General features: G+C 44.4%; 7 protein-coding genes and 1 long non-coding RNA gene across 10 annotated transcripts in view; 1 reads left to right on the forward strand and 7 right to left on the reverse strand.

Moving 5' to 3' along the window:
* Window positions 1–2009: 2009 nt before the first annotated feature.
* Tysnd1 (trypsin like peroxisomal matrix peptidase 1) lies at window positions 2010–10617 on the reverse strand. 2 transcript variants are annotated; one of them, XM_048338937.1, is made up of 4 exons: window positions 9248–10582; window positions 7590–7720; window positions 6562–6747; window positions 2010–2898 (listed from the first exon to the last, which is right to left on the reverse strand). In XM_048338937.1, exons 1-4 carry the CDS (start codon window positions 10402–10404, stop codon window positions 2681–2683), a joined length of 1692 nt encoding a protein of 563 aa, XP_048194894.1. In that variant the 5' UTR covers window positions 10405–10582; the 3' UTR covers window positions 2010–2680. The 2 variants fall into 2 exon arrangements, with proteins under 2 accessions (XP_048194894.1, XP_048194895.1); XM_048338938.1 differs by lacking the exon at window positions 6562–6747 and having other exon boundaries at window positions 9248–10617.
* Window positions 10618–16930: 6313 nt separating this feature from the next.
* Window positions 16931–29112, reverse strand: Sar1a (secretion associated Ras related GTPase 1A). Of its 2 annotated transcripts, none has more exons than XM_048338940.1 (7): window positions 28983–29112; window positions 25191–25264; window positions 24959–25078; window positions 24225–24290; window positions 22904–23007; window positions 19888–20019; window positions 16931–17087 (listed from the first exon to the last, which is right to left on the reverse strand). In XM_048338940.1, the coding sequence occupies exons 2-7, from the start codon at window positions 25246–25248 to the stop codon at window positions 16971–16973; spliced, it is 597 nt and encodes a 198-aa protein (XP_048194897.1). In that variant the 5' UTR covers window positions 25249–25264; window positions 28983–29112; the 3' UTR covers window positions 16931–16970. The 2 variants fall into 2 exon arrangements, with proteins under 2 accessions (XP_048194897.1, XP_048194898.1); XM_048338941.1 differs by having other exon boundaries at window positions 28947–29083.
* Window positions 29113–39000: 9888 nt separating this feature from the next.
* LOC125343963 (developmental pluripotency-associated protein 2-like) lies at window positions 39001–41800 on the reverse strand. Its single transcript, XM_048336566.1, has 2 exons — window positions 41761–41800; window positions 39001–39854 (listed from the first exon to the last, which is right to left on the reverse strand). The coding sequence occupies exons 1-2, from the start codon at window positions 41798–41800 to the stop codon at window positions 39031–39033; spliced, it is 864 nt and encodes a 287-aa protein (XP_048192523.1). The 3' UTR covers window positions 39001–39030.
* A 2669-nt stretch (window positions 41801–44469) lies between these two features.
* LOC125346415 (60S ribosomal protein L21-like) lies at window positions 44470–45016 on the reverse strand. Its single transcript, XM_048338943.1, has one exon. It carries the CDS (start codon window positions 44977–44979, stop codon window positions 44497–44499), a length of 483 nt encoding a protein of 160 aa, XP_048194900.1. The 5' UTR covers window positions 44980–45016; the 3' UTR covers window positions 44470–44496.
* An 8530-nt stretch (window positions 45017–53546) lies between these two features.
* Ppa1 (inorganic pyrophosphatase 1) lies at window positions 53547–86435 on the reverse strand. The gene is made up of 11 exons (XM_048338942.1): window positions 86284–86435; window positions 84412–84470; window positions 75068–75121; window positions 73870–73989; window positions 67743–67829; window positions 65731–65857; window positions 61463–61590; window positions 60701–60786; window positions 57677–57746; window positions 55522–55564; window positions 53547–53893 (listed from the first exon to the last, which is right to left on the reverse strand). Exons 1-11 carry the CDS (start codon window positions 86345–86347, stop codon window positions 53862–53864), a joined length of 870 nt encoding a protein of 289 aa, XP_048194899.1. The 5' UTR covers window positions 86348–86435; the 3' UTR covers window positions 53547–53861.
* Window positions 54986–56413, forward strand: LOC125346416. Its single transcript, XR_007209928.1, has 3 exons — window positions 54986–55246; window positions 55472–55752; window positions 55809–56413. It is a non-coding gene; the product is annotated as an uncharacterized LOC125346416 (long non-coding RNA).
* An 18158-nt stretch (window positions 86436–104593) lies between the features above and the next one.
* Window positions 104594–130496, reverse strand: Npffr1 (neuropeptide FF receptor 1). Its single transcript, XM_048336577.1, has 4 exons — window positions 130160–130496; window positions 112583–112921; window positions 107165–107264; window positions 104594–105821 (listed from the first exon to the last, which is right to left on the reverse strand). Exons 1-4 carry the CDS (start codon window positions 130494–130496, stop codon window positions 104909–104911), a joined length of 1689 nt encoding a protein of 562 aa, XP_048192534.1. The 3' UTR covers window positions 104594–104908.
* An 11323-nt stretch (window positions 130497–141819) lies between these two features.
* The window catches only part of Lrrc20 (leucine rich repeat containing 20), a 72446-nt gene continuing 71985 nt past the window's right edge, over window positions 141820–142280 (reverse strand). The window contains exon 5 of the mRNA XM_048338944.1: window positions 141820–142280. This exon is cut by the window's right edge and continues 482 nt beyond it. The gene's annotated coding sequence lies outside the window, so the exon portion shown is untranslated.

Consider the following 142280-nt stretch of genomic DNA (forward strand, 5'->3'; position numbering starts at 1 on the left):
TTGATCCAGGGCATGGTCTCATGCAACCTTCTGTGCTTCTCCTTACACATCACTCCTCTTTGCCCACCCAGCAGTGTCCATAGCTTTGGAACTGAAAAACAGGGCTGACTACTGAACAAAGGACTTTTGTCTTTAACTTCTAGATGCCAAAAGTTGTGGGAAGGAGTGATGGTTGGGATGGTGAAACCTTGGCAGTTCCACTTCTCAGAAGCTTGCTTCATGGAGACAGCAAGCACATTGTATACCAGACAATCAAAGAGGAAGAAGAGACAGCTCTGCCAGGCCTGAGGACATTCCCAACACAGAGCAAGAGGCCATCCTGCTGCCCCAGGGCTGGCGGAGCCTTAAGTGACCAGTTAACTTGGGGTCCAGGTCTACTGCTAGGACAAATAGACCCCCAAACATAATGTCTCAACAACTGAAGGGCATTTCCTGCTGGATGTCAGTTCCAGGCCAGGGGTGCCTCGTTCGGTCATCAGGAACCATGCTAAAGGAAGCTGTGCTCTCCGTTGCACATGGCTTCCAAGGGTTCTTTTAGGCATTGCCTCCATCCCCACCAGGAACATGATGGTAATTGCCAAGAAAAGGTCAATAGGAGGTTCTTATAGTCCTGGCCTATTAGTGGTTCACCCTCATTTCATGAGCTGCTATTCCTGGACACACCTTAGTGTGTGTCCAAGAAGTAAACGGATGTTGGTGCAAAGCTAACCAGGTCTTAGGACTCCAGGCCCCAGACTCAGTGCCACAGGAAGGAGCCTGGATCCCTTGATCATTCTTGCATAAGAACTAACCTTCCCTTCTTGGTCAGATACTACTTCAAACTTCATATGAACAGTAAACTTCTATTGTGTTCCATCACGAAAATGAGGAGTATGTTTTTCTGAACTGTCCTGAATCATCTTACTCAATACCCTGTCTGCCTGAGGCTCCAGATCCCTACACTTATCAGTCATCCATCACTATCCCAACCAAAAATACCAGCACTGTTCCACTTTCCTCTCTGTGACCTCACCCCACATCCTCTACTTCTTGTGGGACTTCCCGTACCCACCAGTCCTGCCTTAGCCATTTCCTCTACAAAGCCTGTGTAACTGGTCCTGGGGCCTCAGTTTCACTCTTTTCTAATTTCCTCTCTACTTATCACTCAGAAAAATCAAATGGCTTTATCTTTCTTGTCCCACCTCCTGCTACTCTCAGCCTGAAACATCTTCCCTATCTCCAGCCTGTTGTTTCCTGAATGCTCCTGCCACAGTCCAGCACCAGAGCCACATTGATGAAACCTCCCCCATCTTTGGGTCTCTGGACATAATCTACACACACAGCTGCCCTGCTCACTGTACTCATGTACAGACCCACCAATCTCCCCAGAATAACCTGTGAGCACCTTGCTAGCCCCCCACTACCACTGATTTGCCATAAGCCTTCTCTTGCCAGAACCTTGATTGCTCCTAATCTGTAAAGGGACCAAAGCCACCACAGGCACTCCTGTGGTTTTCCAGAGTGAGCATTCAAATAAAGAATAAAGCACTTCAAGACCATGCTCTTCCTGCCTGGATTAACCCCTGCCTTCTCCGGATGGCATTCAGTGGGCTGGTGAACATCCTTTCTCCAGGGCCCAGGGCAACATGCACATCCCTGAGGAGGTTGATCTTGGCTCCATTACTCTGACCTCATTCACCCTGTTTTAGTTTTTGTGGTGCCAGGGAAGGAAGCCAAGGCCTCACACCTGCTAGGAAAGTGCTGCCTACTCCGAGAGTTAAACCCGAAACTTTTGATATAAGCATATCCCAGGCATTCTGTACACACCTGCTGCCAGGCCAAGATCACCATCTTCTAGGATCCCCATGTTCTAAGCAAGTCCCAGTATAGCTAGTCAGGCCAGCCCAACAGAGGCATCCCACACAATGAACTCCTTCTGTGTACCTGCACAGAAGGATGTGTTTTCTAGTTTAGTGTCATTCAAACTGCACTCTGGAGGAAAAAACTGACATATAGAAGCAGAAAGTCTGTCCAGTAGATTGTTTATTCCCAAGTCCCAACCACACATGCTATTTTCAAAAATGCCTGGGACTGGTCTGTGGGCTAGAAAACGAAGGCACTGTGTAAATGAAGGCCCAGGCATCCTGGCTTGCAGGAACCCTGCTTCCCACACCTGTGGCACTGCAAGGACACACTCCTGTTCATTCCCTCATCTATGTTCCTAAGAGTAGGGTCTCTGTGCTGATGTATTCTGAACAAACTCAACTGGCTTGCCACTCCCGACTGCAGAGAGGCAGCTCATGGGCTCTGCCCCAGGGAAGCAGTGGCTCCAGGCAGCAAGTGGCCGTCAAGCGAATAGACGCCCAATCAAAGCTGGTCTTGTCTTCCTCAGCATCTGCCTGCCAGGACTAGGGCCTTCATGCAATTGGACTGGAGTCCTCAGAAGGGAAAATCACATAGGTAAGCCTAGTCCATGGGACAGAGATGGGGCTCAAGAAAGCACCCCAAAGTGGATCCCATCACACTCAAAGAAAGTCTGTGCGAGGAGTCTGCACCAGGCCCAGAGCCCCAGTCCAGACAAGAGCCATGGGTGGAGACCTGTAGTCACCCAGCTGGACCCCAGATCCTATGACTGTCAACCACCTCCACATCACTTCCCAAAGCATAAAATGGTCCCTCTTATCCAGAGGGCAACACAGCCTCAGAGCTTGCTCCGTGGGGCCTGGGGCAGGGGCTGCTGCAGCCGCCACACCACTCTGACTGGCTCAGCGGCTTGGTCCAGCTCCCGGAAGCCACCAAGGTCACCAGTCTGACTGTACTGCCTCAGGGCAGGCTGGAGCACCGTGATGGGAATGCTGAAGTTTAGGTGCGGGTAGGTGGCCCCTGTGTTATTGTCCCGGGTGTTGCTGGTGACCATGCCTGTTGGAAAACCAGAGAACAATATAAGTAAGCCAGGGGATAAGGAGCCACTGGGGACTGTTAGGACCCCACGAGACAGACAATGAATGTCTGGCCATGAACATTTGTTCGGCATACTCTGCCCTCTTCCCAGCCTCCTTCATACCAGCCAGATCTAATACATGGTCACTTTTTATCCTTCTTTCCTGTTTAATGAAGCATCTTCCTGATATTTAGAAAACTGTCCAGCACAAAGTAGGTCTTCAAAAATTACTTGCTGAAGGAATGAATAAATGAACCAGATCTACAGACATGTTTTTCTCAGTGTATATTATTAAGGTAATTTTACACTTAAAGAGGCTTCACCCAAAGAGTTGTTTTTGTTGCCTTTCACTCAGCTTTCCCCTTGGGTAACATGTTATCACCAAATACTTATCAAGACCAAAAAGCTCACTCTGGTACAACATTACTGATGAGACTGCAAAACTGCTTGGATTGCAGTTTTTTGTTCTTTCTTTTCCAGTATCCCACATCCTTCCTAAATTTCTTCTCATCCAAGCCAGCTCCTTAGGCTGTCCTTACCTTGTGGCCTGGATACTTGGAAGACTGCAGGGCAGTTACTTTTTCAAATGGCTTTCAGGTAGATCCCTATAGAAGCAATGTTTCCTTCCCAGGGCATTCTATCAGGAGGCATCCGGTGTTTATCTTTTTTTTTTTTTTTTTTTTTGGCCAGTCCTGGGGCTTGGACTCTGGGCCTGAGCACTGTCCCTGGCTTCTTTTTGCTCAAGGCTAGCACTCTGCCACTTGAGCCACAGCGCCACTTCTGGCCATTTTCTGTATATGTGGTGCTGGGGAATCGAACCCAGGGCCTCATGTATATGAGGCAGGCACTCTTGCCACTAGGCCATATCCCCAGCCCCGGTGTTTATCTTAATACTCAGTGTTTGCAGCACTGGGGATTGAACCCAGGGCCTCATCCATGCCAGGCAAACACTCAACCATGGAGCTATACCCAAATACTCAACCACTGAGCTACACCCCAACCCTTATATTGAGTACTGGTGATGCTAACCTTGATCATTTGGCTAAGCTGACATCTACTAGGCCTCTCCCCCAAAAATGAGCAATTCTTTTGTAAGCACTAAATATTCCATAGAAAACACTGAAGTTGCACAAATGCTGTTTCTACTTAACTTTCTTTCTTTTTCTTTTTTTTTTTTTTTTTGCCAGTCCTGGGGCTTGAACTCAGGGCCTGAGCACTATCCCTGGCTTCTTTTTGCTCAAGGCTAGTACTCTGCCACTTGAGCCACAGAGTCACTTCTGACATTTTCTATATATGTAGTGCTGAGGAATCAAACCCAGGGCTTCATGTATACAAGGCAAGCACTCTTGCCACTAGGCCATATTCCCAGCCCTCTACTTAAATTTCACACACCATTTTATAGTACCCATCCTTTTATAATTAGCACATGAGAACATGGTGTCTTAACAGCGATTTCCTACTTTCCTCATTTCTTCCTCTACATTTATTCACTGGAATTGTGTAAAGAGCTGGAGCTTGTCTCCATTTCTGAACTTACTTGCTTGTATCAGGGTGGACTTGCACATATTCACACTTCTTTGGTTTATAATTGCATACTAGTGCTACCTGTTTTGTTGTTAGACCTGTTCCAATAGGAGCCCCTTCCAGTTGGCTCCTAGTCAACATCTGACATGCCCCATTTGATGTTGCCTTTAGCTCTTTCTTCCTGGACAAGAAACTCCAGGATCATCTTGGATTTTCCTTGTCCAAGCCCTGGAATCAGCCAGTTCTTGGTTCCTTTGTCAGAGGACAGCATTTAGAAACCAGTCTGGATTATAAGTGTGCTCAGCATTGCTCCTTACTTACCATTCTCAGTGGACAGAGCTAAAAGACATGTGTATCTATACAAACTTATACATACAAGTCTGTGTTTATTTCTGTATCCATGTATCTGTCAACTAGGACATATGACAAATTACTCTAGGAATGATATAACCTCACTGAGGGCAAAGAGAGGCATGCAGTCCAGTAGTAGAACATTTGTCTAGCATACACAAAGCCCTGGGTTTGATCCCAGCACTGAGAGGGGAAAAAAAAAACCCAAAACAACAATGCACCAATGCACAGAAACATTCAATTCTACTTGCTACAGTTGATGGCCCAGGGGATGGGAATGGCAATTCTAAAACTACTTTAACTGTATACTACGGTTGAACAAAGACATAAACAGATGATAGAAAGCAACAGCAAGGTTTCTAATTACCTAAAAAAAAGTTATAAAGGCAGGCAGAAATAATAAAGGCTACTAGCACAGCCTAAGTGGTGCTCTATAGAGAGCCTTAGAGGTTTCCAAAGGAATGCACAATTTGCTTTGCTACCTAAAAACACTCTAGTTTTTGTTTTTTGCCTTTTTGTTTTGATGCTAGAATTAAGCAGGACCTTGTGAATGGTCGCTCTACCACTGAGCTACATGCCCAGACCTCTGTTTTCAAAATTTTATTAGTTACTACAGTTGAATTCTTTTCTTAAAATCCTAGCCACTTTGGAGGTTGCAAATGGGAGGTTCTCTTTTTCAGCACAGCCTGGGCAGGAAAGTTCAAGAGGACCCTTCTTAACCCATGGCTGGCACAGTGCTACATGTTCGGTACTATGTGTCCTAAACTAAGTGGGGGGATGAGGCAGGAGGTTCACAGCTCCAGGTGAGCTCATGTAGCAAAGTCTCTAAGACTTCCTCTCCACAGAGCAAAACTGCACACAGGACCCATGCCTGTGATCCCAATAACTACAGGAAGCCTGAAATAGGTGGATCTTAGTCCAGGGACATATCTGGACAGGAAGATCCTATCTCAAAAACAACCATCAAGGGCTGGGAATGTGGCTTAGTGGTAGAGTGCTTGCCTACCATGCATGAAGCCCTGGGTTCAATTCCTCAGTACACATAAACAGAAAAAGCCAAAAGTGGTACCGTGGCTCAAGTGGCAGAGTGCTAGCCTTGAGCAAAAGAAGCTCAGGGACAGTGCTCAGGCACTGAGTTCAAGCTCCAGGGCTGGCAAAAATAAAAATAAATTTAAAATAGCCAGCAAGAAATGGGTGAAGGTGAGGGGGTGACTCAGAAGTATATTGTGAGGCCCTTTACCTCAAACCCCAGCACAGGAAAAAAGAAAAAAACAATTTAACTACCACAAACCAAAATAAATAAATCGTCATAGCTTTTTGTGACATGAGACTTACTTTCCCTCATGGTCATAGTCTGCTACAGCTGGGCAGTCATCCCCTGTCATCCTACCCCTTACCTCTGCTCCCACTATCCTCGCCCTGCACCTTGCACTCATGTATCACCTGGCCAGCTTCTGTAGACTTCTGAGTTTGTGAACCTTAGATTTTCATCTAACTCTTGAATTTCATAGAACAAATGAATAAGAGACTTACCAAAGGCCATGAAGTGGGTTGGTGGCAGAGAAGGGCTCAGGGCCCAGATATCTTCCCTCTTAGCTCAGCATCCCTTCCTCTCCACCCTCAAAGACACAACATCCTGAAAACTTTGGCTAACTAACTCTGGGGGGGTGGTCTTCCCAGAGGGTCTTCCAAGAGCTACAGCACCTGCTGGTAGGACTGAGTATTTGACAAGGGGAAGGTTGAGAAAAGGCCAAGGAGATGATTACCCAGGAGGCCCCCTGAATGGGTAGAGAAGAGGGGTCCCCCACTGGAGCCACCATGCACGGCACATGTGGTCTGCAGCATCACTGGGGTGTCGTCCACCTGCACCACAGCTGACAGGATGCCTGAGGTCACAGAGGGCCCACAGGCCTGACCGAAGATGCCAAAGCCCACCACACTGACAGCCTCACCTGCCAGGAAGGAAAAGAGAATGCAGCTAGAGACTCTGTTCTGGTAGGATTTGGCCCCTTGCACCTCCCACCTACACAAAAGTCCAAATTTCTGCTCAGATACTCCCCTGCAGGCAGCCCTTCCCATGTGCCCTGAAGGAAGTGATCATTGAAAACCATTGCTTCCAGGCATCAAGCTGGTCCCCAGTCCTTGTTCCCTTGCTATACTTGGCAGTCACTTGGAGTTCCTGTCACTGACCTAGGAGCTCATGTGGAATTAACACTCATTTCCTCCTGGGACTAATCTCTTAGTGAAAGGACGTACTGATGGTTACTGTAATATAAGTGTGAATGGGGCCTGTTACCCAGTCCTCACTATAGCCAGGGGCAATGTGCAGCCCTGTTTGACACAAGTGGAAAGTGAGCAGAGAACAATTAATCATTCTGTCCAAAGGTACCAGTGGCAGAAGGGTGATGCTAATCCAGAGATTGGTCTTCTATCACATCACTCTGCCACCACAAAATAGGACATATGGTACCTATGTGGCAGCAACTCAAGCCTTGTTTCCTAAATCACGCCAAGGGAGTCTTGAAGGTGCCACACACTTTTCTGACCAGCCTCAAGTGTTACAAAAGACCCAGAACCCTGACACCACACTGCTGCCAGTCCTGGGGTAGGATGACATACATGGAGGCCTCAGCAAGAATCTAGCAATGCCACCATAGCTCATTAGTTCAGCAGGGGTGGGACAGGGAGCTGGCTGCCTGGTCTGGCATGGTTAGAGGACCCAACATGAACTCTCTTTCCTGGGGTCCAGCTCTTCCCAAATAGGCCCTCCAGCACACTATGCCCTGTCCTTTACCTTCATGGAAGTGCTCAGCAGGCACAGGTCTGGGGATACCATCCAGGTCTTCCTCTAGCCTCACAACTGCTATGTCATAGGGAGATGTTTCCTGGGTGGCAAATACCACATGTCCCCAGATTGCAACATTCCTGGAAGCAAAGGAAACAGGCTTGCTTTCTGACCCCTCAGCCCTGGAGATGACAAAGGAGATGAGAGTAGTGATAAAATCAGGGACTTGAGGTCAGGAAATCTGGATGTAGATGTCAGCCCTGGAATCTACCAGTCAGCAGCTCTGGGTATGAGACTTAGGCAAGCATGCTCTACCAATGTAATCAACTGTGCAAAGCTTCTTCTACCTCACCATAATAAATGATCTCAGGTAAGCACTGTAGGCCAGGCCTAGTATGATATAGCCCTATCATCCAGGCAGTGGTATTATCCTCATTTTAGATGGTGCAAATGAGGCCCAGAGAGATTAAGTAGCCTACCCAAAGTCATGGAGTAGAGCAAGAAGCAGGGCCAGGGAAAACACACAGAACTCTTCTTCACTGCCTCACTGACTCTGAACAATCCAGTTGATGAGTGGACAGCATGTGCTTTTACCTTCCTTAGTCCCAGTTTAGAACCATGCTAACATTTCATAGCACATTATGTCCCAAGATCTATCTTGTCCAAGACTGTACATGTCAACTTATGAGAGACTACTATTTAGTGACTTTCCCACACTCACTCAGGGGCATCTCACTACATTCTGCAGGGGTAGATTCCACTAGAACTGGTGGCTTCCTTTAAGGCCAGAGTGGAGGGGACAGTAAAGTTGAGGGGAGGGTAGAGTTGAGGGGAGGGTCGTACCACAGGGCCATCTTCTTCATCAGTTTTCCCTTTCATGGAGGACTATTCTGGGTTACCTGTATTATGTTAATCTCAAGGATTCAGCAGAGGGATTGGAAAGGCTGGCCTGCAAGGCTGGGTTGAACCAGAAATAGGGAAAGGTAGCCATTAACACCAAGGTGTTAGCTTTGGCTTGAGGGTACACAGGAATCAGAACATGCTAGAAATTCAAACTGGTAAGTCAAAGCCAATGTCCTTACTGCCAGAGCAAATCCAAGTAAAGGAGGGCAAGGGTGACATTCTCTGCAAAGGGAACAAAGGATTAAAGTCTCAGCCTGGCTGCCCACCAGGGCCACACAGAGACTGTCCAGAACACATCTGTCTACCTGGAAAACACCAGAACCTAATTAGGTAGAACCCCACATCTGTAATTTTTATGCACAAAGGACAACTCTGGCTAGGCTCTAAGGAAAACCTGAGGAATATATATCAGGCCCACCCCATAACTCCCAGGGATTTCACCACCACTTCCAGAGCTGAAGTGAGCAGGGTAAGGAATCTGGTCAAAGGACTCAGTGGGATGCAAGGTGCAGGAGTAGGAGACTGAGAGGCTGCCCAGAAGAACCTCAGGCTGACCAGTCCTACATGCCTGGGACACACAGACTCCAGTTTATTGGAGCTTGTTACCTTGCCCTGCCTGGAGGCTGGGAGCCCCACACCTAGATTTTGGATAAGAGGAAGGTCCCATGTCTCACCCACATTGCAAGCCCAAAGCACTGAGAAGGGCAGAGGCCTCCACTGTCCTCACCTGAAACCCCACTAAGGAGAAGCATGGAAGGCCTTACTTGGGGGCAGTGGAGTGAACCAAGACCCTGGCCATCTCCCGCGGGGCCACATGCCGGCAGGTCACCACGAGACGAGGTGCTACGGCCACTCCGGATCCCCAGACAGTACCGCACTCCACCAGCACGGCTGCAGCTGCCCACGGAGGTCCAGGGTCTTGCAGGCCCCGTGGGGCGCCCACCTCGGGCGGCAGAAGGGCGGCGAGGGCAGCAGAGTCGGGGGCCAGGCTGGAGAGCGCGGCGCGGGCGGCGTGGAGCAGCGGGGCGGCGGCACAGAGCAATGTGAGGCCCACCCACTCGCGGGCCTTCCAGCAGAGCGGCGCGGCCACCAGCGCCACCAGCGCCCCCGCGGGTCTCGCGGCGAACACGCCGCCGCCCTCGGTGCCGGGCAGACAGCGAGCGTCGGTGAGCAGCAGCGGGCCGGCCGCGTTGCTGAGCACGCCGCGGCTCAGCGTGTTGAGGAAGATGTCCGGGCAGAAGGCCCCGAATGGGGAGCCGCAGGCCAGCAGCGGCGCGCCCTTGGGCACGCTCCCCAGAGGAGCCACGGCCACCACCGGCCCGCCGCCCTCCTCGGCCTGCAGGCCGGGCTGCACGCGCAGCAGCGCGAACCAACCAAGCGCTCTCAGCTGGTCCTCTTCCTCTTCCTCCGACACCTCGTCGTCGGGTGCTGCGCTCACAAAGTGCCAGTGCTCGGCCGCCTCGCCTCCGAAGAGGCGTGTGAAGTGGGCCCGGAAAGCAGGGCAGCTCAGCAACAGCAGCAACTTGGCTGGGCGCGGGGGCTGCAGGGGCCGTCCGCGGGGCCGGCTGGGGGCGCTGGGCTCGAGGCCGGCGCAGCGGGGCATGCTCAGGCCCGGGCGGCTCGGCTCCGCGCGGACAGCGGGGCTCTCAGCCGTTGGCCCCCACTGCACGTGGAGGCGCAGGTCGTCGCCACAACTGTCGCCCGGCAGGAACGCGGTGCCGGCTGCAGTCAGGACCCCACTGCCGGCGCGTAGGAACGGGGTGAAGATGCCCCCGTGGCACAGCACCAGGCCCGGGCTCCGACTCAGGATTACCCCGCTGCAGCTCCACCAGCCGGCTTTGGAATGCCCGGCCCGGGAGGCGCTCACCACACAGCCCGCCTGCTCAGCCGCCCTCATGGAGGGCCCCCACTGCCGCCCCATGGCCTGCGGCACCTGGTTTTGGGGGGGGGGGTCTTCTCGAGGACGAACCAGCAGACCAGGAACTCAGCAACGGCAGCCACAGCTGGACGCGCCGGGCGCAAGCACTGACTCAGGTCTTCCTCGTCCAGCCGGATTGGCTGGGCCCCAGCAGACCCGACCCGATTGGCTGGGCATGGTGCCGAACCTGGATTGGCTGCTAATCCTGCCTCCCCCGCCCCCTTTGTTTGACCCAACTTGCGGGATTTAGAAAAGCAGATGGGACCAGGACTACCAGCCCGGGAGACGGAGGTGTGTAGTCTCACGTGGAGAATGGGGTGGGACGGAAGGAGTGGAGGGTGGCTTCCTCCAAGTCTAGTCTCCGATGTTTGTTGGGTTTTCAGAAAGGGTAATAAACAACACTGACGTGGCCAAACTTGGCCAAAATGGAGCCTCGGCATACGAGTTAGGTGACCTTTGGCCTCTGACCCCTGAGATAAAATGGGCTAAGGGAATCCTTGACCGATTTACAATGTATTTTCATTTTTTGAAGTAAATCCTAAAGCAGTCCACTAGGAGGCACGAGAATCACAAAATTACTAAGGACTTTTTGTTACCAAAGCCTCAAAAAGACAAATTTCATAGAAACGATTTGTCCTAAACTTAACTAATCTTTAAATTGACCACAATTAACAGTAGCTAAAGTAAAGCAATTTTAACCATAGGGCCATACATTTTTTAGTACAAACATGTCACATAACACTCAGGATTTATGTTAGGCTGAAGTCCAAGCCCTTTTCCTTTAAGAGGCCATAATGAAAACAGTTCAAGTTTTGTGGGTTATACAATCTGTCTTAAAACAAAAAAACAAAACTTACTTCTGCAACTAAGCAAAGAACTCCGGACTATGACCCATCGTCTACGTAGATTATTACAAGACAGAATATGGTTAAGACACTTGCACATCCATCTTCACTGCTGCACTATCACAATAGCCAAGTTACAGAAACATCCCAGATACCCTACAACAGATGAGTGGATCGATAAAACGTGGTACCTATATACAATGGAATTTTACTCATCTATTAGGAAGAATGTCATTTGTAGAGAAGTAGATGGACCTCAAACAAATAATGCTAAGTGAAGTAAGCCAAACTCAGAGATGATACGTTTTCTCTATGTTTTTGCTTTGGGTTTTCTTTTTAAGCAGGGAAAGGATATGTGCAGAAAGCACGGACAAAGTAATCATGCTGTTTAGTATACACTATGTGGAAAATGACCTATGTAATTTGTGAGCAGGGATAGGAGGAGAAAACTGGGGGAAATGAAATGGTAACCCCTCTGTACAACGATGATTTTTTTTTTTAAACAAACTGATCTCTGGGCTGGGAATATGAAGCCCTGGGTTCAATTCCTCAGCACCATATATATAGAAAAAGCCAGAAGTGGCACTGTGGCTCCAGTGGTAGAGTGCTAGCCTTGAGCAAAAAGAAGCCAGGGTGGGGCTGGGGATATGGCCTAGTGGCAAGAGTGCCTGCCTCATATACATGAGGCCCTGGGTTCGATTCCCCAGCACCACATATACAGAAAACAGCTAGAAGTGGCACTGTGGCTCAAGTGACAGAGTGCTAGCCTTGAGAAAAAAGAAGCCAGGGACAGTGCTCAGGCCCAGAGTCCAAGCCCCAGGACTGGCCAAAAAAAAAAAAAAAAGAAGCAGCCAGGGACAGTGCTCAGGCCCTGAGTTCAAGCCCCAGGATTGGCAACAAAACAAAACAAAAAAACTAACCTCTGCAGTTGCAGCCCACCAAGATTAGTGAGGGCTGCATTCCAATGAAAAGTCAATTTAAATTTCAAATATTTATAAATTTCAAACATTTATGTATCACAAAATTGCATTAAGTTCTCTTCAACCATTTAAAAGTATAAAAGATAAAACTTTTTAGCTCACAGGTCATAAACAAGCCAGCAGGAAAGATTTAGCCCACAAACCAAAGCTAGCCATCTCTAATACAGGACTATATGATTAAAATTGTTCTACTTTGGGCTGGGAATATGGCTTAGTGGTAAGAGTGCTTGCTTAACTTGCATGAAGCCCTGGGTTCAATTCCTCAGTACACATAAACAGAAAAAAGCCGAAAGTGGCACTGCGGCTCAAGAGGTAGAGTGCTAGCCTTGAGCATAAAGAAGCCAGGGACAGTGCTCAGACCCTGAGTTCAAGCCTCAGGACTGGCCAAAAAATAATATTGTTCTACTTTACTGTTAATTATGGTCAATTTACAGGGCAGTTTGATTTAGGACAAATAGTTCCCATCCAATTTGCTGGATTGAGGCTTTTGGCTAACATAAAACTTCCCTAGTTGAGGAGGGCAGGTGAGTATGAAGTCATGTTTGGAGGGACTTAAACACTCATCACGGGTGGGGATATGGCCTAGTGGCAAGAGTGCTTGCCTCATATACATGAGGCCCTGGGTTCAATTCCTCAGCACCACATATACAGAAAATGGCCAGAAGTGGCGCTGTGGCTCAAGTGGCAGAGTGCTAGCCTTGAGCAAAAAGAAGCCAGGGACAGTGCTCAGGTCCTGAGTTCAAGCCCCGGGACTGGTAAAAAAAAAAACACTCATCACCAGCTAAACATTCTATGACAGTCCAATTTATCAATGTCACTTTTACTAGTACATATCTGTGTATTAATGACAAAATGTTCAGTTGCTATTTAAGTCAATTTATAAGGGAATATGTGCCCATACTGGTTTGAACTTCTAGCTTGTAACTTCTAGGGCTTGTAGCTCTAGCTTATTAGTTTTTTCACTCAAGGCTAGTCCTCTACCACTTATGCTATACCTCCACTTCCAAGCTTCTTACTCGTTGAAAGGAGATAATCATGGACTTTTCTGCCCAAAGTTGGCAGATCCTCAGATCTCAGCCTCTTAAGTAACTAGGATTTATAAACTTAAGCCCCAGCTGCATGAATTCTTCAAATAAAATTAGTAATCCTAGCTACTCAGGGGGTATTGCAGTTCAAAGCCAGCCTGGGAAGGAAAGTCCCTAGACTCATCTCCAATTAACCACCAGAAAAACCGGAAGTGGTGTTGTGGCTCAAGTGGTATAGCGCTAGCTAACAAGCTCAAGGACAGTGCCCAGGCCCTGAGTTCAAGCCCCACAACTGACAAAAAAAAAAAAATTAAAGCTACCTAGTATATCCCCAATGCTTCCAAAACTGCTGGTAGGACAAATCTACTTAAGAGAAACAGCTATACATGACACAAGACTGAAGTTAACCAACCTTCCCTACAGCAGAACATTTTACTTTTATGACTCAGAAGATGGTTTGATCACAGCATAATCTCTTACCCCAACTTCCTAGCAATTAAGACTTTCCTTCTCTCTAGGGTCCAGTGATTCTCCCTTAATGACGCCCAAGCCTCCAGCACTAACTGTTATACGTCAAGTTTTTCTGTGTTTATGGCAGGCCACACTGCAGAGAAATCCCAAGTCACGGCCAGCAGCAGCCAAGATGCTGGGCTGGGCTCACTGGCTCAGCTTTTGTTTTTGTTTTTGTTACCAGTCCCAGGGCTTGAACTCAGGGCCTGAGCACTGTCCCTGGCTTCTTTTTGCTCAAGGCTAGCACTCTACCACTTGAGCCACAGTGCCACTTCCGGCTTTTTTTGTGTATGTGGTGCTAAGGAATTGAACCCAGGGCTTCATGTATACAAGGCAAGCACTTTACCAGTAGGCCATATTCCCAGCCCCTGGCTCAGCTTTTAATCCTCATTCTACTATGCTTCAAGGAAAACACATCTTTACTCAAACCTCCTCATAATAAGAAAGGACAACAGGACACCTCCAGTGATGGAATTCTTTTAAGAACCTGTTGCTTTGCTTCCATTTTATTTGTCCTAGTACTTTAACTTTGGAATCTCATTTGATTTTTTTTCTAAAAGCAAAGTTTCTAGTACTAGCATCTGGTAAATGCACAAGCAAATTCTTTCCCTGTTTGCCACACATGAAGCATTCTATTGGATTCACTCCAATGTGTGAAGTGATGAGGGAAATAACTAAACTGGACTCTGTCCTTGCTACAATGTCAATTAGAGATTCTTTCCAAGCATCTGCCATCAACACTCTGTTGCAAACATGACCAATCACCCTGGACCCACAACATGCTGTGACATATTCAAATGGTATTAAATTTACTACCAACCTTTTTCCTCTCCTGGTAGCAAAGTCCAATTTTAAAGTTTCTCACATCCACACAAAATTTTTCTTCCTTCAAGTAGGAAGAACTTGTTTTTCCTTCCCCAAACAGATGACATCATATGCTCAAACAGATCAAAGTAATTTTTAAAAATAACAACAAATACCAAGTTTTTGTTTTAGCTTTTTATTAAAATGTTTAGGATACAGATTGACTTTCTTTTTTGTAAATGACTGTTTTACTTTTGCTGAAACAGGACATATGCACACTCTGATAAAACACAATGAAGAATCTCAATGAGAGTTCCTGTAAAGACTCGGACCCTCTGTGGAGCCGAGCTCCTCACAGCAGCTTCTTTATGAAGGAGTTCTGTGGGCAAGAAACACACTGCTGCCACTGGGCTTCTCAACAACCTCTTTCTCCAGTGGCCAAAACAAACCACTTTCACAAAGAGCTGCCTTATGTAGAGCCCAGTTTTCTAGCTTACTACAAAGTGATCAGGGAGAAGGGGGGGGGGGGGGGGGACTAACACTGAAGCCATCGTACTTCTCATGTCTCTGGACAGAGACATAAATGTGGACAGCTTTGAGCCAAAGGAAATAAAAAGTGTGCAAGCTATGACTAGTTCATTCACTGACCGCTAGATTTGTTCACTTAAGGCTTTAATGAACCCTTTCCAACCTGTCAACTCTGTCTTAATCCAGCTATGCCCGCTGTAAACACTGTGAGTGCATGCACTTCCCAGACCTACCTCACTGAGCCTCTGCCTTCAGTCCCTGGCCGTGGAGCAGATGCTTTCTCAACACATCAGTGCACTAGACTAAGAACAATGACTCCAACGGAACACATGACTCTCTTGCACCCTGGAGAATGGCTTCCTCCTTTCCTACCCCACCACTGGGTGGAGGAATCCACTTAGTTGAATTTAATCCTTAGCAAAGAAGCATCATAATTTTCAACTTTGAGAAATCTACCTCTAATCTTGTACTAAGTAGGGGAAAATGAGAAAAAATATTCTCCCATGTTAACAGCATTTCCTAATTTTTCATCTTTTACTACAAGTCGAATATAAATTAAGATTATGAAAATTCAATTTCCCATGTGTCACTGAAAAAATGGAAAGCTATAAAAATGTTCGTGACGCACATGGGGCTGCTCTCTCACATATGGGGTGCTCCTGGCAGCAGGGAGGTGCCTCCAGAGGCTCTACAGCAAGTCCCAGCTGATTTCTGCAATGGAGAAAGGCAATTTCATACAAAAAAAAAAAAAAGCCACAGATGTTAACCATTACCTTAAACACCAACAAAATAGATAATCAGTAGAGAAAAGAACAGCTCGAGAAAAACCAAGTGGAAACTTTAAAACCCACTGAGAAAAGTCTTTCCTAGGTTCACACAAGTGCTACAATATCCTAAGTCCTCAACTCATAATATCTTAAGTTCTCAACTCATAACTGAGCCCTTAAAAGCTGTATTCCCCTATCCAGAACATTCCCCTTTACAATCTGTACAAAATAAGTGATACACTTATACATGAGAAATGTTCTCAACCCTTTATACTTTTTATAACTGGAAATGAAAAAGGAAGGTGCTATGAAGAGAAATGAAATGTTACAACAGTGTGAGCGCAAAGACTGGCTGAAGCTTGCAACTTTATAAGAAAAAAGTAATGCCAATAACTGACCCTATAATTCATTCTCCACAGTGAACAATCTACTACCCACTCCATGACGAGGAATCGCCCAACTTACCACAGTGGAACCTGCCACACTTGCAGGGTTCTGCCCCTTTCCTAGTCCTCAGTACACAAGCTGATGCCACTTCCAATGAGGCAGGGACAGGGGAGCTTCTCCACCAATCTACTATTTCAATGGGCAGAAGTTCGCCCACCCTACTTAGCTCTGGCTCCCAATGTGCACGTGTTCATAATTTTGCCAAGTATCTAAATGCCACTCACTAGTTTTAAAAGAAAGAAAGAAATAGAACTCTGGACCAAGAAAATTTTGAACTCAAACAGTTAGGAGGGATACCAATCACATTAACAACACTTTTCTTTTTTTAAAAATAGAATCACTTTCTTTTGAAATCAACCACAGTGGTGAGACGTGTTTTTCTTTTCAGGTGTCCTATGATGGCACACAGTTTTACCCAGCAAATCCTGCCAGCTTCTGAGTCCCGGGATACTGACCTGACCCAGCATGGGGGGACAGCATTACCTCCCAACAGTGTGGAGAAGAGCACATGTCACCACTGGGTGATGAGAGTTGACAAACTCGGCTTCTCAACGCCAGACATGGTTGGAGAGCTTTCCTTGCTCTATTAGAAAAGTTCATGAGGAAGCTGTGAATAGGATCAGTCCAGAGAAGTAAAACTCTTTTATTTTCACTGTCCAAATATCAGTCAATATACTGGGAAAGCCAGCGGAAGCCCTCGCCGTAGCCTTGCCTCTTGAGCACACTGCACATGAACACCTCCATGGGGCGTGCATTCAGCTCCTTCAGAGTCACATTTCCCTAAAGGAGGTAGAACCAAGGCAGGCCTGTTAGCATTTCCACAGAGAAAAAGAGTGAAAGGGTTATCACTATAATCACTTTCTCAGTCCCTTAAATGAAAATCTAAGTAGATAATTACAGAAACATATCTCTTGCTTTCAGGATAGAATAAACAACATAGTTCAATTCCCAGCCTTCTATCTCTTGAAAAGCATTTGCTTTGAGTACTGGACATTCATTGGAAAGTTATGGCGGCAAAGTAAGAAAATGCCACTGGAACTCATGGAACCAACAAGCTCTTTGATGGGCTAGAGGTGTTTAGAAGAACATTCAGCAAGAGACAATGACAAAGTTGTACTGAGGAAATTAACAGCTGCTGAACAACAAATGTGTTATAAATCACTTGTAACTGAAGGTAAGTATTTCTAGAAATAAATATAACAGTAGCAAGACTAAGGAACCATGTAAAAAAGGAAGTTATCATAGATCACAAAGAAAGATAGTTTTAAAAATATTAAAGAAAAGCCACCAGGCACTGGTGGCTCACACCTGTAATCCTAGCTACTCACAAGGCTGAGATTTTGAGGATCATAGTTCGAAGCCAGTCTGGGCACAAAAGTCCCCATAAGACTCATCTCCAGGGCTGGGAATGTGGCTTACAGGAAGAATGCTTGCTTAGCATGCATGAAGCCCCCTGGGTTCGATTCCTCAGCACCACATAAACAGAAAAATCCAGAAGTGGTGCTGTGGCTCAAGAGGTAGAGTGCTAGCCTTGAGCAAAAAGAAGCCAGGGACAGTGCTCAGGCCCTCAAAACTGAAGTGCAACCACGTTAGAATTTAGCTTCTTGAAGAGGTAGCTGGATTAGGTTAACAAGGCTTACTGCTCAACCATGGGTTTTGGGTTTTTGCTTTCTCATTAGCCAAAGTATTTTACATGGCACACATTTCTGAATCCTTTCTTTAGTCCATGACACCTCCACACCCCGCGCCACACCCATGTTCCTTGTTGCTATCAGTGTGAAGCTGCCACTGCCCTTCCCAGAATCCTTGAGAGGTTGCAGAATGAATGCACACAGCCAATCTGCATCTCATACTTAGGGCAAAACGGACTGTAAGTCCTCCCTGGACTTAAATACACAGATATCCTAAAATAAGAATTAGAATGGAAAGCATAATCAAATTCTCTTTCCTATAGAATTTCTATTTTATTTAAAATCTATTTTTACAGTAGCTAAGAGTCCTGCTGTTTGGCCAAGTGCTTGTGGCACTTGTCCTGCATGTCTGACCCTGCAGAAGCTGGGGTGAGGTGACATACAAAAATGACCAGAATTAGATGTTATTGCAGAGTATTCTCGTTAACACTGCCCCTGCAGGCAAGCAGGTGGCCCTGCCTGGCTGAAAACCATGCTTTGCACAGGTGGGACAAATGCTTTGAAGGCTGTACCCGGTGAACAAGCACACCAAGATACACATCAAGATAGTCAGAAGGTTGAAGAGCTGTTTGAATTGGACAGAATTACTCAAGGTGGGAGATGTTAAGTGTTTTCTTCAGGATGGAGATGAACCACTTGTCCATACTACCTGTACAATTAAAATTGCATTGAAATAACCAGAAAAAGAGAGAGAGAGAGAGAGAGAGAGAGGAGAGAGAGAGAGAGAGAGAGAGAGAGAGAGAGAGAGAAACAAACAAAGAAACAAAGAAAGAGAGAGAGGACTGGCAACAAAAACAAAACAAAGACTCATCTCCAATAAACCACTCAAAAACCAGAAGTGGTTCTATGGCTCAAGTGGTAGAGTACTACCCTTAGGTACAAAAAGGCTCAGGGATAATGCCTAGGCCCTGAGTTCAAACATTTCAACAACAAAAAAGAAAAAAAGAAGCCTAGGGATGCTATGCTACTTATCACATCTGATCTGTATATCCTGTCAGAGTCTGCTTTTCTAAACAGAACCCTTTTTTGTAACTGGAGACTATATAAGCAACTAATGTGCAAGACTAGTTCTATCTCTGGTTTTATATCAAACTTGCTGTGAAGACTATTTCCTCATCTGCAAAATAGCTAACACTCTTACCTCTCTGAATAAGAATCAAATACTTACTTTGATTTTAATACTTCAAAAGTGATGTGATGCTAGTTTATAATCTAAAATCTCCAGTCACAAAAATGGATTTCTAAGCTACAAGTCTTTCAAGAATCAAGAAGGGGCCTCTTTCTCAGAATCAATTTGTAAGATAATCAGAAAATTATAATAAAAAAAAAGATTCTCTTTACTAAATTTTTCAAATACTTAAAGGACTAGATATTACTAGTTGGGAGAAAGAGGTGGGAGGCCAGCTTGGGCGAAAAGAAGTTTGTGAGACTCCAACTCAACCAATGGCTGAGATGGCACCTGACATCCCCATACCATGGGAAGCATAGCCCAGGCCTGCGCTGGCATCAAGCAAGACCCAATCTCAAAAATAACCAGTGCAATACGGGGCTGGAGGCATGGCTCAAGTGGTAGAATACCTGCCTAGCAAGCACACAAGGCAAGTCCTGTGTTCAATCCACCCACCATACCAAAAAAATAAGAAAATGGTTAAAGGGATCAGAAGTTGCTCAGTAGCCTAATGTGTGAGGTCCTAGATTCAATCACCAGCATTGCCCAAAATAAATAAAATATTTCCCTGCCTTCAGTGAGCTTACAAAATACCTACACTAAGAGAAATCCTAAGCCAATTCTAAACTTTTGAAAGGAAAGCAGAATCTAGATAGCAAAACATCTGTGATTTAAACACTGTGGATGTCCTTCCTAGGACTCCCAAACATTTTTCCCTTACCTTTCCTGTGGTTTGTCCATAAAGCCCAAATATTTCACGGAGCTTTTCTTCACTGATAGCATCTGACCTGTCAATTTTGTTTCCCAAAATAAGGATTGGCACGTTGGATATTGTTTCATCAGTCATTAAAGCCTAAAGGTAGGATTAAAAAAAGAGATAAATGAAGAACCCATAAAAGTACACCAGATTAATGAAAACTCTTTGATTTTTCCACATCTCATATGGCATCATATATGCAAAGTGAAAATCTTGATGTAAAGTATGCTTTGGCATTAAGTAAAAATCCCCCTAACTGCCTCAAAAGGCTGTCTATTCCCAAGGCAGGACTGTCCCAACTTCCACTCAGAGCTGGTTTGCTGAACCACAAACCATCCTCAGAACTGAGCAGACTTGCAAGGATAAATGCTCTGGCTACAGAGCTCAAGAACACTATAGAAACTCCTGAGCAATCATTCAGGGCCAGTATAGGCAAAGCACAACCTCACACACTGACAGAGACACAGAAAGCAGGGAAGAGATGCCCTCTTTAAAATGCTAATTCTATCTGTGACCATACTACCCTGAAAGCACCAATCTCATCTGATCTAAGAAGCTAATAAGCAGGACCGTGCCTGGTTAGTACCTGGATGCGGAAAACCCTAATTCTATGTTCATATTCATGTTTACAAAGCTAAAAGCAAAATGCAGTATTTGACTGCCACAATGAACTAGGAGAGACTAATACTAAAACAAGTTCAGATAAAGAGAATGACATTTGGGTTGAAGAAAGTCTTAGCAAAGATACAGAACTGACAGGGGGGATGTAAAGGAAGTGTAGGACTTGGATAAATGGAAAGGAGAATATAAGCAATGGCTCTGCAACAGGTTAAGAACTAAGAAGCCACACAGAAAATAGCATGGCTGGATTAAAGCACATCAACCTACAGCTAGAATATACAACATGGTGCCATATCCCACATTCTAAAAAAGTTAGCTTCACTATACCCTGAGACCACAAATCCAGATGTGAGTAAAAGTCTAGATCTTCAGACCCTATTCTATAAAAGGCAAAACATAAGAAAGGCTGGCAAGTATGAGTCAAGTGTTAGGGCACCTGCCTAGCAAAGCACAAGGCCCTCAGCTCAACCCCAGAAGTGTTCAAACAAAACAAAAAAAAGGTTTAATAGCTACAGGAAGTATAAGGGAGAAGAACAAGTGAGGAAGCCAGCAGGGAACAGCTTGTACAATATCCAAGGAAGGATAAGGATAAGTTGTTCTCTGTGTTTGGAACATATTTGAATACACCCAATACAAAGAAAGGATGCTGGAGAAAAAGCAGCAAACAGAAAGAGAAGAAAATAAAAGATTTTTGTGCTTTGCAGAAGATTTGTGGACTTTATCCTGAAAGTGATAGAAAACTAAGATTATTAATATGACGAGTCCAAGAGAATTCCTTCCTGCATTACAGTGCATGGCAGAATGGTGTTGGAATCTACAACACTCGAGTTTCTGAACTACATGTCCAGAAAAGGGGGTAGAGGAAGACAAATAGCTGTGCTGTGGGAAAACAGAATTAATAGGCACAACTGTCGGGCAGATAGAATTTAAAAGGCTGAAGTTCAAGAGAGGTCTAGATGAGAAAATCCATCTAGAAGTCACTGATATGGTGGCAGATGACAGAATGGGGAGTGACTAGCCTAGGAGAAAGTACAGGACATGGGGAACACTCACAATTTAGGGATAGGCAAAGGAATAATAAGTCCCATGGAAGCGACAGAAATACCAGCTTAGAGAACAAGAAAACCAAGAATGTAGGAGGAATGTAAGGAGAGGAAAACTGGCTGGCCCATAGGAAATGCCACATGAGACTACAGATTTGAAAAGCATTTTGCAAATAACGAGTCAGGTTCTAATAGCCAGAAACAGGTGTAGAAAAATATAAACTGAAGAAAAAGATTTGAGAGCCCCAGATTCGATTCTTCAGTACCACATAAACAGAAAAGGCCAGAAATAGCACTGTGGCTCAAGTGGTAGAGTGCTAGCCTTGAGCACAAGAGGCTCAGGGACAGTGCCCAGGCCTTGAGTTCAAGCCCCAGGATTGGCAAAAAGAAAACAAAAGAAGCCACTTGGTGCCAGTGGCTCATACCAATGATCCTACCTACTTAGGAAGCTGAGATCTAAGGACCTCAGTTTGAAACCAGTCCAGACAGACAAACCTGTGACTCTTATCTACTATTAGTCAACGAAAAGCTTGAAGTGGAGGTATGGCTCAAGTGGTATAGCACCAGCCTTGAATAAAAAAGACAAGCAACAGCATGAGGTCCTGAGTTCAAGCACCAATACTAACATTAAAAAAAAGGGGGGGGCTGGGAATATGGCCTAGTGGAAAGAGTGCTTGCCTCCTACACATGAAGCTCTCGGTTCGATTCCCCAGCACCACATATATGGAAAACGGCCAGAAGGGGCGCTGTGGCTCAGGTGGCAGAGGGCTAGCCTTGAGCGGGAAGAAGCCAGGGACAGTGCTCAGGCCCTGAGTCCAAGGCCCAGGATTGGCCAAAAAAAAAAAAGAAATGTTAAAAAAAAAGGGGGGGGGGGGCGAAGAAGAAAAAAGAAATCATTAAGCCAAGAAAATAAGAGTTGACAAAAGAAACTCCTGAAGTGAATCCTTAATAATATCAAAGGATGAATGCAAATAGACTGTTACAGTCTGCCAAGTAGGAGAGAGACAGGCACAACCGAGGAAAGCAGATTCAACATAGGAGCACTACTAACTATGCTTAGGCAACAAGCATAAACTGTTGTGTCCTGAGCAATCTTAACCACACCATTACCCTATGATAGACACCATAGAATTTATTTTAAAGTTCAAGCTGAGATTCCTCAGGACAGTGAAAAACATGTCATAGATTTTCAAACATTTTTTTCTTTTTTACTAGAACTCAGACCACAAGCTAGTTGGAATGATTAATCACAGGCACTACTGAGCTATATCACACGAGAAATAGATGCCAAGAAAAGAAAAAAAATAAAAACGTACATTAAGCTCAACTTTGGATTCCATGAGGCGAGAATGATCTGCACAGTCCACCAGAAAGACAATCCCATTGATTGCTGGAAGATAATTTTTCCAAACCCGACGTGCTAAAAGACAAAGTTTGTAGTTGCATCAACAAAAACACATTTTGAAAATGTCTACAAAATGGGAAAAATTTGGCTGTTCTCACTACCTTAAATTCCCTATGGATTTTTTTTTTTTAATTTGCCAGTCCTGGGCCTTGGACTCAGGGCCTGAGCACTGTCCCTGGCTTCTTTTTGCTCAGAGCTAGCACTCTGCCACTTGAGCCACAGTGCCACTTCTGGCCATTTTCTATATATGTGGTGCTGGGGAATCGAACCCTGGGCTTCATGTACATGAGGCAAGCACTCTTGCCACTAGGCCATATTCCCAGCCCTCCCTATGGATTTCTAACTCCTGGCCAACGGGATGCAAACTGATGGACTGATAAGACTAACCCTGATTTCTGTAAATTTCCCAAGAGTTTCTATCTTCCCTGAAAAATAGCAACATGTGCTGGCAACCCCATGCCTACCTACCCAAATGCCAACAATCAGCCAGAAGTGAACAGTAGCTTCCCCTTTAGATGAAGTCTGAGCTCTTCAGTTTACCAAAATGTCCACTAGTCTGCAGTGTTACACCCTGACAATCTGACTCACTTAAGTGACCAGTGTCATCCTCAGAGCCATTTTTGTTCCCAACATCAGTAAATTAAATAAATAAGATCAAGATTCAAATTACTTGCCCCAGAAATCTTTAGTCTTAACCAACTAGTGTATGGGTGTGCTAACACACTACTGCTCACCCTGCGGGCAACTGTCTGACAGATGGTTTATGTCCAAGGGCAAGTTACTCAACCTCTCACATTTAACACAAAGTCTTAGAAATGTTTTAGGATTTTTTGTTTGCGACAGGCTCTTTCTATGTATCTCAGGCTCACCTGGAACTCTCAGCCTCACTTGCGATTATAGGCAGGAAATGTTTCATGACAAGAGGTAATCAATGAAAAGTAGTGCCTTATTATGCATAGTATTACAATTTCCTTTATCCAGGTAATATTATTAAATGAGTTTCAACTAAGAGACATGAATTTGCTAAGCAGGCACTGTACTTGCTGAGCCAGCCCTAGTTTCTAAGCCATTCATTTCTGGTCCTTGGAATAGGGTAAAAAAGAAAGCATGTCTACATCCAATGGTGAATTCTAAATGCAAGTAATTTATAAGATAAAAGGACATGCTGCTTTGGGAGAGAGAACACAAATGAACCACAAGTACATACTACACATCCACGTCCATGCTCTTACCTTGCTCATGTCCACCAAGATCAAAAGTGGTAAACGTCATTCCAGCAATTGTCAGTTCTTCTGATGCTGAAATTGTGAAGAGGAAAGAAATAAACTTTTCCAGCCAAAGGCCCAACTAGCATTACTATACATAAATACTAATGCACAACTTAATGAAGCTTTCTCCTGGTAAAGATAAAGATACAGGAATGAAATATACTATTAACCCATTCCAAACAAGTTTGTTTTGTTTTGGTTGTTTTTTTTTTTTTGGTCAGTTGTGGGGCTTGAACTCTGAGTCTGAGCACTGTCTCTGAGCTCTTCAGCTCAAGGCTAGAGCTCTACCACTTGAGCCACAGTGCCACTTCCAGTTTTCTGATGGTTAGTTGGAGATAAAGAGTCTCAGACTTTCCTGCCTGGGCTAGCGTTGAACTGTGATCCTCAGAGCTCAGCCTCCTGAGTAGCTAGGATTACAGGTGGGAGCCACTGACACCTGGTCCAAATTTTTTTCCCCTATGATGTTTTCTACTTTGTAGAAGTAGGTATGGGAGATGTGTCCCATTACAGAAGCAGTACAAATAGATAGGGGCAAAGCTCCAGATGTTTACAGTAAGTGACCTGAGTATTTCCTATAGATAACTTATAAATGACCTGGCTTCTGGGATCTCAGATAACAAAAGTTAAATAGAAATTCACTCTCCAAGTTTCACACTGACCTTCAAAGATAAAAGGTCACCTGGTATTTTGAAACCTACTTGGATGTAGTGTTGGAACATGCTGGCCCAATCTGTCATCTTTGAGCATGTGAAGAAGAGTAGTTTTGCCCGCATTGTCCAAGCCCAAGAATACAAGTTTCCCAGATTTCTTGTAGAGTCCTAAAAGATAAAATAATTTTCAAATGTAAATTGTCTCTCTCCAATTTAAACTGTTGGAGGAAATATACAAAGTTTGCAACTATAACAGGGTTCAAGGAAATAGCTTCTTTACCTAGAAACTGGAGCACACTGCTGAAGCCATTGTAGATCCACTCAAAGATGAAAGACATTATTAATGCTTACTACCTGTATAAAATATTAAAGTAGTAAACATTAGCTTTCTGAATACCACCACATTCCTAGAGAAGTTAATTTTTATTCCTATATGCATGTTATACGTGTCCATAGACTCTTCTTTTCTGGCCAACCAAAGCAAAGACAATTTTCCCCCCTTAAGACAATGATTCTGTACCCTGAAAGAAGCTTCTATGATCTGCTGTCTACATCAATTCCTGGTTTCCTAACTTTCAAAGTGATACTCAAGAGGGCTAAGAGTTAACAGATACATTTTCTTCTTTTACTGCGTGACTGGCTCCTCCAGGCAACTGCTCATTCACACTCCCTAGATGCACCACTGCTGTCTGTCTACCAGTTAGCAACACCTCTAAGAAATCATTCTTATCAATAATCTGGATCAAAAGGCCATATAGATACACTGGGTAGGAAATGAAAGTGAAAAGCATACTACTGGAATGAAAATCCTATTAAGCTACCATTATTGTACACAGTTCTTAAAAAAAGAAAAGTACCAGGAGCAGATGGCTCATGCCTGAATTCCTAGCTATCCAAGTGGCTGAGATCTGAGGATCACAGTGTGAAGCCAACCCAAGCAAATAAAGCAGGGCTGGGGATAGATATGGCCTAGTGGCAAGAGTGCTTACCTCGTATACATGAGGCCCTGGGTTCAATTCCCCAGCACCACATATACAGAAAACGGCCAGAAGCGGCGCTGTGGCTCAAGTGGCAGAGTGCTAGCCTTGAGCAAAAAGAAGCCAGGGGCAGTGCTCAGGCCCTGATTCCAAGCCCCAGGACTGGCCAAAAAAAAAAAAAAAAAAAAAAACCAAGCAAATAAAGCAGACAAATTCTCACCTCCAACTAACTAACCTGCAAAAAACAGGGAAGGAGGTATATCTCAAGTGGTAGAGTACCCCTCGGGCAAAAAAAAGCTAAGCAAGAACACAAAGCTCTAAGTTCAAGCCTCAATACTGGTGGGGTAAGCACAGATGTGTGTGCACTCACTCACACGCGGGAACACACACACATACACAAAATCATTATAATAAAGGAATAGACTCCAGAGTACAATTTAGTATTGATATTAACTCCACCCTTCCTACTATTCCACAGGCAATGTACAAGCAATGTACAAAACTACTAACAGGTCTATACACACTGGTATTAACAGATTGAAGAGTGAAATTAAGAGAGAATGTAGAGAAACTGGTGACTCCTCAGGTTTCTCAGGTGCATTTATTTCTTGGGTCACACTGAATGTTTTGCCTCTGTATCTGGTTTAGTGTGTATGAGGGGAAGGAAAGGGGTGTCACCACTTTCATTCCTCTCCCTCAGCGGGGGCATCTCAACACAAAACTTTAGGTATGATCAACCACTATCTTTTTCTGTGTTGCCCAGACTGGTCTGAACTCCTGGACTCTAGCCATCCTCATATCCCAGCCTCCTAAATCAGACAATCCCCTTTACCCAGCCCCAGGTACATTCTTAGAATTCAGGTTGGAGGAAATACAGATGGCACAGGTCTATAATCCTAGCTACTCGGGAGGCTGAGATCTGAGTGTGGGTTCAAAGCCAACCTGGGGAGGAAAATCTGTGAGACTCTTGTATCTAATTAGCCACAAAAAAAAAAAAAAAAAAAAAAAGCTGGAATGAAGCTGTGGCTTAACAGAGTGCTAGCCTTGAACAGGGACAGTGCCCAAGCCCTGATCTCAAGGACTGGCATGTGCACACATGCATGTGCATGCACGCAAGTGACACACACACACACGCACACAATAATTCAGGTTGAAGAGGAAACTGAAAAATGCAAACTTTTTTCCATCTTTTTATCCAATGACTGGGTTTTTATCAGGTCTGTGGCATGGCCTATGAGCCTCAGGAACTACTTATTGCTTACTTTCCTCAGCTCTTATCATAAAGGGAACAAATAAAGTGGGAGTTTGGGTGGTGATGCAATTGAAGGAAAAGTTTTCATGAAAAGATACTAAATAAAGTTTTGTTTTACCCTTTTCAGTAACTTTTAGTCAAATACTTTGGAAAAAAAACCAGCAAAGTTAGCTTGTTAAATAACATTTGTGTCTGAAAATTTAGCACAGTTGAGAAATCCGATTAGTAGGGGTCAGATGTGGCTCAAATGGTACAGAACTGCCTAGCAAGTACATGGTCCTGTGTTCAAATCCGACTGGGAACTGCAAAAAAACAAAAAAACACCCCCCCCCAAAAAAAAACCAGAAAGAGCAGTCTAGAACTTTAAATATATTTATAAAGGTCCTGTATCTCTGGTCCCATTTCTGTGGGCAAATAAAAAAACAATGTTTTCTCTGCCGTCCCCTCAGGCCTTGATGGCTATTCCATCCTTGAGATCTCAACACATCAAAACAACTCATTGGTGGTGACAGAGTTTGTACAGTATCTGCACATACATCCCAATTCATCCTTACATCAACTTTACCAAGCAGGGACCACACTGGCCTCTTGTTACCAAGAGGAAGGTGTTGACTCCTAGGCTGCTAGATTGTCCAAACTGCACAGCTGAAAAAGTAACAGTTCTGGGACTTAAACTCTCCTCTTTTAACACCAAAGCCAAAGTTCTTCCTGTTACTATAAAATTAAAATTACAAAATTGCTTTTAAAAAATAAAGGAAATGTACTTCCTATAACACACCAACTGCCAGATAACCTACAAAGTCTTTACAACACACACCTTCTGAATGGTATTCTAATAATTAGCATCTTAGTTATTTTCTTGATCCATTCTGTGACATTATGGCAAGTTGGAGTACTCTAAAATTTAAGGGCTTTGAAGACCAACAAAAAACACTGATGTACCTAAAATGAAAGCTTGCAAGTTCAGGACTGACTGGTTCAAACAAATATAAAGGATAAGCATCAAAATAACTATGAACGAAAAATTCACACATTACTTCTTAGACATACTCAGAGCAACTTGGAAACACCATTCCAGATAGACCAAGTATAGAAGGCAGCGGGCCTTTGACTAAGAAACACTGTTTGGCTTGAGGGAGATAAATGTCAAAGGTCACCTGCCCTACAGCAATTCTTCCTAAACCTCAGATATCATCCCAAACAGATGGATTCCCCTTCGGGAAGAAGACGAGACAAGTAAGGGTGTAAGAGGCAATCTGGTGCGATCCTCACCTCCAATAAATCATGCAGAAAAAAACTAATCTGTGCCAAACGCTCAAGAGTGAATTTTTCCATGCACACCAGAGAAGGGATGGGGGGGGGGGAGGAGAAAAGCCAGGGTTCGAGAAACAGTCCATCAGAAGACTAGAGCAAGCTTACGTGGGAGGAGCCTTGAACTAGGAGCCTGCAGACCTGGTTGGGGCGGGCCTTGGGCCTCGGGCCTCAATCCCACCCAGGGTCTGTGAAACAAGGGGTAATCACCGAGGAATCCCACCACCGGCCTCACCTAGCACAACGCAAGGCCGTTTTGTGAACCCGAGCCCAGTCTGTTACCCTGCCCAGCTGCTGTAAGGCCCCCAACAAACATGCAAGTGGGCCCCGTACCCCCCGAGACCGGCGGTAGCTGGAGCAGTCCCGGCCCAGCCGGCCCGTCTCCGCCCAGAACCAGCCCTGGGGCCCACAAAGCCGCCTGCGTGTCACTTCCCCCCCTCCCCCGCCAGGCTGGCCTCCGCCCGACCCTCCCCGACGCCCACCCCAAACCCTCGACCCCGGCTGCCTCCCCGGCCAAGGCGCCCAGACTCACGGCCCGAGGGTCTCCTCTGGTGGTGGCGGGCGGCTCCGACCCTCCCTCACAGCGCACGGACCAGCAGCTCCCGGGACCGCCAGCAACTCGCCGGATATACGTCACCACACCTCCCCAGACACTTCCGGGCGCGTGCTGGTCCCGCCCCTTCGTAGCGTCCAGCCGCTCTCCCTAAGTACCGCCCTACCAGCCACTCAGGCTGTGGGAGCGGGCTGAAGGCGTGACGTCTGCGCTCGGGGGGCGGAGCTTGGACCTAGCCGGCTTTCTCTGGGCCACGCCATACGTGGCACTGCTGGGCTGGGCTGGAGGGAACATGTGTGTGCGTGTGTGTGTATGTACGGAGCTTGCGTGTGTGTGTGTGTTTGTTTTGCTTCTAAAATTCATACGGGAAAATAAGATACAAGACTAGTACTGCGGAGCTGGGGATATGGCCTAGTGGCAAGAGTGCTCGCCTCGTATGCATGAAGCCCTGGGTTCCATTCCCCAGTACCACATATATAGAAAATGGCCAGAAGTGGGGCTGTGGCTCAAGTTGGCAGAGTGCTAGCTTTGAGCAAAAAGAAGCCAGAGAGGACACTCAGGCCCTGAGTCCAAACCCAGGACTGGCAAAAAAAAAAAAAAAAAAAAAAGACTAGTACTGCAATGAACAGGCTCCAAACGGAAACTATACAACCTAATAAAGAGCTTCCAGTAGTAATTAGAAACTGCACAAAAAGACAAGCCACCTGGGCCTCTGATGGCTCACGCCTGTAATCATAGATAACTCAGGAGATAACTCAGGAGACTGAAACCTAGAGGAACTCTGAAGCCAGCCTAGAAAGAAAAGTCCTCAGGATTCTACCTAGAATTAATTAGCAAAATAGCAGCATCAGCCAAGCAAGCCATGAGGACTGGCCAAAAAAAAAAAAAAAAAAGGCCCAGGACTGGCAAAGAAAAAAAAAATTCAGGGGGGCTGGGAATATGGCCTAGTGGTAGAGTGCTTTCCTCACATACAGAAATAGCGCTGTGACTCAAGTGGTAGAGTGCTAGCCTTGAGGAAAAAGAAGCCAGGGACAGTGCTCAGGCCCTGATTTGTAGCCCTGGGACTGGAAGAAAGAAAGAGAAGAAAGAAAGAAAGAAAGAAAGAAAGAAAGAAAGAAAGAAAGAAAGAAAGAAAGAAAGAAAGAAAGAAAGAAAGAAAGAAAGAAAGAAAGAAAGAAAGAAAAGAAAGGAAGGAAGGAAGGAAGGAAGGAAGGAAGGAAGGAAGGAAGGAAGGAAGGAAGGAAGGAAGGAAGGAAGGGAGGGAGACCTGATTTCTAGCCCTAGGATTGGCAGAAAGAGGAAGAAAGAGAGAGAGAGAGAGGAAGGAAGGAAGGAAGGAAGGAAGGAAGGAAGGAAGAAAGAAAGAAAGAAAGAAAGAAAGAAAGGAAAGAAAGAAAGAAAGAAAGAAAGAAAGAAAGAAAGGAAGGAAGGAAGGAAGGAAGGAAGGAAGGAAGGAAGGGAGGGAGACCTGATTTCTAGCCCTAGGATTGGCAGAAAGAGGAAGAAAGAGAGAGAGAGAGAGAGGAAGGAAGGAAGGAAGGAAGGAAGGAAGGAAGGAAGGAAGAAAGAAAGAAAGAAAGAAAGAAAAAGGAAGGAAGGAAGGATTAAAATGGCACTGAGTGAGACCCAAGCTGCAGCTTGCCTGAATAAAGCCTTGCTTTTGCATTTCGGAAAAATAAAAATAAAAATGGCACTGAGCATTCTAGCAATAAACAGAAGGGCCTAGATAGGCTAGTTCACCAGCTTTTCTGCTTCTTCATTCTATAGGTCTTGGATATTGAGTTTGAATTCTTCCCAGATACAGAATAGGTTCAAGCCATGTTCTGAGGTTTTTCACCACCTTTGGTCAAATCAGGGGGACTTTAGAGAACTTGGATCCCCAAAGTTTGCAACCCTAAAAGAAATAGATCTGCCCCAGTGCTAACAATTTAGGTTCCTGGTTATGAAGGAAGGTTGGCTTTAAGAAATATGGCAGTTCAAGACAGGCACGTGTGGCTCTTGCCTATAATCCCAGCTACTCAGGAGGCTGAGATATGAGGATTGCGGTTCAAAAACAGCTTGTGTAGGAAAGACTCTTATCTGTGAGACTATTATCTCCAATTAACCACCAGGAAACCAGAAGTGACCAGGTTTCAATGTACCCACCTTTTTTGTTTGTTTGTTTGTTTTTCACAATCCTGGGGCTTGAACTCAAGGCCTGAACATTGTCCCTGGCTTCTTTTTGCTCAAGGCTAGTACTCTACCACTTGAGCCACAGCACCACTTCAGCTTTTTCTGTGTATGTGGTACTGATGAGTCGAACCCAGGGCTTCATGCATGCTAGGCAAAGCACTCTACCACTAAGCCACAATCCCAGCCCATATCCACCTTTAAAATGGTAGAGATTGTTATGTGTATAAAACAGGTTTTTCCAGAATAAATGTTTCTATCATTTGTTCTCTCTCTCTCTTTTTTTTTTTTTTTGCCAGTCCTGGGCCTTGGACTCAGGGCCTGAGCACTATCCTGGCTTCTTTTTGCTCAAGGCTACTCTGCTACTTGAGCCACATTGCCACTTCTGGCTGTTTTCTATATATATGGTGCTGGGGAATTGAACCAAGGGCTTCATGTATGTGAGGCAAGCACTCTTGCCACTAGGCCATTTTCCCAGCTCTTCATTTGTTCTTAAGTAATATTTAGAAGGTTGAAGCAACTTGATGGTTCAAAAAAGCCAAATTGGGGGGCTGGGGATATAGCCTAGTGGCAAGAGTGCCTGCCTCAGATACACGAGGCCCTAGGTTCGATTCCCCAGCACCACATATACAGAAAACGGCCAGAAGCGGCGCTGTGGCTCAAGTGGCAGAGTGCTAGCCTTGAGCGGGAAGAAGCCAGGGACGGTGCTCAGGCCCTGAGTCCAAGGCCCAGGACTGGCCAAAAAAAAAAAAAAAAAAAAAAAAAGCCAAATTGTGTCTGTGACACAGTGTTTCAAATAAATTCCAAATGATTCAGAGGCTTGCATATATTCTGCTTGGAATATATTTCAGTGGTAGAGCACAGGCAGGCTTAGTATGCCCTAAGCCCTGGGTCTAATTTCCAGCACAAATATTCACACACAATTGTGTGCACATATTTTTTTTGCCAGTTGTGGGGCTTCTACTCAGGACCTGAGCACTGTCCTTGGCTTCTTTTTGGTCAAGGCTAGCACTCTACCACTTGAGCGACAGAACAAGTAAGTACTCTACCACTACAATTGTATATTTTATATAACACTGTAGAAATAGTAGGAGAATAAAAGATAAAAGAAAGCATGGATTCTTTATAATCTTTTTTTTTTTTTTTTGGCAATCCTGAGGCTTGAACTTAGGGCCTGGGCACTGTCCCTGAGCTTCTTTTGCTCAAGGCTAGCACTCTACCACTACTTGAGCCACAGCACCCAGCTTTTTCTGTTTATGTGGTACTAAGGAATCGAACCCAGAGCTTCATGCATGGTAGGCAAGCATTCTATAACTAAGCTATATTCCTAGCCATCTTTTTTTAAATTTTTATTTATTTATTTATTTATTTTACCAATCCTGGACCTTGAACTCAGGGCCTGAGCACTGTCCCTGGCTTCTTTCTGCTCAAGGCTAGCACTCTGCTACTTGAGCCACAGTGCCACTTCTGGCCATTTTCTGTATATGTGGTGCTGGGGAATCGAACCCAGGGCTGCATGTATATGAGGCAAGCACTCTTGCCACTAGGCCATATTCCCAGCCCTTTTTATTATCTTAAAACGTCAAATATCTTGCTGGTTGTGATTGAAAATGCAGAAGCCATAAAAGAAACACAGTTGACAGGGCTGGGGATATGGTCTAGTGGCAAGAGTGTTTGCCTCGTATACATGAGGCCCTGGGTTCGATTCCCCAGCACCACATATACAGAAAATGGCCAGAAGTGGCGCTGTGGCTCAAGTGGCAGAGTGCTAGCCTTGAGCAAGAAGAAGCCAGGGACAGTGCTCAGGCCCTGAGTCCAAGCCCCAGGACTGGCCAAAAAAAAAAAAAAGAAACACAGTTGACAGATACTGGTGGCTCATGCTTGTACTCCTAGCCATTCAGGAAGTTGAGATCTGAGGATTGAGGTTCAATGTCAGGCTGAGCAGGAAAGTCTATAATACTCTTATTATCTACCAAGAAAACCAGAAGTGTAGCTGTGGCTCAAGTGGTAGAGTATCAGCCTTGAGCAGAAAAGCTAAGGGATAGTGCCCAGGCCCTGAGTTCAAGCCCCAGTACTAGCACACATACACAAAATACAACTAGTGCAAAAAAGGGCTGCAGGTGTAGTTATCAATAGAGTGCCTCCTGCGAAGTCTGAGGCTCTGAGTTAAAATCTGTGCCACCAAAAAAATTTATTTTTCTACACTTGGCACCCAAATCAGTACCCTCTTGCATGCTAGGCAAGTGTCCTACCATCAAGCTGTACACACTCACATCCACACCCACACCCTGTCACCTCTACACACTCAGCCACTTCCTACAAACATAGAAATGAATTTCTAGATTTTTCATAATATATAATGCAATGTAAACTATAATTAGCTCTTGTACTACCTTGTTTATAGTAATGTTGGTACATTATCAGTACAGATGAAATATTTCCAGGAATATTTTTGATCCACAGTTATTTATATCCTCCAATGGAGGGCAAATGTGGAACCCACAGACCTAGAGGTCCAAGTGTATTAGAGAAGATGCTGGCAGAGTAAGGCTTGTTTGAAGGTTTCCTTGATACCCATTTTGACCTTGATTCTGGAAGGCACCTTTCTCAAAGGCATTTCTATGGCATGCTGTAGCAAGGAGCAGCCAGGGGCAGTTCAGATGGCCTTTTCTCCAACTGCTATATCTCCTGTGTCTTCAGCAACTCATATTCAGTAGAACAAGTCAGCATATCTTGAGGTAGCACATTCTGGTTCCCTTCATGACTACTTATGAACATGTATAAGATTGTAATGTGTCTTGGAAAATAGGTTCTCGAGTTAGGTTGGGTTTGCATCCCAATTCTTCCACTGACTAGCTCCATAACTTTGTAACTGAAACTTTGGGGCCATAAGAGGGTAATAATAGTGTTCGTTTGTTATAGTATTCCCCATGGCTAACAAATTCTTTCAAAGTACCCAAAGAAGTTTGCTCAATAATTGAACAAGTGAGTGAATGGTTTTATGAATATTCAGATCACATCATTTCAGTTTCTAGCATAAATGTTTGATAAATGCTAATTACAACCACTGACATCTTTTTTAGTCTTGAGATTCCCCTGCCTTCCTGTAAGCATTTATGTAGGCATTCCCCCTCCCCAGAAGGCCCTTCTACTTCACCCTGTTGCTCAGCCTTGGTCAAACACCATTATAGTCAGCTAGTTTTCTCTCCTCATGCTGTCCCTCTGCTTCCTTTCTACCTCCACGACTCCTCCAATGCTCACCCACAATGATATGTTTTGGGTATTAGCCTTATCAAGCTACCATTTCTTTTTTCTTTATCTTTCTTTCTTTCTTTTTTTTCTGTTTATGTGGTGCTGAGGAATCAAACCCTGGGCTTCACTCATGCTTGGCAAATACTCTACCAGTAAGCCACATTCCAGCCCTCAAGCTACCATTTCTATACAGTAAAATTCATCTGCTTGGGGCAAAATAGCTTTGAGCAAAACAGCTCAGGGACAGGGTTCTATGCCCTGAATTCAAGCCTCATGACTGACAAAAAAAAAAAAAAAGAATACAATTGAAAACTGGGAGACAGTGAAGGAAGGGGTGACATTGCGCAAAAAGAAATGTACTCATTAACTTACTTATGAAATAGTAACCCCTCAGTATATCACCTTTATAATAACAATCCAAATATTTAATTAAAAATCCAATTCACTGGTTTTAGTATATTCAGATTTATGCAGCCATGGCTATAAATCAATTTAAAAAATCTTAATTGTTACAGGGTTTGAGGGAGGTGAATCCCTGTCTCTCCAAGAGTCCACCACTCAGAGACAGTCTCAACCAAAATGATGGATTTACTGGGGAAGCAAAAAGCGAACTGACCGGCCAAGGACGCAGCACAGACTCGGGAGCTGAACTGTGACAGTGAAAAGAAGGCTGACCAGCCAGGGACACAGTGCAGACTCAAGCGCTGACACTGTGACCCTGAGCAGTCCTCAGACTGGGGTTTAATAAAGGTAAAAGCGTAGCACAGATGAAGGGGGTTGACACAGGGGGTAGAGCAAGCAACAAACAAGCAAGCCATTTACAGAAGCAGAATTTTGGGGTCAGGTTGACCTAATCTACTCTCCCCAACATTTCCTACCATGTTTCCCTAGTCAAGATGGAGTCAGCTGTACTCCCTGCATTAATCACTCTCCCTCACTCCTCCATCAAGAATGTTATTATTATCTGTCACACCAAATGCTCTCCCCCTCACTCCAGCCTTTGACAACCATGAATCCATTTGTGGCTCTGTAGATTTGCCTATTGTGGACTTGATATAAATTGAAACACAGACATTTAGACATTTTGTGGCTTCCTTTACTTAGCATCATGCATTTAAGGTTTGTCCGTATCCCTGTTGTAGCACATATCAATACTTCACTATATCTTTTTTGGAGGGGGGAAGTGGGTCTTGGTTTAGACTTAGGTGGCCTGGAACATGAATACAAGATAGCATCACTTTCACTCCTTTGTATGGCTGACTAATAGACCATTGTGCACATATATCACCTTTTATTCACTCATTCATCAATTTAACTTATGCTTGTGGACTATTATGAATAATACTGTTATAAAATTGTGTAAGCTTGTGTATATTAGCTTATAGTTTTTCTGTATCTCACTAGTAAACACTTTTTTAAATTGTTGTCAGTTGTGGGGCTTGAACTCGGCCAAGGCCCTGTCCCTGGGCTATTTTTCTCAAGGCTAGTGCTCTATCACTTTGAGCCACAGCTCCACTTCCAGTTTGTTTGTTTGTTTGTTTGTTTGTTTTTTGGCCAGTCCTGGGCCTTGGACTCCGGGCCTGAACACTGTCCCTGGCTTCTTCCCGCTCAAGGCTAGTACTCCGCCACTTGAGCCACAGCGCCGCTTCTGGCCGTTTTCTGTATATGTGGTGCTGGGGAATCGAACCTAGGGCCTCGTGTATCCGAGGCAAGCACTCTTGCCACTAGGCTATATCCCCAGCCCCACTTCCAGTTTTTGAGTGGTTAATTGGAGATTTAAGTGTCATAGAGTTTCCTGCCTGGGCTGGCTTTGAACTGTAATCCTCAGACCTCAGCCTTCTCAGTAGCTAGAATTACAGATGTGAGCCACCAGTACCCAGCTTTGAATACTTTTGTGTGTGTGTGAACACTTTTAAAAGTAACAACAACATAAACTTGAGGTACTTGGCCCCTCCAGCTCTTACTTAGCTCAATGCATGCTTAGGACCACCTTGCATACTTACTCACACCAGAATGCTCATCAAGTCCACCCTCTGCCAATGGCAATGGATAGGTAGGAAGCTGTGTTCTGAGTACTTCGTAAAGCAGGTTGCTTAGCAGAATTTACAGTACAGGGTAAAGCAGGATGTGTAGGGTATTATTCCTTGCTGCGAACCCAACAAGTCTTTCTCTGGCTAAGTGCAGCCCACAAATCATCCCTACCCAAGAGCTTGTAGAACCACATACCCTCAGTTTCTACTCCATATCTGGGAAATCAGAATCTCTGGGGACAAGGCCCAGCAATGGGCTTTACCAAGCCATTGAGATCATTCCAACTCACCACAGAGGCTGGAGAAGCAGTTACAGAGTTCTTCTGAGAGTTAATTAAGCATTATGAGGAAGAGAGAAAAAACACATTTAATAAGCTTGGAGATTTTAATACTCAAAAGTTTAAGATTTTGGAGCACTATCTGGTAGGAAGACAAACCAGTTAGACTTCCCTGAGGGAATTTAGCACACCTGAATGTTTATAAAGGTACAGATTCACCTACTTGCATCACTTCTAGGAACTCAACCAAGAAGACAGAGATATTTTCTGAGATTTGTCTTACAGAGATGTCCATTCATTACAGAATTTTTTTGCACACAAATGTTTTTAGCAACTTTATTCATAATTGCCAAAGTTTTGCCAGCTGTGGAACTTTATACCTGTTATCCCAGCACTACAGATGGCTGAGGCAGGAAAATTACAAGTTCAAAGACAGCCTGTAGTTTTGTAAACCAAAGTCCAAACAAGCAAAATAAATGCTGCCAAACTTGCAAGCCCCCAAGGATCTTTTAGGACATGAATCATAAACTGTGCACAATGGACAAGGTAATACTCAGCACCCAAAGAAATCTATGCAAGCGCATGGGCAGTAAATGTACATCGCTAGCCAGACAATCCGTAAGGTGACTACACACATGCAGTATGGTCCCAGTAGTTGGGCACTAGAAAAGAGGTAATGGTAGAAAGAGTATACAGGGAATGAGATTAATGAGAATATATTGTAAATAAGTGTAGAACTATAACAATGAAATCCTCCTCTCTTCTGGGTGCCACAGTTGGCTCACTTCTGTCTAGCTACTCAGTAGGCTGAGATATGAGGATTATGGTTCAAAGCCAACCTGGGGGCTGGGGATATGGCCTAGTGGCAAGAGTGCTTGCCTCATGTACATGAAGCCCTGGGTTCGATTCCTCAGCACCATATATATAGAAAATGGCCAGAAGTAGCTCTGTGGCTCAAGTGGCAGAGTGCTAGCCTTGAGCAAAAAGAAGCCAGGGACAGTGCTCAGGCCCTGAGTCCAAGGCCCAGGACTGGAAAAAAAAAAAAAAAGAAAGCCAACCTGGGCAGAAAACACCCCAAGAGACTCTTATCTCCAAATTAACCACTCAAAAACTGGAAGTGGCTCAAGTGGTAGAGCGCTATCATGGGCCCAAAGAGATCCAGGAATAGGACCCAAGTTCTGAGTTCAGTCCTCACAACCGACAAAAAAAAATAATTCCTCTCTGTATAATAATAATAATAATAATAATAATAATATAATACTTTTCCTTCTAGGAAATACAAGCTTGAAAAAAAACAAAAATTAGACAATAAACTATAGACATCTTTTTATTTCTGAGACAAGGTTCTCATTATGTAGCCCCTGGTGGGCTTGAGTTCATGAGATCCTCCTGCCTCTCACCCTGCGTGTTGGGGTTATACCACCATGCCCTCATTGATCTAGAAACTTTAGATTCACATTTATGTCCATGTTGACTCAACTATAACAAACATTCCCTCGGATTTTAAAAACAGAAGAATCTAGAGGAAAATATGGAAATCCTGCACTTTCTATTTTTCTTGTAAACCTGAAACTGCTAAATATATATATATATATGTATATATATATACACATATATATTAATGAAGTGGGTGCTAGTGGTTCATGGCTCTAATACTAGTTAACTCAGAAAGCCGAGATCTTAGAATCTCAGTTCCAAGCCAACCTGAGCAGGAAAAGTCCATAAGACTCTTATCTCCTCTTAGCAACCCCAAAAAGCCAGCAGTTAAGCTGTGGCTCAAGTAGTAGAAAAATAGCCTTGATCAAAAATGCCCAGCCAGGAAAGAGCCTGAGGCCCTGAGTTCAAACTTTAGTTCTGGCAAAATGGAAGCCGGAGGGAGAGAGGGAGGGAGGGAGGGAGGGAGGGAGGGAGGGAGGGAGGGAGGGAGGGAGGGAGGAAGGAAGGAAGGAAGGAAGGAAGGAAGGAAGGAAGGAAGGAAGGAAGGAAGGAAGGAAGGAAGGAAGGCAGGCAAAAACAAAACCAGTTGTTTCCTATTAGAGCTAAATACCTACTCAAAGTGTTAGGAGACACTGAGTTCGGCTAGGACCCACCACAGACTCAGGCTCAATGCCAGTTGTCCTGGTAGAGACAGAGAAGGAAATTCTGCAAACGTATGTCCTGTTTTGGGGGCCGAAGTTTCAAGAAGGCAGAAGCCTTTTGTTTCTTCTTACTTGCCGTCACACCAAAATAGATTAACATCTTAAAGGTAGTATATTTGAGGAGATGTATTTTAGTCTCTGAAAGTATGGCCTTTTTCTTTTATCTCCTATTGTACTTAATTTTTTTCATTATCTTCTTATTCCTTTTGACACATTCAGGGCATAACATATTATCTTTTAGTCCTGGGGTTGGGAATAAACAGGCTGGTAACAGGAAGAGAGAAATCATTGTCTTGCAACTGTTGGGGACCCAGGTCTGACCTGCACAAAACTGCAAGCGCACCCATCCCTTCCCATCTGCTGGGAGAAGTCTGCCATGGACTACACACCACCTGACACCAGAGGCTGGAAGCAAAAATGTCTCTATAGTTGAAGCAGTAGGACAAAACTTCACTGTCCTGGGTTTGGCAGCACCTGCAGCAATCCGTGCCCAACATGCCAACATAGATGCTTGGGCAGAAGTTACTACTTCCATGATATTATTTCTCTCATGTCCAACAGTGGCCTTGTGTGAAGTGGCCTCACTTATTCTACTGTTTGTCTGTAGACTTCTTTCTTTCCTATGTTTCTTGGAATTCGAGGTCAATCTGGCCTCCTCTGGTGTTTTGGGAATATAATTTTGTTGCTCAGGATATCTGTGCCTCAGGAGTCTCAAATACACTTCTATTTTCTGGCCATCTGTACTCAGGTTAAATTGCTGGCACCAGCTACGTAAGTGATCCCGAGACACCTCGTCAATAGGAGGCAAGACAGCAGGCAATGGGCACACAGACTTTTTCCAATGAGTTTTGGAGAGTTTTTTGACGTCATTTGTTTGTGGAAGGAGATCTGTGTTGTTATTCCCAGGTGTTTCTAGGTTGATATTGTCTGATGTTGAAACATTAGATTCTACAACTTCTTCAAAAGGCTCATCTGTAACTTGTCCTGGATCGTACAGTGGTTTGAATTTGACATTTTCAGAGAAGTCTGGCCCGCCGCGCTCAGGTTACCCGCGCTTTACTTCCCTTCTACAGAATTATTTTAAATAAAAGGAAATTGGATATAAACAAAAAGGTTTATTGGAAATAACCAAACTCATAGGCAATTGGTTAAATGAACTGTTACAAATTTTTATTATATAACTCTTTGAGTCTTTTACATAGCATTACCTTTTATTTTTATTTAGTTTCTTTTTGCTGGGCCTAGAACTTGAACTATGGGCCTGGGCAGTGTCCCTGAGGTTTCCTTGTTCAAGGCTAGCACTCTTACCACTACAGGTACAGTTCCACTTCTGGCTTTTTTCGTAGTTAATTGAAGTTAAGAGTCCCACAGACTTTCTTGTCCAGCCTGGCTCTGAACTGCAATCCTTAGGCCAGCCTCTTGAATATCTGGGATTACAAGCATGAGCCACCAGCTCCCAGTTCTCAATTGTGTTTTATATCCACACACATACTGTATATGTGGGTGGTGTATAGACAACTTATTCCTTTTTTTTTTTCTTTGTCTTTTTTTTTTTTTTTTTTTTTGATCCGTCATTGGGCTTGAAATCTGGGCCCGGGCTTGAAATCTGGGCCCAGGTGTTTTCCCTGAGCTCTTCAGCACAAGTTTCTACAAGTGTGAGCCACAGCACCACTTCTGGTTTTCTGGTGGTTAACTGGAGATGACAGTCTCATGGACTTTTCTGCCCAGGCTGGCTTTGAACCATGATTCCCAGATCTCAGCCTTCTGAGTAACTAGGATTACAGGTGTGAGCCACGGGTGCATGGCTCACTGGTTCTTATTAGTTTTCTTCTATAAAGTCATTGCTATCTGTTGTTAGGAAAAGGAATTTGCTAAAAAACAAACAAACAAACATGGACTGGAAGTATGGCTCAGGTGGTAGAGTGCCAACCATGGGCAAGAAATCCAAGCAGGAGCAAGAGGTCCTGAGTTCAAGTCCTAAATCCAGCACCAAAGAAATAATAAAATGAAGTCATGTGCTGGTGGCTCACACCTATAATCCTAGCTACTCAGGAGGCAGGGGTCTGAGGGTTCAAAGCCAACCCAGGTAGGAAACCCCATAAGACTCTTCTATTATCCACCAGAAGTGGTGCTGTTGCTCAAAGTGATAGTGATAGCCTTGAACAAAAGAGCTCAGGGACACCTTCCAGGCCTCATGACTGAACCCACCCCCAAAAAAAGAAAGAAAAAAGAAATAATAAAAGGGCTGGGATGTGGCTTAGTGGTAGAGTGCTTGCCTAGGTTGGATTCCTCAGCACCACATAAACACAAAAAGCCAGAAGTAGCACTGTGGCTCAAGTGGTAGAATGCTAGCCTTGACTAAAAGGAAGCCAGGGACAGTGCCCAGTCCTGAGTTCAAGCCCCAGGACTGGCAAACAAAAAAAGAAAAAAGAAAGAATAAAATGAAATGAAATAACAAAATAAAGAAAGTGAATTATCTGATTATGCAATTCCCACTCAAGTCCTTCCAGTAGATTCCTTGAAGAGACTGTTCATCTCACAATTGAGGACATAGCTGAGCACTAGACTGGGACCCTGAGGGTGTGTTCCTCTGTCTTGAGGGCTTGGTGTACTTCCTGTAACTTCCAATCACAACCTTTTACTTTTACTGCAAACTATTCCCAAGCAGGAAGTGCGGAAGCAAAGCCAAAGTGGACCACAGTATACTATATTGTCTTACTCAAGTTGCACCTCTGTCCCCACCTTAACAGGATAGTTCCACTGGAAGGGAAGAACGACGAATAGATGCTGACCCAGCAAGAAACTACAGGCAGTCTTTGTGGTTCGAAGTTCAAGAATCATCTAAATGCATATTGAACATTAGTTATCAGACTCCCAATTACCCACTTGCCTCCTTCGGTCACAGAGAGCGTTTTCCCCCCTTGTATCATGCTTCCCATGTAAAATTTATGGTTAAGGTAGGAACTCACTACCTTGTGGTAACAGAATGGGGAAACTGAGGCTCAGAGAGGTGAAAAGACCTGCAATGTCACAAGAGGCAAGAGTCAGTGTGAAGGTTTCAGGACTCCCAGCAGACAGCGCTTCCTCATAGTGCTGTCAATCCTGGCTCCAGGGGTGTGGTGGCACAGCCCTAAGAGGACACCACAAACAGCAGCTTGCCCTGAAATGTCACATTTCTCCCCTCATAATTCATGAAAGATGGGCTCCAGTGGCTCATGCCTGTAATCCTAGCTACTCTGGAGGCTGAGATCTGAGGATCGAGGTTCAAAGCCAGCCTGAGCAGGAAAGTCTGTGAGACTCTTATCTCCAATTAATCACAGAAAAAGTGGTGCTTTGGCTCAAGTGCTAGCCTTGAGCAAAAAGTAGCTTAGAGGCAGCACTGAACCCCAGAGTTCAAGGCCCAGGACAGGTAAAAAAAAAAAATAATGCCAAGTGCTTTTCAAAACCATAACATGACCATAGCTGGATGTCAGTGGCTCATTTCTATAATCCTAGATAGGCTGAGATCTGAGGATAAAGGTTTGAACCCAGATAGGCAACAATTGACTGGCAAAATCTGGAAGTGGAACTGTGGCTCAGGTGATAGCCTGGAGCAATAAAGCAAAGGGAGAGCACTCAGGTCTAAAGCTCAAACCTCAGTACCAGCATAAGAGCAAAACAAAAGCCCATAACATATCTGCCTTGTAACCTATACAGAATCTTGTAATTGCTCACACCTCAGTGAAATGGAAGCTTTGCCTGTGTCCATTCCATGGCCTTAGGACCCATTGGCACAAGCAGTGTCCTTGTGGGATGCAGGAGTTCCAGAATGGAAAACCACATTTCACTCCATGTTGACACCCTGTGAAGAAGCTCTTGGTGAAACCAGGCAGTCTCAGGCTGCTGGCTCTGCCATCTTGAAGAACACTGCAGAGGAGTCCTGATTGAAAGCCAGCCACTCAAGAAGCAATCAGAAGACATTAGCTGAATGCCTACTATGGACTCTGTGTGGGATGCTAAGCCACAGAGATGACAATGACAGGACCCTTGTACGTGAAGGCCTAACTGAATAGGGATCTGAGTTTCATGGTCACCATTTACTTCCATGAGTTACTAGGAGAGACAAATGATGGGAAACAAACCTGAAGAAGGAACTAGGGAAATGAGCGCCTCCTGTCTCCACAAAAGACAGGAAGACAGGTTACAGGAGGATAGCTTTGGGTGTACAGGCATAGCAGCAAGGAGCCCCATGTCCCATTGGAATGTCCACACTATGAAGGGAATGATGAGGCTCTTGATGCCAGGGTGTGGAGGATTGAAGCTGGGTAAGGCCTTTCAGAGCACCTAGGTCAAGCCAATTTGTAGGTGTGGAAGTTATTTGTAAAGGTGACCCAGCTAGTAAGAGAGACCACAAAGTTAAGCCATTAGCTCATGGCTTGTCAGGTGACAGACTAGCTTGTGAACATGAAAACTAATTTGTGACCATGGTTGTTATTGTTCCATCTGCATTTCCAGCTAGCTCCTAGCCCCATACCTGGTCAAATCTAGGTGCTAAGAGACATCAGCAGGCCATGTCTGGGAGTGAGTCCTCATTACTCATAGAGCCTATGGCTCAGGATTGCTACATGAATTAGAACAACTAGACTAGTGAAGCACAGGTCTATGGCACAGAGCCTGACATACAGGAAGTACTCCCAAATGGGGGCTATCCTTATGGCTATTGCTGCCAGCACATCTTTGTGGATTTCTCTCCATCTCCTTATGCTAATCCTTTGCCCATCTCCGGCATCTTTGACCAACACAGTAGCTGCAAACAGCAGGGTACAGCAGAATCCCGCAGGAAACTGGCTGAAAAGTAGATTTTAGGTTCCAACCTCTCCAAGTTCTAATCACATCACATTTTTGGTTTTTAAACAGATTTCCCAGGTGGTCCGGGGACCACCAAAGAGAGCAAGAGGAAAAGTGAGAGACACAGATCATAGGCTGAAAGCCCCTCTGTCACTGGCTGGCTGAATACTCTTCACTGATATTCCCCAACTTCATTTGATATTATTTATTTATTGTCAGTTGTAGGTCTTGAATTCATGGCCTGGGCACTGTCCCCGAGCTTCTTTTGCTCAAGGTTAGCACTCTATCACTTGGGCCACAGTACCATTTCTAGCCTTTTCTGGTTATGTGGTACTGAGGAATTGAACCCAGGGCTTTATGCATGCTAGGCAAGCACTCTACCACTAAGCCACATTTACAACCCTGTAATTTATTTTTACCTAAATAACGTACATAGCTGTGAAAACATTTGAAAGAACACAAAGCTTTGAAAGTAGAAGGAACCCCTCTGAACCAGTTTCTATGCTGAACTCTCCTCGCCCCCTCCCCCTGACTGAGGTAATTGTTGGTAACTATGGTTTTGGGGTTTTCCTGAGAAATTGTCCGTGCTTACAGGCAAAATCTGCGTCGTTCCCCCCTCCCCGCCCCCACAGAAACAAAACAGAAACCCAAACAGGATTATAGGATAGAGCAAGGATTGGCAAATGTTTTCTATAAAGTGCCAAATAGTAAAATGGTTTTAGGTTTTCAGACCAGATGATTTCTGCTCCAACTTTTTTTTTTTATATATAGTTCAGAGGTCTTTTATTTTTTTACATCTCTAGGCCATGAATTCATAGGGAATAGGTTCCAATAGTTCAGGCTCCTTTCCATTGGTTCTCACAAAGTGTGCTTCTCTGCGTAGAGCAGGCTGGCGCTTCAGTTGAACCCACATTCCTTTCTCTTTGGCTTCCTTCTTTTTTTGGTCATTTTCCTTCACTTGTTTCAGGAAGCTGTCTTGGCTCTTAGAGTGTTTAATATGCTCAATACGCACATTAATCCTCTTGGCAAGGATCTTGCCCTTAACATGCTTCTTCACAACAATGCCAACAGCATGCTGGGTAACATTGTAGACCCTTCCAGTTTTGCCATGGTAACATTTGTGGGGCATTTCTTTTTGAACAGTACCCATTCCCTTGATGTCTACAATATCACCCTTCTTGTAGATTCTCATATATGTGGCCAAAGGAACAACTCCATGTTTCCTGAAGGGCCTAGAGAACATGTATCGGGTACCTCTCCTCTTTCCCTTTGTGTTCGTCATTTTGGCAAATTACTGAAAGATGGCGGTTCCGGCCAAAAGGAAGCTGCTCCAACTTCTTATTTTTAATTTTTATTGTAAAGGTGATATACAGATAGGTTATATTTACATATGTCAGGTAATGAGTATACATTTTTTTCTCCAAGTTTTCTCCCCCTCATTTTCTTCAATTCCCCACTCCTTTCCCCCACTCCCACCCAAGAATAACTTCTATGCTTTTCACAGTGTCTCCTGGGAGACAGCTGCAGATAATTTCAAAATTAATGGCTCTGGTCCAGTAAGCTTATCTTTACTAAACATGCAGCAGGCTGGATTTGGCCTTAGGGTATAGTTCACTGCTATGGAGTACTGCAGCTCTCCCTCTCTCTCTTTCTCCACTTATAGAAATTGCATCTTTTCTCAGTGAGTCCAGCAGTGATTTCACTCTTAACTGCTACATGGTAGGGACTTGATCTCTAACCATTTCCTGTAAGCCGGTAATAGCCTGGCTGAATCACTCAAGAGGTAAGTGGTAGAATATCTGCACCCCAACTGCAAAGTCCTGAGTTCAAACCTCTATATTGAAAAACAAAAGTTTATTTTATTTTTTTTAGCTTTTTTCTTTATTGTCCAAGTGTGGTACAGAGAGGTTAAAGATTCATATGTAAAGCAGTGAGTACATTTCTTGTTCAACTTGTTACCTCCTCCCTCATTTTTCCCCCCTTTACTCCTCTCCCCAAGAGTTGTGCAGTTGATTCACACCAAATGGTTTTGAAAGTATTGCTTTTGGAATGGTTTGCCTTTTATTTATTTATTTATTTATTTATTTATTTATTTATTTATTTATTTATTTATTTATTTATTTTTGCCAGTCCTGGGCCTTGAACTCAGGGCCTGAGCACTGTCCCTGGCTTCTTTTTGCTCAAGGCTAGCACTCTGCCACTTGAGCCACAGCGCCACTTCTGGCCGTTTTCTGTATATGTGGTGCTGGGGAATCGAACCCAGGGCCTCATGTATACAAGGCAAGCACTCTTGCCACCAGGCCATATCCCCAGCCCTGGTTTGCCTTTTTGTTCTTTGATATTCCCTTTCCCTTCCCCAGTTCTAATATGCGTATAAACAGTATCCAGGGTATTCGGATGAGATTAGTGGAAGCAGAGGTACTACCACAGGAAGGGAACACAAGAGAAACAAAACTAAAAAAAACAATCAAACAGACAAGAAAAAAAATAAAAAAAGGTACAGTTTTACATGGCATGTTGATAGTAATTACAACAGTGGTATAATTCTCGTCTCCATAACGTGGAGTTCATTTCACTTGGCATCATCTTATGTCACTACATACTGAACAGTCAGCTGACTTGTATAGAGTTGATTCTTAGAATTGCTGCGTCAAAGGGTAAGTACAAATATAAAATTTTGATAGTGACAAATTGCTGGCTTAAAAAAATTCAGATTGTCAGATATAACCTTGTGATTCTTATTGCTTAATCACATTCCTGTTTTTGGGTTGTTGTTTTTTGTCAGTCATGGGGTTTGCACTCAGGGCCTGTGCACTGTCCCTCAGTCCTTTTTGCTCAAGGCTAGTGCTCTGCCACTTTAAGCCATAACACCACTTCTGGTTTTCTGGAGGTTAATTGGAAATAAGACTCTCATGGAATTTCTTGCCCAGGCTAGATTTGAACTGCAATCCTCAGATCTCAGCCTGAGTAGCTAGGAGTAGAGGTATGAACCACCAGTACCAGCTTTTTTAAAAAAAAGTATAAGTTTATTGTTATTATTAAGGTGTTGGGCTGGGAACATGGCCTAGTGGCAAGGGTGCTTGCCTTGTATACATGAAGCCCTGGGTTCAATTCCTCAGTACCACATATATAGAAAAAGGCCAGAAGTGGTGCTATGGCTCAAGTGGTAGAGTGCTAGCCTTGAGCAAAAAGAAGCCAGGGACAGTGCTCAAAACCTGGGTCCAAACCCCAGGACTGGCAAAAAAAAAAAAAAAAAAAAAAAAAAAAAAAAAAAGCTTGCCTCATTAAGGTGTTATAGAGAGGGGTTATCATTTCTTTTTTTTTTTTTTTTTTGGCCAGTACTGGGCCTTGGACTCAGGGCCTGAGCACTGTCCCTGGCTTCCTTTTTGCTCAAGGCTAGCACTCTGCCACTTGAGCCACAGCGCCACTTCTGGCCGTTTTCTGTATATGTGGTGCTGGGGAATCGAACCCAGGGCCTCATGTATACGAGGCAAGCTCTCTTGCCACTAGGCCATATCCCCAGCCCCGGGGTTATCATTTCTTAAGTTGGTAACAAGTACTTTTTTTTTTGTCAGTTCTGGGGCTTGAACTCAGGGCCTGAGCACTGTCTCTGGCTTCTTTTTGCTCCAGGCTAGCACTCTACCACTTGAGCCACAGCATCACCTCTGGCTTTTTCTGTTTATGTGGTGCTGAAGAATCAAATCCAGGGCTTCATGCATGCTAGGTAAGCACTCTACCACTAGGCCACATTCTCAGCCCAAGGTGAGCATTCTGTTGAGTATTTGAAACAACCAAGGGAAAGATCCTACAGACCAACAGAGAGGGACAGCAATGAACCTCTGGCAGCTAATTCAACTCTGGAGTACTTTCCCCCCCATGAAGCAATTTGCACTGCTTTCTTGTCAACGTAAAAGCAAATTCCCTTAAAACATGCAAAGATGTGATTTAGGCCCTTGCTGGGCCTAGGTGCTTCTATGCTATTTGAGTGGCTGCTCTCAGAGTCTGGACTGAGAGAGGAAATGAAATTTGCATTTCCAAGTTTCCATTCATATCCTTTACCCAAAGGGGTCAATGCTTCAAGTTCCTCTGCCTGAAACAATACTGTACTGCTAATGATTACAACTGTGAACAGCCAGATCTTATGGAGCACTAACACTAGGACCTTGGCAGTGAGCAAAGTCCTTCTTGTTCATCTCCTCCAACTCTATGGTGGTGGCATCCCACTGGGCACTGGGAAAGAGAGTTCATGGGGCTAAGCAACTTGACCAGCTGCCAGTCAGGCCTCTGTCTCCCAAAGCTATAAAGAAAAAAATACAATCACATGCTGCATGGAAAATGGGTAAAACGCTAGGAAAAAAAAACACAAGTGTTCGCGTGGTAAGAGTTGGTGGAGGGGCAGGGAATATGGCCTAGTGGCAAGAGTGCTTTGCCTCAGACACATGAAGGTCTGGGTTCAATTCCCCAGCACCACATATATAGAAAATGACCAGAAGTGGCGCTGTGGCTCAAGTGGCAGAGTGCTAGCCTTGAGCAAAAAGAAGCCAAGGACAGTGCTCAGGCGTTAAATCCAAAGGCCCAGGAAAAGTAGCCAATCTGGGAATTGTGGCCTACACAGCTTGCAGATAAGCAGCTAAACCAAAACTTGCTGGACAATGAAATGGGGGCAAGGGACTACAAAAGAATGAGGAAGTAGGACAAAAGAATGAGGAAATAAGGATGGGACCATAAATTCTTGGCATCACCTCCTTACAGGAAATAGAGAACCATAGATCAGCAAGCCATCTAATTCTAACTCAGGTAAGGCCAAGATAGTAGAGATAGGATGAAGCACTGTTTTCTCATGGCATGTCTCTGTTGCATGGTCTCTATAGTATTTCTTCTCTAATAAACTTTCCATTCACCTTTACAATGTTCTTCTCTTGCCTGAATTCTCTTGGCAAATGCAAGGCCTTAGGTTGTTTTGTAATGGGGTCCGAGGGTGGGGGGATCCCCCATCCCTCCAAGAGTCCACCACTCAGAGACAGTCTCAAGTAAAAAGATGGATTTATTGGGGAAGTAAAAAGTATATTGACCGGCCAGGGTCACGGCCCAGACTCGGGAGCTGGAACTGCAACTATAAAAAGCAGGCTGGATCGGCTTATAAAGGCAAATACCACATGGTCAAGCCTGCCACACGCAGGTGGCCAATGAGGTCACATTTACACAGCGTGCCAGGTCACATGCAGGTGGCCAGTGGGGTTACAATCTGCCTCAATAACAACTGTTTGAATCAACCTATCATTTTAGTTAGACTTGGCACACAGATTTGGCGGGGCTCACTTGATGCAGGCAGATACGCCTACTCTTGGGAGGGCACAGGTTCAGCCTTGAGCATTCCACTACTCAGGTGGTCTAGCAGTTTACACAATCTTAACACAGCAAAGGGGAACTTCCCTGGATAGGGTGGGGGAGATCTTAGTGAAGATGGAGTAGGCTTCTGTTCTCTTTAACTAATCTGAGATGGAGTCAATCTGACACCCCTCAACAGCCAATGGTGGCGCTGACCAGATCTGACCTCCATATTACAGTTTAATTGCTGTAAACTTCCTGCTTATATTTGGTAGGTTGGCTGGGAAGTTAGGGATCAAATATATCTTTTTATGACGTGGATTCACCTCCAGTCCAAGGGCAGACTGAGCTACAAAGTAAGAATCCATTAAAAAAAACAAACCCAAAAATCTGGTGCTAGCAGCTTATGCCTATAATCCTTGCTATCCCAAAGGCTGAGACCGGAGGTTGGTTCAGCAGTGTGTAGCAGAGGATGCTTACACGACTGCAGGCCCCAACTACGGTCTAGCCAGTCATGGACTAAACCCAAACCAACCCAAACTCCTTTCAACTGTTTCTTTCAGATATTTGATACTGATATAAAACTAACAAAAAGAGGATATGCAGGTGATAAACACATGATATATGCTTTACATCCCTAGCCATTATAAAAATGCAAATTAAAACTTTGATGAAGCTGGGCACCAAAGGCTAAAGCCTAGAATCCTAGATACTCAGTGTAAGGGCTCCATGACACACCTGGAGGCAGTTACCTCCTCCTTTTCTGAGTTCTCATCCTAAGTCACCTGGCCACACCTCCCAGCTCAAACCCTAGATAAGGCATCACCCAGGGGTGATTCTATTGTCCATGGCAAGCACCTTGGCCTCAGGCCAGCAGTTGGGCAAAATAAAGTTCTTTCTTTTGCCTGAATACTACCTGGTATTCTTTTTTTTTTTTTTTTTTTTTGCCAGTCCTGGGCCTTGGACTCAGGGCCTGAGCACTGTCCCTGGCTTCTTCCCGCTCAAGGCTAGCACTCTGCCGCTTGAGCCACAGCACCGCTTCTGGCCGCTTTCTGTATATGTGGTGCTGGGGAATCGAACCTAGGGCCTCGTGTATCCGAGGCAGGCACTCTTGCCACTAGGCCATATCCCCAGCCCCCACCTGGTATTCTTGATCATCATCATCATCTGCCTATTTTATTTTTTTTCTCTCAAATTTTTATTATCAAACTGATGTACAGAGAGGTTACAGTATCATACGTTGGGCATTGGATACATTTCTTGTACTGTTTGTTGCCTTGTCCCTCATGCCCCCCTCCCTCCCCCCTTCCCCCCCCCAGGTGTTCAGTTCACTTACACCAAACAGTTTTGCAAGTATTGCTTTTGTAGTTATTTCTCTTTTTTTACCCTGTGTCTCTCAAATTTGGTATTCCCTTTGAATTTCCTACTTCCAATACCAGTAAACACGGTTTCCAATATACTCAGATAAGATTACAGAGATAGTGTAGGTACAAACATAGGAAGGTGATACAAGAACATCATCAATAATAGAAACTACACATACACATAGGACGTTGAAAGTAGTTACAACTGTGATATATCACTTGTTTCCATAACATGGAGTTCATTTCACTTAGCATCATCTTATGTGTTCTTAAGGGTATAGCTATTGGGCCTTGTGATGCTCTGCTATGGCTTGCCTAAACCTGTACTAATTATTCCCAATAAGGGAGGCCATAGAGTCCATGTTTCTTTGGGTCTGGCTCACTTCACTTAGTATAACTTTTTCCAAGTCCTTCCATTTCCTTACAAATGGAACAATGTCATTCTTTCTGATAGAGGCATAAAATTCCATTGTGTAAATGTACCACATTTTCCTGATCCATTCATCTATGGAGGGGCATCTGGGTTGGTTCCAGCTTCTCGCTATGACAAATTGTGCTGCGATGAACATTGTTGTGCTGGTGGCATTACTGTGATTTTGTTTGTGGGCTTTTGGATAGATACCCAACAGTGGGGCTGCTGGGTCATCTGCCTATTTTAATAACACACTCAGGAGGCTGAGATCTGAGGATGGTGGTTCAAAGCCAGCCTGGGCAGAAGTCTCCACGAGATTCTTATCTCCAATTAGCCACTCAAAAACCGAAAGTGGAGCTGTGGTTCAAAGTGGCAGAGTGCGGGGCTGGGAATATGGCCTAGTGGTAAAATGCTCGCCTCGTATACATGAAGCCCTGGGTTCGATTCCTCAGCACCACATATGTAGAAAAAGCTTAAGTGGTAGAGTGCTAGCCTTGAGCAAAAAGAAGCCAGGGAGAGTGCTCAAGCCCTGAGTTCAAGCCCCAGAACTGGCAAAAGAAAAAACACAAACAACAAAAAACCCAAAACAAAACAAAGTAGCAGAGTGCTAGCCTTGAGCAAGAGCTCAAGAACAGTGCCCTCTGGGCTGGGGATATGGCCTAGTGGCAAGAGTGCTTGCCTTGTATACATGAGGCCCTGGATTCGATTCTCCAGCACCACATATACAGAAAACGGCCAGAAGTGGCACTGTGGCTCAAGTGGCAGAGTGCTAGCCTTGAGCAAAAAAGCCAGGGACAGTGCTCAGGCCCTGAGCTCAAGGCCCAGGACTGGCCCCCCCAAAAAAAAGAAAAAAAAAAGAACAGTGCCCTCTGCTGAGTTCATGCCCCATGACCACAAAAACCAACCAAACGAAAACTTTTGATGAGATAACACTGCACGCCTAACAGAACAGCTAAGTGATTCTTGGAGAAACTAAATCATATACTAGTATTGGGGATATTGCTATAGTAACCCTAGAAAACAATTTCATAGCTTCTTTCAAAAGTAAACATCCAGCTACCATATGCCCAGCAATCATTACAGTATAGAGATCTAAGTGAGTTGACATAAAGGAATGTAGACAAATGTTGACAGTAGCTCTATTTATAATAGCCCCACCCAATCTGAATCAGTCTAGATTTTTTTCCACAGGAGATGGTACACACATACCTTAGAATAATACTCAACAACAATAATGAATGAATAAGCTGGCATAGTGGTATATGCCTATAATCCCAACACTTGGGAGGCTGAGCTAGGATCCAGGCTAGCCTGAGCTACATAGTGAGACCCTGTCATTAAAACATAATAAAATAGGGGCTGGGGATATAGCCTAGTGGCAAGAGTGCCTGCCTCGGATACACGAGGCCCTAGGTTCGATTCCCCAGCACCACATATACAGAAAACGGCCAGAAGCGGCGCTGTGGCTCAAGTGGCAGAGTGCTAGCCTTGAGCGGGAAGAAGCCAGGGACAGTGCTCAGGCCCTGAGTCCAAGGCCCAGGACTGGCCAAAAAAAAACCAAAAACCACATAATAAAATGAATGTACTACTGATACATGTAACAGCTTGTGAGTTAAAAATAAAAGAGGGGTGAGATGGAGGGAGAGTGGTGGAGGGAGTAAGACTGGCTGGAATACATTATAAACATGAGAGGAAATGTCACAATGAAATCCATCCCTGTACGACTATTAAAAAAAAAAAAAAAGCACGACCTTTTTTTCATGAATGTTATTGAAATGACAAGGTTCCAGAAAAACAAAGAACATATTCATTAGTTGCCAGAGGCCAAGGATAAGGGCATAAGGAAGACAGGACAGGGGGAAATATGTACTCTTGGACGTATGCAGTGTCTTATAAGACCCATGAACCTACCGAGGTGATTAAATTGAACAAAGCAATAAACAACACAAGTGGGAATACATAAAACTGTGGAAAAACATCAGTGGGTTTTATCCGTCCTGGTTGCAATATTGTACTGTACTCTTAGAAAATGTTAACTTTTAAGGAAACTGAACAAGGTGTTCAAGGCCATGTTTTATATATAATAACTGCATGTGAATCTACAGTCATGATTTGATTTTTAAAAATCTGTTTACTGGGGCTGGGGATATAGCCTAGTGGCAAGAGCGCCTGCCTCGTATACATGAAATGCCCTGGGTTCGACTCCCCAGCACCACATATACAGAAAATGGCACTGTGACTCAAGTGGCAGAGTGCTAGCCTTAAGCAAAAAGAAGCCAGGGACAGTGCTCAGGCCCTGAGTCCAAGGCCCAGGACTGGCAAAAAATAAAAATAAAATCTGTTTACTATAAGCCATTACATGATAGCATCTGTTTTTACTGAGGAGAGAACTGAGTTTGAGGCTACTTGTCTAAGATTACAGAGCTAATGAGAAAGTGGACTGGTATTCAAATTCAGGTCTGTCCAGCTTCAAAGGTCATGAACTTAATACAAAACTATCTGAGATGACGACTTTGCCATTCTTTCTGCTAAAATGAAAGCAATAAAGAAGCTTTTGCTTTAGGTTGGGAAGCTAGGAACTAGGCAAATGAACCAAGACAACTATAGGGGTTTCATTCTAAGATTCCGACAAATAGTTTTTATCTGAATATAAAATTGAGTAAGATCACTACTAGAACACCCAAAATTACCCACAACTGCTTAGTAATATTAGTTTCAGAATAATAAAAAAAAATCCTCAACAAGTTTCAGCAAAATAACTTTATTTCCTAACACATGGCACACACGTACTTAGGCCCCACCAGTGTTCATACTGCACATCTGTTCACAAATGACTCCCAAACCACCACTGCTCCCCCACAGCTAAGATGTACTATAGTTAACTTCAGTTGACTTATGTAAAATGCCTCCAGACAGAACATTCTGAATAGATTCACAGCATAATTTGCATTAGTCAGATGAGTCTATAAATTTAAAGCTTTGAAAAGCTACCACTTTTGCTCCTAATACTTGCAGATGAATAGGATACAGAAAATCAGTTTGTACTCCAGAGAAATTGTATCAGTTCTTCTGGTGATGGAACCACTTATCCACTGTAATCAAACAGAACAACAAATTAGAATCCCCATTACAAACCAAAATTGTCAACATTTAGCTGTACTCATTTTAGTGGATTCTACCTACTTCAGAGAACTTAAAGCAAACATATGTGTAAAGTTGTGTCATAGCAAAACCTGGTGGTTTTTGTTTGGGCTTCCCCTCCCTCCCTCCCCTCCTTTCCCTCCCTCCCCGTGAGCTCTTGACCAGCTTTTTCTCTCACAGTTAGTGCTCCATGCTTTCCTTTCCCCTCCCTCCCTCCCTCCCTCCCTCCCTCCCTCCCTCCCTCCCTCCCTCCCTCCCTCCCTCCCTCCCTTCCTTCCTGTATGGGGGCCTTAAGCTCTTGACCAGCTTTTTCTCTCACAGTTAGTGCTCCATGCCTCCAGTCCCAGCTTTTCTGCTGGTTAATTTAAGATAAGGGTACCACGGATTTGTCTGCCTAAACTGTCTTCAAACCTCAATGTTCAGATCTCAGTCTCCTGAGTTAGGATGTATAGGTACGAGCCATCAAAGCATCAAAGGCTCATATTCCTTACTGTTACATTAATTGTAATGTGATTTTTTTTTTAAAAGTGAAAGAACCCTTTTCTCATCAGAAAAAAAAAAAACAGATTCTTAAGACCTAAAGGGGGAGGAATCCACCCAGGGCTCGAACACTATGGTCAGTGCTTGGACCCCAAAGTGATAGAAAGGAGCACTGAATAGAGGTGGTATGCAGCGGTCTCTCCTTCACACATACAATCTGGAATGTTTCTCTGTTCCTTACGTCTCTATATATTACATGGTATATTAAAGTACACATACACAAGCATGAAGCATATTATGTCAAGTGAAATAATCCAGGTACAGAAAGACAACTACACTTATTATATGTGGAACACTTAAACATATTAGGGTAGACAGTGGAAAGGTGCTCTCCAGGGAGCAGGGAGTACAGAGAAGTAGATACTGAAAGGGGAGATGCTGATTAAAGGGTTCAAAGCCGCAATGAGACAGGAGGAATAAGACTTACGGATTTTTATTGTACATGGTGCTGACTGTATTAAATAGTAATACACTGCCCATTTCTTTTGTTAGTACTGTGAACTGTGCTCAGGGCTCGGTGCTTGAGAGTCTCACTTATTTTGTCTGTTTCTTTGCTGCTGGGGTTATTAAGCTCAGGACCCAAATACACTAAACAGAGCTACAAGCTCAGATCTGCATATTTCAAAATGGCTAACACAGATGTGAAGTAATAGATTGGCCAGATAATCATTCTACATGTTGAACAAATGTCAAAGCATCACATGGTACCTCATGAATATATAATCATTCTTCAGTTAAAAATAAAAATTTATATACACGTTTAGGTTTCTTTCTTTTTTTTTTTTTTTGCCAGTCCTAGGCCGTGAACTCGGGGCCTGAGCACTGTCCCTGGCTTCTTTTTTGCTCAAGGCTAGCACTCTACCACTTGAGCCACAGCGCCACTTCTGGCCATTTTCTATATATGTGGTGCTAAGGAATTGAACCCAGGGCCTCATGTATACGAGGCAAGCACTCTTGCCACTAGGCCATATCCCCAGCCCCACGTTTAGGTTTCTATATAGCTAGTTTCTAATGTAATTTTACTGGATTGTAACCTTACCATCTGTGGGTACTGTGCAGGCAGATTCACATGGTGGTGGTAACTAAAATAAAATATTAAAACATATTAGTTGGTCCTGGGCCAAAAAAGCTGAAAGTATACTGACAAAAAAAGAGCCTAACATTAAAGTGCACTATAATCCTAGTATTCAAAAGGCTGCAACAGAAGGATAGAGAAATTGAGAATAGCCTCAATTATATAGCAAGATGCTGTCTCAAAACAAATAAGGGTGTTCAATTAATAAATAAATTAAATTAAAAAACAAACAAACAAAAAAAACAAATAAGGACTGCCTTGATTTTTTAGGGTCTGAAAATAACTTATAATATATAAAAACAAGGAGGCTGTGCTCTACTGCTCAAAGATACTAAAACTTGGAAGTTTTTTACTTTTAAGGACCTATAGGAGAATAATTAACACAATTTTTGAAATAAAATTTGATATATGATGATTCCATATATACAACACATACATAAAATGTAGACAGTGTTCTCGTTGAAAAACTATAAGGAACACTAGCTTTTCCCCTAGTTTTCCCTCAGTTCTTCTTATTAATTTCATCTCTTTCAGGATACATATGTAAACAATGATGAATCTAAATGTACTGGGTTCATCATTAAAGTTGTCTTTTCCTGTACTGCCCTACTCATAAGGCAGGAAAAAGTCAGAATTCATTCTGTGGTGCTCAAATGCAGGACCACACCCCCAGTCATTTTATACATGAGTTATTTTTGAGATAATAAGGTCTTGCTTCATGCTGGGGCACATTCTTGAACCAAGATCCTATTTTTAGCTTCCTACCACAGCTAGGATGACACACACATACATCCCAACATACACAGCTTCTTCTACTGAGATGGAGTCTCTGTCTGGAACCTGAATCTTCCCAATCTCAGCCTCCCATGTAGCTAGGATGCCATGCACGTAGCACAGCACACAGCTATTGGTTTAGAGAGTCTTAGGGAACTTTTCTGCTCAGGCTGGCCTCTACTTGTAAGATAGTCTAGTTATATATTTTGGTTAACCCCAAATCAGATAATTAAAATTGTACAAAGACAAAATTGTTGCTTTTTTTTTTTTTTTTTTTTTTTTTTGCCAGTTCTGGGGCTTGAATTCAGGGCCTGGGCACTGTCTCTGGCTTCTTTTGCTCAGGGCTAACACTCTACCACTTGAGCCACAGCGCCACCCTAGCCTTTTCTGTTTGTGAAGTTTTCTGTATGTGAAGTTGAACTCAGGACTTCATGCACACTAGGCAAGCACTCTATCACTAAGCCACATTCCCAGCCCCAAAGTTGTTGCTCTTATAGATAGTTTACTATTTCACATCAAAGTCTTTTCTAGGGCTGGGGATATAGCCTAGTGGCAAGAGTGCCTGCCTCGGATACACGAGGACCTAGGTTCGATTCCCCAGCGCCACATATACAGAAAATGGCCAGAAGCGGCGCTGTGGCTCAAGTGGCAGAGTGCTAGCCTTGAGCGGGAAGAAGCCAGGGACAGTGCTCAGGCCCTGAGTCCAAGGCCCAGGACTGGCCAAAAAAAAAAAAAAAATCTTTTCTAGTGTTATAAGCCGTTACAGCAATGGTACCCTAAAATTGCTAACTTCCTCAGCTCTTTCAAGTACATTCCTATGGGTTCTCTCGTTGAAAACCCCTCACAGTGGGATAGACATTTGGGTCACTCAGTGTATTCTAAAATCAATTTCACTTTTTCTTTTTCTTTTTTTTTTGGCCAGTCCTGGGGCTTGGACTCAGGGCCTGAGCACTGTCCCTGGCTTCTCTTTGCTCAAGTCTAGCACTCTGCCACTTGAGCCACAGCGCCACTTCTGGCCATTTTCTGTATATGTGGTGCTGGGGAATTGAACCCAGGGCTTCATGTATATGAGGCAAGCACTCTTGCCACTAGGCCATATCCCCAGCCCCTCAATTTCACTTTTACAAATCGTACTACTATGCTCTCTGTCCAATTTATGATTGATTGATCAGGGCCATTCCCTAGTTCCTCTCCTCAGCCTAGTGTATAGGTATATGTACTACATGTTCTAATTTCAATACTTTGTACAGAAATATGTACATAGGAGGTACTGAAAGTACTTCCCTATCTAGCACTGTCATCTTTTAGCCATCCCATTCTCTTGTTAAAGGACACAATTACATACAGCATCCACAATGGCCTTGGCAGCATCAGGATCACACTTGAAGGGGCTGTCAGATACGGTTGTATTCATGCTACAGAAAAAATCCAAAAGTGAGTGGTCACAAGACAAAACAACAATTACAAGTCTCTCTCTTTTATTATTTATTTATTTATTTATTTTTGCCAGTCCTGGGCCTTGGACTCAGGGCTTGAGCACTGTCCCTGGCTTCTTTTTGCTCAAGGCTAGCACTCTGCCACTTGAGCCACAGCGCCACTTCTGGCCATTTTTTTTCTATATATGTGGTGCTGGGGAATTGAACCCAGGGCCTCATGTATATGAGGCAAGCACTCTTGCCACTAGGCCATATCCCCAGCCCTCTCTCTTTTATTATGTGTGCTCATTAGTATTGGGGTTTGAATTCCATTAGCTTTTTCACCTCAGGCTGATGCACTTTTACTTCCAACACTTAAGTGGTTAATTGAAGATAGTCTCATGGACTTTCCTGCCTGAGCTTGCAGTGAACTATGATCCTCAGGATTACCAACCAACATGAGCCATCAGCGCCTGGCAAAAATGCCTCTCTTAAAAGAGTTATAAAATAAATTGAAAATGGTAGAACACATGATCTCTAACTCTGGATTTATTGAAAGCTTGTTCACCTCTATTAAGCATCCTAAATCACTTTAGCAAAGTACATAGATTCTTATGACTCAGCTACTCAATAGTTAACAGGTTGGGATTTAACAATCTGAGATTGAATACTGTGTAGTTCTCATTGAAATAGCTGAAAAATGCAAATTAAAATAAGAAACACATCTTTTCTACTGGGAAAAAATGAAACCAACCACCATAACAAATCCTGTCTTTATCAGTACTGATGAAGATCTGAAATAAATATTTCTATCTCAAGTAAAACTGCTCAGCATTTCTGAAAAATAATTTAGTAGAATATATTCAAAAAGCTTCAAAAACCTCATAGGCTTTGATAGGAAATTCCACCTTTCTAAGACCCCATGATTGAAACAATGATCTATGAAAATGTTCAAAAATTGGACATAATTTCATTATATTCAATATACATAATTAAAGTAATTTAAGGGCATGGATGGTACTGTGAAAAATGGGGGAGAATGATGGAAAGGGTGATATTCATCAAGATGCATTATACTAATAATTTGATTTGTTGAACTAAAATCCTTTTGTACAACTACTTAAAATTAAAAAAAAAATCTTGGAAGAGAAGGTAAAAGAAATTAGACATAACTAAAATGTCTAACAAGAAGGAATGATTAAAAACACTTTAGGGCTGGGAGTGTGGCTTATGTGGTATAGCAATGCACAGGGCCCCAGATTCAATCTCTAGCACTCAAAAACAAAATAGAACAACAAAAATCACTAAATCAAGTCCTATACAGAACGGAATGTTGTATTATTATGGGGAGATGCGTATAATATGTTAAATTTTAAAAAAGCACAAAGTGAATTGTTCAGAGTTTAATCCTAATTATTTTTAAAAGTATTTTGGCATGAAATGTGATAGGAGTGAGACTGATTGGAATACCATGTAAATAAGTTCAGAGATATAACAGTGAAATTCCCCTCATATAAGCCAAAAAACAAAAAAGACCCTCAAACAAAAACCTAAGTACAACACGTTAATTTTAACAATCAAATTATATTTAAAAAACAGATAAGTATTTTGTCCTCACATGAAAGATTGGAAAAAAATATTCCAAATATTAATAGGTGTATCTGGAAAAAGTGTGATTAAAGGTAATCTTATAAAGTTAAACATTCTCTCATGTTATTTCTTTTCTTTTGCAGTACTGAGGAATGAATGCAGGGCCTTGTGCTTACAAGTGCTCCATAACTTAAGCCATGTCTCCAGCCTTATTTTTCATTGAATAGTATTCACTTCATTGACTAGTATTTCCAGAATAACAGTTATCATATGATAGCCAAGCATCCTCTAACAAATCCTTTTTAAAAAAAAAATGGGGGGCTGGGGATATAGCCTAGTGGCAAGAGTGCCTGCCTCGTATACACGAGGCCCTAGGTTCGATTCCCCAGCACCACATATACAGAAAACGGCCAGAAGCGGCGCTGTGGCTCAAGTGGCAGAGTGCTAGCCTTGAGCGGGAAGAAGCCAGGGACAGTGCTCAGGCCCTGAGTCCAAGGCCCAGGACTGGCCAAAAAAAAAAAAATGGTGCTAGGGATTGAATTTAGGGCGTTTTTTGCACATGATAGACAAATGCTCTATCATTGAGTTTATCCTAGGTCCTTACCCACTTTGTGGTGTACTGGTATTTGAATTTAGGACCTTGCACTTGCTAGGCAAGTACTCTACAACTTCAGCCAAACCTCTACTTTCAGCTTTTTTGCTGGTTAAATGGAGATAAGAGTCTTAAAATCCTCAGATTCAGCTTCCTGAGAAACTAGGATTATATACTGGTGAGACTACAAACAACTGACACTTATCTATTATTATTATTATTGCCAGTCCTTGTGCTTGAACTCAGGGATTGGGCACTATCCCTGAGCTTCTTTTGCTTAAGGCTAGCACTCTACCACTTGAGCCATAGTGCCAGTTCTGGCTCTTTCTGTTTATGTGCTACTGAGTAATCAAATCCAGAGCTTCATGCATGCTAGGCAAGCACTCTGCCACTAAGCCACATTCCCAGCCCATGTAGCTGTGATTTCTAATGGCAGTAAATTCTATGGACCTAGTGGATACTAGTGCAACTGTAATGCATCTTACAAATTTACTTCAGAGAATAGCACCTTGATGCTCGGAGCCTTTCCAAATTATTCTCACACAGCTCTCACTCAATGTCTGCGTGTTGTTTAGCCTGTACTTATTCAGTGTCTTATGGCCATTTTTAAGTTGTTTACGTATTCCCTTTTCCATTTACTTGAGCACTAGTTGATAAACCAGTTCTTTTCTAAGCAAGTGTAATAGTATATAGTATTTTGTGATTGCTAAAACCTTTGGTGCAAACAGATCTGTTTTATGTGTTAAATACACAAAGAAGCATTAACACTTACCAACTGATTCCTTTTCCATCTGTTTTCTTAGTCACTAATGCTTTCCAATAGTCATGAGTGCTTTTAATAATATCAACTGCAAATTCCTGTAATTTAGAGAGAGAACCATTACAATGATAGATAAGTGATCTTTTTCTACTATCAATATTTTCCTCAAAGCCTGATACTTTGTCTCTTTTCAATCACTTCCTTAAAAAATATATAGTAGAGAATGTACTTTTTAAGACAGAATTTCACTATGTAGCCCAGGCTGTCCTCAAACTTCTGATCTGTAAGGTCCACTCCCGGAGGGCTCCATGCAGATGCCCCTCAACCTGTTTAACTCTGAGCCCAGTACCTGCATTACCAAGGTAAGTGGCACACCTGGAGGCAGTTACTTCCCCCTTCTCTGAGGTCATAGCCAATCCACCTGGCCATACCTCTGGCCTTTCCCTACATAATCTGGTACACCGGTCCCTGCTCTCTTTCCTTTTCTCTTCTTCTTCCTTCCTCTCTGTCTGCCTGCATCTCCATCTTGTGTGGGCTGGCAGTTTCCTCTCCCCACAGCGAACTCCTTTCTCTTGAACCATGTGGCAGGTTTTCTTTCTGGCAAACCTTGCATGATTCACTTGCCTTAGTTTCCCAAATACTGGGATTACAGTGGTATATCATCAAACCCAGTAGGGACATTTAAATAAGTAAACATCTTTAGAATTTTATGAACCTTGATAGGAATATGGTTAAATTTTAAGCCTCAATACATAGTTCTAAGTGACACATTACCTTATCTTTAAATTCTGCATTGAAAGCAAACTCATTTTCTGGTTTTCCATCAGGAACCTTGTACCTTCTAAACCAGTCCACAGTAGCTTCTAGGTACCCAGGTTTCAGCCGTTCAACATCACTAATATCTAAGGAAAGAACAAACACATTACTTGATATATAAGTAATTATTTCTGCCTTGAGAAAGCTATATATTGGGTCAACAACAAGTTTAAGATAATATTGGAGCTGACTTCATTGAAAAGAGACTCTCATAGAAAAAAAGGAAATCATCTAGTAGTGTGTCATACTAGCTCTGACATTAAATATGATGAGAGCAGATCAGTATGACAGTAACTGCTATTGAGATAACTGGAAGGAGGAATGAAATAATTGCGGTGAAATAATGAAATCAGTTTGGCAAGTGTGGATAATTCCTATGAGAAGAGAAAAAAATACTAATCAAGCCAAGTAGAAACTATTTCAGAGGGCCACATGCCAATTACATATTAAAGGACAGGAAAACACACTAGCTGAGAACCAGTGCCCCATGCCTACAATCCTAGGCACTTAAGAAGGCTGAGATCTGAGGACTCAGGTTTACAGTCAGCAAAGGCAGAAAAGTTTGAGACTCCATCTCCAATTAACTAGCAAAAAGTCAAGCTGGAGGTGTGGTTCAAATGTTAGGAATACCAGCCACGAGCAAGCAAACCAAGTAAGAGTGTAAGGTCCTGAATTCAAGCCATAGTATCAGCACAAAGGGAAAAAAATAACTAGGCAATAGCTATCAGCTTCAAGTTTTATTTTATTTTTATTGTCCTGGGGATGAAATGGAGGGTCCTGTGCATGCTATTCAAAATGCTTTGTCTGAGCTACAACCTCAGACAATGGGTAACAATCTTACTAGACTAGGTATTTCTCAATCACAGTGGGTTAGTTCTGACCACCAGAAAAGCCAAACTATTGTTCCATATAAGAAAATAGAAAACACAGCACTAAAAAGTCAATCTTGAGAGGGGAATACATTCATAACAGGAGATAATTTATATTTGCACAACTTGGATTAGTCTGGCATGGCAGTATACATCTATAATCCCAGAACTTGGGAGGATAAGCCAGGAAGATCATAAATTCCAGTCAATTGAGACTATACAGTAAGACCCTGTCTTAAACACAACAAAGATAGCTTTGGTCCAATTTGTGATCTATACGTTCTATTATAGTACTGTTAATATAGTACTGCTATTATAGATCTATGCATTCTATTATAGTACTGCTAAAGTACTGAAAGCTTACAGAGTGAACTAGCAAATTTTTCAACATTGGTATATTTCAGAGAACTTAGACACCAACTGGATGTCTAATAATTCTTTCTATTACTAAGCTACCTGAAGTTAGCATCAGATCCCACAAAGTGAAGGCCTCAGTCTCACAAGTCCAGGACCTCAATTATAATACAGGAGGCTATATTTCTGACCCTGCAGCTATACCCTGGGAGTTCCCATCATTCTGTTTGTAAACAGAGGTAAACAAGGTAAATTAGACAAATGTTATAAAATGCAAGTAATCAAATTGTAGGCCAGATATTTATGGTCAATTAATTTTCAACAAGGATACAAAGACAATTCAAAAGGGGAAGTCTTTCTAATGATCCTGTGACAAATGGACATCCATATACAAAATAAAGAGGCATACCCCTATTTTGTGCCATTTAGAACAATTAACTAAAACAATATCAAAGAGGACTAGGGATTTAGCTTAGGGTAGAGTGTTTGCCTGGCATGTGCAAGGCCATGGGTTCCAACCCCAGAACTGCAAGAAAACAAAATAAACATCAAGAAAAATAGAGCAAAGACTTCACTACCAAAGTTAAACAAAAGAAAAAATAGATATAACTGGACTTCATGAAAATAAACTTGACTACCTCAAGCACTGCTATTAAGAATATGAAAAGACAGTCTATAGGATAGTAAAAAATATGGACAAATCATACATACATCATATAAAAGTCTAGTATTCAGAATATATGAAGAATACAACAATACAGACACCCTCAATTAGAAAGGCTATAATCAAAAAGATGAATTACAAGTGCTGGTAAGGCTGCAGGGAAATTGGAACCCACATGCACTGACATGAAAAGGTAAAATGGTGTAACTGCATTGGGAAATAATCTGGTAGCTCCAAAAGTTAAGGCCTTTCCATTGACTCCAAAACTCTACTCCCAGGAATATGCCCAAGAGAATTAAAAACATCCACTCAAAAACATATACAGGAAGAGTCACAGCAACATTTTTTTATAGTAGCTTAAACAGCCAAGACACATATTGCTGATAAACACATAAATAATATGTGCCATATGCATGCCTAGAATGAAAAAGCAACACTGATACACTCTGTAACAGAGACACAACAGACCACATATTATACAAGTCCATAGACATGAAGTATCTAAAATAGGCAAATCCAAAGAGACAAAAAGAAGACTAGTGCCGGGACAGGTAGTGTTATGAACCAGAAGGGTGCACATTTTGTAAAGTATCACCACTGAAATGAATACTTTACTAGGGAATGGGGGCTGGGAATATGGCTTAGTGGTAGAGTGCTTGCTTTGCATGCATGAAACCCACATTCTTTTTTTTTAAGGGACGAAAGATTTATTTGATTCATTACTCCAAAGGATTCTGCTCTCGGTTCCTGAGACCCATGCACTGGAAACAACATGACCACAGTGGGAAAATGGAGCAGAGAATTACACCTCCTAATAGCCAAGAAGGAGGCTGAGGGAGAAAATGACAGAGAGAAGGGAGGGAGGAGAGCGAAGGGAGAGGGAATAGGAGGGCAGGTAAGAGGAGGGAAAGCAGAAGACATTCCTAATAGAGCCATCAAGGACATACCCAAAATGACCTGTTTCTTCCACCCAGAAGTCTACAAGTGTTCCACAACAGCCCAGTCCACTGGGGACAAAGTTTTAAAAGCAGGAGTCTACTGGAAACCCACATTCTTAAGCACCACGTAAACAAAAAAAGCCAGAAGCGGTGCTGTGGCTCAAATGATAAAGTGCTTAGTCTTGAGCAAAAGAGGGCAGGGACAGTGTTCAGCCCCTGAGTCCAAGCCCCAGGACTGGCCCACTGGCCTCACCCCCCCAAAAAAAAGAAAGAAAGAAAAAAACATACAAACAGAAAACCCATGGGAATGACATGTTACTGAATGTTACATGGTGGATGAAGCTCAAACACATTGAGCTAAATGAGATGAGCCAGACCCAGAGGACTCCTATGGTATGAGTCCATTATATGAAATGTGCAGAATAGGCAAATCCACAGGGACAGGAAGTAGATTAATGGCTGCCAGGGACAGAGTAAAGTACGGTAGAGCAGTTGCTAATGGATTCAAGATAACTTTTAGTGATAATAAAAATGATTTGGAATTATATATTAGTGATGGTTGCTTAATTTATTATTATTACCAGTCCTGGGGCTTAAACTCAGGACCTGAGCACTGTCCCTGGCTTCTTTTTGCTCAAGGCTAGCATTCCACCACTTGAGCCACAGCTCCACTTCTGGCTTTTTCTGTTTGTACTGCTGAGGAACAGAACCCATGGCTTCATGTATGTGAGGCAAGCACTTTACCACTAGGCCATATTCCCAGCCCATGGTTACTTAATTTAGTAAATATACTAAAAACTGCTGAATTATACATTTTTAGAATAATTACTGATGATGTCTGAATTATATTTTGATTAAACATTAAAAAGAAAAAATAACCATGACGCTAATGGTTCATGGCTGTGATCCTAGCTATTCAGAAGGCTGAGATCTGAGGATCATAGTTCGAAAGCCAACCAATAGTCCCCCCATTAAAAAACAGGAAGTAGCGCTGTGGCTCAAGTGGTAGAGTGCTAGCCTTGAGCACAAAGAACCTCAGGCATAGCACCTAGGCCCTGAGTTCAAGCCCCACAACTGACCACAAAAAAAACCCACATGGTAAGTGAAGGCTAACATAGAGAAGGAGGAAAAAACAATAAACTCAAACTACCAACTTTTTTTTTCTTTCCTGGAACAAAGAAAGTTATTTAGTTAATAACCTCAAGATCAGTCTTGGAAATAAGAATGCTTTATCAGCTGCCTGGCTTCTCCACTCTAAGGAAGGGACTTACAATTCCATCATTTTAGAATAAACCTGAAAGGACTTTTGGCCTGTAGATGTGGCTCAGGCAGGAGAACTCAGAAGGAAAGACCTGAGTTCAAATCCCAGTACCACCAGAACAACACAAATGGTATTCTTACCATTGTAATTGGCTGCATCAGGATCATCCACATTAATGGCAATGACTTTCCAGTCGGTTTCTCCTTCATCGATCATAGCCAATATGCCCAGAACTTTCACTCTGATTATCTCACCTCTTGCACATACCTGAGATTCAACAAACAGTCAAGGAAATGCCTCAGAAGAAAATTTTGGGAGGAAAATTTTATTTGGTGACAGTAGGAAATAAAGCTGTCAAACTTCTATACATTTAAAGATTGTTCCTCTTTTTTTTTTTTTTTTGGCCAGTCCTGGGCTTGGACTCAGGGCCTGAGCACTGTCCCTGGCTTCTTTTTGCTCAAGGCTAGCACTCTACCACTTGAGCAACAGTGCCACTTCTGGCCTTTTCTATATATGTGGTCTGAGGAATAGAACCCAGGGCTTCATGTATACGATGTGAGCACTCTTGCCACTAGCCCTAAAGATTGTTCTTGAAGCATATTTTCAAAAGCTAGACAAATATATGCTTCATTAGTACTATTAAGATTGAAAATTGGATATGCAGGGTCTACTATCATACAGGTCATAAGAAAAATAGCAACATGGCTCAGAGTAATGTGTTATTTTATACTAGCATTGTGATGAAAAATAAGATCTCTATAACTTTTGGGGGGGCAGGAGGGCCTGTTGTGGGACTTGAACTCAGAGCCTTGTACTCTTATTCTGCTTTATTTCCTTAGCTAGATATTTGAGAGAAACACCTCTACTTGGGCTTTTTGCTAGGTAACTAGAAGTGGAGTCTCAAATATTCTGCCCAGGCTGGCTTTGAATCTCAGTCCTCCAGGTCTCAGAGTCCTGAGTATCTAACACTACAGGGTAGAGCCACCAGATGGTTCCACATTCCTAATGTGAATTATTTACCATTTATCTTTCTTTCTTTTTTTTTTTTTGCCAGTCCTGGGGATTGGACTCAGGGCCTGAGCACTGTCCCTGGCTGCTTTTTGCTCAAGGCTAGCACTCTGCCACTTGAACCACAGCGCCACTTCTGGCCATTTTCTGTATATGTGGTACTGGGGAATTGAACCCAGGGCCTCATGTATACGAGGCAAGCACTCTTGCCACTAGGCCATATCCCCAGCCCTACCATTTATCTTATAGAAGACCAGTCATACTGCCTAGTCCATCTTAAAAACTTTGACCTGGAATGGCGCCATGGCTCAAAGTGGTAGAACACTAGCCTTGAGCAAAAAAGCTCAGGAACAGTGCCTAGACCCTGAGTTCAAGCCCCATGACTGACAAAACAAAACAACTTTGACTTAAGGACTGGGAATGAGAACTTGCCTCAGATGCATTAGGCCATGAGTCTGACCCTTAGCCTAATCCCCAATAAAACATAACAAAATGAAAAAAAAAAACTTACTAAAAAAAAAAAGACAACTTTGGTTTTAATTGTTTTTTTCCTGAGTCCAAGAGAGCTCATAAAGATATATGAATCAGAATCTTAAAGCAGCCCTACTTGGTAGAAGAATCCCTAACGTAACACTCCAAGTAAAGAGGCTATTTGGCTTGTGTCAGTTCATAGGTCATACCAAACCCTTCTGACAAGGGTTATCTCATGACGATTTAAGATGTGTCTCCAAGTACCCTTGACCTATGGACTACTTATCTGTTTAGTACAACAGTATAGAGCATGTCTCCCTGTTCAATAATAATTATACACACACACACTTTCCCAGACTAGGCTTGAAAATGACAATTATAAATGCTTAGAATGAAATTACCCTGAACCATCATTATTTCAGTTATTCATAGGTTTTATTCACAGTATTCTTTTTTGCCAGTCCTGGGGCTTGAACTCAGGGCCTAAACACTCTCCCTGGCATCTTTTTGCTCAAAACTAGCACTAGTGCCACTTCCAGCCTTTTCGGTTTATGTGGTGCTGAGGGATCAAACCCAGGGCTTCATGCATGCTAGGCAAGCACTTTACCACTAAGCCACATTCCCAGCCCTCACAGTATTCTTACACTACAGAAAAGATGTCAGATTTCATTACCTTGCTTCCAATTTCACAAACATCAATTGGGTCATTGTCACCACAGCACCCAGTATGTTTGTCATTGTGTCCTGGGTCTTCCCATGTCTGAAAAAAACAAGGATTAGATTATGTCATTCCTATACATTCTGATGACAAAAGGGATCCTGTCGACAGACAAAATCTGATCAGTCTTTCCACAAAACTATAACTCTCCTATTTTTTCTCATTTTTAAAAGTTTATTATTTACATTTAAGATTCTTAAGTATATGCAATTATTTCAATTAAATGCTGTAGCCTAACTAAATTTAAGCTTGAAAATAATGATCCTATTTAGAACAAAAAAAAAAACCACCCAAACTATTTAATCTGTATGTGGGTGTATAAAGCCTATAATTCCAGCACTCAGTAGGTTGAGGCAGGAGGATCTGAGTACCAGGCCAGTCTAGACTAAATAACAGGGTCCTACTACAAAAAAACAAACTTTTGGGCTGGGAATATGACCTAGTGGTAGAGTGCTCGTCTCCCATACATAAAGCCCTTGGTTTGATTCCCCAGCACCACATAAATAGAAAAAGCCAGAAGTGGCGCTGTGGCTCAAGTGGTAGAGTGCTATCCTTGAGCAAAAAGCAGCCAGGGACAGTGCTCAGGCCCTGAGTCCATGCCCCAGGACTGGCAACAAAAACAAAACAAAAATAAAAAAAAATATTGAGAGCCAGGTGCTGGTGGCTCATACCTATAATCCTAGCTACTCAGGAAGCTGACATCTGAAGATCAAAATTTCAAGCCAGTCTGGGCAAGAAAGTCTGTGAGATTCTTATCTCCAATTAACTATATACATATTAAAAAATAAAAAGCCAGAAGTAGGTTTGGCTCAAGCAGAAAAGCACCAGCCTTGAGTGAAAAAAGCTAAGGGATAGCATCCAGGCCCTTAGTTCAAGCATCCGTACTGGCACACACGTGCATACACATACACACACCAAATAAATGAATTAATAAATAAAAGGTTGCCAGTTATTCATGTTTATAATCCTAGCTACTTAAGAAGCTGAAATCAGAAAGAAAAGGAAAGAAAAAAGAAAAATCACAAGAACCCACCTCAATAAAGTAAGCTGGGTGTGGTGGCACATGCTTGTTCACCCAGGTTACAATAGTAAGTATAGGTAGATTACAACCCACAGGACAAAATGTGAGATTCTACCTCAAAATAAATCAGTGCAAAAAAGGACTGATGGTATGGCTCAGCAGCAGAACACCTGCCTAGACAACATGAGACTCTAAGTTCAAAACCCAATACAACCAAAATAACAACAATAATAATAATATAATAGTAGAAGACTGCTCAGTGGCTTGTGCCTGTAATCCCAGTATGGGTTCAGTGGAGGGGTGCATGTAGCTGCATAACAAGAATCTGTCTCAAAACAAAACAAATACACAAAGAAACCAAAATGGGTTTGGAATGTGGTTTAGCGGTACAGTGCTTGCCTAACATGCATGAAGCCCTGGGTTGATTCCTCAGTACCACATAAACAGAAAAAGCCAGAAGTGGTGCTGTGCCTCAAGTGGTAGAGTGCTAGCCTTGAGAAAAAGAAGCCAGGGACAGTGCTCAGGCCCTGAGTTCAGGCTCCAGCACTGGTGCCACCTAGGCACACTGTCTGAAGCTACTCAGGAGGCCGAGGTCTGAGGATCACAGCTCAAAGTTAGCTCTCAGGGAAGTAAGTCCATGAGATTCTTTTTTTTTTTTTTTTTTTTTTGCCAGTCCTGGGGCTTGGACTCAGGGCCTGAGCACTGTCCCTGGCTTCTTTTTGCTCAAGGCTAGCACTCTGCCACTTGAGCCACAGCACCACTTCTGGCCGCTTTCTATATATGTGGTGCTGGGGAATTGAACCCAGGGCCTCATGTATACGAGGCAAGCACTCTTGCCACTAGGCCATATCCCCAGCCCTCCATGAGATTCTTATCTCCAATCAGCCACAAGAAAGCTGGAATTGGAGCTGCAGTTCAAAGTGGTAGTGTGCTAGCCTTGAGCAACAGAGCTCAGGAACAGTGCCAAGGTCCCGAGTTCAAGCCCCAGGACCAAAACAAAACAAAACAAAAAAAACAAAACAAAAAAAAAACCCACAAAAAAACAAAACAAACTAAGGACTAGAAGTGGTGCTGTGGCTCAAGTGATAGAGAGCTAGCCTTGAGCATAAAGAGGCTCAGAGATAGTGCTCAAGCTCTGAGTTCAAACCCCAGGACCAGGACTAGGACCAACAAACAACATAAGGACTGATTATGTAAAGTATTCTTACATGCATAAGGCCCAGGATTCTAATCTCTCAACAAAAACGAAAACCTTTGAACTCTTCTGGGTACTTACTATCTTCTACTAATTAGATTTTCTTTATAACCAATTTCTAAAACACAAACTAGAAGCCGTGATACTAAAATGGAAATATGTTCTGATGTTAAAAGCATTACTGCTGGCTAAAAGCCAAGATTGAAAAGTTTAATCTGGCTTTTCTGAAGCCTAAATTACTGGCTTTCCTTCCTTACTAAATTGCAAGGCAGAGTCCTCCCAGATCATCTTACAAAAGAACTGAGGCTGTGTTTGCCAGGAAGCTAGGTTTAAAATGCAGTGATTGTTCAAGTTTTCTCCCAAGAATATTCTTATGACTCGAGGTTCTTTGCCTCATCAGCAGTGAAGGAAGAAAGATAAAAGTGAAGAATGATAAAGGAGGGCTCCATCTCACAAAGCCAACAAACAGTAAGAGAGAACAAGCCACAGAAGGGTAAGCATTTCAGTGATGTTTTCCTGTAGGGGCATTCTTCAAAGCTAAATACGAAATCAATTGAAGTACAAGGCTAAGTGCTATAATTAGGCAGGCTCATTTTTGATTTATTACTTTGTGATTACTCACAAGCTTAAATGAGTCTGACCTATATTTTAATAACTTATAGATTTTTCCACAAGAAAATTCTACTTAACAATTTCACTTAATGGAGAACAGAAGCAAAGACCTTAGGAACTAGAAAAACTAAATTTAGTTGGTACTACCATATTAGCCTAACCAAACCAGAATTAAATATGTCCTTTACTCATACTAGGTGTGATTCTAGAAGAGTCTTCATTCAAACATGAAATTAGAACCTGTTATGACAACTGGTCATTGTGCTTGAGATAAATGGTAAGCAATTCAGCTATCCTTCCAGCTCCAGACTTCACCAACACTTTACCACAAATAGCTCTATTTCAACAGGAAGAAATCAATTGCTATATGAACTGCAGAAACTAGGTGCTTTATTCTACAAAAACTACACACGCTCAGTATTATTCATATCTCAAAGAGGAAAAAAGGACACTTGGGGGAGGTTAGATGAGATAGAGAGAGAAGCAGTGAATTTGATCTGGGCACATTGTGTATGTGTATGGAAATGCTACAATGAACCCTCCACTCTGTATAAGAAATGCATTAGTAAAAAGAAAGAGACACGTACATCTGGCTCCACACATCATGTTTTTGTTTGTTTTGTGTTATTTACAAGACAGGTTCTCACTCTGTAGCCTCGGTTCCCCTGGAACTTACAATGTAGTTCGGATGGCCTCAAACTCCATCTTCTTACCTCAATCTCCCAAGTGCTGGGATTAAAGGCATGTACCACATCCAGCTAGAAATCAGTTCTTCACTACCATACACTCTCTTAATAGATTTACCACTGGATCTGTAAAGAAAGAATCTGTCTGTCTATCTTACAACCAATACCTAGAAAAAGAAATGTTTCAGAAAATAAACGTTCAAATCTGAGTTTAAACAGTTTTAATCTAGCCTTTCAGTTCATTACTAAAGGATGCATTAACTGGAGCTAATTACTCCTTCCTATGTTTTAAAAATCTAAGATGGAAGCCAGTGGTTCATGGCTGTAATTCTAGTTACTCAAGAAGCAGAGGTCCCAGAAATGAATCTGCATATGTACAGTCAGCTGATATTTGACAAAGGATCTAAAGACATACAATGGAAAAAACATAGCCTCTTCAACTACTGGTGCTGGGAAAACTGGCAGCCACATGTAGAAAACTCCAAGTGGACCCTAGCCTATCATCATGCACCAAGATCAACTCAAAATGGATTAAAGACCTCAACATCAGACCTGAAACCCTGAAACTACTGAAGGACAGAGTAGGAGAGACACTAGAACTTACAGGCATAGGCAGGAACTTCCTGAACAGAGTCCCAGGGGCACAACAGACAAGGGAGACACTTGACAAATGGGACTACTACAAAATAAAAACTTTCTGCACAGCTAAAGACATAGCTACTAAACTAGAAAGATAGTCAACCATATGGGAAAAGATCTTCACCACCACAGCAACAGACAAAGGCCTAATATCCGTCATCTACAGAGAACTCAAGAAACTAACCCCCTCCAAACCCAGTAAACCATTATTAAATGGGCAAAGGAGCTAAAGAGACTTCACAGGAGAAGAAATAAAAATGGCAAAGGAACATATGAAGAAATGTTCAACATCACTGACAATAAAGGAAGTGCAAATAAAAACAACCCTGAGGGCTGGGAATATGGCCTAGTGGCAAGAGTGCTTGCCTCGTATACATGAAGCCCTGGGTTCAATTCCCCAGCACCACATATATAGAAAAGGCCAGAGGTGTTGCTATGGCTCAAGCGGCAGAGTGCTAGCCTTGAGCAAAAAGAAGCCAGGGACAGTGCTCAGACCCTGAGTCCAAGCCCCAGGACTGGCCAAAAAAAAAAAAAAAAAAAAAAAAAAAAAACCAACCCTGAGATACCACTTCACTCCAGTTAGAATGGCCTATACTCTGCACTCAGGCAACAACAAATGCTGGAGGGGATGTGGAGAAAGAGGAACCCTTCTCCACTGTTGGTGGGAGTGCAAACTAGTACAACCACTCTAGAGGACAGTATGGAGGTTCCTCAAAAAACTCAGCATAGACATACCTTATGACCCAGCCATACCACTCCTAAGCATCTATCCTGAACAACAGGATCCAGGATACCATAAAAACACCTGCACATCCATGTTTATTGCTGCACAATTTACAATAGCCAAAATATGGAAACAACCCAGATGCCTCACTACAGATGAATGGATCAAAAAAATGTGGTACATGTACACAATGGAATACTACATAGCAATTAGAAATGATAAAATAATGGCATTCGCAGGGAAATGGTCAGAGCTTCAACAAATAATGTTGAGTGAGACAAGCCTAGAGAGCACAGAGAACAAAGGCCCATGGTCTCCCTGATATGTGGTTGTTGGGGGTGGGGGGAGAGAACAGTAGAGATCATGACTGTAAAACAACAAACTTCTTTTCAAATGGTATTTCTATGTTTTGGTCAGCGACGTTACATTATGTCTCTAAAACCAAACAATTACTAAATAAACATAAGAAGGTCTAGGATAGACCTATCAGAAGATCACAAGAGGGCTGGGAGTATGGCCTAGTGGTAGAGTGCTCGCCTCAGAAGATCACAAGAGCTCAACAGCTACGTACATATAATTATATAAGATGAGGCTAAGAAAAATGAACTCCAAGAGATGGAAACAGGAGGATTTTATCATTGTCATTATGTTTAATGTAGTAGGTGAATTTCCTGTGGCGTACCCGCTGTGGTTATGGTATATGATTTTGATACACTGGATATTGTATATATGTTTACCTGAACTAGACAAGGGAAAGAAAAATGAGGGAGGGTGTAACAAATATGATGAGAAATGTACTCACTACCTTATTATGTACCCCCTCTGTACATCACCTTGTCAATAAAATTTAATTAAAAAAAAAAAAAAGCAGAGGTCCGAAGAATGGGGTTCAAAGCCAGCCCACGCAGGAAAGTCTGTAAGTCTTATCTCCAATTAACCATGAAAAGCCACAAGTGATAGAGCACTAGCCTTGAGCACAAAAGCTCAGGGGCAATGCCCAGGCTGAGTTCAAGCTCCAGGACCAGCATGCACGTGTGCGCACACACACATGCATACACATACATACACACACACACACACACACACCCCGCACACACATCTACAACAAACATTTTCTGCAGGTTATTTAAATCTTTTTGACCATTAGCTAGTTAATTTTTTGTAGGCTAAGATAGTACATTTTCAACAAATATATAGAGACATACCTGAGGAATGGCACCATAATTCCAGATATATCCTTTATATGGGAACAAATTTGCAACATAACGCAGTTTTCCTTTTTTAACATCTTGCTTAATTGGATTTAAAGGGTCCTTGGTAGCAATCTGAAATGGTATTTCAAATGGTTGCATATATGCATGTGAAATGGAAACTAAAAGCTTGCTTGAGGATGTACACCAACTACTTAGGAAGGGCAAAAGAGCATTTATTAATATCTTTTTCTGAATAATTACTTATTTATTGTCAAAGTGATGTACAGAGGGGTTACAGTTTCATATGTAAGGCAGTATTTATTAATATTTACATACTCCAGAAAGTTACAACTATAATTGGCAGGAATAAATCGTAATATCTGAGAAATAAAAGCATCAAGATTTCTATTAAGTAAAATAAATAATTTCAGTTTTCCTTTAGAGCATTTAAAATTATTCAAATATCCAAGTCTACTGTACACAAATGTGAAAATGTGTAAGAAAAAAGTTCAAGTGATATAAAATATGAAATACTGATAACAAAAAAAGCTATGTCAGGTACTATCAGGAAAAAAAACCTGAACAATGAGACAAAAATTCCAATGAGATCACGATAGCTTTCAATCCAAAGAGATTTCTCCTCTTAAGAGGAGAAAAGAAGCCAGGAGCTGGTAGCTCACCCCTGTAATCCTGGCTACTCAGGAGGCTGAAATCTGAGGATCATGGTTCAAAGCCAGCCCAGGCAGAAAAGTTGCTGTGAGTCTCTTATCCCTAATCAAGCACTCAAAAAAAAAAAAAAACCACAAAAACAAACAAACAAAAAAAAACAATGGAACTGGTGCTGTGGCTCAAAATGGTAGAGCAGTAGCCTTGAGCAAAAGAGATCAGGGACAGCACCTTGAGTACAATCCCCACAGCAACCAAGCAAGTCAGCATGGCCAGATCAAAACTAATGTGCTGGGTTAGGAATATGGCCTAGTGCCAAGAGTGGTCGCCTTGTATACAGGAAGCCCTGGGTTTGATTCTTCAGCACCACATACATGGAAAACGGCCAGAAGTGGTGCTGTGGCTCAAGTGGCAGAGTGCTAGCCTTGAGCAAAAAAGAAGCCAGAGACAGTGCTCAGACCCTGAGTTCAAGGCCCAAGACTAGCCCCCCAAAAAAAGCCCAAAACTAATGTGCTAAATCTCCTTAACTGAGATCAAACATTACCTCCATTTTTGCATTGGACCAACGTGGAACTTCAACAACCATGTGGAACACATCCTGGAGAAATAAAGAAAAGGTAGTGTAAGAATAAAGCTATTACTTAAATTGAGTACTAAATAACTATGTATTCCTATAAAACAATAATTAAATGTTTTTAGAAAAATTTAACAGTAATTTTTCATGAGTAAGAAACTCTAGGACCAATCTTACCAAAGTTCATTTTACCCACTGTAAGTTTTCAAGGATTACATTTATCTAGTAGTCTTCCCAGATATAAAAATTAAATAAAAACCTGTAAAGTTTTCAGCAATACTCTAAAGATTCACAAGGTGGAGCTGTTACAACATGAAAGATTAGGAGCTGTTAACTTGGAAAAATTAAGTGTAGAATAGACAGATAGGAAGCCTAGGAGTTTTTGTTTGGGTTTGGTTCTTTTGGTTGGGTTTTTTTTTTAACTGCATTTTTTTGTCTTTTCTTTTTTGGTACTGGGGATCAAACCCAGGGTGTTGCACTTGCTAGGCAAGCGCTTTGCCACTGGGCTACATCCCAGCCCTGGGTTTGGTTCTTTTGGAACAAGGTCACAACATAGCTCACTAAATCTTGAATCAACTATGTAACCCATGCTGGTCTCAAGCTCAAGATCCTCCTGTCTTGGCCTCCTGAGTGCTGGTATTAAGTATTATTGTTATGTGCCACCATGCTAGGCTCTTTGAGGCCTCCTTTAATCTACCTGGTTTCAAATGCTACTAAGTTCAGTCTTGGGTTTTATTTTTCCTGCTGTTCTAGACCTCATGAATGCTAAACTATTGCTCAACCACTGAGCTACATTCCCAGCTCTCAATCCCAGATTTACTGCCATCTTAATCCCCATTGTTTGATTACCTCATTAGTAATCCCCTTTGGTCACCCCAGACTATTCTCCCTTTCACTAAGCTTTGGCTTCTGTATGACTGCTCTGACAGAAAAAGGAAGTTCATGTCCCTAGAGGAGAAGGCCTTTTGTTGTTGGGTTTTTTTTTGGGACAGTCCTGAAGCTTGAACTCACGGTCTGGGAGCTGTCCCTGAGCTTCGATAGCTCAAAGTTAAAGCACCTTTTTCTGAGTAGTTTATTGGAGGTAAGAGTCTCATGGACTCTCCTACCTGACTTGGCTTTGAACCATGATCCTCAGATCTCAGCCTCTTGAGTAGCTAGGATTACATGCATGAGCCACTGGCACCTGATTTAGAGGGGGAAGCTTAATAAACCTGCAGACACAAATGAGTGCTGACATCCCAGAGTCAGAAGCATAAAAGTTCTCACTTCACATTTGTAACTATTTCATTGAGTTGTCAAAAATGTTAAGGATATCTAGACTTTAAGGAATTTGGAAACTTAACAATTCTAAATTGTAAAATACCCTATATTTAGTTAGGCTTAAACTTTCATTGACTAAATGAGGCTGTTGCAGTTAATACAATTGAGGATAGGTCTCCTCTCCAAGCAGATTTAGTGTTCTTGTGCAAGCCTTGTGCAAGAATGACTAATTTATTAATGTGATGTGTACACTATTATTACTGTATAGCTAAGTACATACACAGGGAACAGACTAATTACATCCAATTTCTGAATGGAAGTAGTAAAGTTAAATCTGTCTTCATTGTAACAGAAACATCGCATCAAAGAGAGAGATCCTCAAATAAATACCAGGCTTGGAAAGAAATAAAGAAAAAAAATATTCTCTGATCTCACCAGTCTGCTTTTTGTTTTTTCTTTGTCAGTTTTAAGGCTTGAACTCAAGTCCTGGGCACTGTCCCTAATAAGCCTCTTTGTGCTCAAAGCTAGCACTCTACCACTTTTTTCTGGGAAGTTTATTGGAGCAAAAATCTCACAGACTTTTCTGCCCAGGCTGGCTTTGAACCATGGTCCTCAGATCTCAGCCTCCTGAGTAGCTAGGAATAAAGGCATGAGCCACTCATGCTTGGCTCACCACTGTATTTTTTTTTTTGTTCTTTTTTTTTTTTTTTTTGCCAGTTCTGGGGCTTGAACTCAGGGCCTGAGCACTGACCCTGGCTTCTTTTTGTTTAAGGCTAGCACTCTACCAGTTGAGCCATAGCACCATTTCTGGCTTTTTCTACATATGTGGTGCTGAGGAATCGAACCCAGGGCTTCATGTATGGAAGGCAAGCACTCTACCACTAGGCTATATACCCAGCCTTTGTACAGTACTCTGTTTTTAAGTTACTGGGTGTTTTTTTTGTTGTTGCCAGTACTGGGCCTTGGACTCAGGGTCTGAGCATTGTCCCTGGCTTCTTTTTTGTTCAAGGCTAGCACTCTACCACTTGAGCCACAGCCCCACCCCTGGCCGTTTTCTATATATGTGGTGCTGGGGAATCGAACCCAGGGCTTCCTGTATACGAGGCAAGCACTCTTGCCGCTAGGCCACATTCCCAGCCCCTTCAGTTATTGTTTTGCAATGAAATTTAGAGAAAATCAGTGGTAGTGAAAAGAATTTTCTTTTGAATTCATCTAGACATAAAGCAAGAAGTAAATACGAAACAAGAATAGCTCCTTTCTTTGTGTGGTGAAGTCTTCGAGAAGCTAATTCCCCCTTTTTTAATTTTTAGTTCTTTTTAAAAAAATATTTTATTTATCGTCAAAGTGGTACAGAGGGGTTACAATTTCATACGTAAGAATAACTCCTTTTATAAAAACAAAACAAAACAAAAAACCTTGGGCTGGGAATATGTCTTAGCAGTAGAGTGCTTGCCTAAGCGTGCATGAAGTCCTGGGTTTGATTCCTCAGCACCACATACACAGAAAAAGCCAGAAGACTGGCAAAAACAAAACGAAACAAAACCTTCCTGAGTATAAAATCCCTAATAGAAGAGTTCACAAAATTAATAAGGAAATGTTCTGAACCCATAATGTGCTTCCCCCCCCCTTTCTCTTTTTCTTTGAAGACAGAATCTCATAATATAGTTCTGTCCTCCTGTCTCAGCCTTCCATGAACCAGGACTTGGGGTGTATACCACCACACTTGAACAAAACCTGAATCTTTTTTCTTTTTTTGCCAGTCCTGGGCCTTGGACTCAGGGCCTGAGCACTGTCCCTGGCTTCTTTTTGCTCAAGGCTAGCACTCTGCCACTTGAGTCACAGCACCACTTCTGGCCATTTTCTGTATATGTGGTGCTGGGGAATCGAACCCAGGGCTTCATGTATACAAGGCAAGCGCTCTTGCCACTAGGCTATATCCCCAACTCTTCTTTTTCTTTTCTTCCATTAGGTACTGGGGCTTAAATCAGGGCCAGGGCTGATGCTCTGCCACTTGATCCTCAGCTCTCCTTATGGCTTTCTGCAGGTTAATTAGGGTCTCAAAGACTTTTCTACCTGGTCTGATTTTAAACTGTAATCCTCAGATCTCAGTCTTCTGAGGAGCTGAGATTACAGGGGTAGGACACCAGGGCCCAGCATTAAAGTACTCAGATATCAAAACTTGGTACTTCAATTTTAGAAGTTTGGTGATTCTCTTTCTCCTATCTTAACTTTCGTGTCAAATACTAACTATGTAGCTTTTGTTGTTTTCCAGGCTCCAGTTGGGAGAATATAGGAGTGTGTATACATATAGAATTATTTTCTTACCTTTCAGAAGTTAAATCTTTAACCAAATAGGCTGATGCTTTGAAAACTTAAATCTGTAAGTTTGGGGTTTTTGTTGTTGTTGTTTTGTTTTGTTTTTTTGCCAGTCCTGGGGCTTGAACTCAGGGCCTGAGCACTGTCCCTGGCTTCTTTTTGTTCAAGGATAGCACTCTACCACTTGAGCCACAGCACCAATTCTGTTTTTTTCAATATATATGTATTTTGAGTGGAAAGGTTCTATGGCCAAGAGATCACAGAAAAGCTTAGGAACCAGAAACACACATTCTTTTGCTTAATTTTATAAAGAGAAAAAGATAAATTATTTAGAAGTTCTTTTTCAAAAATTTAGTGCCAGGCACCCAGGGCTCATGCCTATAATCCTAGCTACTCAGGAGGCTGAGATCTGAGGATCACAGTTCAAAGCCAGCCTGGGCAGGAAAGTCGGTGAGATCTTGTTTCCAATTAACCACCAGAAAACCAGAAGTAGCACTGTGGCTCAACTGGTAGAGTGCTAGCTTTGGGCTGAAGAGCTTAGGGGACAGCGCCTACACCCAGAGTACAAGCCCTACAAGAAAAAAAAAATCATTCTGAGGATCATCTTATAGAAAAGTAGAAGCTTATTCTTATGGATGGCAGGTTATTACTTTGTTTGTATGTCCAGCTGCAGGGGTCTGATTACTATAAACAGAAAAATCTGTGTGATCACAAAACAAATGAGTTTTAGTGGAAAATTCCTAACTTGAAAATCTAAAGCTTATTGAGCATTCAAAAAGTTTCAGAGCATTTAAGATTTTGGGGTTAGGAATCCTCAACCAGGAAAGTTTATGCAAATATTTAAAATCTAAGCAACCCTAAAATTTGACATATTTTTGGTTCCAGGCATTTTAGATAAGGGATACTCACCTGTAGAACTGAAAAAAGTATGTGTGTGCACTGAGATTTTTTTTTTACATTTGGGACTGGTGCTGGAGCTTTAACTTCAGGCCTTGTGCTCTTGCTCAGTCTTTTTGCTCATAGCTGGCATTCTACCACTTGAGCCACAACTTCATTTCCAGATTTCTACTGGCTAGACAAGTCTTTTGGATTTGTCTGCCCAAGCTAGCTCTGAACCTTGATTCTCAGATCTTAGCCTCATAAATGTGAGCCACTGGTAAGCAACTCTCTCCCTCTGATACTGAACAAATGTGTCCTTGGTTGGTATAAGTCATGTTTTTTTTTTGCTAAGCTGCAATTATAAATGAACAAAGGACACAGCAATATGAGGTTTGGTCATTATATTCCTTTCTGTTAGCTTCTCAGACAGACTTTGTCACTTGTTTAAAAAAGAATTCAGGAGTCAAAAAAAGCTGAGCTGAGAAAGAGTGCAAGGCCCTGATTTCAAACCCCAGTACCAGCACACACACAAACTCAAATCTGTTTATTAGGAGTTCATAACCATGTAACTGGTCTTAAAACCAAAGTAAGGGTTAAGAGCCATTGTCACTTGATAAACCTCTGGAAATAATCTAATTTGGTACATCCAAGAATACCATTATCAAACTGAGTGTTGAGGCACTTTATAGTAGTAACCCCAGTACTAGGGAGGCTGAGACTGAGTTCTAGACCAACATAGGCTACATACTCAGTCTCTATCTCAAGAACACTTGAGCTACATACTGAGTCTCTACCTCAAAAACAAAAAGCCAAAAACAAAAGAAATCCAACTTTTCAGATCTTTATCTTCCCAATGCTTCATACTGTTTACACTGTGTCCTAGGTTTTAAAATTTTTCTTGTATCTCTGAAGCTCCATCTTCGAAGATGCTGAGTGACAAGTACTTTTTATATATGATCCCAAAATAGACTAAGTACAAAACAAGCAAACAAACAAACAATTAAAGACATTAATGACCAGGCACTGGTGGCTCATGCCTGTAATCCTAGTCACTCAAGAGGCTGAGATCTGAGGACAGTGGTTCAATGCCAGTCCAGGAAGGAAGGTCCGTGAGACTCAACTCCAGTTAACCACCAGAAAACCAGAAATGGGAGTTGTGGCTAAAAGTGGTAGAGTACTAACCTTGAGCAAAAAAGCTCAGGGAGAGGGCCCAGGCCTTGAGTTCAAACCCATGACCAACAACAACAAAAATTTAAATTTAATTAAATAAAAATTTTTTTAAAGCGAGTGAGTTCCTACCTTTGCCTTCTCTGCCCACTACATTTGGCCATAATCCAAGCAGGATATCTGAGTGACAAGAATTTCCTGACCTGGTTGGCTTTATTACCTAATGGTATAATCAAACTGCCCATTGCCCACATTGAAAGGTCCTGACTTGGAATAGAAAACATTAGCCTTTGGATATTCTGCCACAGAGGAGCTGACTGAATCTTAAAGGAATATACTCCCTTGTTAATGACATTGCCTTATTACCACTCCTCAAATGACTACTTATATTGGGAATAAAGTCTAGAACCATATATATAGAAGAACATTCATGTAAACGTAATCACATTGGATGTTTTATTTAAAAAAAATCATTCTTCTGTAATAAACTGAATTAATCTGGTTTGTTTTTGGTCAATCGTGGAGCTTGAACTCTGGACCTGGACACTGTCCATGAGCTCTTTAGCTCAAGGCTAGCACTCTACCACTGGAGCCACAGTGCTACTTCGGGTTTTCTGGTGGTTAATTAGAGATAAGAATCTCATGGACTTCCATGCCCCAGATGGCTTTTAACTGAGATTCTCAGTAGCTCAGTACTCCTCCTGAGTAGCTAGGATTACAGGCCTGAGCCACCAGCACCTGGCTGTTTTTTTGTTTTGTTTTGTTTTAAAGGCTATAGTCCAAAATAACTTGTCATCCACACCCTTAATTATGTTTTAAGCAAATAACTTCCTTAAGAACAAAACAAAACTGTTCCTTCCGGCTTCTCTGGCAGGAATCAGAAGGGCTGAAGTGCTTAGCATTCGGATCACTGGTGAAAACCAGTCTGAAGAACTCATGCTGCTGAGCCCACACAGGACAGCACAAGGGCAGACACTGAGCAACCACATCACAGACACAACCAGACTTCAGTGGTGCAGGGTAACTTGAATGAAAAGGTTGTATTCCAAACCAAAATGTCATGTTTCCTATTGTGGAATACTTTGATGCAGCAATAATACCAGGCACCAACTTATTCTGTTCCTCAGCGAAACTGTTCTTCAAATCACCAAAATCAGCCATGAATACCAAAAATCAGCTATGTGTCAACATAGTTTGTGTCTAGTCATAGTTTCGTAACTCTTCATTACTCAGAGTGCTCTGAGATGATATTTTATTTACTTAATTTTTTTATTGTTGTTATTTGGTGCTGATCCTTGGACTTAATCTCAAGGCTTGGGTGCTGTTCCTGAGCTTTTCTGCTCAAGACTAGTACTGCCCTACCACTTGAGCCATAGCTCCACTTCCTGCTTTTTGGTGGTTAAGTGGAGATAAGAGTCTCATAAACTTCCCTATCTGGGCTGGCTTCAAACCATAATCCTCAGATCTCAGCCTCCTAAGTAGCTAGGATTATAGGCATGAACCATCAGCACCTGGCTCTGGCATGTTACTCTAAAGTACTTTATACTAATATGTGCATATTACTAATAAGCGGATAATTCAAGCCAATCAAATAATGCAAATTCATGAGGTATGGAGAATCTGTAGTTCATATCAACTCTAGGAACAAACTGGAGTTCCTGAATCTATAAAGCTTTGACATCCTTGAAGGGTAATACATGCCAGTTAGAGATCCCTCCTGTAAGTATAGAACACAACTAGCCACAAGCCATTGGCTCCATAGCCTCCAACTGGAGCTCAAATCTGGCAGGCTCCTCAGAAGTAACATGTCACCTGGATTTTCTGCCAGGTTTGAGGTCCTGGTCAAAGTCCAGTATATTAACTTGTCTGTTGCGGAGAGTTATGTCAGAAAACAATAAGAGTATACACAAGAGCAAAATATCATCCTTACTATTCTTCTGCACATATATATTTGGGTGCCTTACATCTCAACACTGAGCTTAGGAAGGTCAATACCACATGCAATTTTTTCTTTTCTTTTCTTTGCCAGTCCTGGGCTTTGGACTCAGGGCCTGAGTGCCGTCCCTGACTCCTTTTTGCTCAAGGCTAGCACTCTGCCACTTGAGCCACAGCGCCACTTCTGGCCATTTTCTATACTCCTTTTTGCTCAAGGCTAGCACTCTGCCACTTGTGCCACAGCGCCACTTCTGGCCGTTTTCTATATATGTGGTGCTGGGGAATCGAACACGGGTCTTCATGTATACAAGTCAAGCACTCTTGCCACTAGGCCATATTCCCAGTTCCCCAACCCCCCCCCCCCCCCGCCATGCAGCTTTTACAACTGGAAAAACTTTGTGCTCAGTGTGAACCATGCTTTCTTAATAAGGAAAAAATCCTTGAAAGATTCTAAAAGAATCAAATACCTGTCCTGTGTCAAGTTCCTAAATACAGTTCAAACTTCTCCCAGTGGGAAAGAAGTTTAAAATGCAGTGCTTCTTAAAATAGTTACCTAAAGTTGTAAAAATATGGGCTGGGTAATAGTGTTTGCCTAGTATTCATGAGACACTGGGTGTTTGATTTCCAACACTAAAAAAATAAAAAAATAAATTAAAAAAAAAGAGGACTGGGGCTGGGAATATGGCCTAGTGGCAAGAGTGCTTGCCTTGTGTACCTGAAGCTGTGGGTTCAATTCCCCAGCACCACATATATAGAAAATGTCCAGAAGTGGCTCTGTGGCTCAAGTGGCAGAGTGCTAGCCTTGAGCAAAAAGAAGCCAGGGACAGTGCTCAGGCCTGAGTCCAAGCCCTGGGACTGGCAAAAAAAGAGGACAAAGAAAAAAGTCACTGGTTATCTTTCCACTACCCAAGGATCATAAAAAAATTAATATATAGTTCTAGACTTTTTCCCTAGCAAACAGAAAATTACATCCAAGTAACAGCAATATATACATACACACAGTAAATATTTTTCCCAATTTTTAATAAACCCGTCAATTTGTGCTAAAGTTAAATTTCTGTAACTTACCTGTGAATATAGAAACACACATTTCTTTTTAGAGGTCTGTGTACTTACCTTTATTAACACTATTTGCAAATCTTCTCTCTCAAACCCACTAAAAGTACTGACTTTTCTTGTATTCACTGAATAATCTAGTTTATTTCTTCCATTTAATAAACATTACACAGTCAAAATTCTGTGCTGGATACCTGGCTTATTTTAAAACCACTAATGAAATATTAGTTCCAAGTACATATACAGAAAAGACCAACATGATTTTTTTTCTAAATAGGATAGCTTAAAAACCTTTGTTCCTTGTCTAATTTACAACTGTTTAACCAAATGTTCTGGTTTTAAACGGACTTATTTACATATCAAACCTTTAACTCATCGTTCAGTTAAGCATTTTTTTTTTTTTTGGCCAGTCCTGGGCCTTGGACTCAGGGCCTGAGCACTGTCCCTGGCTTCTTCCCGCTCAAGGCTAGCACTCTGCCACCTGAGCCACAGCGCCGCTTCTGGCCGTTTTCTGCATATGTGGTGCTGGGGAATCGAACCTAGGGCCTTGTGTATCCGAGGCAGGCACTCTTGCCACTAGGCTATATCCCCAGCCCTCAGTTAAGCATTTTAAGTGCTCAGTAAGGAGCATGTAAAAGTCACATACATATACAAGCAGCTAACCTTAGTAAAGAGAGCAGGCTCAGAACAGGATTCCTTACCTTATCTGCATAAATTGGAATATCATGAAATGGAGATATATACTGCCCTTTTTCATTTTCTGTAAGATAAACAGAAAGTAATTATTATTAAGGTTCACTATATTGCCAAATACATAAAACATATCTTTTTTAAAAAACTTTTTAAAAAGTGCTGGGTGCTAGTGGTTCATACCTATAAACCTAGCTACCCAGGAGTCTGAGATCTGAGGATCATGGTTCAAAGTCAGTCTGGGCAGGAAAGTCACTGAGACTCTTACCTACAGTTAACCACTAGAAAACCAGAAGTGGAACTGTGGCTCAAAGTGGTAGAGCACTACTAGCCTTTTGCAAAAGAGCTCAGGGACAGCACCCAAGCCCCGAGTTTAAGCAACAACAACAAAAAAACCATAAAGCACATATTTTCTAATATCAAGATTTTATTCCTAAGTTTTCCCAAGAAAACTCTGATCGATTGTTCTGCCTGTCTATCTATTCAGAAGTAGGGTCTTACTCTGTAGCCCGGGCTGGCATGGGACTCCTGATTTTCATGGCTGTACCTCCTAAGTGCTAGGATTACAGGCATGAACCACCACACCCAGTTAAAAACTGGTTATATATTTCACATTTTCTGACCCTTCTTGAAGACTGATTTTCAGCTGGTACACTCTGTAAGCTTCTGACTGGTATTAACCTATATTATACCTTGCATCCCCTGAGCCTATACAGAATATTATGATATTGTTTTTAATTGAGCTTACTTTCTTCAGTTAACTATTTACAGAGCCTTTTATGAAAAAGGGAAAAGGGAGGTAGTGGAGGTGTGGCTCAGGTGATAGAGCTAGCTTTGAATGAAAAAGTTAAGGGCAGCACCCAGTTCAAGCTCCAGAACTTGCGCGCACGTACACACGTGTACACACACACTTCCTAGATTTTCCCTGCGGGTTTAATCTGCCCCTTAAACTTAACATTCACTTTCCTTTTCCCCTCATTACCAGGCGACACGCTTTCTTCATTCTTGCAATAATGCCAGTGCATCAACTTCTCCCTCCCCTACTCTTCCCATTCCTTTCCTAATAAAAGTGCACAGAAGTTTAAACAGGAGGGCCCTGGAAGGTACACTTCTGGGGTGGTTATGGCCATTCATCTCTTCTTAGTAGCCGGGGGGGAGGGGTTGGGAAAAAGTAATCTCCAGGTAGCTTTTCCTGTACCCACAAAGCAAACAGGCTGCACGCCGAGGGAAGGGGGTGGGGCAGTCCTGCCCGCAGGGCCGGACTTAGAGCTGCACCCCTGGATGGCCGTCTTTGCCCCCCCGTTGACGTCACCTTTGCGTGTGTGAGGGGGATCGGCTCCCCGTTTCTTAAGGAGCGTTTCCCAGCACCCCGGCGAGGGGCCCGAGCACTACTCGCCAGGATGGATCCGGCAGGCTCCAGCCTCAGTTTCCCCCCCACCTGAAGAAGTAGGGCGGGGCGGAGCGAGAGGGGGGAAGGGGGAGCCTGACCTCGCTCCGCGCCCACCATCAGAACCCGAGAGGTGGGGATTACCGTCTTTGGGCAGACCGTCCCCGCCCCGCACGGAGCAATCCGCTTAGGGGATTGGTTTACCTCCAGCACCTTCCTAGGGCGACTCACTGATTTCCCCTCCCAGCGATCCCAGCCACAGCAGGCCTCAGGTTCGAGTCCTGAGGGGCGGACTGGTCGGACCGAGGGCACAGGGCCCCTGCCACCGTCCATTCCGCGGCGGGGAGGTGAAGGGAGAACGGGTAGCCGGCCCCGCACACGCTTCCCCGGGAGCCCAGCCCGCGTCCAGGACCGGCGGCCCGCGGGCTGCCAGACCGGGAATGAATGGGCGGCCGGACGGGGAGGCGGCCGGGTCCCACAGGCCGCGGGCACTCACTGAGGAAGACGCGGTACTCCAGGGTGAAGGGCGCGGCGCGCTCCTCGCTGTTGAAGCTACTCATGGTGCTGAAGACGAGCCGCCGCTGCTGCTGAGCTACCGCCCGCACGAGGCGCCGACTGACAAGGAGAGTCCGCGCCTGCGCAGCGCGACCTGGACCCAAGCTCCGCGGGCCGCCTTTAACGCATTGGGCTAGGCTTCCACCGCGCCCCTGCCCCGCCCATCCGCGCAGGCGCACTCCGCCTGGCGCGCGGCCGAAGGCCAGGCCCCGCCCCGGACTCTGGCCACGCCCCTATGACTGTCTAGTGGCTCTGAACCTGGGCCACGTGGCTGCCGCCGAGTTCTTGCTCTGTCCTTAGGATGTCGCCAGCTCCAACCTTGGGGCTCAAACCCGGGAGGGGCAAGTACTCCTACTCCCAGCTTCTCTTGGCCAGCAGGGGATTGCTGACCTCTCCACCTCGCACCCAATCAACTCACCTTTGACTCACACACGCCTCTTCACCAAGCAATAATTTCTTATCTCTGGAGGGATTGATAAATTGCCAGCTTTCCAGACAGGCCCTGATTGTACTCCAAGGTGAGCGTTTGTTCTGGACAGTAAACTTAGGGCGTGTTACTGGCATTTTCCTTAGGGCTTCCAGCACCTCTGCTTTCTAGAGTTTGACGTGGAGTAAATTGCATCTGATCTCTCAGACTCAGTCTGTTTCTCATCTGGGAAACGGAGGTAACACCAGTGATTATTCCACGGGCTGTTACTTGCTTATAAGTAGCAGGAACTGTGCTTGTTATTTTACACCTTAGGGTAGATGAATTTGGGGGAGACGATTTACTCTGCCTAGCTCCCTGCCTAACCCACCCCAGGTCCTCCGGGACTTGAGCTGGAAACCCTGGGGGAGGTCCAGACTTGAGCTCTGAGTCCCTGGAGAACAGTTTCTCTCAGGCAAGGCTCCTCCTAGGAGCTTGTTTTCCTGCTTCTGTTCATGTCAGGCCTGACCCCCAGAACCAAAGCCTGACTGAAGCTGTGTAGGCAGATAGTTTGCATAATTTACTTCTTCACTTCCAGAAACTACAAAAGGACATTCAAAGTCATATATAATCTAGGAAATGATTTAAAATAGTTATTTATTTCTCTCCCATCCCCCCTTCAAGAATGGCTAGTTTCATTTTGAAATTTGAGAGGCAGAGTTTCTTTAAATAATAGTGTTTTCTAGGGCATTAAACATAATATACCTTACATTTTTTATTGCTCTAAACTTTTTTGTTTTATGAGACAGGGGTCTCAGCTCGTGTTGAACTCCCTATCTCCCTCTACTGGAATTACAAGTGCATCATCCCCAATGCCTCACTGAACTTTTTTCAAAACAGTATGTGTTAAATAAAATGGAATTTATAAAGTGGATATTAAATCAAAACCTGGTAAGATAAATTTCTAATGAGTTAATGACTCTAGCCTTGCCACATCCCAACCCCAATGACATCCATTAATTTTCAGAGGGCTGTGACTCACTGACCTTTTTTTTTTTTGCCAATCCTGGGGCTTGGACTCAGGGCCCTGAGCACTGTCCCTGGCTGCCTTTTGCTCAAGGCTAGCACTCTGCCACTTGAGCTACAGCACCACTTCTGGACATTTTCTGTATATGTGGTGCTGGGAAATTGAACCCAGGGCTTCATGTATACAAGGCAAGCACTCTTTGCCAATAGGCCCTATCCCCAGCCCCCTCACTGACCTTTTGAACACACCACCATGCTGTTTTAGAACACAAGGGCAGAAAATAATATAGTGGAGCAATCGTTTAGTCAGTAATACACAATGTAGATATGAAAGGAAAAGAAGTCTCTTCTGAGTAAATAATAAGTAGTACCAAGTCTGGGGAATATTTTAAGGGAATGTACCTTTGATTGAGCTACTGCTCTGTTATTTTCTGTCATTGTGCAGATGAAACCAATTTCTTGGAAAAACCCAGAATCTCATCTCTGACTGACTTATGAACAGACAGAAATGATGCAATAATAATAGGCTACGTGCACTTTCCCTTTTGCTTTCCTGCCAGCTCAGAGCAAGATAATAAAGTCTTGTTGACCTCTGGACTTGGACACTAGCTCTAGTTTCATTAAATGTATTTAGAGAGCCAATCAGAACCAACTCTAATAAAACACCCAGCCCTGCTACATAGTAATTCTCCCTAGCAAGCAAGAGTTATACAGGACAAGAGGACCTTATTGTGTTTCTCATGTCTCTTTAGGGCTTAGCATTGAAACTGACCTAGAGTAGGTCTTAAATGAATCTTTATTGGACCAATGGATGGAAGAATTAATGAAAAGGGGAGGAGGGATAGATATCTAACATTATCCAACATTATTCTTCTTGCTCTGTAATAAAATCCAATGGCTCTTTTCAGTCTAAGTTCTCTCTTTTGCAGTGTGCATTCCTGTAGAACACCTCCAATTTGCTGTTGTCGTCTTACTTTGGGCTTGTGACTGAATTCTCTTTTGATGTTCCTCCTCCTCCTGTCATTTATTCTCATTTTCCCCCTTAGTTTCTCTTCAACTTAATTACTTCATCTTAACCATTTTTATCTTTTTTTTTTTTTTGCCAGTCCTGGGGCTTGAACTCAGGGCCTGGGTACTGTCCCTGAGCCTCTTGCTAGCACTCTACCATTTGAGCCACAGCACCATTTCTGGCTTTTTCTGTTTATGTGGTACTGAGGAATCAAACCCAGGGCTTCATGCATGCTAGGCAAGCACCCTACCACTAAACCACATTCCCAGCCTTCATTTTCATCTTAAGTGAGACTTCTTGCTCACTGTTTCTCTCCAGAGTAGCTTTTATATTTCTATTGACAATTGCCATCCATAAGTCCAATACAAAAAAAAAACCTTGCCAACCTATTCCTATGTTTCATTTAACATTTTTATGGCCAGGCTGTGTAGGGATGAAACACTGTGTCCATCAGGCACAGGGGCCTCATACATATATTCCTAGATACACAGGAGAGTGAGACCTGAGGACTGAGGTTCAAAACCAATCTGGGCAGACAAATTGGAGAGAATCTTATCTCCAATAAACTAGCTAGAAGTGGAAGTATGGCTCAAGTAGTAGAGCGCCAGCCTTGAGTGAAAAAGCTAAGCAAGAATGGGATCCTCTGAGTTCAAACTGGTACCAGCACCCCTGCACACGCAAACATACATTCACAAAGAAAAGAAAGAAATGGCTCAATGCCACCCCTCCCTCCAGAACTTAGAGTCTAGAGAAAGACAAATAATCACAACACATTCAGATGAAAGAACAGTAGAGGAAATACTGAATATTATACTGTGGAAACAACACCTCTTCAAGGATATAGCTTCTAGACTGTGACCTGGATGATGACAAAGGATTAATAAAGTGGAGGGGACCAGACAGAGCCAGGAAAAGATCTGTAAGAGATAAAACCAGAAATGTAGTTCAATTAAATGTAGATGGCCTGGGATCGGAACTTTTCCTGAAGAACAAAGGAAAACCTAGGAAGAATTTTTTTGGGTTTGTTTTTGTTTTTGTTTTGTCAGTCATGGGGCTTGAACTTGGGGCCTGGGTGCCGTCCTTGAGCTCTTTTGCTCAAGGCTAGTACTTCACCACTTTGAGCCACAGCACTACTGCGGTGGTTAATTGGAGATACGAGTCTTGTGGACTTTCTTGCCTGGGTTGGCTTTTGAAACACAATCCTCAGAACTCAGCCTTCTGAGTGGCATGAGACACCAGTGCCTGGATCAGAAGAGTTTTTTTTACAGGAGAATCACATGATCAAAATGACTTTAGAAAGAATCTCTGTGAGCAGCTTAGAGCCTGCTGTGAGGTTTAGCAAGACCAGAAGTGGAGAGACCAAGGATGAAAATGATGATTCAGGGCTGCAGGCCTGGTGAAAGTGCTAGAGTGCCTGCCTAACAAAGCCCTGAGGTCATACCCTAGTACCACCAAAAACAAAATGGTGGATGTGGCCTGGACTTGGAGAGGGGGAGGATGCAAAAGACCCAACAAAAGCTAGGTTCAAAATGGAACTGGTGGAGCTGATTACTGATTGGATGAAAGGGAGCTGAGTGAGATGGAGATTTGAATATGATCTCCAGGTTTGGGCTACATTTGGTTAGATGGAGTATCATTTAGTCAGCTAGTCTAATTGAGAAGGAGGATGGTATAGAAAACACTGAAAGTTACCTGTGATGTGGCCACATTGCCTCTTCCATCTTTTGGAATCCTAAATTCACTAAGCAATGTTCTCCATGTACTTTTGCTCCAGGCCAGCTAGCCTGTCCTCTACCTTCAAGAAAGAAATTTTAAATCAACGAAGACAATCATGGGGACCTGTGTTTGCTTTTTGTCTTTTTCAGGCATGTAAATGTTCAGTGTGGCCCAGTGGGATGAAGAAAAGTGAATTTTGGAGAAGTTTTTCCTTAGCTTAAGGAATATACCTCTAGATGAACCAAGCTGACCTGCAGAGATCAATGACATAGAAAGAGGGAAAACTGACCTGATTTCTAAGGTCTCTTTATGTTGCAAACTTAACCAACCTTAAGACTATTTTGTTTCTGAATGTCTTACTGTATTACATAATAAATTCCCAACAGTTTTCACCATAAAATTGCGTTAAATCAAGTTTTGGTTGTTTGTAATCAAAAGCATCTTGGTTGGTGCAGATTGATAGCCCAAAAGAGGAATAAAATTCTGACAGGTTGAGCCTTGAAAACATGCTGACTGAAACAAGCCAGACTCCAAAGACAAACATTATTTAATTTACATAAAGAATTCAGGACAGGGCCTGGGAATGTGGCTTAGTGGTAGAAGGCTTGCCTCGCATTCATGAAGCCCTGAGTTCAATTCCTCAGTACCACATAAGCAGAAAAAGCCAGAAGTGGTGCTGTGACTGTTATGCCAAGTCGCGAAACCACCACCAAGAAGACCACCGAGACTCAGACATTCCGAAATGCAATAGCAAGGCAAGACTTTATTCAAGCGGGGCCGTGGCCTGGGCCTTGTCCTACCCACCGACACAGCGGAGGTTAGGAGCCAGCCTGGAGCTGCGATTACACAGAGCTTATAAAGGCAAAAGGCAAAGTTACAGCAATCAGGTGTTTAAGCAAGCAAGATTACGGGTACAAATCTGATTGGCTCAGGGTTCGAGGCATTCTAGGGGTGGTTAGAGTTAAGCATTCCTAGGCGGTTAGAGTTCTTGACCGTCTGGGCCCTAAAAAGCTTGCCCTGGGTTTGCTCATAGTTTAAACAGACAACAAAATGGGGGCTGCCTGAAAATGGGCTCACCCTAACTCTTCATTCCCCCCTTCAGTGACTAGAGTGCTAGCCTTGAGCAAAAGAAGCTCAGGGACAGTGCTCAGGCCTTGAGTTCAAGCCCCAGGGCTGGCCAAAAAGAAAAAAGGAATTCAGTGCAGTTAAAGTCACAGGCACATAGAATGGTGGTTGTCAAGACGTGGGGGAGGGGCTGGGAATATGGCCTAGTGGCAAGAGTGCTTGCCTCATATACATGAAGCCCTGGGATAGATTCCTCAGCACCACATGTATAGAAAAGGCCAGAAGTGGCACTGTGGCTCAAGAGGTAGAGTGCTAGCCTTGAGCAAAAAGAAGCCAGGGACAGTGCTCAGGCCTAAGTTCAAGCCCCAGGACTGGCACAAAACAAAACCAACCAAGACTTGGGGGAAAGGAAAAACTAATGGAGGGAGGACGGAGGATGTGGTGTTTGATGGACATGGAGTTTCAGTTTGGGAAGACGAAAACTTTCTGGAGGTAGGTGATGGTTATGGTTGTACAGCAGTGTGGATGCATAGAAGGCCACACCTAAAAGATGGTTAAGATGGATGAATGGATGTCAGTGATACCGTGGTACTCAAAGGGAGGAACTTGGGCTGGAAGCATAAGAGCCTAGGGTAGAGAGGTGGGGAGTGGGGGATGCTGCTGAGACAGAAAGGGAAAGACACCACCTCCCCTGCCATTTCTGCCACTATTTTCATGGGTCAGCTTTTATTAATTAATTATTTAGTTAGTTTTTGTGCCAGTAGTCAGGGCCTTGGTCTTTTGGTTGGCTTTTTCTACTCAAGTCTGGCACTTTACTAAGGTTAGAGTTTTTTGTTTTTGTTGTTGTTGTTGTTGTTTGTTTTGTTAGTTGTGGAGCTTGAACTCTGGGCCTAGGTGCTGTCCCTGAGCAGTTCAGCTCAAGGCTAGCACTCTACCACTTGAGCCACAGGGCCACTTCCAGTTTTCTGATGGTTAATTGGAGATAAGAGTCTCACGGACTTTCCTGCCTGAGCTGGCTTTGAACTATGATCCTCAGATCTCAGCCTCCTGAGTAGCTAGCATGTTAGACATGAGCTACCACCACCTGGCTTAGCTTTTACTACTTTATACTGGTATGGCAAACAATAAAACACACAATATAACAAACAAACATAACCACAATCACTTATCAGAATGGGTGTTTCTTTCTTTTTCAAGCGCTATGATGGTGATTCTGGACCAGCTATAGCTTTACCCTGTGTCTCTTTCCTTTTTCTTACTCAGGCTGAAATAGCATGCCCAATCTTGGTCTTGCTGCAGAAGGAAAAAGAAATGACAAACCACATGATGGCTTGCAAGCCTTTGCGCAATAAATGGTATATGTTGTTTCTATTTGCATTCCATCAGCAAGGTCTTAGGACTTTCGATTGCCAGTAGGATGTTGAAGATACCACATGTGCATCCTCTAGGGGCACACAAGCATATGACCTTGCATGTAGGACACATCCCTCCTCAGAGAGAAAAGCAAATTATTAGGAGTGAATAATACCCTCCCTCATAGTCTAATTCCTTAGTTGCAAGTGATCACCACTCCCCTTTTATAGAAAAGTACTCCCCAAAGAATGACACCCCTAAGTCTCAACCCATCATGTCATTAGAGTCAAAGTTTAGTATCTCATGATAGCTCCCACACTGTGTCCACCTACAGCTTTTCTTAATCCACAGGCTTGTGAACTTAAAAACAAATTGTCTACCTCCCACCTATACCTAATATGCAATGACTGAACAGAGAGAGAGGTAATCTTGGAGTTAACACATTCAAAAACTGAAAGAGTGAGAGGCACATGACCATTCAGGATTCTTAGAATTCCAAAATCTTGCTGCGCAAGCAGACATTTCTTGATTCTCTCCCACTTCAGCTGCCTGGAAATAAGCAGTATTGTTTTTCAAGGCCCTTAGCTTTATACTCTGGAAGGGTCTTTTCTTTGCCATTACCTTCTTGGCCATATCCAGAAGATATGTGTTCCTTGGAAGCTAAGTAGATAGGAGGGCTGTAACTTGGAAGAGAAAAGTTGTCTGGAGCCATTGGTGTGGGCAGAAGTTAAAAGGGAAGATGAGGTTTAGAGGAAAGGGGTAGAGTGAGACAGCAGAGACCTGGGGTGTACCCTAGGCATGGAAAACCATAGAAAAGCTCCTAGCTCTTCCATCTGATTTGTAATGAAGAAGTGGCAGAGGGAGGAAGTAAATGGGGACACTGTGCAGGCTGGAAGCCAGGGTATAGCAAAAGGGGTTTTGAGAAGAAAGAAGGGTCAGCCCCGATAACTGCTGCCTAGAGGCCTTTCTTGTTGGCTGTTCCAGGAGCATGTCATCGTCAACAAGTCCAAGTCCAAGAGTGAGTTCACCATCTCTCCCTTGAGTATTCTACCTCAGGAAGGCCTCGGAATCAGAGCAGAGGCTTCTGGGAAAGGATCTCTTATTCATCCCTCCCCCACCCCCAAGTACTGGGTTTAAACATAGGACCTCAGGCTTCCAGTTTGCTGGGCTACTATTTAAGCCATAACCCCACCTCTTTCCATGCTTTTTCTTGGGTTGGGCTTGAAATTCTCCTGCCTCTGCCTTTTTAGTAGCAGGGATTACAGATGTGAGTCACTGCACTCAGCATAGGTTCTCTTGCTTCAATGAGCTATAACACTGGAAGAGGCTGCCCTTTCTTCTGTTAGACCTTGTGGAATTTTCCAGCTCCAACTTTACAAATCATAGAGAGGTAGCCTGTAGGTCTTGTGGATACACACCTGGTGAAGATGTAAAGGGAAAGATCTTCTTTTTTTTTTTTTTTTTTTTTTTTTTTTTTTGCCAGTCCTGGGGCTTAGACTCAGGGCCTGAGCACTGTCCCTGGCTTCTTTTTGCTCAAGGCTAGCACTCTGCCACTTGAGTCACAGTGCCACTTCTGGCCATTTTCTGTATATGTGGTGCTGGGGAATCGAACCCAGGGCCTCATGTATATGAGGCAGGCACTCTTGCCACTAGGCCATATCCCCAGCCCGGGAAAGATCTTCTTGATGTTTGACAAGGACTGCTGCGTTAGCTCAGCCCTGGAGCTTCCGTGTGTGTGTGTGTGTGTGTGTGTGTGTGTGTGTGTGTGTGTGTGTGTGTGTGTGTGGTTGCTGTTGTTGATCTTTGCAAGATAAATGAATGGGCCTAGCAGACTCAGAAAACAGCTGGAAAACACACTAATGGACATAACTTGTCCAGTCTGCCACATCCTCCCCAGACTAATTAGATGAAAGATTGATTCTAATCTAGGACTTGGGATAGATCTTGAGTTGTCTCAATCAGTCATGTATTCTCATTCTCAATAACTGGTCAGGATCCCTGCCGTTTGCTCTGGATGCAGGGATTGGCTTAAAACACTAAGAACAGTTTGAGCCAAGGAAGGTTAGCTGCCCCCTCTCATTCAGAAAATTGTGACAAGAGAGCTATTTGTCCTCTCTCCTCTCCTGTCCTCTCTTGTCCTCTCCTCTCTTCTTTTTCACTCCTCTCCCCTTACCTCCCCACCATACCCCTCCCCTCCCTTCCTTTCTCTCCCATACTCTGATTATAAATGGATATATTTTATACCATAAGGGAATCCAGATAGGATGCCATTCACATTTCAGAGAGCAGAGCAGAAGAGTGGACAGAGCCTGAGTTCTTGGAGTCCCTGCAACTACCTGCATCTGCAGATATTTGCAGGTATCTGCAACTGGCTATGCTATTATATGGGCCATTCTATTCTTTCCATTTAGTGCTGGTTTCTATTGCTGACAACAAAAGCACAGCAAAGCATGGCAGTGATACCCTCCCCTGCCCCAGCCAGCCCAGTCAGGGGCTGAAATGATCTCTCCAACATCTCTCCTCTCCTCTCCTCCATTCCTCCTACCTCAGCCAGTCCCTTGACTTCTCACCTGATTTCCTGCAGATTCCTTCTGCCTACCTGAGCACCAGCTCCAGTTCCCTCTTAATTCCATGTCTGTTTTATTTGTTTTGTTTTTGTTGCCATTCCTGGGGCGTGGACTCAGGGCCTGAGCACTGTCCCTGGCTTCTTTTTGCTCAAGGCTAGTACTCTACCTCTTGAGCCACAGCTCCACTTCCGGCTTTTTTTCTGTATATGTGGTGCTGAGGAATCAAACTCAGGGCTTCATGTATACTAGGCAAGCACTTTACCACTAGCCTATATTCCCAGCCCTTAATTCCATGTCTGTATGCTGCCAAAGTAAGCGAGCAATGACAGATGAGGAGCTGAGCTTGTTACCACCTGCCTCAGACCCTCATCTCCACATGCTTGTTCCTATGGTTTAGTTCAGACTGCTTTCCTGACACCCTCAAGCTGTCCCATGACCTCTTTAGCCAACCATAAGGACCATACTTTAGGAAATACTGAACTGCACTATATTTTTCTTTTATTTATTATTTATTTTTTGTGTGATACTAGGGCTGAACACAGGGCCTCATACTTTCACTTAGCTTTGTCATTAAGGGCTGATGCTCTACCACTTGAGCCACAGCTCCATTTCCAACTTTTTGGTGGTTAATGAGAGATAAGAGTCTCATGAGGGGCTGGGAATATGGCCTAGTGGCAAGAGAGCTCACCTCATATACATGAAGCCCTGGGTTCAAATCTCCAGCACCACATATCTAGAAAATGGCCAGAAGTGGCGCTGTGGCTCAAGTGGCAGAGTGCTAGCCTTGAGCAAAAGGAAGCCAGGGACAGTGCTCAGGCCCTGAGTCCAAGCCCCAGGACTGGCCAAAAAAAGAAAAACAACACACACACACACAAAAAAAAATAACACAAGAGTCTCATGAACTTTCTTGTTCAGGTTGTTTTTGTTTTGGTTTGGTTTGGTTTGGTTTTTTGGTTTTGCCAGTCCTGGGGCTTGAACTCAGGGCCTGGGTACTATCCCTGAGTTTCTTTTGCTCAAGGCTAGCACTCTAACACTTAAGCCACAGTACCACCTCTGGCCTTTTCTGTTTATGTGATACTGAGGAGTCAAACCCAGGGCTTCATACATGCAAGGCAAGCACTCTACAACCAAGCCACATTCCCAGCCCACTTAGGCTGGTTTTGAACCACAGTGTTCAGATCTCAGACTTCTGATTAGCTGGGATTACAGGCATGAACCATGGGTACCTGGCAAATTTATAGTTTTTCTTTTCTCTCTTTCCTAGAAGGTGGGTAGATTTATACTCTCAGACTCCACAGACACTGTTGAATGAGCCCAGCTAAAATTAAGTGTCATCTGTACTGTACCTTACATTTACTAACGGGGCAGTAGCCAAACAGCCATTTCAGCGAATTTACATCAAGAGCACTGGACTGTATAGTACATTTTGTTTTACTTCACCAATAATGAGCTGGGAGGACCTATAAATATCCAGGCCTCAACTCAATTCACCATCTGCAACACTGCCCCCATTTTGGAAGGGGGTAGTTATTTTGCCTGAGAACTTTCTTCCATAGTAAAGACACCAAAGGGGGGAAGAGGAAACTAATGGGAAATAAAAAAGGAACACCAAACTCTTTCACAGTAAGTTTATTTTCCACAATTTACAACATAGGCAACAGAATTGTGTCCCAAAGACCTGGAAAAAGAGAAATAAAGGCAGTGATTATGAGCACTAGAGATGGATTCACAGGACCACCAGACAAAGTACCCCTTTCCCCCGGCAGGGTGGAACTCAGAAATGTCAGCTGCTTCCTCACTGGGCAGCCTGGCTTGGCTGTTCTCACCTCTGCTCAGAAGGGGTGCTGGTAGGGGAGAGTGATGGCTTCTCACACACAGAATGATTTAATGCCACCACTGGCGACATGACAGATAAACTCAAGATTCCAAATCACTAAGCTGGGTTTTTTTCCACCCATATTTATTTGGTTGTTTGCACATAACAACAGTAGCAGTTGTGGGTAAGCAGATTCGAAGACCTGGACATTACTGCTAGCAAGAGAACACAAACAAGTCAGGATGCCCCAGCCAGGTCAGCAGCCTTTGCTCCTCTGTGGCCACAGGGTAGTGGGCCCAGGGCTACCTTGATGGCTTGAGGTGGTGTTAGAACAAACAAAATTTGTATCTTGTGATTAAAGTGCTAGTATTCCTTCCATCTCAGAACTGGAAACTTTTGGATGTGATGGAAATGTGGCCTTGGGATCAAAATACACTGGAGCCTGTAGCTGGCTAGGTTTATTTTTAGGATTATAAGAAACCTCTATCAAGCCTCTTGCTTTTATTCTGAACCTCAGTTTCTCAAATGTTGGATCAAGAAGCCATAGAAACTTGGGGAAGTTACAAGAACCCTGGGTTGTGGTCAGATTCAAGATTTGAATCTCAAGTTAATACCTCCTAATTAGATGACCCTCAGTGTGTTACATCTTAGAGCCTTGGTTTTCCCATGAGAACTACCCACCATTTCATTGTTTCATTCATTCAGTAGACATTTGTTGTATGCACCTATGCAGCACAATGCCCTAACTGTGTGACGTAGACACAGCTCCTTCTTACATGGTATTTGTGCTCCATTGTGAGAAACAAAGTACAGATATAGGTCAGTCACTGGTGGCTCACACCTGTAATCCTAAACTACTCAGGAGTCAGAGACCTGAGGATCATGGTTGAAAGCCAGCCTAAGCAGGAAAGTCTGTGAGATTGATCTTTAACCACCAAAAAGCCAGTCGTGGAACTGTGGCTCAAGTGGTTGAGTGCCAGCCTTGCACATAAAACTCAGACCCTGAGTTCAAGCTCCAGGACCAGCACAAAAACAAAAACACACAAAAACGAAAGTAGGTATAATGTACTTGGTACCATGCCTGGCTTTTAACAAGCACTAAATATTTTAAGTTGACCAGAAATTTAATTTTTGAAATTCAGTAGCGTTTAGGAATACATTAATTCTTTTTTCATCCCTTTCCTGCCTCAGGGGCCTGGTACATGATACACTGTCTGGCTAACTCTGTCTTTCCCTACCTATCCACACAGCTACCTTTCTTACTTCATACTTCAGATTTCACCTCCTTAGAGAAACTATTCTTAAACATCCATGTAAATAATCTTTCTATACTCTCCTCTTTCCTTGCTTAAAAATTATTTGTTAGGGGGCTGGGGATATGGCCTAGTGGCAAGAGCGCTTGCCTTGTATACATGAGGCCCTGGGTTCAATTCCCCAGCACCACATATACAGAAAACAGCCAGAGGTGGCGCTGTGGCTCAAGTGGCAGAGTGCTAGCCTTGAGCAAAAAGAAGCCAGGGACAGTGCTCAGGCCCTGAGTCCAAGCCCCAGGACTGGCCAAAAAAATAAAAAATTGTTAGGCCATGCTCAGTGGATCATGCCTGTAATTCTGGCCTGGGAGGTGGAGATCTGGAGTATCATGATTCGAAAAAGTTTTTGAGACCTTATCTCAACCAAGAAAAGCTGGCCGGCACAGCATACATCTGTCATCTAGATACTATCAAAACATAATTAGGAAGATCACTGTCCAGACCAGCTTGGGCATTCACAGGAGACCATATTTTTTTTTAAAGATAACAGTGAAAAGGATTGGTTGTATGAGTCACTTGGTAGAGTGTCTGCCTGGCAAGCAGAGGCCCTGAGTTCAAACCCCAGTACCTCAAAAAAAACCCAGTACCCAGAAAAGAAATAGTGATAGATGTAGGATAAATTTTCTAAAGTTTCTACAATGTAGTCATATATTTTCAAAGATAAGCATATGTGAAGGTACTTTAACAGGTGGGGAAAGCAAGGCCTGTGAAATCATTTGTGATATGACCTGTCTTGACATGTACGCTGCTCACATGCTTCTCCTCAGCTCCCCACAGCTGTCTACCTATACTGGTAATTGTGTGTGGCTTGTGAATGATGTTCTAAAGATTCAAATGGCCCCTGGCAGAGTAAAAGATCTTCCCCTGCAACAAAAATTAAAAAGAATGGCTAATAAGCACATGAAATGCTTTCTGGAGCCACTCTTTGTGAGGGAGACCCAAAAGACAAATCCTGTGAGGTGTTGGCAAGAATATGGAACAAGAGGAACTCCCCTCCACTGCTTCTAAGAATGCACAGTGGTAAGACACTAAGAGAACTGAAAACACATGTACATATAAGGGCTTATATATGAAATATTCATTGCAACATTATTCATACCAGTGGAAACAGACAACAGCCCAACAGGATACCACCAAATGAATGGATAAAATGTGTGGACACAGTTGCCCACATGTAATACTACTTAGCAATGAAAAGGAATGAACTCGTAAATGCTACAACATGTCTGATTCTATGGACACAACATTCTGATAGCAGATGGGAGTGACTGGGCTGATGTGAGGGAACTTTTGAGGAGGATGGCAATATCTGATGGTGACCTGCCTATAACTGCAAAAACTCATTGAAGATACTGAGGATGAGTGAGCTTAAAACCCCAAACTATATGCTGACTACATGGGTCTTGTGTCAGGATTTAGGTACTTTGAATTTTCCTGTTTTGCTTGTCTACATTTTGTAAAATTTCCACAATAATTATGTAGGGCTTTGTAGAGGAAGGGGAAAAAACAGTAACAATAACTGGGTTATTCAACAGGAATCTATTTTGCTTCAACATTGCTCGCTTGTCATGAAGCCCATGTGGTCACCGCGGTCATCTGTCTTTCCTTGGTGGCACTTCTGAGGGGTGAGCTGAGGAAATGGAGGCAGAAAGGTACAGAGCTTAATAGCAATGCTTTGTCCTCCCAGCCCTTGGCTTGGCTCGGCTCTCACCTATGTGTGGGGATGAATATATAGTAGATTCATGATAGGGGACTCTGTCTCTCCTTTGCCAACTCTGCCCTCCATTCCAACTCAAGTCAACTCATGCGTCTTTCAGGCTCCAAAGAAAGCTGGCGCCCAGGGCTGGGCAGACTGTGGTTTGTGGCCTGGGGCGGCACCCACCTCCAGCTCACATTGGTCAGTGGGGTGTGCGTGGTCTTAGGAAGTCAAGAGCCCATTTATCAGTGGAGACTCGCAAGAAGGACACCACAGGATGCGGCATACCTCCAACAGCCCCTCTGGGTGAGGCTTTAGTGTCAACAGGCCTGTGGCCCATCCCAGGCTCAGTCCACCTCCCAACTTTCCACCTATGAAATGGCAGTCACCTCAGGAGACCCAGCCCTGCCACATGTGGGCAGAGGATGGCAGATCAGGAGAGGCCCACATGGCCTGTGGCCTGTCCTTCCTTCAGTGCCATGGTTGTATGAGTCTTCCTTCTGGGCCCAGGTGTCAGGACACAGGAATTCAAGGAAGACATAAAAGTTATCATTCTAAAAAACAGTCCCCCAAAACATACTATTGGCAGATAATATAATATCCTAGCCTTTCTAGTCAGGAAGGAAAGCTTGGGGAGGGAAACTTTGAGCAGCTAGGATAGGTTCAGGGGAGTCACACACACATCAACTGTCCCCTAAGCATCTGTTGGGTCACCGATAGTCCCAAGTTGGAAGAAATCTTGGGGTCTCTGTCCTCCACACAGGCACTATTTTCAAGAATTTCTTCATTATGTAAAAGCTCACATATTACTTGTAATAATGGGAAGGTGTAAATCAAGTAGGATTCCATGAGTAATAGACATACGATGGAATATTAAAAAGCCTTAAAAAAGGAAGGAAATTCTGACATGTACTGCAGCAGGGATGAGCCTTGAAGACCACGATAAGCAAGAGAACAGTGACAGGAGGGCAGCTGCTGTGTGGATTCACTTATATAAGGTATATAGAGGAATCAGATTAGACAGAAAGCAGAATTGTGACTGCTAGGGCTGGGAGGAGGGAACATGGAGTTCCTATCCAATGGGAACAGAGATGCAATTTGAGATGATTGAATAGTGCTAGAAATTTACCCCAGTGTGAATGATGACACTGAACTATGCACTTAAAAATGGTTCAAAAGGGGCTAGGAATATAGCCTAGTGGCAAGAGTGCTTGCCTCATACACATGATGCTCTGGTTTCAATTCCTCAGCACCACATATATACAAAAAGGTCAGAAGTGGCACTGTGGCTCAAGTGGTAGAGTGCTAGCATTGAGCAAAAAGAAGCCAGGGACAGTGCTCAGGCCCTGAGTCCAAGGCCCAGGACTGGCAAAAAAAAAAGGTTTTAATGGTAAATTGTACATTGTGTATATTTTTATCACATACACAAAGAAATAGACAATCACTGTACAGACCTCCTATGCCTCACTGATTCATAAAAACATCAAGTTGTGCCTATTATTTAGATCTAGTCTCTGGACAGGCAGGTATGCCCTCTGTTTTTATTTTTATTGATATTGAAGTCAGAACATTGAACTGGTACTCTAACACTTATGCTAGACTGCAAGCTCAGCCTTTTGGTGTTTATTTTTATTTTTTGTCAGTCCTGTGGCTTGAACTCAGGCCTGGCCTGAGCACTTCCCTTGCTTCGTTTTGCTCAAGGTTAGCACTTTGCCAACTTGAGCCACAGCACCCACTTCTGGCTTCTTCTGTGTATGTGGTACTGAGGAATCGAACCTAGGGCTTCATGTATACGAAGCAAGCACTCTTGCCACTAGACCGTATTCTCAGCCCTTTGCTGTTTATTTTAAAGATGAAGTCTCATGGACATTTCCTCCCGGGCTGACTTTGACTGTGACGATGGGATTGTAGGCATGAGCCACAAAGCCCCCCTGAGACACAAGGAGCCCAGGCTGGCCTTCAGTTCATGATCCTTCTGCATCCACCTCTTATGTTTTGGGATTGCAAGCATATACCCCCACACTGGGGCTCTGAATTTTTTTTTAAGATAGTGATAGCAAAATAGAGGGCAAGAGAAGGGGTAACATTGTCCTCAAAAGAAACATACTCTTTACTAACTTATATAACTGCAACGACCTCTATACATCACCTTTATAATGACAATTAAAAATAAACTAGACCTGACCTAGAGAAGGGATAGAAAAACAGGGCGTAAGATATCACAAGACATTTACACACTGCCCTACTATGTAACTGTACCCTTTTTGCACAATACCTTGTCAAAAAAATTTGTGTTCAATTAATAAATAAATTGCATTAATAAAAAAAATAAAAAATAAACTAGCAAAATATATGAGTTGAGACCTATGCATTTCTTTGGCATTCATAGTCTCTTAGGACATGTCATCTTTGGGGAGAGCAAGGAATATGGTGGAAAGGCTGGTTTGGGAGAGTGCCTTTGTTTTCCCATCTTACAAAAGCTGTGATTTTTGTGCTTGGGGAGGCCAGGTTAATAAGTTTATTCTTTCTGGGGTGTTTACCCCAGAGAGAGGCCAGACGTGCTTCAGACAACTCCTAGCCAGCTACAAGGACAAGTATTTGGGTTCAACATGGCTCTTGGGCCTATTTTTGGAGCCTGGAGTCAAACTTCTTTCCAGTAAACAGCCAGGAATTCTCAGGCCTATGTGACACAAGACACTGACTTTGCAGGCTGCCAGCCAGAGCTACTGAGGGGTGGGCGGTATGGCACACCCTCTTTGAGACCCTTATCTAGTATTTCCAGACTCACAGGAGCTTGGTAGCCTGCTCAGCATATGGGGCAGACACGATGCACAGAGCAGTCCAGGCCAGTAGTTACCAGACTGAATACAAGAGACTCATTTCCCAGTCCAAGATTCTGGGTACCAGCTCCACAGGCGTTCAGAATCATCACAGGCAGGAAACATGGAGACTTCTAGTGTTCCTCCCAGCCACGCCCACCTTCCCTGAAAAGCAGAACACTGTGTACAAAGAACAATCCAGAAGGGAAATTCTCATGTAAATCCTGCCTCTGGTGTCCCTGTGATCTTGGCCCTTTTGGGCTTTTGTTATTTCATTTGTGAATTGGCAAGAGCAACATCTCCTTCAATCTCACTTGTGTGGGTTAAGAGGCAGCATCAGGGGACATGCTTAAGCACATGTCTGCTAAGGTGTTTCAAGCCCCTGGTACTTAGAATGCTTAGAGTGGAATAAACAGAGTCAAGTCTTCCTGTGCTGAGCTCCCCAGCCCCCTTTCCAGGAAAATGTTTCTCTGTTTGGTCATTAATGTTCTAGCCACTTTGGTAACAGAGGAAAGAAGAAAATATCCAGTGAACTGCAAATTATTGAGGCACACAAGAACCACCGGCGACCCCATTTCCTCCAGGCTCCTGGAAATGTGCCTCGCTTCCTCAAGGTGATACAGGTGCATTAGTGGGAGCTGAGGTGATTGTGGGATCCCCTGGTCCATTCTCTTTTTTAGGTCCATGAGTCACATGCTGGGGAGGAGGTTGTGTTTGTCCTTCAGAAGTTCCCAAGGGCATCTGGCTGCAGCTTCTCTTGGCCAGCTTCTCCCTCCCAGTAACCTCCCTGCTTAAAGAAGACTTGCAGCCTCTGGGGACAGATGTGTTTCCAAAGATGAGAAGTTGGTATTTGCTGTCTTTGCAGATGCCTCATGTGTTTCACAGCTGCCTGTCACACTGCAGGTTCTGCCTGGGTCTGGGAGATAGAGGTAGGAGCGGGTCTCTTTCTTCCTTCTGAGGTCCAGGCCCCCAGGCTTTGTGGTGACATCCTGGTAGGGAATAGCCATGGACACTTCTTGGAACAAGTCTAACAGAGCTGGCAGGGGTGACACACCCAGTTTTTCCAGGAGATCTACATGGAACAGCCACAGCCAACAGAACTTGGAGAACTCAGATTCAGAGCATAAAACACAAGCCTCCATGGCTTATGGGTTTGGTTTTTTCCCTGCTAGTTTGGATTTACTTATTTCCTTATGCCTCCACCTTAGGGGGTCTTTAGGACACAACTGAAGCTGGCAGAAAGCAGAGAAACTGGTTCAAAGGGGATTTCCAACTAAGAGACCTTGCTTAGCCACTGTTCCTCTCCAGGCCTCAGTTTCTGCATTGGTAGAAGGGAGATAACAAAGTCCATTCAAGCCCAGTGCAGAGGGGGAGATCTGAGGATCGCAATTCAAAGACAGCCGGGGCAGGAAATTCCATGAGAATATTATCGCCAATAAACTACTTTAAAAAAAAAAAAGCCAGAAATAGAGCTGTGGCTCAAGTGCTAGAGTGCTAGCCTTCAGCAAAAGCATCCAGACCCAGGACCAAAAAAGATGAGGGTTGTCTGGTCAATATCACAAGTCGCTGAAGGATAGTTAGCTCTCTGTCCTTCATTGCCTCTCTGCGGGGGAGGCAGCAAAGATGTCATGATCAACAGCTGGACACTGCCTTGGTTTTGAGCAGGGGGCAGCCCAGCACCCTCTTGTCATGCCACACTAGGCTGGGTGTGGATCCCTGGGTGTCCAGGGGTCTCCTATGCAGTAGGAGCCACCAGCTGGCCGGTGGCATTCCTAGGATCTTCTCAGATGTTCCAGGCTGGGGTGGTGAGTGGCAGAGGGGGGCAGCCTGGTCCTTCCCCGGGGACGTCCTGATGGTGGGCCACGCGCCCATTTCGCAGCAGGAGACGGCCCGGCCTGGGACCCCCACTGCTGGGCCCCGATTCGGATGGCAGGCCAGAGTCGCTGGGCTGCACGTCCACCAGGACCCGCCTGCGCAGGAGCCGGCCGGGCCGCTCGGTGTAGGCCTGCTGATGATGATGGCTGCCCCACTGAGACGGGCAGAGCTGGGCACGGAAGGCGGCCTGGAAGCCGCGGCGGAAATTCTCATTGAAGTAGCCGTAGATGATGGGGTTGGCGCTGCTGTGGAAAAAGGCCAGCCAGTGCGCCAGGGGGAAGGCGTACACCGACACCACGTGCAGCTGCGGCTCGCTGAGCTCCGCGTAGTCGATGAGCAGCAGCAGCGTCCAGAGCGGCAGCCAGGACAGCGAGAAGAACAGCGCCACCATGACCAGCATGTGCACCACTCGGGCCCTGCGGCGCGCCGCGCGCCCTCCCTCAGCCGCCGCCGCCGCCTCCTCACCGCCGCCGCCGTCGCCGCTGTCGCGCGCGGGGCCCGGCGGCGCCCGGCACAGCTTGCTCGCGATGCGCGCGTACAGAACCACCAGGAGCGCCATGGGCACCAGGTAGACGTGCGCGAAGAGCACGGTGGTGTAGACCTTGCGCATGCGCTGCTCGGGCCACGCCTCCCAGCACGAGTAGAGCGGGTAGGAGCGGTTGCGCGAGTCCAGCAGGAAGTGCCGCTCCTCGCGGGTGACGGTCAGCGTGGCAGCCGACGGACACATGATGAGCAGAGCCAGGGCCCAGATGACCGCGATGGCGAGCAGAGCCTTCCGCACCGTCAGCTTCTGGCGGAAAGGGTGCACGATGCAGCGGAACCTGCAGCACATTCCCCCCCGGGGCGGAAGGGAGAGAAAGCAGGGGAGGGGAGGGGAGGGGAAGCAGAGCTGACCTCGGGGAAAGGTGGATGGGATGAAGATCCCTGATTGGTGTTCGTCACGTCACATTCGGGCCTTGGCTCCGATACTGCTCACCCGGGAGTTGGCAAGCAAATTGGAGGCCACTCACCCCACTTCCAGGCCCACCCCCCTCCAGTTCCACCCCCCTCCAGCTACACCCCCTCAGTGGTCTAGAAAGCAAGGCAACCACAGGGTTTAGAGGTGGGAGGGGCGGGAAGAGCCAGCCTGAAAACAATGGAACCTGTGTGCACGCACTTATGGAGGTAAAAATGTTAGCTGGCAGCGGCAAAGCCATCAGTCTGTGGCACGCGGTCTGTCTTTGGGAAGGCTGATCCGGCGTATCAGCAAATACAAATATTTAGCTGTTTATGGATGTCCCCTCACCACCATCTGAGAGCTGGGACTTCGGGTGTGAAGCCTAGGTGACAGGCTGTCCCTGTGCCATCTCAGCCAGCCAGCACCCTTCCACCGGTACCTGTGCCATATGAAGACAGTTCTGCTGAGGGCCAACCAAGTGCATTTCTGCTTCATCTGTACCCAACCTTCACCACCCTATAGAGTTTTTGCCATTTTACAGAGAGGACTTTCAGGGGCTTGGTGGCTAAGTGACCTACCAGCAACACACAGTAAGGCAGTGGTGGGGACAAAAGACAAACCTGCTCCCTATTCCCTGGAAGGCAGACAACGGGCTTCAGCCCCACTGAAGATGCTGAGTAAGAGGAATAAGAAGTCAATGCCCTAGGAAGATTCATGGGCTCCATGCTAGTCCAAGGCCCTCTAGGCTCCACCCCATGTCTCTGGATGCATGCACAAGGCTGTACTTAGTCAAGGATCTGCAGGAATCTGGAGCTGAGTAACCTAGGAGTGCTGGAGATGGGGACTGAAAGGCATGGATTTCAGCAGACAGCAAGGAATTTTGGGCTAGAGTGAAGGTGCAGGGTGAGAGCCTCCTTCCCAGCCACAAAGTCAGGCTCCTAGGTCTGACTCCTGAAGCTGGGTTCAGACTATGGGAGGTGGGCCCCTTCAAAGCTCCTCCCAGGCCCCCCAGAAAGCCACATCAAGCTTCCTTAGGAGGCCTCCAGATCTTCCACCAATGGGAGATGCTGTTGTTCGCAGGTCTCTCAAGTCTAAGGAGCAACAGTCCCTCAGGCCTCACCTTTATGGCTCAGGATCCAGTCTCACCTGCAAAGGAGTGGCCTGGCCAGTCCAGCATGGGAGACAGTGGCTCTCAGTGCCAGCCCCGGGCTCAGGGAAACCTCTCACCTTTCCACGGCAATGGCCACCAGTGTGAAAACGGAAGCAGACACAGACATGCCCTGCACCAAGCCGCTCATCTTGCACGTAGGATTGTCGAAAGGCCAACCTGCAATGACAGAGGCCCCCCATGGAGTGAAAGAAGTTTGAGGATCTTTCCTCCTTGTCCTGCTAGGGGTCATGCCGCCTCTGCTTGCCCATATCCAGGATAGATGAACCAACCAGCCTGAGCCAGTTTTAACTATTAGTGCACTGGTGTTTATCTTGACCCATTTCTCTCCACGAGCATTAAGTCTGTCTGTTCCTGCCTGGCTTTCTGCTTCCACAATCCTGGTTTGAGGCCATTTCAGCCTCACAGTAACCATCTTAGTCTCATCCCCATTTCCATTTTCTTGAGATGGAGTCTTATTAAGTAGTCCAGATGACCTCAAATTTAATCCTCCTGCCTCCTTCCACCTTCAGAGTGCTGGAGATTCTAGGTGTGTACTACCACACCCAGCTCATCATTCTCTTTCTACAGATGAGAGAATTAAGCAGGAGATTCAATTATGGCTTCTTTGTCTTTAAATCACTGTGGATTTGTGGCACAGCCTGGATGCAGGGGAGTTGAAGTCACAATAGTCAGCACTGCCCTAGACAGAAAGTTGGTTCTACTTTGTTGTATTTTTTTTATTTTTATATTTTTTTGGCCAGTCCTGGGGCTTGAACTCAGGGCCTGAGCACTGTCCCTGGCTTCTTCTTGCTCAAGGCTAGCACTCTGCCACTTGAGCCACAGCGCCACTTCTGGCCATTTTCTGTATATGTGGTGCTGGGGGATCGAACCCAGGGCCTCATGTATACGAGAGGCAAGCACTCTTGCCACTAGGCCATATCCCCAGCCCCGGACTTTGGAAAACTCTATACTGAATGTGCCAAATATCTGACCATCTGTTCCTCCCAAGGTTATATCCCAAGGACATCCTACTACAGTCCATAAAAATCTTCATTGCAATTTGTCATGATGGAGACTTGCAAACAGAGGGAGGCTGGTAAATTAGCTTTCAAAACAAAGCAACACCAAACCAAACCCCAAAGCCCTGCTTTGTAGCATTTGCCAATTTGTGTATTATAAATCTTCTTGCTTAGCAAAGTTCAACTTCAGTGTTCTATCATCCAATGCAAAGAGTTGAGAAGTGTGCAGTTGGTGCTAGTGAACTGGTCTAAGATAGCTCTACCAACTGAGGAGGTGAGATCTGAGGATTAAAACCAACCCAGGCAGGAAAGTTCATAATACCAAAAATCCACAAGTAGAGCTTTAGCTCAAGTGGAGCCAAAGAGTACCAGCCTTGAGTGGAAAAGCTAAGGAATAGCACCCAGGCCATGAGTTCAAGCCCCAGTACCAGCACCAAAAAGAAAGAAAGAAGGAAAGAAGGAAGGGAGGAAGGACAGGAAGGAAGGAAGGAAGGAAGGAAGGAAGGGAAGCAGGTAGGCAGGCAGGCAGGCAAGCAAGCAAGAAAGTAAGAAAGAGGAAACTTTTGATCACAATTAATGCAACCCAGGATCCCAATTGGACATCTGGACTAGACAGTGCTAAACATAGTCTGGAAGGACAACTTAGAATACCACAGAGACCAAAATCTCTGAACTTATCCCAAATCATATTCCTGGAAGAATCAGATCCTAAAAGCCAGAATTAAAAAAAAAATCAGCTAGGAATATGGCTTAGTGGTAGAGTGTTTACTTTGCATGCATGAGGCCCTGGGCTCGATTCCTCAGCACCACATAAACAGAAAAGGCTGGAAGTGGCACTGTGGCTCAAGTGGTAGAATGCTACCCTTGAGCAAAAAGAAGCTCAGGGACAGTGCTCAGGCCCTGAGTCAAAGCCCCAGGACTGGCAAAAAAGAAAAGAAAAAACAAACACCAACACACACACACACACACACACACACACACACACAAAACCAACAACAATAAAAAAAAAACAACCCCTAAAACTCTCTTGACAGGGGGAAACTTAGAAGGAAGGATGGAGGTAGCACGCTGACTATTGGGGAAGGGATTATTACATTGCCACCTGTCCACAGACACTTGTATTCTATCAGAAAGGACAGACACCCAGCACACTACAGAGTACCAGCATTACTTTGGTGTTTCTAGAAGAGATCAGCTGTGAGCCTGAGTGGAGTAGGTGGGGAAAGTGCACCATGTGGAAGAGAATGGGAACACATTCTCAGAGGCCAGCCAGGCCGGCAAAGCAAACAAGCAGCTATTATTTTTAAATACAAGACTTCAAAATATTGTTAATGACCATGAAAGTCAGCCAGCCCGTAGGGACCACCTCTGTATATTGCTCATAATTGGTCCCTGCCGAACACTTTTTCATGGGCTTTGGGGTTTTGTTGTTGTTTTCATTTGGTTTTAGTTTTTGTTTTTATTTTTTGAATGGTTTCTCATTATTTTAGATTGTTGGTGTTTTTGTTGTTGATTGCGTGGTTTGTTTACTATTCACCATGCCATGCATTTTATCTTCCTGTCATCTCCAACACTGGAGGTAGAAACTGTACCTTGAATTTTGTAGTTCTCTCTCGCTCTCTCTCGCTCTCTCGCTCTCTCTTGGCTCTCTACATACACACACACACACACACACACACACACACACACACTACTAAAGCTTGAACTCAGGGCCTGGGCACTACCCCGTAACTTTTTTTCTCAAGGCTGGCACTCCACCACTTGAGCTCCACTTCTAGCTTTTTGATGGTTAGATGGAGACAAAGAGTCTCATGGACTTTCTTGCCATGGCTGGCTTTGAACTTCAGTTTTCAGATCTCAGCCTCCTGAGATTACAAGGATTACATGTGTGAACTACCAATACTCAGCTTGATTTGTCTTATATATTTTTATGTTTTGTTGCTCTTAAATTAGACTCTGCACAAATGCATCATCACAATTGACAATACAAAAGCCTTCAACAAGCCTCCAACATTGAACGGATGGCCTTTTGCACATTGGAAACTGTGAAATTCTCAAGATCACGTTGTTCTGTGGGCAACTGCATAAGGGTTAGTGACTCACAAAAGATTTTGATCTCATGGGAGGATGCCTTGTCTGTCATGGTAGATTAGATGACCGAAGTTAAAAAGCTGGGTAATTACACAGTTACCTACCTTAATCAGACATATTATGTATTTTGCACTTGACCTGCCTTTTTTTCTTTTTTTTCAGTATGTTTCTCATGTTTGCCTTGAACTCACAGTCTTGCTGCTTCAGCCTCTCAAATGTTGCATAACAGATATGCACCAACATGCCCAGAGTTCTTTAAGAATACAGCTTATTTCCTCAAAATGGTTACACTCATAACTGTCACTGTATAGCTGAGTTTGTGCTTGCAAAAATATGTAATATGACTGCATATTTAATTGGGTAAAGTGGTCTTTGAAGTAGTCACGTTTTTATAAACCTTTTGACAACAGATGTTGCTTTTGTTCTTTATAGCTTTTCTAGAGCCATGTTACTGGAATTTGAACTCAGCATCCCTCAGTTTCTAGGCAGGTACTCTGCTGCCGAGCCATGCCTCTAGCCCTGTTTTGCACCAGTTATTTATTTATTTTTAGATAGAGCCTCTCTTCCTGCCCAGGTATATATCTGGATATCTGCCTATTTTATAATTCCACAAAACTAAGTTGATAAATGTACTCCACAATACCCAATTATTGTTTGAGGAGAGGTCTTTTGAATTTTTTTTGGAGGGCAGTGGGGGCCTGGGTGGCCTCAAATTGCAACTTACTAAATATTAGAATTGCAGGTGTGAGCCACCGCCCTGGCTCTCTTTAGAAAGTATTTCTTCCAGAGTTGTCTTCTGTGCTATTCTTTTAAATTTGCCATTACAATACCTTAACCTAGTTTTGTTACAAGTACATGGGAATTCTATGCCAGTATGGCAAATTTCCATTAAGACTTCAATCATTTTGAAATAAAAAGGAGAAAAACAGATGGGCACTTAATTCCAAAGGTTGCCAACTGTATGACTCTACTTACATGGCTTTTTTTTTTTTTTTTTTTTTTTTTTTTTGCGAAGGACGGACTGTACTTTCTGTCCTTGCAAAAAACAGATTTGTGGTACAAATCTGCCCTGTGGTGCAAGGGCAGTGGCAGGGGTCAGCTACAGAGGACAAAGGGGTGATGAAATTGCCCCATATGTTAACTGTGATGGTACCTGTGTAATTATGTGTTCATCACAGTTGTGGAACTGTAAGCTAAAAAAGATGGGTTTTATCACATGTTAAATTATACTTTAACAAAAGTAATTTAAATGTAAAACCCACTCATTCACAACACATTTTCTAAGAAGCTATGAAAGTACAAAGACGAATTAAATATAATCAAATGAAACTCCTGTGGATTGCTGAGGGAACATGGAATAGGGTCGTGCATACATAGGAAGAAACAACAACAACAAAGCCAGGGGCTTCACAAAAAAGTGAAGTCACACCTTGCATGCCATGAACTATGTGTGTCAGGACTCATTTAGCCCTCTCCACTAGATTGAGGGAAGGAGGAAGGAAGGTGGAAGGGAAGAGAAGAGGACAAAGAGAAAAAAAGAGAAAGATGATGGTTTCATCGAACTTCAGGAGATTGTATTAGAAACAATCCAAATATCCATAAAAATAAATTGTAACAAGTACATCCAATGGGATTCTAAGCAGTTGTGAAAAAAAGTTATTTACCAACGTGGAGCATTAATATGTAAGTTAGTTTGAATAAATCTTACAACATTATTTTTTTTTTGCAGGTCCTGGGTGCTGTCCCTGAGTTTCTTTTGCTCAAGACTAGTGCTCTACCACTTGAGCCACAGTACCACTTCCGGTTTTCTAGTGGTTAATTGGAGAAAAGAGTCTCATGGACTTTCCTGCCTGGGCTGGCTTCAAACCACAATCCTCAGATCTCAGCCGCCTGAGTAGCTAGGATTGCAGGCATGGGCCACAGCATCCAGCTACAAGACCATTTTCTAAAGGAGAACAACTTATAGGACCAGATTTCAAATCATTATTCAAAGCCTTTCCCTCTCTTCCTCCCACTGCTTCTAGTTCTGCCCCTGGGAGCTACAAGGGGGACTGTGATTGCAGATAGGGTGTATGTAAGATACTTACCAGCTTTGTAGCTACAGAGCAATCCCTTAATGGCTCTGACCCTGTTCTCTAATAAACCATGCTTCAGTGAACGGCTGTGGAGATTAATTAAGATAAGACATGATGCATATGTAACAATGCCTGCCACAAAGGAAACCATTAAATCATCGCACCTGTTATTTGTAGTCTATTCCCTCAGCTTCAGAACTTACAATGGTCTCATGGCCTTGACAGCAGCCCAGCAACAATCTCTGACTGCCAAGCTTCCATCCTGGGCTTTTTAGCTAAAGAGTGGATGCTGCCCCTGGCCCACACTCACCAGTGATGAGGTTGTCCACCAGGGTGGTGGGCATGCAGAAGATGCCCACTAGCAGGTCACTAATGGCCAGGTTGAGGATGAACATGTTAGTGACAGTGCGCATGTGTCGGTTCTTGAGCACGATGAAGCAGACCAGCACATTGCCCACCATACAGAGGAGGAAGATGAGCACATAGGCCATGATGAACATGGCTGCCACGAGGGAGGAGTGCTGGTAGTAGGAGGAGAAGGTGAAGTTTGCATCCAGAGTGGCCTCAGCATCACTCCCATTCTGACTTAGGGGCCAGCTACCATTGAGAAGTTGGGAGGGATCTCCTAGGACCAAAGGAGCAAAGGAGTCTTAGGTAAAAGAGAGATGACTGACATTTTCACTATTGAACAGTCCTATACCCTGAGCCTACCTGAGTACCTTGATCATGTGATCAACAAATTTCACCCTGCTCACCCACTCACACCTGATCTCATGCCTCATCTTGCCCAAGATACACGTGTTTTACACATGTGTGTGTGCGCGCACACACACACACACACACATCCAGGTTCCATCCTTTTGGGCCTTACCTTGGGCCTCAGAGGGACTCTTAACTTCTAAGGATTACATGACCCAGGTTCCTTGTCCTCTGATTAAATATGTAGCTGGGTTCAGCCAATAGGAGGCACCAATGAAGATGGAAGGGCAGGAGAAGAGAACAGTCAAGTTATGACTCCTGACTCCTTCCCTGCCTGGCCCCATTCTGCTAGCTGATGTTTTCTTAATATGGCCATAGTTCAATCCTATTGGGTGACTCCTTATTGTAGTTTGAATGTATCCTCCAAAAGTTGATGTGCATAATCCCCCAAATCCCATGTTAACATTATGAGGCCTGTGGGAATAGCTAGGCTTAGATGAGATAATAAGGATGGCCCCCCTGTGAGAGTGTTAGTGGCTTTCTACGCAGAGGAAGGGAGTCCACAGCTAGCACATTTACTCTGTTTCACCGCATGGTGTTCATACCACATATGATACAACAAAAACTGGAGCCTTGCATTTGGGCTTCTAGCCTCCAGAACTGCTACGCAAATAAACCTCTATTCTTCATAAATTTTCTCAGTCTCAGGTTTATTGTCATAGCGTCAGAAACTAGACTAAGGGGCTCCTCTTCAGTGGCTTTCCCTCTTCCAGGCTACAGCAGCACTGTGCCCTTTCTGTGCACCAGTAGGATTTGAGGTGGGAACAGCATCCTGTGGTTGCTGTTCCCATAGTAAAGTACGTGGCCCTGCTCTGCATGTTTCTAACTCAGGACGTGGTATTTGTTTCCCCAGCAGTGTTTCGAAGGGAGCAGCTCAGTGTCCAGCCCAGCTCTTCTGGGAAGTCATTAGCTGTGGTGACTCATGATGTTGTTTTACAAACTCTCCTGACTTCCTCTGGGACTGGTTGTGGCCCATTTCAGGGGACAGTGAGTGTCTGGGGAGTCTTTTTTCTGTTGCATTCAGGGCTTAGCCACTGACTGGGAGCACCACTGGAGGCTTAGGACCTGGGAACTGGAGGGACTCAGAGGGCTGGGAGGAAGAGTAGGGACAATGAGCTGGCACTGCCAGGGCTTCTGGGACCATGAGGAGCCACAGCAAGGGACTCTGGTGAGGGCAGAAGTCCTGATGGTGGAGATGGAGAAATTGGAAAGTTCCAGTGTGCAGCGAGAGGGAAGGTGCTGTCCTGACCTTTCACTGGCTTCCAGCTGCGCTCAAATATCTTCATTAAAATACAGGAAATACTGAACATGTACAAGACTATTACAGTGGATACACATAGAGCACCAAGTTTTAATGATCTATTGCACAGAAACACTCATGGATACATCGTCTACCTGCCATAGTGGTCAGCTCAAGCCCAATCTTGTTTCATCAACACCCCCCTCTTTTTTCTTGCGTTATTTTAGGCAAATACTAGATATCATTTTTTTCATTCATAAACATTTCAGTTTGTATGTCTAAAAATAAGGGCTTTTTAAAAAAGCCAGATTAATTAGCAGACGTATGACAATTAACGATTGTAATATCATTAAATATCCAGCATCTGACATTAAAATTCCCTGATAGGGAGTCCAGCAGCCTGAGCTACACAGCTCAGACGACTTTAAAAATTACAAGAAGGAGGGCTGGGAATATGGCCTAGTGGCAAGAGTGCTTGCTTCATATACATGAAGCCCTGGGTTCGATTCCTCAGCACCACATATATAGAAAATGGCCAGAAGTGGCGCTGTGGCTCAAGTGGCAGAGTGCTAGTCTTAAGCAAAAAGAAGCCAGGGACAGTGCTCAGGTCCTGAGTTCAAGGCCCAGGACTGGCCAAAAAAAATGTGCAACAAAAATTACAAGAAGGAGGAGAAGGAGGAGGAGAAGTAGAGGACGAGGAGGATGACAAGAGAAGAAGGAGGAGGATGAGGAGGACGAGGAGGGGGATGAGAAGTAGAGGACATGGAAGGAGGAAGATTCGGAGGAGGAGAATGATAATATCAGGCTTTACCATACAGTAGCTATGTCAAACCCTAGAGTTCTCCTGGTCTCCAGAAAACAAATTTCCTGGTTGTTCCACACGTTTTTGTTAATTGTTTTGAGTGAAGATCCAACTGAGATTTCTGTCCCTATCACCTGTTACTTTGTGACAACACATAGTAGACATAGACATAGATAATACATGACACCATGACATGGCACATGGATGGCTCTTCTACAGGTCTCCCTTGGGATCTCTCCTACAGCTGCAGCCATCTATCTACTGGCTTAGCTGTTAGCACAGCTGGGAGAGCAAGGCCCCATCCCTGCTGTGACTGGTAGCTGGGGTGTCCAAGTTCTCCACATGCTTCTCTTCCCCAGGAGGTCTAACAGGATTTCTTCAGTCATGGTGCTCTCCAGGTTCCAAGAAAGCTAATAGACTTCCTTCTGCCACATTCTCATCAACCAAACCCAGTCTCTAGGGCAGCACAGATTCAAGCCAGTGGAGAAATGACTTTTACCTCTTGATAGGAAGAACAGCAACATTATCTGGCAAAAGGGGTATGGCCACAGATGTGTGATTCATCGAAGGTCTTCATTAAACTAGGCACTGGTGGCTCACACCTGTAATCCTACCTACTAAGGAGGCTGAGCTCTGGGGATCTTGGTTCAAAGCCAGTCCAGTCAGAAAACTCTGTGAGACTTTTTATCTCCAATTAACCACCAAGAAGCTGGAAGAAGAGCTGACTCAAGTGGTAGAGCACTAGCCTTGAGCAAAAGAAGCTCAAGGACAGTGCTCAGGCTCTGAGTTCAAGACCCAGTACCAGTACACACACACACACACACACACACACACACACACACACACACCTTTATTATAATATAATTAATATAATCTACCATCTTTTCCATATTGCATTTGATTAATGTGGTTCTTGAGTCTTTTTTAGTTTAGGTTCCCCTCTATCTCTTTCCCCCTCTCTGCTATTTATTAGCCATAAACACTGCATCATTTGTCTGGAGAGTTTCCTGTAGACTGAATTTTGCTGATTGTTCCTTCCTGACATAATTTTGCTCGCTGTGTTCTTGGTGCCCTGTGTTTCCTGTAGTTAGCAGATCAATGCAAAGACTTCATCGATAGATTGTGGCTGGAGGTCTCAGGGGCCTCAGGTGGCTCTGTCTGATTATCCACCATCAAGTTCCCCAGCAGCTTTTTACTTAATATTTTCAGCAGCCACTGATAAGCATTGCCTACAACCCAATTGCATTTTACATATAATCCACACTTTAGTATGGCATCCAGAGCTCTGTCTGGGCTGATCTCTGTTGACATGACCTGCTCTCATTCAGTGTAACTTTCCCTACCTCTTTGTTTTTGCTGTTACTGGGACTTGAAGTTAGGGCCTTGCACTCTCACTTGGCTTTTCCACTCCAGGCTAGCACTCTACCACTTGAGCCACAGTTTCACTTCTGGCATTTTTTTTGGTCATTGCTTGGTGATAAAAGTCTATTAGACTTTCCTGCCCTGGCTGACTTTGATCCACTATCCTCAGATCTTCATGCTCAGTGTGTATGCCAGGATTTCAGAAGTGAGCCATTGGCACTTGGCCTAACTTTGCCCTTTACCCAGGATGCTCTGGCCACTTGCTCTTTCCAACCCCAGGGCCTTTGTTCTTCTTGTCTTTGGGCTGTCAGTTTAAATGTTGCCTTCCCAGAGAAGGCCAACCTGATTACTACTTTAGTAGGTGTCCCATAATTGTCTGTCCAAGTGCCTTGCTGATATTCTTCAATCCATCAATATTTTGTTTTCAAGATGACTATCCCCCGCCCCCAGGCTTAAGAGTTCGCTCCTGGAGAGCAGGGATCTCTGCTGCCCAGTTGGTGGCAGTGTTCCTGACATCTTGTCTCTGCCCGGCCTCAAGAAATGGTTCAATACAGTCAGTGATAATGAAAGGAACTAAGATTTATAAATGCAGGAGAGGAAGGAAGGATGGATCCTGACACCTGGTGTCAGGGTCCTGCTCAAAACATCTGTGTTCTCCAGGCCCTTCTAGAAAGAGCCCCCAGGAGAACCATCACTATTACAAAACTGGGGTGGGGGGGCTCCCCAGGAAGCTCATTTTGCTGATTCTCAAAATCAACACAGAATCAATCCCCATGATTGGGGGAATTTGTGGCTGTGGAGAGGTAGAGGATAGTGCCAGAACCTTTCAGGCTGCACGCCAGCATGCCTGCTTTCCCTTGACCCTCAAGCAGTTCATTCTCCTTAGCTTACGTCTCTAGTGTCGCAGCTGGGCCTGGTCATTCGTCCCTAGTCCTTGCACACTGGTCCTTTATTATTTATTTTTGAGACAAAATCCTAGGCTGCCCTAAACTAGCTTTGAACTCATAATTCTCCTGCCTAAGTGCTGGGATTACAGAGGTATATCACAAGGAAATCCATCTCCTTTCTATTCTTGGAAGCCTCCCCTGCGAACCACTCCAGCCTCACCTGAGAGCAATGCCAGCAACCGGAGACCTCATTATATCCTGTGAAATTTTCATCCACTGAACCCAACTAAGCCATTTCCTTACTGGAGGAGCCCTGGACATCTCAGGATGGACTGAAGGCTGTCAGCAGTTCTCAAAGTGTGTTTCTCTGGGGTTGGGAATGTGGCTTAGTGGTAGAGTGCTTGCCTCGCATGCATGAAGCCCTGGGGTCGATTCTCCAGTACCTCATAACCAGAAAAGGCCAGAAATTGAGCTGTGGCTCAAGTGGTCGAGTGCTAGCCTTGAGCAAAACAAGCTTAGAGACAATGCCCAGGCCCTGAGTTCAAGCCCTAGGACTGACAGAAAAAAGGAAAACAAAAGTCAAAGTGTGGTTCACCAACCTGCAGCATCAGCATCACATGGAACCTGTTAGAAATGCTCAGGCCTTGGAAACTGGAAAGTCAAGGTTGAGATCTGGTTATCTGTTTGGGATCTTAAAGCACTAGTTGACAATGTAACTCAGTAGTAAAGTACTTGCCTAGTGCAAGCAAGGCCAAATGTTTGGCCCCCAGAATTGAAACCCACCCCCTCTTTTTATTATTTATTTATTTATTTTTGCCAGTCCTGGGCCTTGAACTCAGGGCCTGAGCACTGTCCCTGGCTTCTTTTTGCTCAAGAGTAGCACTCTGCCACTTGAGCCACAGCGCCACTTCTGGCCATTTTCGATATATATGTGGTGCTGGGGAATCAAACCCAGGGCTTCATGTATATGAGGCAAGCACTCTTGCCACTAGGCCATATTCCCAGCCCTTGCCACCACCCCCTTTTTAAAGAACCCTCCAGAGGAGTCTGTTGCACCCGCCAGTGTGAAAACCTCATAGCTGAAGGACTTGGAACTTTCTGGTGGGGAAAGCACACACCAGGAAATCCCAGCCCTCCTTCCTGCTTCCTGGCCTCTAGGGATGTAACAGGTACTTAGAAATTCCTTTTGTTCAAAAGCCCTGCAAGGGCAAAAAAGCCCTGCAAGCCCAAAGGGAAACTAAAATCTAGAGCAAAGCTTGGCTTCTCTGTCTCCATTTTTGTTTTTGTTTTGTGCTTTGGTGCCAGTCCTAGGGTTTGAACTCAGAGCCTGGGTGCTGTCTCTGAGCATTTTTGCTCAAGGCTAGCACTCTACTAGTTAAGCTATAGCTTCACTTCTAGCTTTTTGGAGATAAGAGTCTCATTGACGTTCCTGCTTAGGCTGACTATGAACTGAGATCCTCAGATCTCAGCCTCCTGAGATGCTAGGATTAAGGTGTGAGCTACTGGCTCCTGGCTCTGTCTCCATTTTGTATCTGACTGAGCTGTTATCCCTACAATCACATTGAGGTTATTTTGGAATCTAGGAAGGATAGGACTGGTCACAGGACTGACCAGTAACAGCTTTTTTTTTTTTTTTTTTGCCAGTCCTGGGGCTTGGGTCTCAGTGCCTGAGCACTGTCCCTGGCTTCTTTTTTTTTGCTCAAGGCTAGCACTCTACCACTTGAGCCACAGCACCACTTCTGGATTTTTCTGTTTATGCGGTGCTGAGGTATCGAACCCTGGGCTTCATGCATGCTAGGCGAACACTCTACTGCTAAGCCACATTCCCAGCCCCTGGCCAGTAACATCTTATGAGGGGAGTAAGAACTGCTGCCCCCAGACAAAGCCTACCTTACTGTAACCAGGTGCTCTCTGACCACCTAGATTATCAAGTAGACTGCACTGTGACCAGGACTAGTATTTATTTGTACTGGTTTTGGGGGCTTGAAGTCAGAGCTTGGGTGCTGTCCCTCAGCTTTTTTTTTTACTCAAGGCTGGTGCTTTACCACTTGAGCCATAGCTCTACTTCTGGCTTTTTGGTGGTTAACTGGAGATAAGAGTCTCATGGACTTTCCTGCCTAAGCTAGCTTTGAACCACCATCCTCAGATCTGAGCCTCGTGAGTAGCACTAGAATTACAGGCATAAACCCACCAACGCCTAAAGCCTTTCTCTGTATCCTAGAAGATGCTTCCTTTCCCTCCTGTGTGTCCATACAATATAATTAGCCTCCTTTCTCTACTTTCACCATCTCTTTACTTGGTTTATTGGGGTGAGGGTCCACACTTGACTTGTGGAGCCTGGGGAGTTGAACCTGTGGCCTAGAGCTTCTAGTTTCATGGCTCATCTTTAAAGACAGACAGACAGACAAACAAACCAATATTTCCTGCCTCTGACAATGGGAAGGTTGTGACACCTCTCTGGAAACCAGATTCATTGTTGCTAAGATAGAGGTAAGTGGAGATTCAAGGGAATCATGTGTGAGAGGACCTGGTGCACAGGGGGCTCAAAGCAGGTCACCTGTATTGAAGGTGTCTTCTGTGTGTATTAGGTGACATAATAGTATAAGCACAGAACTTATAGAACTCCGAGTTTGGGCCTTCTTGCTGGCTTGAAAGATGTGTGAAGAGAAAGCAACTGGCACAGAACCAGAGTGTGCCCTGCCCTGAACGCATCTACTCCCACGAATAACCGCATCGATGCTGCCACCTGCTGGTTTGTTCTGGTAACACCTGGGAGAGCGCTCAGTCCCAGATGGGGGACCTTTGGTCATTCATTCCATAGAATTCACTGAAAAACGCCATAGCACAAAACACAGAACAGGACAAATGGCTAATAAACACATAAAACAAAAAGTTCAAGTTTGTGGGTAATGTGAGAAATGTTATTTCAGAAAGAACCTTTTCAACAGTCAGATTGGCAGAGAAAGAGTGCTGAGGAGGGCTGGACTGTGGCTGGGCACTGCGGGGCGGGGGGGGGGGGGGAGAAGCATCAATCAGTGAGCTCCTCAGAAGAGGCTGGGCCAGCAAAAGCCTAACTAGGGACCTCCCAGATCCACTGTCCCCCTTCAGAAGTTTACATAGCAAGTAGAATGGGGTGGGGCTGGAAATCGCCTAATGGTGGAGTGCTTGCCTAGCATGCATGAAGCCCTGGGTTCGATTCCTCAGCACCACATCAACAGAAAAAGCTAGAAGTGGCACTGTGGCTCAAGTGGTAGAGTGCCAGCCTTGAGCAAAAAGAAGCCAGGGACAGTGTTCAAGCCCCAGGACTGGCAAAACAAAACAAAACAAATAGAATGGGGCCCAATGGCCTAGGGAACACATAGTACTTTTAGAACACATACGTTGCAACGGTTACAAATCGGTATACACATGCATTATAAATCCTACTTCTGTATAAAATGTGGGTTCGTGTGAACTGTCCACAGGAGTGGTGTTTGTTTAATTGATTTTCTTATGAGTTTTCAATTCATATAATCAGTTATACCAGGAAGGGCTCATTGTGACATTTCCATATGTGTACAATGTATCCTGATCCACCTTACTCCCTCTCTCTCCCTCCCGCCTCCACTCCTAAAACAATGTCTATAGGTTTCACCTTTCTACTTCCATATATACAAACAAACTATGTCAACCACATCTACCTTCATTTACCAGCTCTATTTGCCCTCCTCCCTTCCCCTAATGCCCTCCCCCAACAAGATTTGTTTTGTTTGCTTTTTTTGTAGGGAGGCAGTATCAGCAAGCTCAGCTTTCTGGCTCAGCTGTGGCACTCTATGGTGTGAGTTATGGCTCCAGCCTTGCTTTTTTTATTATATTGAATGTAGAATCTCATGGGTTTTTCTGCTCATGCTGGCTTCAAATGGGCATCCTTCAGATCTCAACTTCCTTAGTAGCTAGGGTTATAGTTCTGAGTCATCAGTGCCCAGTCTACCCATTTGTTTGATATCTATATCTGTATATGTATATCTATATCTATGGTGCTGTCCCTTAGCTTTTTCGCTCAAGGCTGGTGTTCTACCACTTGAGCCACAGCTCTACTTCTGACTTTTTTTTCTTGTTAATTGGAGATAGTAGTTGTATGGACTTTCCTCATGGGCTGGCTTTAAACTGTGATTCTCAGATATCAGCCTCTTGAGTAGCTAGGATTACAGGCACGAGACATCATCATCTGGTATTTGTTGGCTTTTTTTTTTTTTTGGCCAGTCCTGGGCCTTGGACTCAGGGCCTGAGCACTGTCCCTGGCTTCTTCCCGCTCAAGGCTAGCACTCTGCCACTTGAGCCACAGCGCCGCTTCTGGCCGTTTTCTGTATATGTGGTGCTGGGGAATCGAACCTAGGGCCTCGTGTATCCGAGGCAGGCACTCTTGCCACTAGGCTATATCCCCAGCCCCATTTGTTGGCTTTTTAAAAGTTAGATTGTTTAGAGCATCTGGTCACCAGTGGCTTCTCCCTGTAATCCTAGCAATTAGAAGGCACCAGAGATAAACTGTATGACTACAATAAACCTATAGCAATACACCATTATCCTCAGGTTTACAGGATGCCTTGGTGTGCACTCTTCCAAGAGTGTCTGTTGTATATCTTATGGGTTTGAGCAAGTAGTCATACAGAACAGTTTCTGCTCTAAAAATCCTCTGTGCGCATTACTTTTTAAATATGGAATAATATTCCATTGTCTGGATGTTCTGTGGCTTTTTCATTCCCACACCTACTAGCTTCCAAGTTTGGGCAATTATGTTGGGAGAGCTCATTTAAACGTTTATATGTCAGATTTTTAAAAAAAAACATGAATCGTATGATAAGAGTATGCTGAGGGCTTTTCTTCTTGCTTTGTGTTTTGTGTGCAGATAATGGGGCTTGAACTTGGGACCTTGTACTCTTTTTTTTTTTTTTTTTAAGGTCTCAGACTGGGACTCAAACTCAGTACCTACCACTTTCATTCATTGGCTAGCACTCTACCAACCGAGTCATGGCCTCCAACCCTAACGGGCCTTGTACATATGGTTGGCTTTTTCTACTCAAAGCTGGCACTCTGTCACTTGAGCCAAACCTCCACTTCTGGCCTTTGGCTAGTCAATTGAAGGTAAGAATCTCAATCTCATGGATTTGTTTTCCTGGTGGACTTAGAACCTCAATCCTCAGATCTCAATCTCTTGAATAGCTAGGATTACAGGCATGAGCCACCAGTGTCTAGCTGTGTGAGGACTTTTGTAAGAAACTACTACAGAATTGCCTTCCAGAGTGACAGTGCCGTTTTGTATCCCCACCAGCAAGGAAGATCTCCTGTTGTTTGTGTTCTTACCAGCATTTGGTGTTGCCAATACTGATTTTTGCCATTCTTGTGATATTTGGTAGCACCTCCTGGGCATTTTAATGTATAATTCCCTAATGACATGTGGTGGACACTTTTTCTAGGCTTATTTGCATCTGCATATCTTTCTTGGTGAGCTATCTGATCAGATCCTTTGCCTATTTTTAATCATGCTATCCATTTTCTCTTCACTGTGTTTTAACTATATTTTAGAGAAGTTCTTTGTATATTTTAGAGAACTAGTACTTTATCAGATTTGAATTTTAGAATAATTTCTTCCATTTTTCAGTTTCTTCTCATTCTCCTGACAGTGGCTAGGGTCACTGTCCTTCTGCTTTTTCATTCAAGGATCAAACCTTGATCCTTAGATCTCAGCCTCCTGAGTAGCTAGGATGACCGGAATGAACCACTACCACCTGGCTTAATAATTTCTTTCACCAGGTGCCAGTGACTCACACCTGTAATCTGAGCTACCCAATAGACTAAGATCTGAGGATTGTGGTTCAAAACCAGTCTGGGAAGGAAAGTCTGTAAGACTCTTACCTCTAATTAACCACCAGAAAACTGGAAGTGGTGCTGTGGCTCAATGTGGTAGAGCCCTACCCTTGAGCTGAAGAGTTCAGGCCCAGAGTTCAAGCCCCATGACCAACAAAAACAAAAACATGGGTCATACTGTTGGCTTCATCTTTAAAAGGGCCTTGCCAAGGTCATCTAGATTTTCTCTATCTTTTTTTTTTTTTTTGGCCAGTCCTGGGGCTTGGACTCAGGGCCTGAGCACTGTCCCTGGCTTCTTCTTGCTCAAGGCTAGCACTCTGCCACTTGAGCCACAGCGCCACTTCTGGCCATTTTCTGTATATGTAGTGCTGGGGAATCAAACCCAGAGCCTCATGTATACAAGGCAAGCACTCTTGCCACTAGGCCATATCCTCAGCCCCTAGATTTTCTCTATCTTATCTTCTTGGAGGTTTCATAGTTTTGTTGTTGCTGTTTGGAGACAGAGTCTCGCTAGGTATATAGCCCAGGTTAGCTTTTAATGGAAATTCTTGTGTATCAGCCTCCCAAGTGCTGGGATTACAGGCATGTAGCCACCATGACTGACACCTAAGATGACCTTTTCTGGACCAAGTAGCTGGTACTGGAGTTTGAACTCAGACCCTTGCTCTTGCTAGGCAGGGGCCCTTCAGCCCTCTCAAGTAATTTTTCTTTTCTTTTCTTTTTCTAACTTGCATTTAACTTTTCTAATTAGATACATGAGATAAAACACTAACTCTGTCCGAAGCTGTCAAGCCCTGGCTGATACTCAGATAACATAGATTTTAACAAAGCAAATGAATCACAATCTCCGAAGGGTGGTTTGGGGGCCCTAGTGTTCTTTAAAAAGCTCCCTTGACTTTGCACAACACCTTGTCAATAAAATTTAGTTTTTAAAAAAAAGCTCCCTTGACAAGTTTCATGTGGAACTGGATTTGAGAACCACTGAATTGTGTAGTCTCTGCTCTCAAGGCCCAAGGTTTAATGGGGCTTAATGTTTTGGGCTCACGGAGCTCTTTGAGATTGATGAATTTTAATGCATTTCACAGGCTTTCTCTTGATACAGCATGAAACAGTCCCCTTCTGGAAGGAAGTCATGGTCTTTGAGAGTGCTGGCTCTTCTTCCCAGCATGTGACTCTTTTGATGGAACCAGTGAGCACTGAAGATGTGGCTTATTTTGTATCCTGTGCCCAGCATAGTAACTTTTCCCTGCATGCATCTTTCCAGAACTGTCCATCAAGAATTTACACCCACCCCTGGCCAAAAGACAACCAATCAGATCAATTCACGTTGTATTTGACTCCAGTCCCAGTAATCCCTCCCTTCTTCCCTTCTGCTGGGTGACTACCACCCTTTTCTAGTAGATTCCCATTGTTGGTCAGTTAGCCAGACCCTGTTTCTGTTGCTTGTTACCCCAGTGTCCTGACTAATATAATGGGATTAAACTGAAGCATCCTGGACCTCCCAGAGTCTGCAGAGTCTATGTTCAGAATATCAACGAGTACAGGTGTGAGCCATCAGCACCTGGTAGGATGATTTGAGGTGACCCTGCCTCCCTGATGCGCTTGCAGTTTTGTAAAGTTGATACTATGAGTACTGCATGTGTCATCTAACCCTTGACCAAAGAAGGAGGAATACAGTGGGCAAGAGGCTCATCTGAGAAGTAATGAACAAAGACACCGAACCACTCAGGAATCCATTCTTCTTCCATGCCATTTATTTCTCTCTTTTTTTTTTTTTTTTTTTTTTGGCCAGTCCTGGGGCTTGAACTCAGGGCCTAAGCACTGTCCCTGGCTTCTTTTTGCTCAAGGCTAGCACTCTGCCACTTGAGCCACAGCGCCACTTCTGGCCGTTTTTTTCTGTATATGTGGTGCTGGGGAATTGAACCCAGGGCCTCATGTATACGAGGCAAACACTCTTGCCACTAGGCCATATCCCCAGCCCCCATGCCATTTATTTCTCAACCAGGCATCACTAGCCTCTTTGAGTTACTCATTTTTTTGGGGGGGGAAAGGCTTGGCTAGATTTGTTCACTTGGGTAAGGAAATGACTCATGACAACAAGCAGTGATGTGTCGGGCTTGGTCATTTCCATTTCAAAAGGAGTCAGGCCTTAATGCAAAATGCAAAGCTCTTGACCAAATTTCATTCCTAATGAGAGAGCAGCAAAAGGCTTTGGAGAAGGGGAGGAATGAGATTCTTTTTATGTTTGTAACTTTAGAAGACTTGGTAGAAATTAGCCATGTTGTCTGTGCCTGGGTTTGTAAACTGAGCAATGAGCTGTTGCTAAGCACTCAGTGATTGAGCCTATGAACCGATCCTGTCTCTCCTCAGCTCATTGCTGTCCACAGGATACAGCTCCAGTGAGAACTGCTTCTAGCTGTTCTCAGTTTCTCCAGCAGCAGCTGACATCCCTTTCATTTCCCACTCCTAGCCAGACTACAGATGACAAGGTCTTCAGGGAAAGCCTGTATAGCTGGACCCCACTAAGGCTGTACCCCTGGAATGTCCCTAGAATCTGGGCTATTTGTGCAGAAAGAGCCCGTAGAACTAGCAGAGCCATTTCAGGGCAATCTCTATCTAAAGGACTAGGCTTCACTTGTGTGTGTGTGTGTGTGTGTGTGTGTGTCTGTGTGTCTGGTATATATGTTTGTGTGTGTGCCATTCTTGGGGGCTTAAACTCAGGGCCTGGGCCCTGTCCATTAGCTTTTTCATTCATGGCTGGTACTCTTGAACCATAGTTCTACTTCTGGCCTTTTGGTGCTTAATTAGAGATAAGAATCTTGTGGACCTTCCTGCCTGAGTTGTCTTTGAACTGTGATCTTCATATCCCAGCCTCCTGAGTAGCTGGGATTACAGGTGTGAGCCACCAACACCTCACTGGGCTTCAGTTTTATCATCTAAGTAGGGATGATGCAATCTCCTTGTAACCTGGCTGTGCAGCTCCAGGGCAGTGAACTGCTTTGTGGAGAAGAACAGGGCACAGGGTCTCTAGCAGCTGCATTTCCAAGGGGTACAAAAAAGCAGATGATGGAGCTGGCTATCTCTCTTCCTCTCTCCATGAAATCCTTACCCTGCATAGGCCCTTCCTCACAGAAATGCCCACCTCCAGCCAATGGGGGCATCCATCCTCCAGTTAGATTTCCTAGGCTGGGTAGGCAGTTGTGGAGATTACCAGGGGCTCCCAGGAAGCCATAGCCTTGGGGTCCAGCTGGGCCTGGGCCTCGGGAATGGATTGGATCTGCTGTTCTGCTGCTGACTAATCTCACAGTGCATACCACACTGTGACTGGTGGAGAAGGTGAATAGGAGAGGGAAGGGACTCACTGCCCAGCTAGCTCTAGCAACTCTGCTGCTGTCTCTTCCTAGGGGTTGGGAGAAGGCTCTGGGCCCTCAGAGACCGCAGATGATATTTGTGGTCCTGCCATCCAACTCTCTTCTGACCTAAGTCAGTAGTCAAATCTGTCATCCCCCTGGGCTGAAGGAGGCTGCGGAGCTGGGGAAGCCAGCTCTAGTGATGGAAAGTGGTTTCTGACGTGGAACTGAATTGTCTTACTGCAACACATCCCTGCTCCTCACATACACACAGAACCAGAGCCAGGGCCCCAGCATCATCCCCCTCCTCCTTGCCTTTACCCCATGCTGCCATCCCAGGGCATAGGCCCAGCTTCTTGTCAGCCTCCCCAGTCATTTTTCTAAGAACACAAGCCATTTTATCTCCCATTGTAAATGGCCATTGATTTTTTTGGGACTAACTTCAGGGCTCTACCTTTCATGTGCATTTACATCTCATTGGCTTAGTTCCAATTCAACTTGCCAATGGGTGGAGATAACACCCTGTGGGGGTTTCGGCTCAGGGCCACAGATTTGATAAGCATGTGTGCTATTTTCCCTGTTAGGAACTCTGAGACTGCTATCAAGGTTTTAATAACTCCCCTCACTCCCCATTGTCTGTCCTTTGATATCCTTCCCAGGGGTCTCTATCAATTCTCGAGGTTTCATGAGTTTTTTTTTTTTCTTTTTTGGCAATATCCTGTTGAACTGCTGTAATTCATCTTTTCACCTCTCAAAATTCAGACTGAAAGAGGAAATTTGGCAAGTTCAGCATGATTCATTCTTAGTAAGCCCTTCTTTTTTGGCACCTCATGTGCATTATATTATTTTCTTTCGTTTGCATTTTTTTTTTTTTGCCAGTCCTGGGCCTTGGACTCAGGGCCTGAGCACTGTCCCTTGCTTCTTTTTGCTCAAGGCTAGCACTCTGCCACTTGAGCCACAGCGCCACTTCTGGCCATTTCCTATATATGTGGTGCTGGGGAATGGAACCCAGGGCTTCATGTATATGAGGCAAACCCTCTTGCCACTAGGCCATATTTCCAGCCCCAGATTTTTGTTTGTTTATTTTGAAGTGCTAGGGCTTGAACCCAGAGCTCGAGGCATATTTGGCTCTACCACTGAGCTACATCATCAGCCCCAAACATGCCTTGCTGTTGCTGTTATAATGATTGCTTGTTATAAAACATTTCTGAGCATTGTGGGGGGGAGAGGAGAAGAAAAGAGAAAATGCGCATTGCTGAAATCTCACACCCAGAGATAACCCAGGTGAATGATGTATTTGGAATGTTTTGCATCACGTTTTCTTGACCCAAAGATTTTAGCAGAGGTAGATGCTTCTTGCACTGCTCAGGGGCCCATCCAGGCTGCTCCTAGGGTGGCTCTGCTTTGCTTTCTGTGAAGCCACAAATAGTCATAAGTCAAAATGTAGGAGCAGAGTCACTTTCAACCAGCAGTGAGGGGCAAACAGCAGGCAGTCCCCCATCCCCTGTGGGGCAAATCACCCAGGTACTCTGCAGTTTTCTCAGAGGATTTCTAGTGGGCTGCAATCTTCAAATGTCCATAACTAAGATTAAAACTAGCTCATTTCTTCTTCTTCTATTGTTTTTAATGTGTGAGTGTATGTGTGAGTGTGTGTGTGTGTGTGTGTGTGTGTGTGTGTGTGTTGGTGCTGAGGCTTGAATTTAGGGACTGGACTTAGGGTCTGGACCCCGTCCCTTAGCTTTTTCACTCAAGGCTGGCACCCTACCACTTGAACCACACCTCCAGCCCAACATTTTTCCAGTTCATTGGAGATAGACTCTTACTGGCCTTTTTTACCCTGACTGGATGGAAGTCATGATCCTCTAGATTTCAGCCTCCTGAGTAGCTAAGACTATAGGCATAAACTACTGGTGCATGGCTAAAACCTAGCTTTGTTTTATTTATTTGTGTGATCTGTTCCCACTACAAAGTCACATAACAATCAGCTCACAGTAGGTCATGATCACACTGCCATGTCAACAAATAAAATTCTAAGCATAGTCTTCAGTGTATGCCATTGCAGGTGTGCCTCATCTTTCATTTAATGTGATCCATTTATAGATATTTAGATGATCTCTGGTTCCTCACCGCTACTAGCCTGCTCAGGTTCACACCCTTGCAAGTGTCAGGACAACTTCCTTTGAAAGAATTCTGGATTGTGTCATTGCTTTGTTGTCTCCCAAGTGTTCACTCTGTGTTCCCTAATTTCCTCTGGAATTTTACTAGCGGTCAATATCAACCTACGCAGTTTAGAGGCTTTTAGAAAAATATCATCTATTTTCTCCTGTTTTAAGAAAAATCAAGACACTTGCCCATTTTCAAGCTTTTAAGCACTTTTTTCATTCTCTGTCATTTCTGACAGCGGTTACATTTACATCCACTAGTGCCTCCGGCTCCCTGAATTGTCATTTGTCTGGGTTTTGAGGGGTGAGCTCCTCACAGGTGGCTCAATGCTTTCTTCTCATTACACCCCTGGAGGGGTTCAATTTCTTCTTTAAGCTCCTTAGCTCACAACTTGAAGTGAAATTGTCTGTACCCTGTTTGCCTGCCCCCAAACCCTAAGTCTGAGAAAATTTTTTTTTCTTTACTTAGACTTCGAAAGCCCTTTGCTCTGCCTTTGCAATTCCCTCAGCTTCTGCTCACTCCATGCTTTATTAATGTTATTCTTACAGATCCCATCAATCTTCCAGCTTCAACTGGAGCCATACACTCCTTGCATCTCCAGTCTATGTGCTCTTCAAACACTTGTTCCCTGGAAAGCCCTTAATGCAGCCCACAATATTTCCCATACCCTTCGTTCCCTCTCTATAGCAGGGTTTGCCATGATTGGAATTTCAGCTTTATGAGTCTTTGTAGCAGCAGCCTTCTCTTACTGGTGTGAATTTGTACAAGATTTTGTCTTCTTTTAGTCTCACCATTACCCTGTGAATGTAAGTTCTTTGAATCAACAGATGGGGGACAGAAAGATTTAGATACCATCTCAGAGACATCAAAAAAGCCAACAGATTAGCACTCAGTGCTCTAGTTTCTTAGCTTAACTATAGTTTCCATTGTCTGCATGAGAGGAAGGTCTGACTTCCCTCCCTTCCACTTGGTAAAATGGGAGCAAGCAAGCAAACTATGCCTTGTACCATGGTCCCTTCCTGTCCCAAGGTTAGGAGCTGGCTCCCAGTTTCCTGTCTGCGTGGAGGCATCTTCTCCTGCCTCCTCTGGGAGGTCTTCATCTCCCCTTCTTCCCCACCCTGCAGGCAGGCTAAGTTGGCCACAGTGTCTCCACAGCCCACAGCTAAGCTGTCCTCACTCGATTCCAGACCAGCCTCTGCCCCCTAGTTCTGTCTGTGTGCCTCTCTCACACAGAGCACAGAGGCCCCCCAGATTTGTCTCTTTTCCCCCTCGCAGTATCTCTTTCACACGCATGCATATGCACACACACATACATACATACACATACACACACACAATGTACATGTGTGTGATTCAGTGCCTGGTTCTAGACAACCACGGTGATCAACCCAGTCCCCCTGCCCCTTTCCTCCCCTTCGACCCCCTGCTCTTGAGTTAGGCCCCCACCTCACTTCCGACCCCCAGCCCCGGGGTAACTTACCTTCCATGTCGCCCACTTCTGCCTGCTTTGGCACAGTCTCTGGTGGAGGGAGGCAGCGGGCACCTTTGGTGGGCAGGGGCACCCGGGCGTCTCCAGGCCTTGCTCGCCCAGCCCTGTGCCCTGCCTCTGCGCTCTGCGGGGTCAGGGGCCGGGCGGAGGCGGGCAGAGGGCGCTCGCAAGTCCCAGGCCCCGCGGGCTCCAGCCGACTCCCCTGGGGTCCGGGCTGAAGCTCCCGCGCACAGCTCGGCTGTCCTCCGTACTCTGCCCACCCGCCCGCAGCCCCACGCCAGCGGGGCTGGAGGGAGGAGGGAGGGGGGTGGCGCAGCGCGGTCGCCATAGCACCCGGCACACCTGTGCCGGCCGAGGGAGGGCGCCCCGATCGCTTCCCCCCCCCCCCCACTCCCAAGAACTCCCTGCCAACCCAGCGACCCTGCAAAGTCCCCGACGCGACACGCCCACACGCCGTGTCAGGGCGCCCCACATCCCAGCTTCTGTCCCAACTCTTCCCTCTTTGCCCCACCCCAGCCTGACCCTCACCAGCCACCCTAGTGATGTCCAGGGCGCAGCAGATCCTCCTGGAGGAGGAGAGGTTAGCTGTGGATTCACAGTAGGACCCCCAGGAAGGAGTGTGGGGAGAGTGCTATCAACTTCTGTGCTCCCTCAGGGGAGGGACAAGATAGATGTCCAGTAGATGAGCCATCAGCTTTGGAATTAGCCAGCCCAGGCACTCCACAGAGGTTTACGCTTCCTGCACCTGACTCAGTTTCTGCAATTGTAAAAGTGATTTGTGAGGAGGGTAAAATGAGGATGGCAAAGTGTCTGCCCCCTCACCTACTAGGTACTCAACTAATGGCCTCTAATAGGATTGGGAACCATCAGTGCCCTCTCACCACTTCCAGCCCCAGTCAGACAACCAGTAGACAGCACTGCAGATTGGGGGGCAGGGAGGGTAGCAGGGTTGAGCTCAGGGCTTGGGGGCTGTCTGGTACCTTTTTTTTTTGCTCAAGGCTGGTGCTCTCCCATTTGATCCACACCTCCACTTCCAGCTTTTGTGCGTGTGGTTAATTAGAGATAAGTGTCTCACAGGCTTTCCTGCCCAAGCAGGCTTTGAACTATGCTCCTCATATGTCAGCCTCCTGAGTAGCTAGGATTGCAGGCATGAGCCACTGATGATTTTTGTAGTCTGAAGGAACATCTCAGGTTGTGGACAGAAGCAAGGGAATGATCCATTCCTTCCTTTATTTGGAGAGCTAGGGTTTGTTCCCTTCTGAAACTTCTTCTATCTTTATGGACCAGCAGTCTTCAACCCTGGCTCATATATTAGAATCATTTGAGGTGGGGAATTGGGGTCTCAAATAATATTACCAGTGCTTACTGGGGCAGGTCAATGGCATCTCACTTGATCCGATGGGATCTGTACTCATGGCTTGTGGAGGCACCTGAACTTCCTCGTTGTTTTTTCTCCATTTTTTTTAAACCCCTTTCAAAATTCTACCTTGTGTGGGCCAAGTAAAGGATCATTGAGGCAACCTTTCATGGCTTTCCCCCTCCCACTGGGGTCCCAGCTTCATAGAACTCACAGTCATCTGTGGGAGATAAGAGAGAGTGAACGAGTCCTGCCCTTGCCAGTGTCTATCCACCATTTCCCCTATCCCAAGTACGCTTCCTAAATCCCAAATGTGGTCACCCCTCCCCAGCTTATATCCCCTAGTGGGCTGCCAGGTGTCTGCACGTGGAAACCCGCATGCCTCCACATTCCTTAAAAACTGCCTGTGACCCTGTCTTGTCCACTTATCCACTTCCAATCCCATTGCTTCTCTCTCCAGCACTGGACACGCTCCTCACTGACAATCAGGTGCTCCTCTTGGCCTCTGCTGTGCCTTAGTGTGAGCTCTGCCCTCTGCCTGGTGACCATTCAACCCTCTAACTACCCACCAGCCTGTGCCCTGTGCCACACTCAGATCTCTGCTACCTTGTGTCTTCTAGGCTGACGGCCTAAAAGTGTGTGTGTGTGTGTGTGTGTGTGTGTGTGTGTGTGTACCAGTTCTGGGGCTTGAACTCAGGGCCTGAATGCTGTCCCTAAGCTTCCTTAGCTCAAGACTAACACCCTACCCACAGCTCCACTTTCGGCTTTTTAGTAGTTTAGTGAAGATAATAGTGTCATGGACTTGCCTGCCCGGGCTGGCTTTGAATTTGGATCCTCAGATCTTAGCCTGCCACATAGCCTGCCACAAGCATGAGCCATCAACTTAGGTCACATGCTCAGGTCACACTCCTACCAAGTAAGTCAGTAAGTCTGGGATGGAATTCGGATCATTAGTGTATGAGAATCCTGGGGACTTCCAATTTGCAGTAGAGTTTGAGAACCACTCTCAGCCTCATTCTGATAACATGTCTCTTCCTGTGCCTGCTTTCCTAGTAGGATGTGATTTTCTCCCTTTGGAGTAATCCTTTTGGGTGGTTGTTACAAAATACTACAGGCTAAAAGGCTTAACAGTAGAAATGCATTTTAAGCTCTTCTGGAAGCTGATTAATCAAAGATCAAAGATTCTTGCCTTCTCAGAACTTTCCAGCACTCACTGCTTGCCCTTGATATCCTCACACAGAGGATGTGTATGTGCGTGTGCGTGTGCGTGTGCGTGTGCGTGTGTGTGTGTGTGTGTGTGTGTGTGTGCCAGTGGTGGGCTTGAACTCAGGCCTGGTCGCTGTCCTTTAGCTTTGTCACTCAAGGCTAATGCTCTACCACTTGATTCACAACGTCACTTCTGGCTTTTTGGTGGTGGCTAATTACAGACCTTTTCTTTGCCCCTGCTGGCTTCAGATCTTGCTCCTCAGATCTCAGCTTACCGAGTAGCTAGGATTATAGGCATGAACCACTGGCACCCTGCCAACATGTCAATTTTGAAAAAAGCACCCTCTGGAGCAGAGCCCCTCTTCTCAGCCACTGCAGTGACTGCTTCACACAGCAGCCTTGCTGGCTGCCACTGGTGTTGATGGAACCCTCAAGTCCTGAGCTGGCCTCACACATGAACTCTAAGTGCATGTGGAAGCAGGTTCTGAGATACCCAGGAGGAAGGTTGGCATGATGCCAAAGAGTGCCCTGAGGAGTAGCTCCCCTGTGGTAGGGATGTCAGGTATTGCCCTGGCTGGAAATGCACATGGGCCTTTGGGAAAGCCATTGGGGTGCTGCCATTTTGGGAAGGCTCAGAATCCCCAGGGAAGGAGGTGTCAGGATGGTGAAAATGTGGCCTGTTGCTGGCATTGCCAGCATTAATTTGATGGGCATATTTGATGGGGAGTTGGAGGTGGGGGGGTGACTATCCTTCCCAAAATCTAGGAACCACTCCTCTTCTCCTGAACCAGGCTCCTTCAAAAAAATTTTTTTAGGGGCTGGGGAGATAGCCTAGTGGCAAGAGTGCCTGCCTCGGATACACGAGGCCCTAGGTTCGATTCCCCAGCACCACATATTCAGAAAAACGGCCAGAAGCGGCGCTGTGGTTCAAGTGGCGGAGTGCTAGCCTTGAGCGGGAAGAAGCCAGGGACAGTGCTCAGGCCCTGAGTCCAAGGACCAGGACTGGCCAAAAAAAAAAAGAAAAAAAAAATTTTTTTAATGCTTATTAGTAGCCAGGTGCTGGTGGCTCATGCCTGTAATCCCAGCTACTCAAAAGGCTGAGATCTGAGGATCACAGTTTGAGGCTAGCCTAGGAAGGAAGATCCATGAGACTCCTATCTCTCATTAAGCACCAAAAATCGAGAGGAAGAGCTGTGGTTCAAGTGGTAGAGTGCTAACCTTGTGCAAAAGAACTCAGGGAGAGTGCCCAGGCCCTGAGTTCAAGCCCCTTATTGACCTCCTCCCAAAATAAAAGCTTATTAGTGAGCTCTCCCCAAAGAAGCAGCTATGCATTGTTATCTGCATTTATAAGTGACAAGATGGACTCTGGGGGCTGACTCACTCAAATGTCACCAGGGGCCACGGAGAGGGAGAGGCCATGAGCACCAAGTTGGTGCCGCAGGTCTTAGCAGGCTGCAGGAAGGACCGGGCACCCAATGCGAGCCGGAAACTGGGGCATTCGGCTGGGCTCTGCCTACCTTTGGGCCAGCCACACTGCTTGCCTTCTGGAACACTCCTCTAGAAACTTGATGTTCCCATCTCTAACGTGGAAGAGTTTTGAAGTGGAAGAGTTCTCTCACTCTGACAGTCCTCCTTCTCTCCAAGGTCTAGCTGTGTGGAGCCTGAGGAAGGACCGGCGGGCACTCTGACAATTCCAGCTCTCTGATCTGGGTTTGTGCTCTGGGCAATGACGTTGCATGTCAGCTGTGGATTTTTGCACACCAGAGTAGATATGCTCACTACTAGCTGTTTATTGCTTGCTAAAGGATAGGTTTTGGAACCTAGATTTTTTTTTGAGGGGATTAGTAATTGAATCCAGGGCCTCATGCATAGTAGGCACATGCTCTACTACTGAGCTTGCTCAAGATTCTACATATTTTTTTCTCTTTTAAAATTAAATTAATTTACTTTTGGTAGCATGGGATTTGCATTCATGGCCTCACATTTCCTAGTCAGGCATTTTATCCCTTGAGCCACTCTTTCAGTCCCTCCTCCCACTAATATGGACTTCACTATTTTTTAAAAGAAGCCTTTTGAAGACTACAAATTACAAAGTAAAAGGAGATTGCTACATAGAAACCTAGTGAGTACATTTTTACCTGTGCATGAAAAATGTGTCAAAATCACTTATTTAATAAATTCACCCATTCATCGGGTATCAGTTATGATGTTCTTAAGGTTACTGTGTCTTCATTTCAAATTCTATTACATGTTATTTCTTCAAAATGAATTTTACATAATTTCTTGGCTAATAAGAATGCCAGCCTATGGTAGCATTTTCTTTTATCAATTAAAAAAACTTTCAAAATATTAAGGGTGATCAGGATGCATTGTACTTATGAACTGACTTGTTGAATGGAAACTTCTTTGTACAACTTACTTGCAGATAATAAAATTATAAATTTAAAAAATACTTCCCCAAATATTCACTTTTAACATGTCCTTCCATCCCAGAAAAAAAAGGAAGGCTGCATTTTCTCCATATAGACCACACACAGGGATACATAACAAGAAGAAATATGAAAATTAAAAGGCAGCCATTAAAGTAAGTATATTGATTATTTAGAAGTTCGATTCCCCAGCACCACATATACAGAAAACGGCCAGAAGTGGCGGTGTGGCTCAAGTGGCAGAGTGCTAGCCTTGAGCAAAAGGAAGCCAGGGGCAATGTTCAGGCCCTGAGCCCAAGGCCCAGGACTGGCCAAAAAAAAAAGAAGTATTTGGGCTATGACAACTTAAAAAATGGCAACTAGGTTATGTTACTAGCCACAGGCTTGAATGTTCCCTAAGAGTCTCATCTAGCCCCTCTACTTTGTCTCCAGGACTCCTTTCTCAATGCCAACAAAGATTAGAATAAGACTGCAGGCAGAGAGCCATGTCTGACCCAAAGCAGCAATCTCCTAGTGAAATTTCAGGCAGTGAAACCCCAAAACAGTGTTACTATGGGTAAGAACTCGCTCTCTCGGGCTCTGCGTATTGACTCCTAGATGCTCCCATTAGGAAAAGCCCCAAACACAGCTGGGTGCAAGTGTCTCATGCCCAGAATCCTAGCTGAGATCTGAGGATCACACTTCAAAGCCAGCCGGAGAACAAAAGTCAATGAGACTCTCTAATTATCCAGCAAAAAGCCAGAGTGGAGCTGTGACTCAAGGGGTAGAGTGCCAGTCTTGAGCAAAAAAGGGTAATGGACACCCTGAGTTCAAGCCCCAGTACCAGCACAAGAAAAAAAAAAAAGCAGCCTCATGGCTTGTGAGGGTCTGGGGAATGCCAAAGCATGCAAGATTTCCTATTATTTTTCAATACTGTTCAGCTATTCAATGATATACATTCTGTACCTATGATGTTCCAGACATTGCTGAGCTGGGCACACAGCAGAAACCAAGAAAGAAAAAGGATCTGGTGAGAGTCTGCAGACAATAAACAACAGATAAAATATGAATTAAGCATAGTAGATGATAAATACTGTGAACAAAAGAAGGGCTGATCAGGCTAAAAGGAAGGTAGCATAGGCTGGTTAGGGTAGGCCTTGATTTGAGCAGACCTGATGGGGGAATTGGCCATAAGAATATACAGTGAAAGAACAGCACGTGCAAAGGCCCTGAGACCTGCATTGGGCAGTGTTGGGGGAACAGCTGGGAGCCAGTGTGTCTTCTATGTAATGAAAGGAACCAGTGACATCACAGAGGGCAGATAACACCCTGCTTGGAAGACCATTATGAGGCCTCAGCATTACCCTGAAGGAAACAGACCTGAAGCTGATGAGTGATTGAGGACCTAGAACAAAGCTCTGGGTGCTTGTGCAGAGAGTTAGTAGGAATGTGTCTAGGAGCACAGCTGTTGGTCTTATTTCCTGTCTGGTCTGCTGGCTCAGATCCCTAGGGAAGATGCCCTAACATCAGTATTCCCAATCTACAGAAAGGAAGTACACACACCTAGACTTGCACAGGCTGCAACTGGCTTCTGACCATGGCCTCAAATGCCTCATTATCCAGCCTTATTAGTTGTCCTCAGAGACCTGAAACAGAGTGTTGCTTAATGGTGTACATGGGATGAGCAGAGAGCTGTCAGGCTCTCATTTTCATGAATTAATGTTCCCTCTGCATTTGGATGTGCTCCAGGAATGTGTCATACAGCTCTGAGGTGCCACTAGAGAGGCGAAGGACTTGTTTGAATGCAGGAGGTTTTGCCTACAATGGCAGCGTTAAGCAGTGGTGAGAGGAAGCTCTCAGAGGGTGTGAAGTGGGCACATGAATTGTATGTTGTTAGCTGGCATGAAATGATAACTTAGGACATGTGGTCTAATGATTAGGCACTAGCACCCATTTGATTTATTATTTATTAAGTAGTTGTATAAAGGGGTTTTAATTGTGTAAATCAGGTTAAAGTGTGACAGCATCCATTTATTTATTGTCAGTCGTGGGGCCCGAACTCAGGCCTGGATGCTGTGCCTGAGCTTTTCTGGTCAAGGCTAGCACTCTACCACTTTGAGCTATGGTTTTCTGGTTCAGCTATTGTTTCCTGGAATTGTGCAGCTAAATTGAAGAAGAAAATGAACTGATGAAGCTAATGCAGACACAAAGCTGAGAGGGGCTACCTGGTTTTCGTGATAAATTTCCCCGGAATACTGTGTTGAGCCCTAGAACTCCTTACTTTGAAGCTGCTCTTTAGCTGAAAGGTGTCAGTCCTTTCTCAGAAAAGCCAGCCAGGGAAGCAGGGAGCTCTTGGCAGGGTGAGTTAGCAGCCATCTCAGAGGCCTCTATTTCTAGTTTTCTGGTTGTTAATTGGAGATAAGAGTCTCATGGACTTACCTGCCTGGGCTGGCTTTGAACTATGATCTTCAGATCCCAGCCTCCTGCATAGCTAGGATTACAAGCATGAGCCACTGGTGCCCAGCTTAGCACCTGTTTTATAGAAGTAAGCAAAAGCTCAGAAAGAGAGGCCTTTCTATAGGAATCTGAGGGGAGTGGGAAGTTATCAGCTGGCCCCAAGCTCACAGCAAAGGCCTGGATTTGCCACACCAAGGCAATCCCACCTAAGCAAGCTCTAGGTCTGCTCCTTTCCAGTCATTTGCTACCCACCTCACTCTCCCAGTCTATCTCTTCTAAAGAGGGGGTAGCTATAGCAGGTGAGAAAACGTAATAACCTTCCCAGAGCTGTGAACACTACTTTCCCCATGAAAACTTATATGACATCCCTTTTCTTAGGGATAGGTGTTCCAGTCTCTGGCCTGCCCAGCACAGACAGAAGTCAGGGCACAGGCTGAGCCCAGCATCCCAGAGACATGCTCTGCACACCCAGGCTTACCACCTCTGGTCTTGGCATCTCTCCCAGGGCTTTATGGAGATCTCTGAGATGGCTGCCAACTCACCCTTCCAAGAGCTCTCTGCTCCCCTGGCTAGCTTTTCTGAGAAAGGACTGACACCTTTCAGCTAAAGAGCAGCTTCAAAGTAAGGAGTTTTAGGGCTCAACACAGTATTCCGGGGAAATTTATCATGAAAACCAGGTAGCCCCTCTCAGCTTTGTGTCTGCATAAGCTTCATCAGTTCATTTTCTTCTTCAATTTAGCTGCACAATTCCAGGAAACAATTACACAGAAGTCAGATGTAAAGAACTATTGTTCATCTCAGTAATTACCCGAGTCATTTAAAGGAACATCAAACTACCAATCTCTCTGTCTCTCTGTCTCTCTCACTGTGTGTGTATGAGTGTGTGTATGTGTGTGTGTACTGGGGCTTGAGCTCAGGGCTTGGGCACCACCCCTTAGTTTTTTAAAAAATTAAGTAGCTGTACAAAGAAGTTTCAATTCCATAAGTCAGGTTATGAATAGAATGCATATTGATCAGTCACCCCCTTCCATGTTGTCCCCATTTTCTCCCCCTCCATCCCTATCCTGTTACATAGTTCAATTTTTACATAATGTACATCGAAGATAATGACTGCATTAACTCACCCTTCTCATTCCTTATCTTTTGTGTTCAAGACTGGCACTATACCGCTTGAACCACATCTCTACTTCTGGCTTTTTTGTAGTTAACTGGGGATAAGTCTCTGACTTGTCTACTGCCTCAAATTGATCCTCAGGTCTCAGCCTCCTGAGCTAGGATTACAGGTGTGAGCCACTGGTGCTCAGCTCTACTAAGTGCTTAATAGCACCCAGAAAGACATTCTACCCCAAGACTCTGAACCTTTACCTTGAAATGCCCTGTCACCATCTCCACTCATCCTAAGCCAGGCCATGATCTTTACCAAATCCTGACCCAAACTTCATCCCCCACCATGGAAAACCCTGCCTAAAACCAGTGCCAAAGCCTCATCCCACTCACCCCCTCTCAGAAAGATATCCTAGGAGGAAACTTCAGTTGACTCTCCAACGGTAGGTGGAGCAGGGCAGGCATTGGTAGACTTGGCCTCTTGACCTTTGGTGTAAGAGGCTGATCCCTAGGGGACAGCTATAATGGCAAGGCCCTGATCTTGAATAGTGACCATGAGTTCCAGAAAGGCCCTTGAGATCTCCTGGTACAGCCTCTGTACTTTACAGATGGACAACAAGGCTTGCAGAGGAAAGATTTGTGCAAATCACCAAGCTAGCTAGGATAACTACAGTGGATGAGCTAACACCCGTAATGTGTTGAGATACTGCCTGGAACCCACTGCATTCTGAGTCTCATGGAGTTCGAGCTATTATTGAGGACAAACTCAAGTGGCTTCTCAGATTTAAAACATAAAAACCAAACTTAAATGGAATGTTCAGATTCTGTAGCAGGTCTAGGCTGGCCTGAATGTCGGACTCCATAGTTCTGGAGTAGGTTGAGGATTTCTAACCCCTCCCTTGGTGCTGTTTTTTGCCTGTCCAGAGCTCCTCTTTGAGGACCACAGGCACAGAGGAACAAATAATGAATAGGGAAATGGTGGCACCCACAGGGGCAATAGGACCAGTGGGTCTCTCCATCCTTCCTCAGAGCCCATGGGCTTCCCCCAGAGCTGATTCTGGCTGTTCTTCAGCAACACCCTGTGGGCCATTTTGCTGGGCTGCACATGGGCCCTCCTGAGACTTTTCTGTGTATTACCTTGTTCTAGCTGCCTTTGCTTTATGCTGTCCACAGAGGAGCAGCTCTCTTTGTGGGTGGGCAGGTGACAGGCTCCTGGAGGTCTGTGCAGGGCAAATCAAACACCAGTCAGTCAGATGAGCCAACACATTGTTTATTGCAGACTGAACCTATTAGCTCAATCACACCGAGATCTTGGATTTTGAGGCTTCTCTGGCTGCCCAAGCTTGCCCAGAGAGGCCAGGGCACACTGCACAAGCTGAGAAGAAAACAACTTCTAGAACAATCCCTTCAAAGGGTCTGAGGAAAGGACTTGGGGATGTAGGCAGCCGGGCATGTGGGGACAAACCAGAGTCAGGGGCAGAGGGCCAAGCACCCCAACCCTCATCTCCTGGTGACCACAGCTGTTCCAGCTTCTGGAACTGTCAAGCATTCTGGAAAGATCTAAGAGGCCAAGGGTCTCCCAGGGCTGGGTTGGGAGGAAGCAGGGAGAGAGTGAGGAAAGCTTTCATCTTATCCTCTCAAGACATACCCCAACCATGCCTATAAGGCCATTAAAGGAGTCATCTAGGGATCTTGTGAAAAACAGATTCCAACTCAGGAAACCTGTGTGTGTGTTGGGGGAGGAGAGGCTGAGACTCTGCATTTTTATTTTCATTATTCTGTTTTTGAGACAAAGTCTTACTAAATTGCCAGGCTGGCCTCAAATGCTTGACCTCCTGCCTCAGCCTCCAGAGAGCTGGGATCCTAGATGTGCACCACCAGGCTCAGCCAAGACTGCACTTCTTGCCAGCTCCCAGATGGCACTAGTCTGAAGATCACACTCGGAGCTGCAAGGCTCTGCGGCCACAGGAGGCCTTAGTGCAACCTGGAAAAGAAGTGGCCCTTTCTTCAGCGTGGAGACCCCTCACCCCAGGACACTGAGTGGGACGGGCAGCCCAGCCTAGACTGCACCTTGGCTCCCACTTGTCCAAAGTATATGCAGCTGCTCTCAGTAGCCCTGGAGATGTTGTCCTGACATCTTCCCCTGAGTGTGGTGCACCAGGCCTTGGGATAGAAGGAACAGGCTGCACAAGGACTCTCTGAGACTCAGTGCTAGGACTAGAGTCTAACATATCAGCTCCTGAGATGGGGAAGGGGGAAAGGGTATAGGGGACATTCAGAGATGGGATTCCTGCTCTGAGTGGTGGTCTGAGCTCTGAACAGCCTACAGGAAGTGAAGCAGCCTAGGCTCTGCCAACATCTTGGTGTGTCAGGGCCTCCACAGACCTAGACAAAAGTGCAGGCCAGCAGGAGTCTGCAGCAGCAGAACCCACTTCTTGCACAGGGGAGATGTGGGAGGGAGAGTCCTAGGGAGTCAGGGCTTCTCTAAAGCAGAGGATTGTTTTTGTTTGTTTGTTTGTTTTACCCAGAATGAGAGCAAAGCCTTCTCCTGGTAGGGAGCCAGCCATTCCTGCTTGCAATGAGAGTCCCATGGGAAACGTCTCAGTCCTAGGCTGAATAGTCATCCCTAGACTCTAGGTAGAGGGTCCCAAAATGGCCCGGTCATTGGGGGTTTGGTGGTGGCCTCCAAGCTGGCTTGCCACACTTCTGGTGGTCTGGGGTGCCTTCCTTTCCAGGGGCTAGGACGGATTACTTAGACCATTGTCAGAAGGAGGCCGAAATGAGGGTGGTCATCTAATGTCTAGGACCAGAGCCATAGGCACAGGTGGCCTTGTTCTCTCTAGGCCACTCTGCTGTGGCTCAGGGGGTGATGACCAGGCCGACCCAGCTAGCTAGGCACTCCTGGTCACTCAGAGGGAGGGGCGAAACACCCAGAACTCCCTACCCACTGCCTTCTTTCTTTCTTGTTGGTTGTGGGGCTTGAACGCAGGGCCTGGGCTCTGTCCCTGTACATTTTTTTTCCCCTAAAGGCTGGTGCCCTACCACTTTGAGCCACTTCTGGATTTTTGGTGGTTAACTGGAGATAAGATTCTTTTAGACTTTCTTGCCTAGGCTTTCTCTGAACCATGATCCTCAGATCTCAGCCTTCCAAGTAGCTAGGGTTAGAAATGTGAGCCACACGGGTACCTGGCCCCACTGATTTCTTAATCATGATAAAGTTACACAGCAGCCTTGATTTGCTTCCCAGTGTCCCATCCAGCAGTTCCCAAGCGTCTTCAAAATATTTTCGCCCAGCTATAGGGCCACACCACTCTCTACAGCATCCAGAGGACTCCTGGTTCTGGTTCCTGCCAGTCCTGGGGCTCATATGGCAGAGGCCAGAGCATGGTGAAAGGCTTCACCCAGCTCAGTTCTCAGGAAGCAATAAATAGGAGGTGTCTTCTGCCTTTTATGGTAGCCACTGGTTCTCAGCATTAGGAACAAGACAACATGAGGAGATCCCCCACTCCCTGCCCCTGAAGTTCAGCAGGGCTCAGGAGTGTGTGGAGAAAAATCCTCCTGGGTAGAAGGTCCCAAAATG

Source organism: Perognathus longimembris, chromosome 2, assembly GCF_023159225.1.
Source record: "Perognathus longimembris pacificus isolate PPM17 chromosome 2, ASM2315922v1, whole genome shotgun sequence".
NCBI classification, from domain to species: domain Eukaryota; kingdom Metazoa; phylum Chordata; class Mammalia; order Rodentia; family Heteromyidae; genus Perognathus; species Perognathus longimembris.

Excerpts from the sequence above, each read along its gene's own strand:
- Sar1a (XM_048338940.1), bottom strand. The coding sequence starts at position 25,248 with ATGTCTTTCATCTTTGAGTGGATCTACAATGGCTTCAGCAGTGTGCTC. Across the intron at positions 25,079-25,190 it reads CAGTGTGCTCCAGTTTCTAG|GACTCTACAAGAAATCTGGG; the intron begins GTAAAGAAGCTA and ends TTTATCTTTTAG. Across the intron at positions 20,020-22,903 it reads AATCCAAAGTTGAGCTTAAT|GCTTTAATGACTGATGAAAC; the intron begins GTACGTTTTTAT and ends TCCTACCTTTAG.
- Npffr1 (XM_048336577.1), bottom strand. The coding sequence starts at position 130,496 with ATGGCGACCGCGCTGCGCCACCCCCCTCCCTCCTCCCTCCAGCCCCGC. Across the intron at positions 112,922-130,159 it reads AGAAGTGGGCGACATGGAAG|ACTCCTTTGCTCCTTTGGTC; the intron begins GTAAGTTACCCC and ends CTTTTACCTAAG. Across the intron at positions 107,265-112,582 it reads GGTGGACAACCTCATCACTG|GTTGGCCTTTCGACAATCCT; the intron begins GTGAGTGTGGGC and ends CTGTCATTGCAG.
- LOC125346415 (XM_048338943.1), bottom strand. The coding sequence starts at position 44,979 with ATGACGAACACAAAGGGAAAGAGGAGAGGTACCCGATACATGTTCTCT.
- Ppa1 (XM_048338942.1), bottom strand. The coding sequence starts at position 86,347 with ATGAGTAGCTTCAACAGCGAGGAGCGCGCCGCGCCCTTCACCCTGGAG. Across the intron at positions 61,591-65,730 it reads TGATGCAGCCAATTACAATG|ATATTAGTGATGTTGAACGG; the intron begins GTAAGAATACCA and ends TTCTTTCCTTAG. Across the intron at positions 60,787-61,462 it reads ATGCAGAATTTAAAGATAAG|GAATTTGCAGTTGATATTAT; the intron begins GTAATGTGTCAC and ends TCTAAATTACAG.
- LOC125343963 (XM_048336566.1), bottom strand. The coding sequence starts at position 41,800 with ATGATACAAGGGGGGAAAACGCTCTCTGTGACCGAAGGAG. Across the intron at positions 39,855-41,760 it reads GCTCTCTGTGACCGAAGGAG|GACAAGTTACAGATGAGCCT; the intron begins GCAAGTGGGTAA and ends TGTACGATCCAG.
- Tysnd1 (XM_048338937.1), bottom strand. The coding sequence starts at position 10,404 with ATGGGGCGGCAGTGGGGGCCCTCCATGAGGGCGGCTGAGCAGGCGGGC. Across the intron at positions 7,721-9,247 it reads GTTCACTCCACTGCCCCCAA|GAATGTTGCAATCTGGGGAC; the intron begins GTAAGGCCTTCC and ends CTTTGCTTCCAG. Across the intron at positions 6,748-7,589 it reads TGCTGAGCACTTCCATGAAG|GTGAGGCTGTCAGTGTGGTG; the intron begins GTAAAGGACAGG and ends CCTTCCTGGCAG.